Below are 144,179 nucleotides of genomic sequence, written 5' to 3'. Positions count from 1 at the left end.
TCCAGCATGTCCTATTTATTTCAGTCCTGAAGTTCAGGTCTCTTGAGCGCATAGCTTGATGGGATTCGGATTTTCCGAGGTGCAGCATGTCCATTGATTCCAGGTTGGACATGGCTTTATACATCAGGCACAGACTGCCTCTGGGCTGGTGGTATGCCACTGAGTGGAGCTGCAGTTTCTTTAACCGGGCAGCAAATGGCATCTGTTTGAGCCCTTTTATCCTCCTGGTGAGGTACTTTTGTGGTCTTTCCAGCTGCTGCAGGTGTCTGATAAGGTACATCCCACAAGGGGCATTGTGCTCAATTATGGGCCTGATGAGGGATGAGTAAAGAGGCACAATGACCTCCCATGATCTAGATGTGAATACCTTCATGATTAGGTGGGCTATATGAAATGTTTTTCTGAACACTTTGGCCACGTGATTGCTATCAACTTGGGTCCCCAGGTTCCTTATCACTTCTTCCATACTTAATAGGTTACCACCTATGTGGTAATTTGTGGGCACTTAGTTTTTGCCAAAGGGGATGACTATACACTTTTTTGCGTTTAGCTTGAGGGCATGTCTCTGGCACCAGTTGTCTGTTTCTATGAGGCCCTTTTGTAGGATGCTTGTGTCAGCTGGAGGGTCGATTATGGTGCCCAGTTTGCAGTCATCTGCAAACTTGTTCAGCCACAGTCCTTCTGTGTTGGCTTGTACCTCCGAGAAATATATATCAAACAAGGGAGGTCCCAGGACTGAGCCTTGTGGGATGCCACTTGTAGCTGGTTTGGGGTCTGACATGGCTCCAGCATTTCTGACCATGTGGGTTCTGTCCTTGAGCCAGTTTGCAACCCATCTAGTGACATAGGGGTTTATATTGAAGTTGGTGAGCTTATCTATAATGACCAAGTGGGGTATTGTATGGAAGGCTTTTGCGAGGTCCAGGTAGGCTGTGTGGACCACCTTCCCCTCATCAATGGCCTTGGTGACTGTTTCAAATGACTCAACCAGGTTTAAGAGGCAGGATCTGCCCTTAACAAAGCCAAACTGGGTAGGATCCAGTGTCTGTAGTTCCCCGATATCTTTGTTTCTGAGGTCCATGATGATCCTTTCCATAGCTTTGCAGACCAAGCTAGTCAGGCTTCTGGGGTGATGGTTTGCAGTATCCATTAAGGCACCACCTTTGTGGAGAGGGACCACTGTTGCTGTACACTGCTCTTTGGGTACACATCCTGTGGTAAGGCTGAGATTGAACAGTGGTTTTATGTTTGTGTTCAATTCTTCTTGGGGTTCATGTTGGACACAGCCCAGGACACTGTCTGGTCCCATTGATGCTGGGTGTTTTGCTTTGGAGAGGCTGGCTGTTATCTGAGTATCTGAGATGTCAGGGGGCCAGCACTCTGCTGGGATAGATATTTGCCCTTTTGGTGGGGAGGGGGGAGAAGTTTGCACTGAACCTGTCAGCTCAGATGTTGGCAATGTCTGTGGATTTGGTGTATTGTTTGTCATTTTGGACTAATTCTGAGCATATCTGGGAATTCCCACCCAGGTTCCTACCATAACTAAAGAAAGCCGTGTGATTATCCTTAGTGTCCTGTACAATTTTTATCTCAAAGATGGCCTTAGACAATTTTATGTGTGGCCGTAGTTTTTTAATAATACTGATCAGAGATGCCTTCCCTTTTTGGGATTTTGCTCTATCATATAGTAGCTTCCTCCTTGTATTGTATGGTTTGTTTATGGTTGGGGTCCACCAGACAGGATGCCTGCCTTTGGAGGATTGGGTCTTGGTTTTATTTGGGATTGTATGATCCATGCATTCCTGAAGGTGTTCATAGAATGCGTTTATAAAGGGTTCTGAGGTCTGGGACATATTTTCCACAGGCACAGGGGCTGTGAAGGATTCCAGCTCAGTTTGGAGGAGTGTGACATTTGCTTTAGTGAAAACTTTCACTGTGGTTTTCTGGCCATGGGCTGGGGTCAGGATGTGAATATCCAGTGAGATTACTCTATGGTCTGATCTTACCAGTGAGGGATACATTTCTGGTTTTGGGCATAGAGTCCCCATGTTGGTGAAGATCAGGTCCAGTATGTTTTCCCCTCTTGTGGGAGTGGTAGTAAGTTGTTCCATAGCATTTGAGTTAATAAATTCTAGGAAACTTTGGGCTAGGGTGTTGGAACTAGGGTAATGCTCCCAGTCTATGTTTGGGTAGTTGAAGTCACCCAATATAATGGTGTTTGTGGAGACCTTCATATTTTCATGTGTTCTTCAGTTGGTCAAGTGTGGTTCCTGGGTTTAGGAGGGTGGTCTGTAGCAGGCTATGAACTGGAAGGCAGTTTTACCCACTGTTAGTTGCACATGGATAGTCTCTGATGCTTCATGCTGTGCCACCAACCTGGGTGTGTGGGTGTCTTTGACAAATATTGATACTCACCCTCCTTTTGTAGTTTGTTCCATGCTTTGTGCCTGTAAAGCATGGTATGAGGTGTAACCTGTTAGTGCTAGGGTGCTCTTGGGAGCCTTGAACCAAGTTTCTGTTACTGCACAGATATCAACATTTTCCATGCTGAGGAGAGTTTGGAGTGTGTGCATCTTGCGGTTTAGACTTCTGGCATTGAGTAGCATTACTTCTAGTTTCTTATCCCTTGTGATACCTATGGAGGTGGGTTTGTCTTTTGAGCCTTACATGAAAAAAGGCACTATGGGGGTGACAAGAGCCTTTGGCAATATCCAAAAGGCCACAGGTGACAGGTGAAAGCCATCCCTAGCGAAGCATCATGTCTTGTCGAGCATGTCATCCCAGGCTGACAGGCATTGAATCCCCTTTCACTGACACCAATACTTAAGCCAATTGTTGTAATTGATCATCTTGTCTTCATATTGTGGCATCATGCTTGGTGAGGGTAGGATGATACTCAAGGTCATCAAGTTTGCATATACTACATGGTGGTAAATGCTGTTTAGCACTACCTTACATTGCTTAACACATGGCAATCATGCCTCAGGTGGTGCTGCTGGGCTGCCTATGTCGGATGCACATTTTACACTCCCTGCACATGTTTGAAAGCAGGTTGTGTCAACTTAGGCATCCCTTTCACTATATGTGGGAGTCAGAGAGAGGTATAATTTCCAGGGTTCCTACTGAGCCAGTGTATGTGCTATGCGTTGCCTCTTTGCCAAGGCCAAGGCATACTGGGCACACCTCCTTCTGCCTACTGGGGCAGGCTCAGGTTGTTCCTCCTCCAAGTCACGCTCTGCATGTGATTGCCTTGGCAATGGTGGGGGGCTGTTTGGCCCAGGCCTATGCTGGTCCTGCTGCAGCTGTTTTCGCAGAATCATATTATGTAGCATGGCACATACCATGACAATTTGGGTACATGTAGTTGGTGAGTACTGCAAGGCTCCACCAGATGTGTCCAGGCACCGGAACTGTGACTTGAGCAACCCAAACACACACTCGATTACATTTCGTGTTTGTGCATGTGCCTCATTATGGCGTTCCTGTTCAGGTGTGTGTGCGTTTCTGATGGGTGTCATCAGCCACAGCTCCAGTGCATAGCCAGCTTCCCCCACTAGGTGACCATGTGGGATGTCCCCATTGGCAAATGTCTGGTACAGCTGCGTCAGATGCCAGATATGGGAATCATGGTAGCTTCCAGGGCAGCCAGCACACACATTCATTATTATGCCCTGGGCATCACACATGACCTGGCAGTTGATGGAGGGGAAGCCCTTGCGGTTAATGTAGGCCCTACCCCGCTCACCAGCTGGTGCTTTGATGCGTATATGCGTGCAGTCTATTGCACCCACTACCTCAGGGTATTCTGCTATTTGCTGGAAGAGACGCATATTGCTGGCCAATACCTCACAGGAATTGGGGAAATATACATGATCACCGACATGTGCTGACATGGCATCCAGGAACTGGTGCAGTACCCTGGATGCTGATGTCTGTGATATCCCCATCATATCACCAGTTGGTCTCTGGAAGGTACCTGTTGCTAGTATTCTTAGGCCAACACATACCTTGGTTTCCACTGGGATGGGTTCCCCTCTGTTGGTTCTGTGTGTGAGGCATGGCCTGCACAGCTCAACACTTTGCTGCAGGAGGTCTCTGTCCACTCTATAGCGCTCCACTATCTCCAGCTCATGTAACCCCTGGTAGGTGACTCTGGGCCTGTACACTCTTCTCCGTCTCCTCACTGTGGGTTGTCCGGCAGCATTTGCATTGTCACCACCCTCAGCATGTTGCATATGTCGCCTTATAACAGCAATGGCAGCCCCTAGCATTTTTTGTCTGAGTGAAGCTTTTTCAGTTTTCACTTCTAGTAGCTTACTCCAGTGTTGCAGTGTCTCTTGAGAGAAACAAACTGCACTGTTGTTTGCAGAGTTTTAAGTGCTGGGCTGGGCTAGTGTTCTGCCTGTGTAATTGCCTGATTCTGATTGTTTGAACCTGCTAGCTCTACTAGTATTCCCTGGTAGCTTCTTACTATTTGTTGTGCTTCCTTTTTCCTTTCTGTTTCCTCAGGGGGGAGCGACGTGCATACAAGCGCAAACGCCCTCACAGCAGCTCACACGCACGCACACATGCTTAGACGGACTAATACTTGCTTATTTGGGTTAAAATGTGCGCACACCAGTGCAAACGCACTTACAGGTCTTTAAACAGCCTTATACATGCTTACTCCAGCTTAAACGCGTGCACTCACACTTCCATGCATGCACTCTGTCTTACTCGAGTTTACAGGCATGCACACATGTGCATACCCGCTCAGCAAGAAACTTTGGTGTTATCCACAGTATACACCTTCCATTTCTTGGCTTTCCCTGGCCTACCTGTTGACACACTTCTTTCCATGAAGTATAACTGATGGCTAACACATGCCACTCTGCTCCAATGAGCTTCACTACTTTCATACATACCCCCCTTGTGATGTCACCTATCTCCTACTCTGTTACTCCCCATATCCTACTCCTACACTCCACTGACTGTGCTCATTTGCTATGTAAAAGTGTGATTCACTATCCTAACACTCATTTACATAGAATTGCCTACTAATGCTTGGTTACATGTCTTAGACTGGGCTTCTCCCCTTAGCAACCCCTACTCGGTGGCCATGTTGTCTTCCGCCTGCTATTCCCTTACATTGTAATTTAACAATTTTCATAAGTTCCACGTTTGTGGCTTTTATTTTCTTATTTTATGATTTTTATAGCGCACCCCGTTTGTGCTGCGCTACGCTTAAACATCGGAAATCGCCCCCAAAAAAAAGTATTTTTATTTTAATTTTGCATCTGGGAACATTTCCAATGGCCGTATATTTGGCCATTGGCATGCTTCCTCAACCATATGCAACCTTTATTTGGAGCTGACAAGGCTCCATTGTGCTATTTGCAGAACGGTACTCAGTTGTCAAATGAGTACATTTCTGCAACTAACATGGCTCCTACTCAGACAGGTTTGTGCTTCCTGGATCACAAATTTACCTCATTTGCATGCCTTTCGGCTGCAAGTGAGGTAATTTGCATATCCCAGCCCTGTCCATGTAGGAGACGTTTTAGGAGATCTCTTACATGCCCCTACAGGCTGTTCCTGGATCGCTCGTCGGCCATGATGGCTGCATGGAGTCTTACTCTACTCGTACACTCCGTGCAAGCCATCGTGACTCTGGCCAATTGTTTTTATATCTGACAGTGTGATATACCATCAACATGCAGGACAAATAAGGGGTGCTCCTGTTGCAAATACTTATGTTAAAATAACATTCTCTGTTTGGAAGGCAAATAATATCCATAATCACCACATTCCATATTTCACTAATATTTTATTTTATTAACAATTAATTGATGACATCTTCTTATCTAGAAGGCTATTGTAGAAAACCTGAAAGCTTTTGTGAATGCTATCGGCAAAAGTGCCAACTATTTAATGTTTAAATTTGAGCAGCCCAAGTAAGGTTTTAATCTCTTAGACTTTACTATAAAACAGTCAAATAACAAGATATTAACTTTTTTTTTCTAAGAAAGATATTTGTAAGAACAGTGTCCTTCACACAACAAGTATGCATCCCACACATATATTTAATAACATAGTATAAAGGCAGTTATTGAATGAAAATATGCCTTAACTAATGACATTTTATGTCATTCTGCAAAAGTGTCTTTAGTGTGAATACTGACTAGATCTTTTGGAACCTATCAAGAAGTGATGGTATTGTCTAGGCCAAACAAAGGTGAAATGTAAAACTAACTATATCTAGCAACATATAATAGATGTTTAGAGCAAATTGCTAATATACTACACAGGAACTATCAACTTCTTACCAATAATAATGATACTGGTTGATCTTATCACTGAGAGACATGCTTTTGCATATTAAAGAGCAAAGAGTGAAAATGCAGCTCTTTTTTAAGGACAAAGCACAGGTGGTTAATGGTAATTCCTCACAAAAATCGGAACCCAAATATGTTATGAATGTTCCTTTTGTAAATCTGTAAGTGGTACTATTGAATAAAAACATTCACACACAAGTAAACTGTTTAATATTAATTGCTATGTACTTGTCATACTGGGACAACAGTTTATCTGGCAACATGCTTCATATGTACAGTATACTATTGTGAACAACTCGATTAAACATTTAAAGGATAGGATAGCATAATACTCATCAGATACAAGATGTACAGTCTTACAAAATGTCCTAGCTAATCAGATTTCATTAAATGTTGAATATCAATTTATGTTTAGAGTACTTGAAGTGGTTCAAGAAAATCCAGGTGGTGGTGACTTGAGTACCTTGTTGAAATGCATGGTATAGCTGGAACATATTACTTTGAGTTGATAAACATCCGGGTTTAAATACATGTGCTACCTTAAAACCTGTTTAAAATGTAAACATGCACATGTACATAAATACAGTTTTAAGTGACACGTTTATTACATTTTAACATAATTTGAAGTAATAAAATTACTACATTTAATTGATGTTTTTGTCTGGTACTTAAATGTATTTCTTCCTGTCTTTGTGTGATGTTTACTATACAATACAGTATGGTAGGCTGCTTTGTATTATGTGATTGCTTTTCCTGTTCTCATGAAAGTATGACCTCCAGATCAAATGCTGATTAGTTGCTAAGAGTCATGTGACTACAACTAACATTGTGGCTTTTCTGTGTACTAGTTTAAATATATAAATAAGTTCTGCAACTGGAAGCTTATGTGTTTTATTGTTAGATTGGAATAAATTGTTCCTTTTTATTCCTATGCCTGTGTTTTTTTTCTGCTGTTATTTTGCATAATTAACCATGCGAATAGTATTACCTTTCAAATTGTGCAATTTATATTTCATTTTTTAATAAGAGTTTTTCCCCAGTGCTGTCTGTGAATCAAGGTGATAGTAGCTAATGGTTGCCCACTTGGGTCTGGCAGTATTTACAAAAATGCTGAAATATATTTGCTCATAATGAGTAATAAACAGATATTAACATCTCCACTAGACTGTGTTCTACAAGGGCTTAACCAGGTAACTTGGTATCTCCCAACATTACTTTTCAGTGTCTTTCCCCTTTGGGATATGAAGCCCATGCAGTCATGACATATGAATAGGAATATGAAAATAGTCATAAGTGACAAATAATGGTTAATATCTCAACTGCAGTGCAACAAAGATGAATCATTACCATGTAGTTTTGCTTTACACGTCTAGTCCTTCATATATTAACTATTTCAGTAGCCAAGTCACTCACTTATGAACTCCACCTCCAAACAATGTAGTAATTATATAAAGATCTGTGGTTTGCAAATAAAAACACATTAAAAAGGTGTTATATGTAGGAATGAGTTAAACAAAACAATAAAGTAAAGTAAAATAAAGCAATGCACCAACACAATGTTTAGCTTATGTCTTAAATAGTGTATGCTCTCAGAAGAGATACTTCCTGTCTGAGACGCAATGTTGACCCTGAAGTCAAAGCAATCTTATTGCATCTTTTATTGTGACAACGCCATATATAACTGTATCTTGACTGCTGGAATCATCTTATTGTGTTATCTCACTCAAAACACAACCTTTCAGGATATTAAATTATTGCAAAAATTCTGAGCATGAAACCATTTTCTCAGAACAGGACTATGATCTGCAATGGAAGATGATCTATTGTTCATAACTTCCTTGAGCTGAGATGAGTTGCTTGAGTGATTCAGATTCAAGAAGTCACATCACTTAGGTGATTCTTTCTGAATGTACTACTGAGATCAAAATAATTATTCTGGCACTAAAACCGTTTAACTGGAATTAAGCATATATTTAAAAAAATGTATTATATGATTAAGTATAAAATAATATAGCCATAAATTTCATTTGCAAATTCAATTAAAAAATCCTACAAATTCATAATTACTTTCATACTCATTCATTATCTACCCAATATATCACTGAAAACACACTCTTAGAACAAATGAGGATCATTAAACTGAAAGCTATAAAAGCATCATTGTAGTATATAAATGCAACATTTATATCTTTGAACTACAAATATTTCAAAAACAAATTCCACTATACCTTCTGAGTGAAGAAACATATATTAATAGTTTTCTAATTTATTAATAAAATAATCAGTTGTCAAATGAGCTAATATAGTTATTTTTGTTAGTTTGTTTAGGTCACACTTCAACTCTAAATGAATTAATAAATTTGTGAGAGGCCATTTTACTAAACTTATTAATGCTACAATAACTTGTTTATTGAGATTTGCCACCAGCTGCTTGTTGGACATTGCTTTACTAGATGTGAACAACTCCTTTCATTAAAGATTGAAAACATTTGAAACATTAGGAAAGGCCATCAGTAACCTAAAGGCATTATAACATGTATTCAATAGTTTTTGAAAACCTTAAGACTGAGGCTCAAATCTTAACAGAATTAAGCATGTACAGATCATTTTCCCATTTAAGATGAATTTCACAAAAACTAACATCATTGCTTATTAGATTATGATATGTATGATAAAATGTTTTTGTAATGGATATTGTATCATGACTTAAGTTTCATAAGTCTGTTATAAAAGTAGGAGAAATCCTGAATTTTGTTATAGCATTTGAAAAGACTACTTGAAGTTTCACTAACAATATAAATGTGGTTGTTGTTTGCTTCCTGAACATTTCCTAAATTGATGAACAAAATTAGTTTAAAAATTAGTGGGAGATAATACATGTCTGATCCATCAGCTTTATTTAATTTCTTAAAGAACTGTACATGGAAAGTGGAAAAATGACACAGAATGGTTATAACATAGCCACTGATGCCTGTATTTTCAAATATTTATTAAGGGGCTGAATATTATTAACAAATGTTTCTAGTTTTCCTGCATTTGTTATTGGGAGGAGAGGATAGTGCAATAGTGATTATTCAAACATCTACTGCTATGATAAGTTTACTTACACAGCTGTACTATGTTCATCATATTGATCCCTACTACAGTAGCCTTTGCTATATGGGTAGATTACCCTGGCTTACTACATTTTGGATGTGGAAGGAGAAGAGTCCAGAAACTCCTGGAGAATGGTCCTTATAAGGCCTGATCTAGAACTAGCGCTGCCACCTATCTGTTTTTTTTTTCTGGATTAATCAGAAATCCAACTGATTGTCTGTTAGTCCAGAAAACAGTGTACAAACTCCAGTATTCTGATTCAAAAACAGAAACAGACTATTGGAGTTTGTTAAAATGGCGGATCTACTATGCTTTTTTTTTTTTTTTTTTTTTTTACTAAAAGCATTGTAAATCTATAGAAAAAAGGCATCACGATCTGAAAAAGAGGACATTCCTCTCATGTGATGTAATGATGATGTCATGGGATGGGTCAAAAGTGGGTGGAGAATGGGTGAGGTTATGGGAGGAGAGAGAGTGTGGCTTAAGTCTAGTTTTAGCCAGGTGGCAACCCTATCTACAACTAGAGAAGAAATCAAACTTATAGCGCTTTGTAAAAGTATGTGAAGAAGGCCAAGTTCCTTTGAGAACACTTCTAGAATCTAACCCTTTCCAAAAAGCCACAGATGAAGCTATGACCCTGACACAGTGGACCTTGACCCTTCCTGGAATAGTCTTGTTATAGTAAGTACTACAAAAGGTAATAGCCTTTGACAAGCATTATGAAATAGCCTGTCTTGACACAGGATGTCCCTTCTTCTTACCTTCACAAGAAATTAACAATGGATACAAAGATCTGAAAGATTTAGTTCTGTCAACATACCACCTGAGTTTTCTGTGGACATCCAACATATGGAGTATCCTTCCCCCCTCATTTCTGAGATCATGAAAAAAAATGGCAAAATGAATAGTTTGGCTTAAAGTAAAGCTGGGAACCACTTTAGGCATAGCAGAAGGACTTGTTCTCAAGAGAACTCTATCCTCGTAGAAAATAAGGAATGGTTGACTCTCCGTAAAAGCTTGCATCTCAGATACCTTTCTTGCAGATGTCAGAGTAATCAGGAAAACTATTTTCTATACTAAAAACCTCAAGTCACCCGGATTAGATGGTTCAAATGGAGCGTTAGCTTCTCTAACACAAAATGAAGATCCTAAAGAGGGACCACCTGTTTTCTAGTAGGCTTGTTATGCAAAACCCCTTTGAAAAACATTTTCAAATGAAATTGCATTGAAAGATAAGGATCAATGGGCTGACATGCTGAAATGGCCGATAAATGAACCTTGATAAGAAAGGCCATAGGATAGTAACTCACACAAATAATGTCAAATCAGAGCTTGACTAGCCCCAAATGTGTGCTTTTTATGTTTTGGGACCAACTAGAAAACCTTTTCCATTTCCTAATATATGATTTTTCTAGTAATAGGTTTTCTTGCCTCTATTCATACCTGATGCTTGTTCCCAGTAAAGAGGTATCTAAAAAGACTATATCATCCAGGCAGTCAAATGAAGTTGATCAGTGATGGGAGTGAGTCAAACACACCTGTTCTTGAGTGAGTAGATCCAGTCTGTGAAGAAGCTTGTGGTAACTACCCCTGGCCATTTCCAAAAGAAGAGAGAACCATGGTTGCCTCGGCCAGACTAGAACAACAGCAATGATCTTGGAGGATTCCTTCTAAATCTTCAGAAGTACCATGGATATTGCTGGAAAGGGAGGAAAACCATACATGAGCTTTGTTCAAGGAAAAGAAAATGCATCTGTCTTCCAGGCATTATTGCATGGAGTCCTGGAGCAAAATCTTGCCAGCTGAGTGTTCAGAGGGTAGGCAAAGAGGTCTACTTGAGAAACTCCTCACAGATGGATCAAATTATGGAAAACCACCTGATCTAGTTTTCATTCATGAGGGTCTACCCTTGTCCTGCCCAGATTATTTTGTCACACAGTTTTGCTCCGATGGTATGTAAGATGTCTGTAGAATGACATTGTGCTGTCTAGCTATATCCCAACATAAAATGGCTAATCTGCAAAGGGAGTATGTCCTGACTCTCCATTGCTTGTTGATGTACCACATGACTGTAGCACTGTCAACTACAACTTCAAGAGGTCTAGGAGACCAAAGAAGATTCAGAGACTTGAGTGCCTTGATCTGGGTAAGTATCTCTTTTATATTTATGTGCATGCACCTGTCCATGGTGTCCCACACCTTTCACTTTAATCACTTCTGAAACTTCTCTCTAAGCAAAGTCTGAGGTACCTGTGGTGACTGACTGCTTTGGAAGAGGGAGGGAGAAGGAAAGACCTGGATTTAGAGATATCTGTTATTTCTATCAAGTGATTTATTTTTTGACAAACCTCAGCACTGAGATTTGAAAAAGACAAAAGGTATTGGTGCTGGGAACAAACAAACTTCAGACACCACTGTATCTTTCCCTTGTGGAGTCTTGCCAGGGATATCATGAGAATCTTAGAAGTCTTGAGACCTAAAACCATACAAATAAACCTAGATATAGATCTATTTTGCCTGTGGAAGAAAAGTTCTTTGAACTGTGGTGTCTAGCTGACATCCCATAAACACAATCCTGTGAGAAGGAGTCAAGAAAGACTTTTGAATGTTCTCTTGTAATCCCAGCTTGTGTAGGAGATCTCTCACCCAAGAGAAGCAGCGATTCCCGACACTTTGAAAACGACTCTGCAAAGATAAGCAAGTTGTTTAAATATGGAAAGGTGGGTACTCTGTAGCCTGTAATGACCTATAACTGGAGCTCGACACTGTGAACACTCTTGGTGCAGTGTGTAGTCCAAATGGTAAGGCAGAGAACTGATAATGTGATTCAGGCTCACAAAACTTTAAGAAACTCCAAAAATCTTGATTTGTAGGGATGTGATTATAAGCATCTTTTAAATCTTATGTTAGTAGAAACTAGAATGATTATGAAGTGGTATAAGGCAGTGAAGAGACATCATTTTGAATCTGGGCATTTTCACAAACAGCATTAGAAAAGAAAGATCCGGAACTGGTCTCCAAGCATTTTCTTACTCTGGCACTAAAAATATCCTTGAATAAAATCACTTTCCCATTTGGGAACTGGGAACTGGTTCTATCACTCTTTGGGCCAGCATGTGATAAAGGACAGTTGGAAATAAAAAGCATGTCTGGAGGATGAGTAAAATTACCCCCTGGATAGGAAAAATGTTCTCCCATTACCATCTGTAACCTCAATGAATGATCATCGGAACCCAACTGTCTGAAACTATCTGTTGCCAAAGAGAAAAATGGAGATATGGACTTTCTGGAAAACAAAAGGGGATGCCAGGGTGGAAAAAGGGAACAAAGTCTCTTACATAGTCATTTCATTCTGATTTATTGGACTCTCCACAAATTTAGGAGTTTCCAGAATTCTTCTTGGAACTCCTTTGCCATTTCTTCTTAAACATCTGTTTACTTACATTTTGTTGAGACTGTTTATTTTGTTTCTTACCAAAATTGGATGAGAAGTTAGATAATACCTTGGAAAAGTTGGAAAAAGAGGGCTGAAAATCCTTAGAGATTCCCTATATCAGCTTACTCCTTCCATCACACTTTTTCATCACCTCTGCAGCAGAGGGCCCAAAACTAAATATTTAAGAAGAATTTAAAATCTCATTTTTAACATCATCTAGGAGGCTCTGAGAATGCAGCCACACAAACCTCCATGAAGAAGTGTTAACAAGTCATATACACCCACTGTATACGATGAGTACTGACTTGAATAATGAAAAAAATGAGCTATTTAAAGCAGATTTTTCACTCACAAGAAGAAATTGCAAACAAAATGTTATTCACACCTTCACTATTAGTCAGGACAAACCTTAACATGTAAGCTTGACAATTCAAAATCCTAAAAATCAAAGTTGTAGAAGCATAGACGTTTTACCCCATACTTATCAATAATCTTTCCATCATTATGAGAGATAGAAGGATTAGAATGAACTAATTGTTTAGAAGAAGAATTAACTCAAGCTCTAGCTGCTGGATTAGGTTTGGGAAGAGTATAAAAACATCAGTGTTCTCCTACTGAAAACACTGGCACTTTCTAGAAATAGTCTCAGAGAAAGAGAACACCCCACAGCAAGAATATGAAACTGAGCTGAGTCTGAATCAGAAATCTGAGAAGAAAACCCTATATCTGCCCATTCATTTTTCTGTCCAGTATCTGCCCATTCATTTTTCTGTCCAGATTCAGAATCTTGAATCTCTTCAGGAAAGGAAGTATCCCTCTTTCTTTTACCAGAAAGTACCTTACAGGAAGGACTAATAGCCTGAGTTAAATCCTGAGTCAGACCCAGAAAACTACTCCTGTATAAGGAAATTTGAGGAGAAGTAGAAACATGGTTAGTTCTTCTTTTTGACAGGAAAAATGGGACCAATAGTATTATTAGTGGCAGCAACAGCTTCCCCAGGGATGGGCACGACATTCTGACTAAACACAGAAGCCTTCCCTATTCACTCGCCCAGGACCAACAAGAGTGTTTCTCCCTTGCCCAGTGAGGGGACCATAAGAGCTGCAGACGATGTGATTAATCCCCCAGTTTATAGTAGCTGTAAGTGCTACACCAGATGGATTCAGGGTAAAAGATGAGTGGTCTGAGGTAAAACAAATGCAACAGCAAAGTCACCCACCTAATGCTGAGGCAAATTGCTAGCCTGCTGTGGTAGCAAAGGCTGTTTGCTTAACATTTTCTTTTTGTGACTGGAAGAAGGGCTGATGGCGGGGCCAAAAATAATGCTTTTTTCCCCAGGAAAACAAGGGCTTGGTGTTCACACTTGTCTTTTAGTTGGATCAGTTTGAGCTGCCTGACAGTTTGGACACATGAAGGTCCCCTGAAGCTTTGGAAGCTGGCCATCTGTTATATCCTTGGCAGGCTATAACCCATATAGCTAAGGTTACTGCATCAGTGATCAATATGATGAACATCCATGGTTCTTTAAATGTGCTTTGTAGTGTAATTGTAGTTCAGCACCAAAAGTGCTTCTTATATGTCTGTAAAACAAAAAAACAAACCAATTTAACAACTGCACTCTAAAACATGTATTAAAGACAGTTTGGGCAAATCTCACTAGTGGTAAAAAAAAAAACTATAGTAAACACAAACAACAGGGCTATGACTAACACATCATCTCACAGGTATAAATAACTGGTGGGTTTCTAGGCAATTTACCAGTTTTAGTGACAACAATAACAAAGCTTCACTTGTGTCTACGTTTTGCTAAAGTGTCATAGAACACACACTCTCCAGACCAAACCTGTCTCTTCTCCCTATCATCAGCTCTGACCCAGGTAACCACTGTGGAGCAGTAATCACTGATTAGTTACTATTGTTATGCAACAGAGGAAATGATACAGGTGTAAACAATTAAATGTTCTAGTTCATCAGAAAATCCACAATTAGAATTGTTAGTGTGTAGTGTACTTGAAACTAAATGGAGGGATAATACTTTTGGCATTCAACTCACCCTCTTTTTTCACACTATCCTGCTGTACTAAAGTATTACACAGTTAGTGATCAATCTAAGTTAAAGTTTTGTTTTGATAAATAATTATTTTAGACAAGAGTTCCTTAAGGTGGATTAACTGGGCAAAGTACACAGCTGTAAGCCTCCCATCAGTATTCACAAACAGTGGGTAAGGATACTAGCTCTGTTTTTAACAGACTTATTATGAGATAATGGAAGTATAAACTTAGTTCAACAATTCCTTTGCATTGATTAAATTTAACATATCCTCAGCCTAAGATAATGATGAATAGATATGAATGGGTAGTTTTCAGGCAGACAGCTGAGACCTGGTTTGCTAATTTTGAGTTGGCCAACTTTGGACTTTGTGGTAGCTTCAAATAATGTTATCACTGAAATGAAGGATTATATCACAAGTGGCCATTTAATTCCATCTTGTCTTCTCTTCTTGTTAATCCATATCTATTTGTGAATGGATTTTCTTCAGCTGCTCAGCCTTCACTGCTCAGGTTTCTGAGCCTTAGAGTAGCGCTGCATGTACCACTTTTTTTACACCTTAGTTTTCAGCTTTTTTAGCATTCTGCTGTAGCACACTACCCCTAACATTCTGTGTCACTTGGCTGCAATACCTCTGATTCTAGCTTTTACCTCCTCATTAAGACTTTCTTTCTTCTTAACAGCCCCTCACAAATACCTGAAACTGAGCTACACTATTTTCCCATCTATCTAAATTTTCATCTCCTTTTGATTTCCCCTATTTGCTGCCATGGCAAATGCATTGTCTCTATGCAGTTGCATCTCATGTGCCATCTGTTTTGCATTCAGGTCTGCTATCATTTGATGAAGTGCCTGCTTGTAAAGTTACTTTGTCTGCCTTCATCAACTTTGATGACAGTTCCCTCAGATCTCTTTACGAATGTAGTCTATCACCAGTGTAAACAGCAGTGGGCTCAGAGGTGAGCAGTTCTTCTACATTGCCTGCATTAATTCTGTGACTCTTCCCAGGACTTTAAACTCATTGCAGAACTGCCCAAATCAGCTTTCTTGGGACCTTGACATATACCTTCAAATCTAGGACTCTCCTCATTTCCAGCTTCCTCTCCACTGTCTGCCTCACTGCAAACATCAGGTCATCTGTGCTGCATCCTGATCTGAACCCAAACTGCTCCTCTTCCATCTTACTTTCTACTCTGCACATTCATTTGTCCATTACGCTCTCCAGCCCTTTCCTGCAGTATCACAGGATGTTGATAACTCTGTGCTATCCCCAGTGATGACTGTCCCATTTGTTCTTATTTACTGGTCCTAGAATGCTTATTCTTCAATCATTTCTCTCCATGCTGCTATTAGTACACCAACAACTTGCTCATATCTGTATGACTTCATCTGAATCTGACACTTTCCTTGACTTCATTGCGATTTTTACTTCCTCTAGGGCGAGTTCTCTCTCGGGTTTCACTGTAGGCTATACATGCAGCAGTATAGTTTCCGTAGGGTTTTCCTCATTCAAAACCTACTAGAAGTACTTTGTCCACCTGCTCTTGATGTCTTCTGAACAGGTGAGCAAATTGTTGTAGGCATCCCTTATGGACAACATCTGCTTGACCCTGCAACCTGATAAAGCTGCTCTGTGCCATCTTTTGAGTCACTTTACAGAAACTGATAGAGTTTCTCTGATGCCTTGTCATTGCCACCACAACTGCTCTCTTATCCTCTTTGTTAGCCAGATAGTATTGCTTCTTAGTCAAGTCTCTATTTTCTCTCTCTTTCACTTCTTCCTGCACTCTTTCTTTCTTTCTCTTAATAACTTCCTAGACTTCTATATTCTACCACCAGCTTTGCTTAGGTACCTTACTTCAACACCTGGCATAGTAGCAAATCTGTTCTAGTCCTCCCAGAGGCTGTTTTGATATGCTGTTATTTTTCTTTGACCCCACCCGTTTCATCTTCATCTTCCTGAGGTATTACATCCCTGAATATTTCTTTGATCTCGTTTACTTTCACTCCAGCTAACTTTGATATCTCCGGCCTAATCTCTGTAGACCTTAGAGTCTTCTCTAACCACAGGTTGCAACTGATTGTGGTCACTAGAGGGATATGTTTGGTGCCAGCAGTTCCGCTGGGGATGATTTTGCTATTTCCAATTTTACTCCAATGTGCTTTCTTTACTAGGAGGAAATCTGGCTGTGTTGCATGTTTACCACACTTTTATATGATCTTGTGACTGTCTCTTTTGGTTAAACATGTGCTGGCTACTCTCAAATCATTTGCCAGACAGAAGTCTAGCATGGTCTTCTCTTCTTTACTCCTGTTGCTCTACCTATGTGGGCCCAGGCAGTCTTCATATCCATTTCTGTCTGTCCTGACAGGAGCATTCAAGTCTCCCATTGTTGGCACCAGCTCATTTCATCCAACTGTATTCATCAAATTCCTTACCTGCTGCCTGAATGCAATCTTTACCTCACCATTACAACCCTGCTGTGGGGCATAGGCTGAGATTACCAATACTGCCCAATCTTTCCATTGGACTCTGATTGCCATGATTCTATCACTAATTGTGATGACATCCTGAACTGTCTTCAGAAGACACACTCACCAAAATTCACACATCATTTTGTCATCTGTCTTCCCCCTGCATAGTAGAGTCTGTATCCCCAGGGAAATGATTTTGTTGCACTGCCCTTCTACCTCATTTCCTGGATACGCAGGATGCCCAGCCTTCTCCATACCATTCACTTACAAGCTGTATCTTGTCAATCAACCTATATTCCATGTAACAATCTGTAGTTCACTTCTTCCAGGCTGTTTGTTATTTTACATCCAGCTTTTGCTCATCAGAGCTATCTCAGATAATCCATGCTGAGCAATTGGACACTAGCCAGCCAGTATCATACTGGTTCAGGGCTGATGGACTTTATGGTGGGCACATATTGACCAAAAGGGCCACATAGATCTCCTCACCATTAAGATGAGTTCCTAGTGTAGGTTGGTGTAAGACATGTCCTTGACCCACTTAGCACAGACAGATACCTATACCCATTTTTGGTGACTTTAATTCATCTGTCCATCCACAGTCTCTTTTTCCCATCTTTTGCACATGGGGTCAGGGTGTCACCTTAACCGTAGCAATCATCTAGACCCAAAGTTTACACTGCTGGGTGGCTAGCCCTGCTGCAGTAGTTCAATCACACCACACACTCACACCTAGGGCCAATTTAGAATGTCCAGTCTACCTACTGCATGCCCTTGGAATGTGGGAGGAAACTGGAGCACAAGGAGGAAACCCATGCAAACACTGGGAGGACATGCAGAGTCCACACAGAAGGCACCCCAGCAGAGAATCGAACTGATAAACTTCTTGCTGTGAGGTGACAATGCTATGCCCTGTACTACTGTGCTGCCCTTTTAGCAACATTAATGAATGTGACAAAATCATCTACAGCCACATTTTACACTGTGTAGTTAGCTCCTCACATGACACACAACATGCGGTCCATGTTCTCATACTGAGAGCATAGTGTGCTCCACAGGTGATGTTAAAAGTGGTTGGTTTTACACAACTCGTTCCCTGACAGACACCACCTAGGCCCTGTGCTGCTGTTCACAACGCTTTCCAATTTTTGTGTGTACTCTACTTTCACACCTCTGAGGTTCAACTGTGGAAGGTGGTCTTGAACCCAATATTTTCAGTCCTTGAGGTGGAAGCACCTAGCATGTTTTTGGTGGATGATAGGGACCCCACAGAAACACATAGGGAAGACATGCAAACACCATAAAGACACTCATGAAGGTAAGAACTGAACCCTGTATCTTCCGTCTGTAAGATGATGATCTTAGCAATTATGGTAACCATGTATGTGTATATATATATATATATATATATATATATATATATATATATATATATATATATATATATATTCACACACACACACACACACACACACACACACACACACACACACACACACACATACACACACATACCTGTCATCCATCCATCCATCCTCAACCCCTTTTTCCCATGTTGCACATGAGGTCAGGGTATACACACAACTGTCATGACAGAATCCAAATCAATTAATCAAATTAAAATACAATAGCATCCTCTTTATCTGAGTAAATTCATTTCTGGATGTTACTATAATACAGTCTTGATATCAATGTAAATCTCTGTACAGTGGTAGGATATACTTTTCTGTATCATCCTCTATCAGATTCATCTTACAAAAACATATTCTTTTATGTTTTTTATCATTGATTCTTATATGGGGAAACAATCATTATTTTACAAATATTACACCATATTCCCTTAACATTTAAAAACAAAAACAAAATGTTTCCCATATATGAGTATTGTAGCTGGCTACATCTTATTAACAGGTCACTGTTAAGCTATATAATGATCCCATTACTTTTACTTCAGATTCCAGTATTGGCCCTGCTATATAACATCATATCTTCTTCTTCCAGCTTTTCCTGATTAGGGGTCGCCACAGCGGATCACCTGTCTGCTCATGATTGGCAGTGGAGTTTTATGGTGTTGAGTTGCCAGCCCAGCGCCCAACTTTCCACAGAAGGCACACACATGCACACACTCACACCTACAGCCAATTTAGAGTGTCCAATCCACCTACAGCATGTCTTTGGGATGTGGGAGGAAACTGGAGCACCTGGAGGAAACCCACGTGACCACAGAGAGGACATGCAGACTCCACACAGAAGGCACCCCAGCCGAGGATCAAACTGGAGAACCTCTTGCTATGAGGTGGCAACGCTAACCACTGCACCACCGTGGCCGCCCTGCTATATAACATCATATATCTAGTCTAAATTCTTTTCACATAACTAGCTTCCATGCCAAATCTTATAAGTAACACCCAGTCCTGTATTAACCTATGAATATAATTTCAGTGCTTATTTCCATCCACCTTTTTAAAAAATCCGATATCTGTATAGAGGCTCTAAGATGACATAATGCTGAGAACCACAACTTTATCCTGCTAGGCACTGCTATCAATAAACCTCATCACTCCCTAAGACTCTTGCACAATCTAATCTTATCACTATACTTTGTTACTTCTAATGATCTATCTCTTTTACTTCTTTCTTTTAATGTACATCTTGTAATAGTAAAGATTGATATGAACCCAGCATTGTACCCTGCAGGTCCTCAATGTTCACAGATACACACCATCCAAGTCAACTCCACCATAAAGCAACATTCATGCTCCAACTGAAATACACTCACACACATGTAATGCCCTAAAATGTTATCATCTACTTGCAAGTCCATATCAAGAATCTACTTTCATCCACAGTTTCACCAACCCACACATTATTATAAAAAAGGGGGGAGGGTCAAGGCAAATTTATTATCTGTAATTCCATAAACAAAATGTTATCACTTCAGTATAAATACAGTCATTCTTGTTAACCTTGATATGTAAAGCAAAATTAGCACAACTGCTTAGGTAGCTAATACAATTAATCTTTCCCAGATCTAGAGCCTACATGTCCTTGAAACTCTGAAATATTCCCATGCAATTCTCCCTTTCCTTAAGGCAACCATATATTCTTAAACAACTTTTGAACTTACAGAAAAAGTCTCTTCTGGCTAGAATATGATGTTTACTTGTTTCACATAAGCACATTAAAAGCAAAATAGGTATCTTGTGATTTATTGTGCTTTTGAGAATTCCATAGTTTTCCCTACAGGTGTTTTTTTTTAATAATATATTAATGCAATTGCATTATTTTTTCTTTATTAAGGTGTTTTAACACAAAGCTCTACATTTCTAAAGACTAAAACCCATGGCAAGACCATCAAAAAGGATGTCTAAAGTATCAGTCAGCTTGGATTTCAAGTGTGCCAGAAACTCTTACTTTGTGTTACATCCACTATCTAAAAGAATCAAAGACTGAATACTTTATTCACAGGTAATCATTTCTTTATGCTACTTGTCAAATGGCTTCAAACTCACTTCTACTTAATTTCTGTCATCAGCGTTACTTCACTTATCCTCACTCATTTTGCCCAAAATGAATGCCTGAACTTTTCTGATGTCTACCACTGACTGATCACATTAGCAACTGAAGCCAATAACCAAAGTGATTCCTTGGCTTTGTTCCAAAGAATTACTACTCAACTCTAAAAAGAGCAAATCCATGTTCTTTTACTCTAATACGAAATTTGCTAATGCCCCTGGCTCACACCATACATACAACAATCCTTCATTTTCTACATTCAAAAAATCAGAATCAAAGTCAACAACCTACTCTTTTGGGCCCAAAAGACATCCAAGTTCCTTTCGCAGCCTACAAGAGTATACCACTCAACTGTACAGATTTTCGCAGAATGTGCAGATATTTGCCTCATATTTTTGGTTTGTTTTCATAAAATTGTGGTTTTCTGGCAAATTAGTGGCAAATCATTAAATATTAAAATTAGAAAATAGGGACAGACATTTCAGTTTCAGACTTCATATCCTTCAGAAAACTAATGCTAATGTAAAACCTGTTATTCTATCAACTTTCTGAGTTTGTAAGAGCAATATTTAAAAATGTCCCTATTTTGGGTCTTTGTCCCACTTTTATTTATGGCTATGTCCAGATTTCTTGCTCTAAGAGATTGAGAGATATGCCTGCCATTGGCAAAGGTGTATTACTTGGTCAACTTGATATGTTCTGTCTCTGTTTGCTAACTCTTCAAACAAAAACAGTGTCACTTTACAAACTCTTTCTGTCTAGATCTATTACTTCATATCTGACTCCCCAGGAACAAGCACCGCTGTCATACCATTGATGAAACAAATGGCTTTCTATTAAATGCAGTGCCACCCCCTTCTTGGCTCCCTTCTTTTTAACTCCTACTCAGACATACCTCTCCCCCACTCCCTGTGAGACTTATTACATCCAATGAAAGCTACAACCTTAGAATCCAAGCCTCCTATGGCTCTTGTTTTCTAACCCCCCGCCCAAGAGCCTCATTCCACTGACCACTGCATCTCTGTTCTTGCCCCCAAACCTCTGGAAATCCCTTCCACCTTACTGAGTCTACAGACTACACACACACTTCAAACTGCAGTTCAAATATTAACTCTTTCTAGATTCTAAATGCAAATGTCAAAACTGAGGCTGTATTATGTAGCTCTCTGTCCCTCCTTTTAACCTGCACTTCTCTGCCAGTAAAACTGTACTCATTGTTCCCCTTCAGTCCCTCTTCCTCTATCTGCTTTCTATAGTCCACTTCCCCTTCTTATATCTGCAACTTTTCATTCACACTGTAGTTAAACTCCTATCCTTTTCTCTCTGCCTCTAACTTGCCTGCTTTATTTTCCACCTCATTTTTTGCATAATCTGCTCATTCTGCATTTCCATGTTCTCTTAACTACTTAGAGAACTAGTGTTCTTCATCCTTATCTTAACTGTAAGTTAGTATTCCTAAACCTTTTTTCTAGTACAGTTCTGTTAACTCTCTACTGCTTGCTGCTGTTACAATTACTTGTAAATACGCACTTGTTTTTGTTGTAATTTCTGGTTTATTGCACATGTTACTACTATGTTTATAGCCCAGGTCGTTCCTGAAATTGATAAAATCTGATCAGTGCTCTACCCTGATACGCAAAATTAAAATAAGTAAGCAACTACATATATAAATTTCTACTTGCCTCTTAAGCTGGATAGGACTGTGAAACACTGTCATTAAAACACCTCTCAAAATAAGGCAAAGAAACCATTACACCCGATTTGTGCATTTCAGTTATATCCAGCACAGCTAATTTATACAATTCAGTCATCTTTATTAAAACTTCAGACTTGTGTAGCTGGACTAGTTTATCACCTGAGTGATAAAGCATCAACAAGACTTCATCATTCAGGTAATTGGCACTCATCTTCAGTGCAGCTCTGAGTATTCAGATGCTCACAAATCGATGTTGTCCTCTTCTTCTAGACAAGTACAGCAGAAAAAAATCTGAAATTAACTGTACATTTATTATTATATTTTCCTGTACATACATACCATTTCAGAATGTAAAGGTGAGTAATCTTTCCTTTCTAACTTTACAAATTCATGAAATGAGAATAACAGATGAAATAGTATTTATTTTTCAGCTACCTCAGACTTTAGGATAACTGTCCCATTAAATCTTTTCTGTTCTCATTTTCACCTTGACAAAGTCAGCAACAGTTCATTAGGATTATTTATCAGAGGTAACTGATTAAGACTATCACATAACATGATACATATCAGTCACACTCTTTTTATATTCATTCAGAGTTACAAGGAGAATCAGGCTTCTCACATTGCTAGATAAAGATACACATGGATAAAACATACTCCCCACAACTATTTATTTTCCTTTTCTGCACAACCTGATTGCTTTAAACTGTCACTACACATTCCACACCACCAGAACTTTTTGGTTTGTATTTCCTGTCTAGTCCTGTGGCTACTCTTTTGTCTTCTTCTGCTCCATACTTGGTACAGAACTCTATCTGTAACAAGGCTTCCTCCTTTATAGCTGCTGAAGTGTCATATCATCTTTGCCAAACATCTATATATTCTAGCTACTTCTTTTCTATTTTTATAATATATCTGATAATTTATATTCTGTTTGTTTCACCTTTTATTGTATGTGTTTAGTTTCTTCCTGGCAGTAGTCATTTTTGTGTTTTATTTTTACCTGCCAATCCCCACCCCAAATAGATTATTTAAGCCTTTTATGTGAAGGAGCAGACAGGTGACCCGCTGTGGCGACCCCTAACCGGGAAAAGCCGAAAGAAGAAGAAGAACAAGATGTGAAGGACAGTTCCTCCCTAACAAAATTCAAAACTAACTTAGACAACGCATATGGAATTGGAAATTCACCCCTAATTTGGCACCTATGTCTCAAATAGACACAGGCAGCCTGTGAATGGTCCATCTCCTAGGCCACTTCCTTTAATGTTTCAACTCCCAATCCTCTGCATACACCTCCCAGGGTACCACAACCTGTGAGAGATTTGTAAAGCCCATGATCATTAGCCTAGTACACACCTATGAACATATGAAGTTGGTTGCTTTCCACCATGTATAATTACACTTGGTCTTTATTTATATTTCTCCTGCTTCCTCATTTCATCTTTCAACTTCCCTGTATTTTTATGATTTATATTTTAATATCCTCATTATAAACAATCACTGCAATCTACAGAAATGAAGCTATTTCTAGATTCCCCTAAGTGTTTTCATGTAACTAGTTCCCTTGCTCCTGTCTAATACCAATGAGGCACACCCTTTGGTATAACATAAATGTATTAGTGCCAGAAAAATACCTCCTATTCCATTTTGTGATTTTAGGTTGTCTGAGCATGAGCTCACATTCAGTTACAGGCAAGCCAGCATCCAGTAGTCACGTCTCCCCTTAACCAATAAACATATCAGGAAAATAATTACAATTTAAGAAGGCTGATAATCTTACTATATTTATTAAATAGACCATCATTGATATATTAGTGTCACTGACTGTCACTGCTACACACGAAAAAAATGGTTCTAATTAATTCTACTATTCTTTCACACATTTAACATTAATGTAAGATTGCAGAACAAGTGGTTATACATGATAGTATGATCTCCATTACTGCATGGGAATTAAATAGCTAGTACTGTTGTTTATTTATTTTTTGTTGTCAGGGTTTACCCATGACTTCAGTGATGTAAACGCATAGAGTTGTTGAACCCCTGGCACTTTCACTGCTGTTTCTTTAGTGCAAGGGTTCACTGGCCCTCAGATCAATGAACATGCAGCCTTGGGAGCAAAGGGACATAATCAGTACAGGCAACAGCAACAGATGGACATTGGATTACATACTGTCCTATGACTCAGACACATAGAGCCTTTTCAATAGTATTCTTGGAGGAGCTCTAACAGTAGCTATACTATGGCTGTATTATCTCCAGCTAACTACTGATTTTAAGTTGATGTCTGTGTGATGTAGACTACTCAATCTCCAAAGCTGGGAACCCCAGGGGAACTTTAAAAGTTCTTCAAAAGATCACTGCTGCTGTATTCTTAACATTGGGAACTTTCCCTGCAAAGATCATATTTATCTGGCCAGCCTTTTAAAGATACAAGTTAATCCCCCACAAGCCTTACATCCACCCTAAGCATGTGCCAATGTGCTGGTACAAGGAGTACATGCATCCATGTCATTTTCAGAACTTTCTTTGCACTCTTTGCTTATGTAGATATCACTCAGTGTCACAAACTGTTTCTGTTATGTTGATTACAGTCTCTAAACTGCAGACAGATAATTTCCAGTATCATGCAATCTGTAATTTTTTTCTTATTTCTGTGACTGAAAAAAAACAAACAAACAAACAAAAAAAGAAGAACAATTATGATAAATACCTTTTTGTGACTACCACGTTAGCTGTTTATTGTACCTTGGGACAGAAAGCAATGTTAAGTCCTGTAAGGTTTGTCAAGGTTTTGCTATGAAAACTATTAGAGGTCACCCTGGGACACTTATCCAATATCTTGAAAATAAGAGATTATCATTGATGGAGTATGTGACTATGTTGTATGTTTTTTTGACTTCAGCATTTGTCACTAAAATGATAGAAAAAGATAAAATGCCAAAAGAAGCAAATGAGTTGGAATGACCCCCCCCCCCCGTTTACTATTTTCAGTCAGAGATGGGCAAACCCAGTGAGGCTGTATTCCAGTCCCATACTGCCTGCCAGCATTACCCAGGTCCTCTAGCATTAGCACCCAAGAATGCCATTATGGCCAGGGGCAGAAACATTCACATTCATTTTTACAAAACATCCTTCTAACTCTTCTTCCACACAAAGATGAGTTTCTTCAAACCTAAAGTTATAACAACAGAAGATGAAGGGTGTGTTCACCAAGTTCTCAAAAGACAAGAGAATGAAGGTTCCCTAGTAGAGGCCAGACTTCACATGGGTACTCAACATAAAACAGAGAGAAGACAAAAATTCCTGGGCAAATTTTTTCTGAAAAATTTGTTCCTCAAACCACTCAAGATGACTTAATGGGCAGGACAAGCAACTACTCCTCTTGAATCTACAAAAATAAAAAGGGAGTCTTCTTCAGATAAATAGGACAAATCTGATGAAGAGACTTTGGACTATACTTCTCATATTCCTTTTCCTACTGACTTTCAGTCAGTTGAAGAAAATCATCTTTGTTCAGACTCTAGCAATGAAGAAATTTCTCTTGGTGAGGCCATATCTAAGGTGAAATATTTTTTTAAATGGGAACAGAGAGAAATGTCTGAAATCTAAACAGATATTTAAAAAAAAACATCTTTATTAAATTATCATGTATAACATAAGCAATCTTACATTTATATAAATGAAAAACAAACAACATTGACACCACTTTAGTTGCAAACATTATACATCACAGACATCACTGAAACAACTGTAGTTGCAAATATTATACATCACTTATAATCTATCTTGTCATTGCCAGTTGAGCATCATATGGCCCATTCAAATCCTGCCTCTTAAGCCTTGTTCCTTCTCTGCATATATTGCTCCCGCAATTCCCATTTTTCCTATGTAGTTTGCTCCTTCCCTTTCCTAAAGATTCCCACCTCCAGTTGTTTTATCGATGATACTATATTCACTACTTCTAATAAGGTTGGTCTAGACTTTGATTTCCATTTTCTAGTAATTGCTTTGTTGGCAGCCACCATAATTAGACTCAGCAAGGCTTTGCTAAGTCTAAGTAATTCCGATTCTATATCATAGCTGAAAAAAATCATCCAGTCAATTCAATCTGCTCACCCAGCATCTCTGACAGAGCAGTCTGCAGGAAATTCCTAAAGTCTGCCAACTCACTACACTCCCAAAAATATGTTCTCAGCCACCTTTTTCCTGCCTGTCACACCTCCATTTGCTATCCACCTGAGGAAAAATTCTTTGGAGTTTACTTGCGGTATAAAAATACCTATGTAAACACTTCCAGGTAAAGATCCTAAATCTTCTAGACTTTTGTTGCATATTTGGGAGATGCACATATATCCCCCCATTGTCTCCTTGTGAATTGCCTATCTGATCTCTCTTCCTAATCCTTTCTTAGCTCCTCTGATTGATTTGTATAGTTATCATGCAATATTTTATATGCTCTACTAATTATTCCTTTTTAATGGTGGCTTCTGTTCTAGATTCTATTAAATCTAAACAGATATTTTGATCTTCTCCTTGTGGATATTTCTAAACTGTGGCTATCTCCCAGTGTTTGGACCCTAAGAATATGATGTTTTAGTTGCTTCCCTAATCCCAGATTTGATTCCCAACCTGCAGCTCCTACAATGCCTAACAGATTTTTCAGGGTACAAAATTGTCACAAATATCTTTATTAAACCTTATTGAAGACCCTGACATTATTTCTGTGAAATGAAGGGAGCTAAATTAGATCCTGTTCCTAGTTTTCTATGTAATGATAAGAAAAGCACAATCTTTTTGATGGATTCCATAAGAATTTAAATGTCTGCAATCCTATCATTTAGGGCTATTAATTGTCATGCACATATGACTAAATTCTTTAGCGAACAAACCAATGTAGACCACCACAATCCTTTGATAAAACACTAATTTAATATGACAAGGCAAAATTCAACAAGCAGTTTTTCTTTATTATTCTTTTTAGCTATATTAGGCAATATGAATTAAAACCTTTCTGTAAATGTGGCATCTAGAGTAGTGTCACTGGCTCTGACATCCATAGGCATACGTGTTTAAGGTTTCATCTCTCAGAAGATGGTGTCAAGATTCAGTTGCTAAATGGTCCTCTGGATAAAGATTTTCTGTCTGAGGATCACAGTGTTGAAGTATTCAAAATGATAGAATTGGTAGGTAAAGGGGCAAACAAGGTGCAATAACTTTTTGTTTCTCCAGCCCCCATTTGATCGAGAAATGATCCTGCAAAACTAGGTCTCTTCTTTAGAAAGCAATTAAAATCTAAACACTATAAATCAGGCAAAGTCTAATTAAAAGCAAAATGGCAAGAGAACACTGGGCAAGATTCCAAAGAATTGCTGTCAGTGCAAATCTATCCTGAGTATGACATAAGTGCTCTCAGTGTAAGTGACTTTGGTGTGAGGCTTGTCTATTAATAGGCTGACACTAGGGGACAGATTCCAAAATCATCTGTAGTGGTTACTTACATTGACAGCAAGTCTTTTAGAATCAGAACCACTAACAAGTGGAGTGGGTTCCATGACACCACCAGTAACAGAGAACAGCCTTGACTATAGCTCTTCAGCACTCCTTCCACTTCCTGGCCAAATATTTCCTTCCCCTCAGAGATGCTGTCAACTATTCTCTTTGCCTCCCATTAAAGGAGATAATCACCTCAGATTCTTAGGTTTTAAACATCAAAAGAGGAGGTTACAGACTTCAATATGATTCCAAACAAACCATCTCAGACACTGTTTGTGTTCCAAAAGATCAGGGACATCTTATTCCCTCTATTATTAAACTGTCTACTATGAAGAGAGGTAGGAAAAGAGCCTCCACACCACTGTACAATAAGATTTTATTTCAGACCATTTCTAGTCCTAAAAAAAAAACAGACTGTAGTTTGATTTTAGACCTATCAAGACCCAACACCTTTTTGAGGATTCCTCACTTCAAAATGCTCACCTTCTGAACTCTATTGCCTCTTCTACACCCAAATGCTCCTTTGGTTACTAAGGATTTAATAAATGCTTATTTACATGTTCTTATCCTCAAGAGACACAGATAATATTTAAAATTTTCTGCTTTGGGCTTACACTATCAGTTTACTTCTTTACCCTTTGGACCTTCTACAGCATCAAGGGTATTCACAAGTGGCTGCCTCTGGCCTTTTACAGGGTCCAAGGAAATTACCTTTATCTGTACCTGGATGACTGCCTAATTCAAGTGACTTTCAGTTCAGGAGTAATAAAAGCTTTGGAGTTCATCCTGAACCTTATTCAGAATCTAGAATTCACTTTCATTCTAAAGAAATCTTTAATAATCCCTTCCTCCAAAGTGGCCTTCCAAGGTTGCTTAACAGATATTACATTACAGACTTTCTCCATCCAGACAAAATGGTAGCATACAAAAGATACTTTCAAAGTCTGGCAAAACAAAAGTCTGCCTCAACCAGAGAATTTCTAAGTTTTCTTATGTTCATGGCTTCAACTATTCTCATGGTTCCTCATTCCAGGCTCCATAGCTCATTCAATATTAAACAACACTGACCCAAAAGCCACCGACTGTGGCAAAAAAACGACAAACAGCAAAGCAAGCACCAAACTTTTATTCTCTAGTGCTTCGGTGTTACCACCTTCAAGGAGTATGAAACAGTAACAAACATTTACACACATTTTTATATACCTTACATAATTAACATCAATTGTTCAATTGAATAATTAATAGTTTCCAAATTTTTAAAGTAAACATTTCCAATTCAGGTCATTATTTAGACCATTAGGCACAAGGGTTTTATACTTTAAAATATAAATAGTCTCTTTATACCATAATTTCACTGATAAGGATGTCAAGGACAAACTTTTTAATTGTAACAGTGAAATAGCTGTTTTTTTTCTGCCTACCAAAGATACACAAAAGCATGGTGGAGCCACCGGGTAGACCAATTATTTCCGCCTGCAAGTATTTTCTGCATAATTTGGGTTTAGTATTACATAAAATATTGTTACCTTATGTTAAAGCATCTCCAGTATATATTCAGGATAGTTTAGATTTATTAAATAAAATTTCTCCATTGAAATGGGATGAGAAAAAATTTTGGTTGGTACTTGATGTAAGGAGTTTGTATAGCTCCATCAGACATGAAGATGGCCTAAAGGCTATTAAATATTTTATGGGAGATAGTTCTTTTTCTAATTTTGTAGTGGAAATGGTTAGTTTTTGTTTGAAAAATAATTATTTTTATTTTAATAATGAGTTATATAGACAGAAGCAGGGTACGGCAATGGGGGCAGCATTTGCCCCCATGTATGCCAATCTTTTTATGTCCTTCTTTGAAACAGTTTTTATTTAAGCTGAATTTTATGAAAAAATATGTTGATTTTTATTTCCGATACATAGATGATCTGATATTTGTGTGTGATGGAGGTTTAAATGAAGTGGATGATTTTATACTGGAAATGCATAGGAACCCATTTGGGCTATCATTTGATGGACTACAGAAAGGGAATAAAGTGGTATATCTGGATCTAATTTTGGAAGGAAATATGGATGGAAGTATTTCTTCCAATATTCACAGGAAGTTTGTTGATGGGAATCAGTATCTCCATGTATCTAGTTGCCACCCCCCCCCATGTATTAAGGGTTTTACCCTATGGGGAATTAGTTCGCATTTCTAGACTATGCTGTAATGAAAATATGTTGGGGAAGGAAATGGATCAGGCTAAGGATATGTTTTTGAGAAGGGGTTATAACCCAGATATTCTGAAGGAGGCCAAAACCAGAGTTTGGGAAAGAGAATATAAAAATAGTAGTAGAAGGAGCAATAGATCCAGTTATAGGGTGTTAAATAGTTTATGGGTACCTGAATATGAAGAGGTGAACATAAATAAGGCAGATACAATTTATTATGTATCTGTGCATAACATCAAAAGTGAGGAAATAAGGACATTAATAGAATACTATTGGAAGTACTTGTTAGAAGATAGATTTTTGGCGGAGATTCTGCCGCAGAAGCCCATTTTTTCATATAAGAGGGGAAGGAATCTAAAAGATATGGTGGTACATGGCAGATTCAGTTTACCAGCTGTTAGTATACCTAACCTATTAGTGACAAAGGGAACATCATGCTGCAAGAGATGCAGTGTTTGTGTAAATATTGTGAATACTTTCAATAATATAAACGGGGTTAAATTTGAACCCAGAGATGCTTATTCATGTAGAAGCAAAGGGATGGTATATGTATTAAGATATCCTTGTGCTCTGTTTTACATAGGGGAAACAAAAAGGGAATTCTGTGTCAGATTCATGGAGCATATAAGAGATATTAGGAATATGAGAGAAGATAAGATAATCGCTTTACATTTTAAAATGTTTCATGATAGTGATATCATTATGTTACAAGCCACAGTTTTAGAAGCTGTGGAATGTTTTTGTGATGATGAAAATATATTAAAACAAAAAGTATGGTATAAAGAGAGTATTTATATTTTAAAGTATAAAACACTTGTGTCTAATGGTCTAAATAATGGCCTGAATTGGAAATGTTTACTTTAAAGATTTGGAAACTATTAATTATTTAATTGAACAATTGATGTTAATTATGTAAGGTATATAAAGATGTGTGTAAATGTTTGTTACTGTTTGATACTCCTTGAAGGTGGTAACACCGAAGCGCTAGAGAATAAAAGTTTGGTACTTGCCTTGCTGTTTGTCATTTTTTTGCCACAGTCGGTGGCTTTTGGGTCAGTGTTGTTTAATATCGGAGGAAGGAGGAGAGGAGGTTGTTTGATTCCATAGCTCATTCAAGCCTATAATGCCTTTCTTGTATACCTCCAGTTAACACCCGTACCATTCTATGGTATCTGGACCTTTTTTGGATCTGGCTTCTTTAACTAAGTAACTTACCAGCTAATAACAGGTATCATTGGCAAGGAGTAATTAGCAAAATGATACTAGGATTGTTAATTTAGGATGTCCTGCGACAGAGAAATTAATCACAGTTTTTCACTTATTATTCATATTTATTTTCATATTTTTTCAACCAAGATCTACATGATAGTGAGGGGTATGATATAAAATTCTATGATGTGAGATAGAAACATTTGTTGTCACTGAAAATTCATATCACACTAGATTGGAGATACTGCTACATATTTGTTAGTAATTATGAAAATAAGCAATATTTCCATATGTACTTAATACTTAAAAAAATAAGTGACATACAAACTACTGCAATGCAACAAATGAAAGCTTAGATGTTGTTGGGGAAAACTCACATTGATATTTGCAGTGTAAGATGAACATTTTGAAATATATTCAGTGTTATTTATATTGCTAATTATGCAAACAAATTGTTTTCATATTTCTGTAACTATCTCAATAAACATGCACTCAGAGGACAATTTTGTGCAGCCATGTAAAAGCTTATGCCTGATTAACAAAAGTGTTCTAACAACATGTGTCTAGGTTGTATAGTTTCCTAGATATGACAATTTGTAAACGTTTAGCAAAAAATGCAATTCTGGGTTTGAGGGTATTATGCAAGCAATAATGATCCATAGGGTGTGTGTTGTTGTGGAAATAACACCCACCCAGGGGTGTTCTGAGGCCCAATACCACAGGTGGAGAGCCTCTATCACTCTGGACTGGCATTATTTCCACAATAACACACACCCTAGAGGGCATCATTGTGCTTACAGAATGGGCTATCTAATAAATTGTTTTGAATTTGTTTTTGTTTTTTTAATTATTACATATATATGTTTCTAATATTTTTGATGTAAAACTAGTTCCTCTGCCTAAATGATTCACATTTGCCATAGTATATTAACTGTTGTTGGGGGAAGTACCTTACATCCAAAATATAAGTTTAGTTGGGTATTTATTATCTACATATTCTCTCTCTCTCTCTCTCTGATACCCCCACACACCCACACACACACAAGTACCTTTAAAAGCAGAAGATTGCACTAAGTTACAGATTTTTGCAGAATGTGCATATTTTTTTACTCTTATTTTTTTTTTGGGTTCTTCCTCATAACATTTGGGGTCTGCTCTCAAATTATTGGAGTTGAAGTCACTAAATAACAATTATATTAGAGTTTCAGAGTTTAATATCCTTCAGAAAATGCATTTAACACAAATCCTGTTATTGCACAATCTTTCTAAATGTATTCCAGCAATGTTTAAAATATGCCCCTTTGAACCTTTGCCCTACATTATTTTAGGCTTTATCTGCATTTTTTAAGCTAAACACATACACTTTTCTATTTTTTTAAATTATACGTTTGTTTTTATTTTACACTCACAACAGTAAAAGCACTGCTTAGCAAGTGCAAAATGTGATCGGTCTCACTCACACTTTCATGCACACAGACATCCACACACACATAAGCACACACATAAGCACACACATGCACACACTTCCTAATTTTTGTTTAGTTTCTTTTAATTTCACACTCGCTAAACAGCAGAAGCGCTGCTTTGAGCACATAAAATAATGGCACCAGTTAGCTTTCTTTCAGTCCATACTCCATGGCAGCCTAATATGCTGCCGTGAAGTGGCAGACTTGTTTTTCAGTCGCACCCTGCTGGAGAAAGTTTGTTCTTCAATCAGGCTGTCGATCTACACGTCACCACTTGGTACTCGGGCCACAACTTCAGTAAACATCACAGACTGGATTTTCAGTTTAGAGCAAGAACTGGATTTGTTAAGGCTATAATTCTAAGCATCCTAAATTCTGAGGGAGTACTTCCACTCTGATTTAGCCCTGGCAGTTTTTTCAGATAGTAAGAATACTGCAACACTGAGCTAATGAAGAACATAGTACAATTCTGCAGGAAAGTTACCATAATGGTAAATGTTTGAACAGATCATTGTTGCACTATGAATACCCTCCTTCCAACCACTGTAGGGGTACTCATTAGAAGTTTTATATTCTGTCTGGGGTGTGGTATTTGCCAGCTTTTTTTCCTTCCCTTACCCTTAACTTCCAGTGTTCTCAAAATTTACCCTGCCTTTAATAATTTTATCTCAATGTTGTAACATTTCCTTTGGAAGTTATTCTAGTGTTCTACTCAAATGCATTCTTTATCAGGGTAAGAAGGCTCTGAAAATGGCATAGATAGATAAATATCTTATACAAACTTGCTGGCACATGCCTAGGATGGATGTACTGCTCACAGAGGAAGGATCCTATACTTTAGAAGTCTGGCCAGATGGACAGGACCTTTGGAGGCAAAGTACCAGATGACAAGAATACTACAACAGTGAGCTATATAAACATCTACCTCTAGAATAAGTTACCTACAGAATTGTATTTTAACATATGGCAACCTTCCATTTGTCTCCTGAACCTATAAACCCCTGATGGCAGTGCATTTAGTGTGGCAATAATCAAGTGTAGAAGGACTCTGCCCCAGGAAGTATGTTCCATCTCAGTTGCACCCTAGAAGAAAGTGTACAACCCTGTCTGCGTGTCACATAAGCTCACATCTCACTCATACTTCAGACTGAGTTGCCCTATGATCTGTTAACCCCTTCTTAATGTAAGTTGCTTTGGGGATAAATTTTGTTGACGTTGAATAACTGCCTCTTGCCTGTTCCACTGTCTTTCTGCACTTCTAACACTGAATTTGTTCTAAGTCCTTAACTCATTAATTAATCACAAAATGTTTAATTATGCTGTAAAACAACTGAAGATTCTCATCCTATAAATATGCATATGTTCTCGGTAAGAGTTTGCCTACATAATATTTGCAAAGATTACTTCTAGTTACACTTCTCTCTACAGTGGTCCTGCATTCAGTTTTAGCCTTACTCAGTCATAAGTAATAATTTGCAAAATACATTTGTACTTAACAGATTATGTCACTCACTTCTCACTGCCTTACAAATGCCTTGACTGTACTAACACAGACATCTTGTTAGCGTGTTCTCTATTAGCTAAGTTAAAAGGCTAAGATGGCCTACTAAAGTATGGTACCATCTTACTGTATGATCTCAGTATATTTTACATTTTCTAGCTCGTGCTTTCATCCAAGGTCTGCTCTGTAGTGCTTTGCCTATGAGAACTGTCTATTCAATGGAATATATACAAAAGAAAAGCAAAACAAATGATGGCAAAATGTGTAAGGCCATCAACATGCCATTTCCATTGTGAGATTTCTAGTGAGGATGAATTTTATCACATAAATAAAAAACTGACTTGATATGTGTAATAAAGATAAAATAAGACAATGCGATATGTCTCATTAGTGTGGTCACTTTACTATATAATGATGCAAATTACTTTGTTCTTATGTTCATTAAGCTGGTCCATTACTTAAAGAGAGTCCATTTCACAACTACAGCAGGTCATGAGATATATTTTGATGCAAATGGGGACATTCCCACGTCATATGACATATTAAATTGGCAGATGTTTCACAATGGAACAGGCAGATACTATCATGTTGGCAGATTTGAAACCAGTGGCCATCCTGGAGGAGTCATTGACATTGATGATCATGCAATTAGGTGGAATGAGGTATGTCTAGGAAAGTATCACTGATGTACTGCACTGCTCTTTACTGATTCTTAGGATTAGTCAATGAATATCAGCCAGCCTTTGATAGCAGCCATTATATCATCTATGTTATTATCTAAACTCACTCTTTTTTAATTTCTCCAAATCTTTTGGGTTTCGAATACCATGACAGGAATGGACCCTATTCCTAAGTTAAGTACGATTAAAGTTCATGAAATTAGTATTATTTCAATCTTTGATGTCAGCCAAAAGTGCTCTTTGCAGCACCGACATTGTGCCCAGTAATGACTCCTCTTCTATGGCTGCTAGCATGTTGACATTTGCATTATTAAGATTTACAAAAGTACAGTTGTGTAAAATGGTACCATAACAGTAGATATCCTCCCTTCACTGCTGCAGTATTTCTTATGAAAAGGATCCCCTGCCAAGGGTAGCGCAATGTCCAGCCAATGTATCAAAGCCTTAGAATTTTTAAAAGGATGTCATATGTCAGACATATACTCCCTGCTCATGGCATTTGGCATAAAGATGGCATACAGATGTACCTACCTCAGAAATGAAATGCCCCAGGAGGAACAACAGTCCACGGAGAAAAGGATCCATAAAGCATCCATAAAGAAAAAAATCAAAAGGAGTAGAGATAAAAGGGGAAGAAGGGAAGGAGCTAATACTGCAACAATAAAGGGAAGGACATCTATCTTTATGGTAAGATTTTACACAACTGTACTACATCCTTCCACATCCTGCAATCTGAAATACTGAAATATTGTATTCTCTAAACTATCGGAATGCATCTTGAAACAATGTTAGGATCTTTTTGCTTGTATTTAATGTACTGTATCATTATACTGTATTATCTGTTAATGACTATACTGGAGTTTTTCTCCCTGGGCCTCCGCTGAAAATCAATCCCTGACTCAGTCGGACTTTCTCGGTTACCAAATGTCAATCAATCAATCACTCAGTAAATAAATATCCCTGTTGCAGTATTCCTTATGAAAGGGAGAATACAAAAGCTCAAGAGGAAACTTGAGAGGAGGAAGGTTCAGTAATGCACTCAAGAAAACCATGCACGATAGCTCTGGCAAATCCAGCTCTAGCCCTGGAAACCACATCCAGTTTGTAATGTTTAGTAAAGGTATTGACGGAAGACAAGTAGCAGCCTCAAGGATGAAACTGGTACCCAATCCCTTGAAAAAAGAACCAGAGTAAGCTATAGCCCTAGTAGAATGAGCCTTTACAGAAGCAGAAAGGCTTTTCCCATGAAAGGAATAACAAAAGGAAATGGCATTAGAAATCTGTGAAGAAATGACTTGCTTACAAACAGCCAAACCTAGAGATCTAGGATGAAAGTAAACAAAAAGCTGCTCAGACATGTGAATACCCTTAGTCTTATTCAAATAATCCCTGAGCTGTCTATGTAAATTGCAAGTGTGAAGAACCTTATCACTAGCAGGCTGTGGAGAAGAGAAAAAAGTGGGCATTTTAACAGACTGATTAAGAGATAATTCATCAACCAGCTTGAGTATAAACGAAGGACTAGTGCGAAGAGACACCCTGTCACTATGAAGAACTAAAAAAGGAGGGACAGCCGTAAGGGAATGAAGCTCAGATACCCTTCTAGCTGAAGTAAGGGCCTAAAGAAGAACGGTTTTCTATGTACAATGCTGCTCGGAAGCTGAAGCTGCAGGCTCAAATGGAACATGAGTCAATTTTTCAAGAATAAAATTAAGGTCCCAGGATGGAGCAATAGGCTTCCTGGGAGACCTAATATGAAGTACACTTTTAAGAAATCATTTGACCTCAAACCTAGAAGTGAAAGGAGGAGTCAAAGGCAGACAAATAGAAAGGTGAGCTTTAACTGAAGAATATGTGTTAGAAAAATATGCATTTAAATATATGTGAAATGCTAGTTTAAAAGCAAAGTAGTATGTAATGCATTTTATTCTATTAATGATATAACAAAAAGGTTGAATTAATGTGTAATTGTAAGTAGTTTTGAAACTGCAGTGTGGCTTGTAGCAAATTGACCTCTGGCCCTGGCAGTTGCCAGCTCAGCAAGTTTTAATGTTTATGCTTTTCACAAGTGATTATCTGCTGGGTTAGGAAATTAAATATGTGAAATAATGAAATCTTCTACTCTTTCCTGCTGGGATGATTTGGCCTTGTATATGTGTTACTAAGATAAAATGCAGCTGTTGGGAAAGTGTTACAGGGAACAAAGAAGTGTGTTAAAAGACTGAATCTGCTATTGTATTTGGACTAGTTTGAAGCCTTGAAGAAGTAACTTTACAGAAAGACATTATGTCTGACCAAGTGGACAGCAAGGCCGTATTGTTACCAGAGGAAAACTTTTTTAAAATATACAACATCAGCAGTTTTTATGAATAGAGGACTGTAAGCTAAAGTGATGTAGATGCCCTGTGACATACCACGTCAGTAAGGTGGGCACAACTTGAATGTAAAGACTATAAAATCTGTGTACTTCCTGTTTCATGTCAGACAAAATTCTGTACTTGTACGTTTTTTGCCTCCTGGTGTACACTAGTAAACTTTTGAACCTGAACCTCCTGTGTATTGAACTCTTGATTTTATTTAACAGTTTGGTCCTTCTTAGCCGGAAGTCCCTCAGACAGCTGCAGATCAGAGTCTACCGGTGGTCGAATACTGCGCAGGAGAAGTTACCGAAACGGTTCTTCTTGGGTGAAAAGTCCTCCGACTGAATTGTCGTTTAAAGAGGCTGTCCACTTTCTGATCTGTGGCCAAAGAGCGGATCCTGGACGGCTCAATACCGGAGGCTCAGGTAGGAAGATTTTGCCTTTTTTTCTGTTTAAGATCAGGGTCTAGGTTACAGTAAATATTGTTGTCAAGATTTGTTATGCAGATCAGGGACAAAAGGAATTACTGTATATTTGGTCATAGATCAGGGTAACAGAATAAGGTAGGCAGTTATTCTAGATAAACTGTGAAAAGGAACTGGGAACTTGATATCACATGATAAGAAGGGTTACGTAACATTTTCTTTTACCATGGGAAATCAGTGCACTAAAACATCGCGAGATCCGCCCCTAACCGAAGACATGCAATCACAACGTTCTGATAATGTTAGGTATTATACGAAATGGGTTAACAAATATGAATTTGATGGTAAATTAGATAAAACTTCGCTGGTTAAACTCCTTAAGCAACTTAAATCCGATGTGGGAGGTCAGGCAAAAAAGCAACGCCAATTAGGCATTCCTCAGGCACACAGGTGGATTGAGGAAGCAAATCGTAGAGAACAGAAGATTAAAAATTCAAAAACATTATTCTTAGACAAAGAAGATAATAATTTAGTAATAGCAACAGCTCCTCCTCCTCCCTTGCCCCCTCCTTTACCCTTTTCCGGATATGAAGCGAGTGGACAGGCTGGTCCGCCTCCGCATTATCCTGAAGTCTCAGCGAGACCGCAATCATTTGTTAGAGAGCCTATTGAAACTAGGTCCCGAACACGTAAAATACGTGGGGACGCAGAATCATATCAAATAGAAAGAAACCTACAGGATGAGAGTGAGGAAGAAATATGTCCCTTATAGAGGTCCCAAATCTTCAGGCAGGACAGGACCCAACACTCTTAGTATATAGACCATGGACACCGGAGGATATCCGGAAAGCTACTGAGGGAATCCCCCATCCGAAAGTTAATTTTATGAAAGTTTTAGAAGATTTACAAGGCATGAGGTTGAGTTACCACTTGAATGGGGAAGAAGTAGAAAAAGTAGTAAGACAAATTATAGGTCCAGATTGACACATGATTTGTGGCACCTGGAATCCTCATAATGCAGAGCTTAAACCACTCCCACATAGTGACGCAGAATTAGACAACAGAGTGATAGGTCTTACAGACTGAATCTCTGAGAAATGGAAACCTAGAGCAGACTGGACTTGCATTAATCAATGCATACAACAGGAAAATGAAACAATAGATGTATACTATGCTAGATTATTGGAGTGTTTTAATAATCATAGTGGTATGACGGTTCCTGAAAACCAAACAAATGATTCCCCGTATGAACAACAATTAAAAAATGCATTTTTGAAAGGTTGCATTGCACCTATCAGTAGCTTCATTACGAAGCATATGATAGACCATCGAACAGGTAGGCTACAGGCCTTACTTGAATATGCTAGACATGCTGAAAGACATTTTAATAGCAAGAAGAAAAAGAAGGCGCAAGTCTTCACTGCTGAAGACAGAGCTGAAGTGTTTGTGTTACAGTCAGGTAAAAAGGGCAAGAAGAATGCCCAGGAAAACAAACAGCCTGACAAACGATCAGAAGATTTTGAGGAAAGGAAAAAGAGAGGTGAGTGCTTTAAGTGCGGGGAAAAAGGGACATCTAGCAAGGGATTGTAAACAGAACAAAAAGGTAATTACAGAAGATAAGGGAGATGAGGACTGACTATATGATAGTGAAGATACATCATGCAGAAGTCAGAAATCATCAGGAGAAGTTAATAAACAGAAAACAAATATAAATGTAATAGAAGGAATAGAGGAAGTGCAAGTAGATATGGAAGATGAAGAAAGTGAAATTTTGGATTTAGCATTATTGAGCTTAGAGCTCTACTTAGCAGATACGAAACTGGAACTTAGCAGATACGAAACTGGAAGTTACACTTCTGGTGGAGGGAAGGGAAGTCAAATTCCTGTGTGACTCAGGAGCGTCATGGACCCTGATACAACCCTCCAAGTTACCAGAACATTCTGAATCACCTGATTATATACTAGTGAAAGCTGCAAATGGACGGCTATACAGGGAACCACTTTTCCACGATATAGCAATAACTGACCCTGTTTCAGGTATGACCCAAAGAAGTAAAATCATTGTTTCTGCAAAGTGTCCAGTGAACCTATTGGGCAGGGACCTTATGTAGATATTTGGCATAGCAGTAGTTCCGACTGTGCAGGGTATGGAAGCACAGAGGCAAATGGATACTTTTGTAGTGCAATCGGAAGGTGAAACTTTTTACTGGTACAGCCAGGACCTAGTTACGACTGGTCCAGGGGCAGTAACCGAGGAACTGATGAGCGTAGCCATCAGTAAAGCCCCCTCCCTCGACACTGATCAACAGCATTTGTTACACTGTACTCTATACTACTGTACTACGCCAGGACCTGATAGAGAGTATGAGCAAGAATTGTTCAGAAATCGGGCAACTAGATTGGTTTTACATACTTTGTATTGGGATACTGAGGGGAACAGTGTAGTAAGCTGTTCATTACCTCAAGAATTCCTTGCATTATATAGATCAAATCGATTACCACATGTCAGCTTGACAAAAAACAAAAATGTAAAATGGGCAGACTTAAGAGAAAAGGTGACAAGATGGGAGAAACAGACTGACTTAGAATTGTCAGAACAAGGAATACAAAAACAAAAGTTGAATTGGTTGACACAGACACATCCAGCTGTACACTTGCAATCTAGCGAGGACAGCTGATTAGCATTTTTATTAGAAGAAGAAGAGAAAGCTTTATGTGAAATTCCAACGACTCTTTGGTCAACAGGCAAGTCAGATGTAGGACTTATTCGAACAGCAGGACCAGTTACAATTACACCAAAATCAGCATTTAGGCCACAGAAAAGACAATGCCCCTTGAGGAAGGATGCAGAAATAGGAATCAAACCTATAATAGCAGCATTACTCAGGGAAGGAGTATTGGTAGAATCTCCTGATTCACCATGTAATACACCCCTATTTCCTGTTAAAAAAGCAAACGGGGAATGGCGGATGGTTCAGGATTTACAAGCTGTGAACAATGCAGTGATACCCAGAGCACCCACAGTGCCAGACCCACATACTTTGTTAAACGATTTAAAACCGCAACAAAAATATTTATCTGTGGTAGATATCAGTAATGCTTTCTTTTCGATACCTATACATCCTGATAGTCAATATTGGTTTGCATTTACATTTCAGGGTAAAAGGTATACTTATACTTGACTACCACAGGGATATTGTGAGAGCCCAACAATATTTGCACAAGAAATGGCTAGCAACCTGGCAGGGTTTACCCCACCAGGAGGTAGTCAAATTCTACTTTACGTAGATGACATCTTGCTAGCAGCCCCCACCCAGCAGCAATGCAGGGAGGATACTGTAGCGTTACTGAAATTTTTAGCAACACAAGGACACAAAGTAAATAAAAGTAAGTTACAACTCTGGAAAAAGCAAGTTAGATACCTAGGATATGTGATATCCAATGAAGGTAGGATATTAGACGAGGATAGAAAAACAGCAATTTTGCAAGCTCCCAAACCAGCAACCACGAAGGAAATGATGTCCTTCTTGGGGGCAACTAATTTCTGTTAGAGTTGGATACCAAATTATGCTTTGGAATCTGCTCCACTGACTGACTTGATATATAAGACACCAATGGCAGCACAAGATATTTTACAATGGACACCCGAAGCAGAAACGGCTTTCTGTAGGTTGAAGCAGTTGATAGCTTCTTCATTAGTTTTAGGGCTCCCAAATTATTACAAACGATTCTTTCAGACCGTAGATTGCAAGCAAGGATATATGACGTCAGTGCTGATGCAACAACATGGGGATAAGCAACGCCCCATAGCCTATTATTCATCACAGTTAGACCCAGTGGCACGATCTTTGCCTCACTGTGTACAAGCGGTAGTTGCAGCTGCAATGGCAGTACAAGCTTCGGCCTCAGTGGTGTTGTTCCACCCTCTCACATTGAGAGTGCCTCATGCAGTCGCAATAATTTTACTGCAAGAAAAAGTAGCATATCTTTCTCCTGCTAGACATCTTTCATGTATGACTATACTGCTGAGCCAACCTCATATGACAATTGAATGATGTACGAGATTAAATCCATCAACATTACTTCCAACTACTGTGGATGGCACACCGCACAGCTACCTGCAAGAGAATGAACAGTTAACCTTGCCTAGACAAGATCTCACAGATATGCCCTTGGATAATGCCAAGGTGACATATTACGTGGACGGCTCATGCAGAAGAGGCCCTACAGGAAAGAATCTAGTGGGGTATGCAGTAGTTACAGACACTGAAATTCTAGAAGCTCAGTCCTTACCACATAACTTATCTGCACAAGCAGCAGAATTGATAGCTTTGACACGGGCATGTACTTTAGCAAAAGACAAAAGTGTAAACATATATACTGACAGTCAGTATGCTTTCTCTACAGTACATGTATTTGCACAACAATGGAAAAATAGGGGAATGATAACATCTAGTGGGAAACCAATTAATCATGCGCAATTTATTTTGGAATTATTAGAATCTATTCAGTTACCTACCAAAGTAGCTATTTGCAAATGTATAGCTCATACAAAACAACAGGATAGAATTTCGAAAGGCAATGCAAGAGCTGATGCAGCTGCAAAGCAAGCAGCCTCAGACTCAGAAACTTTACTTTTGAATGAGGAATTACAACCCTCTGAGATTTTAGATTTAGACATGTTAAAAACAATGCAGACGCTTACTACAAAAGCGGAAAAACAAAAATGGGAAAAACAAGGCGCAATTCTTGAAAATGGACTACATTTCCAAAGAGAAAAAAAACGATATTGCCGTCTAATTTATTTAGATATGCAGCTTTGTTGAGCCATGGGCAGTGCCATGTCTCAACAGGGGGGATGGTACAGTTAGTAAACCGAATATTCCAAACATATGGATTCACAAACTATACAAAAAAATTTTGTGCAGCTTGTCATACTTGTAACAAGCCCCATGCACAAGGGGCATTTAAACCTAAGCAAGGAAGTTTTCCTATACCACTGTATCCATTCCATACTATTTGTATGGATTTCATAGAATTAAAGAAGTGTGAGGGGAAAAAGTATTGTTTAGACATTGTAGATATGTTTTTTAAATGGGTAGAAGCTTTTCCAACTAAAAAAACAGATGTAGCCACAGTGGCGAAAGCCCTGATAAAAGAAGTAATCCCTAGATTTGGCATTCCGGAAAGGATTTATAGTGACAATGGCACACATTTCGTCAATCAGACAATTCAACAACTTTGGAGATTTTTTGGAATCTCCTTGAAAAACCATTGTGCCTACCACCCACAGTCAGCAGGACTGGTGGAAAGGTACAATGGAACCCTTAAAAGTAAACTTAGGAAGTTAGTTGAAGAGACCCAAAAGAATTGGATACACTGTCTGCCTTTAGCACTGCTGAGTATGAGAATGGTTCCAAATGTGAAGGGTCTGACTCCCATTAAAATGGTTTTTGGGAGAGCATATTATGTGCCTCAGTGGAAAGCTCTCATGCCCACAGAACAAGAGGCTGACAGTTCATTAGCTAGTTATATGAGGAAACTGTTAACAAATAAATCTGTTTTTCAGTTTAACTCTTTTTCAGATAAGGAACAGACCAGACCGGTGGAAGCAGTTTTGGATCCTGGAACGTGGGTGTGGCTGAAAGTGACGAAGAGGAAGAATTGGGCGAGTCCAAAGTGGGAAGGACCATACCAGGTACTGTTGGCAACGCCTACTGCAGTCGGAGTGGCTGAGATGACGTCCTGGGTTCATTTGACACACTGCAAACTGGTAAAGAACTTTCAACTTGATAAAAACTTTGTGACTGATATACAACAAGGGAAAAATGGCCAGGAACAAAGCGAATAGAAATTTAGATCAACCCCAGAGATGTTGCATAATCATTTTGTTGAGTATACATTTATTGACTATAATTGTGACAATTTTCCTCTTGTTGTGGTTTTTCCTTCACTCAACCACACAAGTGAAAGTGGGAAGGTGTGACGAAACGTCTATAGACTGGCATCCAAATTTTAACACATACCTAGCTATGAAGCGTGTATATGCAGAAACTATGAACATTTCGAATTGCTGGGTTTGTACAGCTATACCAACAGCATATGGAGGACTGATAATGTCCGCTGTCCCTTTGGGGATAAATGAGACTTGGGAGAATTTGCTTTTTGATACAGGAACTGTGAGATCACAGGACAAAATAGCTTTGTTTTTACCTGTTACACAAAAGGGAATTGTATGTTTTTACAAAAATGACACTCTCCAGGTGGGCTGGAGCAATTGTAATATAACAATATCTTACCAGTGTTATATTAAGACTAGTAATGGCAATATTCTTTGCAATACTAATTATGACTCATATTTGAACTCACTGAAAACAACCATGAATGAAATTCGCAAGAATCCTGTTTTATTTAAACAATTGTCAGTTATAGACCAGAAAATGTTTCATGCAGGGTTAATGCGTATTAGTACAAAAGTAGAAAACTGTTATTTTATTTGTGGGAAAAAAGCATATAAATGGCTACCTGAGAATTGGTCCGGCAGTTGTTTTTTGGGTTATCTGGTTCCGGCAATAAGACATACTGCAGAATTACCTTTGGGAAAGATACGAAACGTGAGAGAAGTAGCTCAGAAACCTGGAGGTCCAGTCGAGAAACCTGTAAATCCAGTTGGACAGATCGAGGCTGGCTGGAAAGACCATAATAGCGTAACGGACAAAAGCAAATTGACTCACATGGACTTGAGTGACAGTGTTATACCTTGGGCAGGAATATTCCCAGCATATGGAGCAGTCAAATCGATCTGGGAGCCGAGGAAGCTGTCAAAACTTCTCGAAGTAATGAGTAATGCAACTTTCTCTGCCCTAGAACTGGTGACTGATGAACTAAACACAATGAGAACTGTTGTGCTACAAAAATTGAATGGCTCTTGACTTCACCCTAGCGGCGAGAGGTGGTACGTGTGCGCTTATCAAAGAAGAATGCTCTGCATACATACCAGACAATAGACATGAAATTAACAACCACCTAGAGGTAATTCTGCAAGTATCAGCCATGACTGAACCAGGCCCAAACCCACTGATGGACTTTTTCCAGAATCTATTCGGGGGGGTGGGGTTCTATCCTAATGAATATTCTAATTGCTATTTGTGTGGGTATACTCCTGATAGGAGCATGTGTTTGTTGTGGCATTCCCTGCATGAAAAGATTAATCAAAGATTTTATTGATGTATCTGTTACTGAAACCTTGTACCAAGATATTGAGATTGAAAAATTGATCTCAGATGAAACTTTTTCTGAAGTATAGATCAAATGACTCACCTAGCTGAAAATCCTCAGTGGAAGAGGTTAGGAGATGAAATGACATTATGCATACTTCAAAATAGAATAAAAAGAATTAATAGGAGGGAAAATGTTAGAAAAATATGCATTTAAATATATGTGAAATGCTAGTTTAAAAGCAAAGTAGTATGTAATGCATTTTATTCTATTAATGATATAACAAAAATGCTGAATTCATGTGTAATTGTAAGTAGTTTTGAAACTGCAGTGTGGCTTGTAGCAAATTGACCTCTGGCCCTGGCAGTTGCCAGCTCAGCAAGTTTTAATGTTTATGCTTTTCACAAGTGATTATCTGCTGGGTCAGGAAATTAAATATGTGAAATAATGAATTCTTCTGCTCTTTCCTGCTGGGATGATTTGGCCTTGTATATGTGTTACTAAGATAACATGCAGCTGTTTGGAAAGTGTTACAGGGAACAAAGAAGTGTGTTAAAAGACTGAATCTGCTGTTGTATTCAGACTAGTTAGAAGCCTTGAAGAAGTAACTTTACAGAAAGACATTATGTCTGATCAGGTGGACAGCAAGGCCGTATTATTACCAGAGGAAAACTTTTTTAAAATATACAACATCAGCAGTTTTTATGAATAGAGGACTGTAAGCTAAAGTGATTTAGATGCCCTGTGACATACCACATCAGTAAGGTGGGCACAACTTGAATGTAAAGACTATAAAATCTGTGTACTTCCTGTTTCATGTCAGACAAAATTCTGTACTTGTACATTTTTTGCCTCCTGGTGTACACTAATAAACTTTTGAACCTGAACCTCCTGTGTATTGAACTCTCGATTTTATTTAACAATATGCCAACACAGCATGGAGAAATTCACACAAATAAGAGAGAACCAAAGGAAGATCCATAGAAAGAGGATCCTGGTAACAAGAAAGACACCAGACAGAAAATCTCAAATTTAGACAAATACGATTTATTAGTAGAATGTTTTCTGGCCTCCTGCAGAGCCCACAGGACATACTCATAGAAAAGATGCTGAAAAGGGACCAAAACCCTATCACCTACAGTGCCATATGAAGAGTGGACAAGTGAGGATGGATGGGTCTTGTGTGAGTAGGTTCACACTGTGAGGCAACTTGTGGTAATTGCCCTTCGTTAGGTGCAGAAGAAAAGGGAGCCAATGCTGCCTTAAGGAAACTGCTTGACAAATTGGACACAATGTATTATCTTGAGAAGCACCCAAGTAAAACAAACGTAAATCATGACAGTCTTTATGGGAAATCTATCTCCGACCTTAACATTTTCTCTTTCTAGATGACATGTAACCTCACAACTAAAAGAAAAAGGCAAGATAAGAAGAAAACCCCAATGGGGCACTTATCTTAAAACAGCTAGGTAACCAGTAGAGATGAAGAAAATTTCAGATTGATGATTGAAATGGCATTCGGACTGGTGGGAAAGAAGTTCTGGTACAGGTACATCTGTACATCATCTTTATGCCCTATGCTGTGAGTGGAGAGCATACATGAGACATACGAAATCCTTTTAAAAATCCTAAGGCTTTGGTATAATGGCAGGACATTGGCCTACCCTTGGCAGGGGATCCCTTTTGTAAGGAATACTGCAACACTGATATAGAAGGACACATACAATGTAAAAGTGAATGTTTCTGACATGCAAACTGTATAATATAAAGAAACATGTCAAATTAAGTGGCTACTAATGATAAAAACAAACAATAAATATATCTTGCAGCAATCACTTAGTGTGTCATGTATAACTGGTCAAAGTTGATTTATGGAAGATATCATCCTTATCTAAAAGTTCAACAACCTCTGTTCTGTATATTTACAATAATGGGTACTGGCTGAGAGGGAGTTTCCTTCCATTAAACACTCAGTTTTAAATTATTCTGCAAATGTTATTTAGATTTTTTTCTATGAAATTGCATTCAGAGAGTTATTTGAATTGTAGTCATAGAACTGATACATACACACACACATACATAGACACACGCACACACACACACACACACACACACACACACACACACACACATATATATCTATCTATATATATATATATATATATATATATATATATATATATATATATATATATATTACACTATTAAACTTGTAAAAATAATAAAAAGTAGTTGGTTCCAAAACAGCACACCACCAGCTGCGAATTAAATATTTAATAATTACACACAGTATTTAGCGCTTTCATCTCATATCAAGTGAGACTTCATCAGAATACATTTATACAAAAGCCAAAAACATTTAAATAACCTTGTCAGTTAAAAATGTAGGTGCCATGACGACAGCAATCAATATTTAAAGACACCATTACAAAAATCACATTTCTTCCTAAAAGTATTACCTTTCTTTTACTAAAAAATAACATTATCATAAAATATGTATACATCACAATATTACCAGCATAAATGTATATCCCACTAAATATACTCTGACATAAAATGCATTATGTTTGACTAGCCCTTTCATGTAGTAAGGGTGCAATGGATATAAAATCATTGGTGGAAACATAGCAGACCACTTATACTGCCATTCAGGTTCCTTCTTTTTCAGCCTATTTTTCAAGTCACCCCCTCTTGGTTGTATTTTAACTATTTCTAGAATACCAAACATGAATTTATCAAAGTTAGTTTCCTAACCCCACTGTATCAAGCCCTTGCAGAAACATAGTAAACAGTGTGTTTGGTAGTTTGATGTAATTATATGTCGTTATATGTGGAGGGGATATTATTTTAATTTAATTTGTATTGTTACATGTTATGAAATTAGATGTTATAGGTTTTAGATGTTTTGGGTTTTAGATGTTCTGGTCTCATTGTTATGAAATTGGATGTTATGAGTTTTAGATGTTTTGAAGGGGACCTATATATATATATATATATATATATATATATATATATATATATATATATATATATATATATATATATATATATATATATATATATATAATTATATGGGTCTACTTCATAACACTGAAATTTCATAATGTTGAATTCCATAACAATGAGACCAAAAAATCTAAATCGCAAAATACTGAAAACCCAAAACATTGAAAACTCAGAACACTGAAAGTGTGTTTCATAACACTGAAAACTACAATGCATATGTAAATAACATCATCTCCACCTATAACAGCACCTAACTAACAAACACACTTACTGCTACATTTCACTGTACTGAGGCTAGGAAATTAACATTTTCCACTGTAGTGTGATCTTGGAGTTGATATATTTAATTTACAGGGGGTGTGGGAAAAAGAGCCCCCCACATGGGGGGTGCAGGGGAGGCTTGCCCACCTGCAGAAACATAATAGAAAGTGTGTTTGTTAGCTAGCTGTTGTTGTAGGTGGATGGGATCTTATTTGCTTATGCAATGTAGTTTTCAATGTTATGAAGCACTCTTTCAATGTTTTGAGTTTTCAATGTTTTGTGTTTTCAGTGTTTTGAATTTTTGAAGTTATGGTCTCAATTTTATGAAATTCAACATTATGAAACTTCATTGTTATGAAGTAGACCCATATATATATATATATATATATATATATATATATATATATATATATATATAAATATATATATATATATATATATATATATATATATATGCATATATATATATATATATATATATATGTATATATATACATATATATTTATATATCTTTATGGGTCTACTTCAAAAGGTCGAAGACCCATATACTTGAATCACAAAACATGAAGATGATAGCGAAACTCTGCTTTATTGAAACCTGAAAATACAACCTGGAATATCGAACTATACAAGTAACAACATATCTGGTCTGCACTTAAAGAAACACTTCTCTGGTTAAACACACACTGCACTAAATCAGTATCAGCAGTTTTGAAGGGGGGCAAGCCCCCCTGCACCCTCCACATCCCCTCTAAATGATATACACCAGCTCCGCGATTGCATTACAGTGAGAAAAGGAAAATTTCCCAATCATCACTGTACCACCTTCTCCATTTCAAACCGCTGATACTGATTTAGTGTAGGCTGTCTTTAAATGGAGATGTGTTCCTTTAAGTGGAAACCAAACTTCTGGTAAGCTGTAAAATTCGATCTTCCGGGTTTTTTTTTACAGTTTTGATGAAGAGGATTTTCGCTTTTGTAATTCGAGTATGTGGGTCTTCAACCTTTTGAAGTATATATATATATATATATATATATATATATATATATATATATATATATACTAAAAACACATGTAAACGGTATTATGTTATCAGCTTTTGAGGTCTTGAGCATGGTGACTGGACGATGGCTACAATGGTTTCTATATAAAAGACTGAAAATATGAAAGATTATAGGCCTCTGAGTTGAAAACAATATTATGAAATATACAAAATTTTAAGGCAAAATTGATTAAATACATTTATTCATTTTATTCATATATTTAGTTTTGTTAACTGGGTTAATCTGAGCACATTATTCTGGTAAACTGTGCCGGTCTAATTGTGGAAATCTCAGCATAGTTTTGTCGGTACTGCTTCAATATTAAACCACTACTTGCAAGGACTTCAGACTTATTTAAATCTACTTCTGGGCTTTTTCTACCATGTTTTCTAGTATTACAGTTATATATTTATATAACAGAAAAATGTTTATCTGGCCTGCATGGTAACCAAAAGCATAATACAGAGGAGTATGACCAGGTCTCTGATCATAACCAAACCGACTTATTATGTGTTCAAGACACGGATGCCAAGAAATTTGCTCGAGAGGTGAATTTTGGCATCCATGTCAAGAACACTTAATACGGGCTATGATCAAGTAAGACCTGATCGTAATTCTTTGGAGTGCATGAAGCTTTATCTTCTCTGTGTACTAGTAACCACAGAACAGAGGGAAGCAGTGTGATAAATTTTACCAGCTCACTGGTGCCCCGATTGTAATCCATTCCCCCTCTACAGACAATGAGTAAATCTGTATCCATCAATTGTTGTCTGAAATACAGCTAACACCCAACTCTCATTGAATTTATGAAATTTGAACTCCATTATTACACCTGCTCTGTTAATGACTGATACATAAGTATGTCAGCCAGTCAGACTGGGATTAGATAACCATGAAATGTTGGAACCCACTAAAGTCAGTCTTGAAACGCCAATGCCCCCCCCCCTTCAAAAAAGAATTTTAAAGGAAAAGAACAACTTTCAAGATTTGCCCTTCTCTGGGTCTTCTCCCTTTTTTTTGGCTTGTTGGTACTCATCATTTCAAGTCAAACAATACTACTGTTCTTCTAAGATCAGCTACCACCTTATCCTGCACTATATATATTGCATATTAATGAAGGTGCACTACTGAGGGAAGGCTGTGTACACAGTTATTGAATCAGTGTGGTGGGTGTGTTACAGTTCTTGGAGATGTGTACCATATCTCCTGCACTGTCAAAGTGCCATACAGCAATAAAATATTAAATTGAAGTTTTCCCAGCCAGTTGTAAAAGTTATATGTAGGGGGTGTGTTACAGTGTCCATAAAACACCCCCTGCACTATCAATGTGCTGTACAGCACTAAAATATTAAATTGAAAAGTGTTTCCTGGCCAGTTGTAAACATTATGTAGGGGGTGTGTTACATTGTCCATAACACACCCCCTGCACTGTCAAAGTGCCGTACGGCACTAGAATATTAAAATAAATGTGTCCTTGGCCAGTTGTAAAAAAATATATTTTTAGGGGGTGTGTTACAGTGTTCGTAACACACACCCTGTACTGTCAGAGTGCCATATGGCAGTGAAATTAAATGTTAAAAAGTAGTGTCCCTATTATTTATGTATTTATTTATTTTTGTTTATTTATTTATTTGTGTTTGCATGGCATGATGTGGTGCTTAGCAAGAAACACATACCAGACAATTAAAAATAGAAACCAGATGCTTTTAATTGTAATAGAAAAGGTCAAGTTTAAGCATAGCTGAGCAGGTTTGCACAGCAAGGCATGGCTCTCAGAAGTGCTTAAATGTAACTGAGAACTATATAGAACAGTATAGCTCTGATCACCATATAACTGGTAGCTGAATGGTTAGAGTGATAGTCTCGTGTGCAGTAGGTGCACGGTTTGAATATGGTCCTTTCGACTTTTTATATGCAATAGGGAAATGTAAATTTATTTTTATGTATATATTGAAGTTTGTTAACTGGGTTAGTCCAGCTTGACCAAAAGGCCTTTTTCAGTGGAGACCCGAGTATAAAATCCCCAGTTACACATAAGTGTTCAATACATTAAAGTTACACTACCAGATAACATAGTGAAATGCATATGTTTAGGGGATATAAAGTAAAATAGATACACATAATAAATTATCATTAATGAACAAATACTTTAAATAATTTATTTTTTTATTTTTAAAAAACTCTGGTTTGCCCATAGTTAAGCACTGCTAAGCAAAGCCAAGCAATGCTTAAACAGGACATGTTTTAGCAGTACTTACCAATGCGCAGTGCCACTTAGCTGCTTTGGCCACTACTTAGCACTCCCAGTTTAAGCACTCCTCAGCTCAACTAAGTGGGTTTGCACACCACTAAATATTGCCAGTTTAAGCACTGCTTAACTAAGCTTAGCAGGTTTGCATGTGCTAAGCAGAGCTTAGCATTTTCAAAAATGGCCCAATGGCAGCAAAGGGTGGGAAAATAGCATTATTTAAGCTGCACAGGTGGGAATACAGCCAGAAACTGTTGGAGTTTAATCACTCCAGGAGCTATGGCTGGACTCAGAGAGGGATCACACTTTCGGGAGCAGCATTGAGGCATGTTGGAGTCCAGGGTCATGGTTAGGCTCCTTGTCAAAGACCATGGTGACAGACTGCTGCAGGGCCAGTACTAGGGCTCTGAATACAAATCCGATGCCTGGGACCATCTGGCACATGACCTCAAAAATGCTATTGAAATCTCTCACACTGGTGAGCTGCTGCATCATTATTATGATGACCTGAAGTGGAGGAAGGGGGAGCTCTTGGCTCATTGGATCCAAGATACTCAGAACCACAATGGCCCAGAAGTTTGTAAGTATAACAACCATTGCTTTACCAAATTCTAGTATGAATACCTGAAAGACAAGTACTCATAATGGTGTGTTTCCTTCTCACTGCTTAAGAGGAGAGGGCTCACAACTTTGAGGCCCACACAGGGCGCCTAGCGAGGATGCACCAAAAGTGTGGTGAGTACAGATATATCTTGCAATATATATATATATATATATATATATATATATATATATATATTCATATAAATAAGAAAGAGTACAGTAGTAACTGCCAGTAGGTATATTTATTCTGAGTGTACTGCAATAACATTATTAATGTGTAGGAATGACGTGTATACAGTATTAATAGTAATGATCTGGTAATAAAGTACACTGGCATTCTAAATCTGAAGGTAATAAATGACATTTATTCATGATCTACAAGAAATACAGTACAAATGCAGTTAGAATTGTGAAAGAAATAAAGTTAGTATTGCATAGGTTGTGTAATAACAGCACACCTTTAATGCATGCATTATTTAAACTGGAGAACAATAAAGATTGTCAAATGTATACCAATGACTGTGTCATGTCACTCTCAATACAGCTTTGCTCTGCCAATTGTTGTGTGTATTCTGGTCTGTAGTTGAAGAAATCCAATTTTACAGGTGCTACAAAGCAAATATGGGTATAACACCATGAAGTTACAGATGTTTGGCTGATAAAGCCTTAACCCCTGCCGGGAAGGTTGAACCAGGTCTCTCCCAGAGGACACAGAAGAAGTATGTGTATCTGCTGCTACTAAGCTTCTGTAATTATACTCCTTGTTGTATCTGTGTAAGCTATCTCCCTGCCAGGACAGCCAGCGGCCTACATCCCCTTCATCCTTGCCTCTCTACTCCCACCCCTATCTAATTTCTCTAATCCATACATGATCCTTACCATTCAGTCCTCTTTAGCCCATACACTGCCTTAGTGGACCCAGTGTACTTCTACATTTAACCACTAGAGGGCACCCCCCCACTGATATTCCTTACTTTACTCACTCCTTGCATTTTCCTTTACTAGCTTTACTTTACTTTCACTTCTCTCTAAACTCTCAGCCCACTCTACCTATTATATCCAGAACCTTACTTACTCTGTTACAGCTTACTTTCCTGCAATCCATGTTCCACTGATTGGCTCTCGTCCTTCTCCTGTGTTTCCCACTCCGTTCGCCCTCCGGGCTCACTCCGCTCCCCTACCCTGCCCCCAATTCTCACCCGCCCCTGGTACTCCTAGCTATATTCCTCTTGTTACCACACCCACTTCCTCCCTACTCCAATCAATCTCCAACACCCTGAACACACCCATCTTCTAATCACCTCATTGTTACCACACCCTTTACTTAGCTACACTATCAGACTCCAAGTCCACACTTTAATTCTAACAATCAGTCCTATCTTTATCTTTCCACTAACCTCTACCTCTTCTGCCACCTCCTTCTTAACTCCATACTCCCCACTACAATCTAGGCCACTACATCACATCCTCCTATAATTATCTTTAAAAACATACTTAATTCTAATTAGATTCTATTCACAAGTAACCATAATTAACATGCTTTTAAAACCTTCATCCATCTCTATTTTACTACTACTACTTCTAAAACTTACCTTTCTTCACTACCTCACCCAACCCAGTACCTGCCACCATCCACAACTCTATCATACAACCAGCCATCTAAACTCCCCCCACTCACATTCACTCTCGCCTATCTCTCCCCATCTATATCCTATAAAACACCTCCTATCTTTCTCTTACAAAGTACTCACTTCTCACAAACTCTCCATCCCCATAGCTACCAGAAACCCCTTCTCCAACACAACAGTACCCAACCAATTTACTAAACTGCTTAATTACCTCTCTAACCATATCCTTCACCTAGTTACCAGTCTCTTATCAGGTGATATCCATCCTAACCCAGGCCCCTCAACCTCCTCTACCATACGTAAGCCTCTATTACTTACTTCACTAAACTCCCAAAGCATAGTCAACAAAATAGAAACCCTCCATGCCTGGATCACATATAATAAACCTGACATCCTATCTATTTCAGAAACATGGCTAAAACCCTATATAAAAGACTCTGAAATAATTCCACCTAACTACTCTATCATTAGAAAAGACAGGTCCCACAAAAAAGGCGGTGGTGTAGCTCTTTTATTTTCTACTTCCTTGTTAATTACTCCCTATGACAAACCTATTCCACACTTCAACAATGCTGAATTACTCCTCACTCTCCTACAAGTCAACAAGCATAAACACATATGTCTTGCATCACTCTATATTCCTCCAGGTGACAATATCTCTACATTAGAAGATATCCTCTCTTGGCTCTCCAGCAATATTAGTAATGAAACCATAATCTTAGGTGATGTAAATATCAACTGGACCTCCATTCAATCTCCAACCAACCCCCTTAACATCAACCTATATAATTTTTCCCAACTAATCAACAAAGTAACACATCCTTCTAAAAACCTATCCTGTGGCAGTATACTAGACTGGATCCTAGTCTCACACCCCCACTATCACTCTGACAGTGGTACTCTTCCCGATGCTCTAAGTGATCATATGCCCATCTTCACTTACCGACTCCCCTGTATCTCTCACCACCCCCACAATTATATTACTACCCGCAACCACAAAAATTTCAACCCAACAACCTTTTCAGATTCTCTAAAAGCAATCAACTGGAACACTCTAAGGACATTAGCCTTAGAAGACGCAGTTTCCCACTTTAACTCTACATTCTTAAAAATACTAGATTCCCAAGCCCCTAAGGACAAAACGAATAAAAATAATTCTGCCCCATGGCTTACCAAAAATACATTAGCAACCATGCGCCTTAGAGATAAAGCCTGGGTACTTTATCAGAAAAGAAAGTCCCCTGATTCCCACATTGAATACAGAACCCTCCGAAATAAAGTAAAAAAGCTTACTATCTCTGACAGACAAAATTACTTCTTTACCCTCCAAAACAATAATAAAACAAATCCACAGAAATTCTGGAAAGGAATCTCTACCCTCCTTAACCCCAGCAGACCACACACCCCTACCCCTGACCCAAATGCCCCAGATTTAGACCTGGCTACTCAATTCAACTCCTTCTTCATTGATTCTATTAGCAAACTAACTTCCTCTTTTCCTACTTCTACCCTACCATCCAATACCCCCTCACCCTCTCCAGCCAAATGTTCACCAAGCACTTCTCTTCCTTCCTCATTCCCATCTACTCTAACTATATCCCATAACTCTTCTCCCACTCTAACTTCCTCATCATCCTCACCAGCATCAAATACTTTCTCTCTCCACTCTGCTCCATTCTCATTAAAACCTATACCCATTTCTACAATAAAGAAACTCCTTCAAAAACTGAAGCCCGGCACTAATGCACCGGATAATATCCCCTCATACTTCCTAAGCATTGCTGCTGATGCAATTGCCTATCCCATAAGCATTCTCATCAACCACTCGATCCTGGAATGTACAGTGCCCCAACTCTGGAAACAAGCCTTTATCATCCCCCTTCATAAAGGCGGTAATAACTGCAGTGTTAACAACTTCCGCCCCATTGCTATCTTGTCCCCCATTTCTAAACTACTTGAAAAATGTGTTCAACTTCAACTACTACCACATCTTTTAGACAATAACCTTCTTACACCTACACAACATGGCTTTAGGCCAAATCATAGCACCATGACAGCCCTCCTCTCCTATCTTGAAACCGTAAATAAAGGACGTGATTCCGGCCATATTGCCTCTACCCTACTACTTGACCTCTCTAAGGCTTTTGATACCATTTCACACAGTCTGCTATTAACTAAACTTTCCAAACTTAACCTTTCTTCCTCCCGTGTGAACTGGTTCTCCAGCTACCTATCTAACAGACACCAAGCTGTAAAATGGAAAAAGGCCACTTCCTCTTTTCTTAGTACCCCCACCGGAGTTCCCCAAGGCTCCATACTTGGTCCTCTTCTCTTTAACATTTTTATAAACGATTTTCATAAATCTATCCCATTCTCTAACATCATCCAATATGCTGACGATTCTACCATTATCTGCTCTGCCACATCTACCCCTGAGCTTCTAAAGCTCACACAAGAAGCTTTCTCAATTACTGAGCATTGGATGAAAATAAACCACCTTGCTCTCAACGCCTCCAAAACTAAACTCATGGTATTTACTCCCTCTAAAACTACTCCCTTTGATACAAACAAATTCCTGATCACTAGTCAAAACAAATCAAGCTTAGAACTGGTATCTGAAACTAAGTTACTTGGTGTTCAAATTGATAACCAGCTTAATTTCAACTCCCACCTACAGCTAAATATTAAAAAAAAAACACCAAAAGCTGGGTATGCTCTACCGTCAAAATCAATACCTCACAAAGACCTCTAAAATCACTCTCTCTTCTTCCTTTCTTATTCTCTCCCTTCTCTACGGATCACCTCTCCTAACTAATATTCAGTCCTCTCTAAAGAAACAACTTTCCTCTTGCTACAACAAAATCGCCAAGTTCGCCAATGGCCACAGGTCATCCACCCACCACTGTTCCTCTCTCCAAAAACTACACTGGCTTGAACTTCCACATCAGCTCAATTACATTCAGCTTACCCTAGCCCATAAGCTCATTAACAACCCCTCTCTTTGTCCCTCCCTGTCTTCTGCTTTTAAGTTTCACTTACCTGACAGAGTCTTACGGTCAAACAATCAAAACCTATTAGAAATACTTAAACCAAAACGCCCCCCAGGCAAAAACCTACTATCCTTTAACCTAGCTCGTCTTTGGAACTCACTCCCACCATCCATTCGTACCATCTCTAATCTTTATATGTTCAAGAAATCTCTTCATACTCATCTTACGTTCCAATGGGAATGCTCTTGTTCCCATCCATCATAAAGATATGGAACCCTTCATCCTCCATTCATTCACTTCCTACTCAACAAAGCCTACATACTTATTACTTCCTTCAAATCTAACCACACTATACAACAATATAATCCTACCTCTCTAAAGCCCTAACACACCTCCCATTTATTGTACTTCATTTAATATGATCGCATTTTGAATGTACCCCAAATGCATAAGCAATGACTGTATTCTCTTTTACATTGTATAAGTATCTTAGCTCTATTGTTCTCATCCTTGTCTGTTAGTTTGCTTTAAGAGCTTTTTCAAGTGTATGTACATATTCTGTATGTCTGTTTTTTGGAGCTTTTCTCCCCAGGACTCCATTGAAAACGGGTTCTTTTAGGCCCAATGGACTATCCTGGTAAACCAACTGCAAATAAATAAATAAATAAATAAAGAACTGTTATGCTAAAGTGTAGCTGTGGAGCTCAACTAAAAGATAGAATGCAATTTGATATCTGTTCTGCACTAACATGTAAACCTTGAATAGTAATGTGTAAGGTATTATACTGTGTTTCCCTCAGGATTGTCTCATGTTAAACTTTGCATTTCACCTATACACATTCTTGAATGTAGGTATGCTGATGCAGGCACATATGAGACAGTAGTAGCTGTAGACTGCAAATATACCATCTGCAAATGTATATGAGTCAGTTAGGCATCCCAGCACCCTGATATGGTCTGAACATATCACACATATTCCCATCCACTAGGGGTTAATTGTGTACACCTGCATTCCAAGTGTTAATACACACTTCACCTACTATCTCTGTCATGCCTGAATCTCATGCATGTATTTTCAACTGTCACTGCAGTCCTCTGTGACACTCTGCCTATATTACCTGGTCAGACTTTGTCACCAGGTGAGCTGTAGGCACATATCAGTCGACCAACACACAGAAGTGGCCCAGTAGCTCAGTGTGATAAGCAATACATATGTTGTTATTTTGTCCACACACAGACCAGGGCTTGAATCCAGGGACCAGTAATAAGATTTATTTATAGTAACAAACAAGTAGTACTGACTATTTATAGAAACAGTCACATATTGTTAACACATTCTCCACACAGGACTTACAGGTAAAGAAATGTCTGTAGTAGCTGTATGAAAGGTATACTAATGTCTGTGTCCAGATGTACTAGTGTGTAAACAGCATTGCTCATCCAGGTGATAAAGCTCCATTAAATAAAATGTTGTGAAGTACACTACTATTTCAACTGAATAAAACAACTGAAATGTTCTACTGTTTGTATGGCTGTATGCATGGTGCATCTGTGAATGTGTGCTGATAGACTAACCCCATGTCTATGAATGACAGCAGGACAGGTATAAACTCCCTGCACTGTGCATGATGCATCTCTCAAGTGTCATGCTGTCACTGCTAGTGATCACTGTTGCCAACAATCTTGGACACAGATATAAATCCAGTTGAAGTATGCCAGTAGTGCACTCACAACATCAGTGCAGGGCACACTTTGTTAGTCATATATGTTCCCATGACATGTTATAGTCCCCTGTAGTTATGTACCTATAGTTCTTACAGTTTTGTCCATACCACCCCATGTGGACAGCTTGAGAAATATGTACATGCTACAGAAGCTATAGGGCACATTTAGATGTAAAGTAAGGGCAGACATGCAGAGTATTGAGCAGTACCATTGTGAAAAATATAGCCTACACAGTTGGTAATGGGATGTCTTTCTCTCCACCCACCCCTTATCTGCATCATGAATATTTATTGTTATACTACAGGTACGGTTTCATTTCCACATATGTTGTTCACAAAAACTAATGCTGGGCCTTGTGTTGTATTATTAGTTATATATTACAATGGTTGCATGCTAACATACCTTGTTGAAATTCCACTGTTGTTGGCCTTTTGGCCATAACTGTTACTGGCATACTGCTACAATACTGACTGTTATTACAATTATGCCTGGGTTCTGTATGCTATGCAATTTTATTGTTCTGGGTTAATTGGAATACTCATGCATGCTGTTACAACTAATGTTTAAATGTTCTGTTCATGACTAACCTATATGCCTTGACAAACCTCAACACCATAGCGCAATTGGGTAGGCTGGTTCCAGCGTATCCACCTATCCCACCTCATCTGGTCATGGCACAAGGTCACAGCACATCTGGGACCCAACCTGGAGGTGCTCCTTTTGCTGGTCCTGCACCACCCATGGGTGAAACCGCCTCAGGGGATGGGGCCCATCCCTGGCAAGGGCTCGGAGAGGAGGCTGTCACCCAGATTCAGGTTTCAGGTATGGTGTGCAGGGTCATCCAGTGTGACTTGGATGATAGACTGCACCAGATCGAGGGAAGGCAGGTGCACCTTGAGGGGCAGGCTGGTCCCGGCACCCCCAGTACAGACACCTTCAGGACCATGAAGGGGAAGTAGTGACTGCCTATGGGTGGGGATCTCAGTCTCACTGTTGCCATCTGGGGGGTATTTGGTCCTCCGATTCTCAATCACCCTCCCCGTCCAAGGTGTTTACTCCCCTCATGTGTCATATACTGCTCCTGTCCACTGTCTTTTCTGTCTTGTCTGTCTGAAAAAGCAACCTCTCCTTCCCAACTTACCTCCCCAAATGTACCTACAACTCTTCTCCAACATCCCACTCTCACCTTAAAAAAAAATGGGCATCTGTCCTAAAGAAAATTTCGTCTCATACATAGCTCTCCATTTCACTCCCGTGTACACTGCCATGAATTAATCATCCCATCAATTAATCAACAAAGTTATGTCACCTATACCCCTCCCTTTGGGGTGTGAGGCTCCAAATTCTAAATTGTCCACATCATGCATGGCTGTTGCTGCCCAAGAAATGGAGAGCTATGGTCCTTTCCTACTCCTGTCCTGCCTATCCCTAGCTGCCTTTCATATTGTTTTTCCCACTGCTCACCCCTATTTTACCACTTTCCTATCACCCTTTTTTCTTCTTTTATTTTTTTTTTGGAAATAGCACAGGTTTAAGCAGGGCTAAGAGCTGCTTGGCATCATGGAGTGTTGCTCAAACCCATGCAAAACCAACTTAAAACTGCTTTAATCACCTTATCTGCTTTTGACACTGTTCTGTGCATCAATAAAATAACCAGCCCTGCCAAGTCTCAAACCCAGGACCCTCTGAACTACAGTTCAGTGAAATACACCAATAGGCCAACTTGGCTGTGTCTGTAGTGACATAAATCACAAATCTGGTCCCTGAGACCCCCCCCCCCCCAAGCAACAGTCAGCCTACTTAAAAATGCTACTGGATTGTCTGTTGTACAATAGTGACAGTAACTACTGGTGGATACAGCTGGCATATAACATCATGTAGTGCCATGAGCCCCTGTCAATCTGTGAATGTCATACAGGGTTAGTTCAAAGATTGTCCAGGTGTCCCTGGCTGTTCCTGACATACTTTGGCTAGCTCACTGTGTACTCTGCAGCTGCATCTCATTGCCTGACAACTATGGCTAGCATACCTGGTGACCCCCTGCAGCAGGACAGCAGGTTATAGGCAGTAGTAGTGGGGGGACACAGGCTCCGCCTCAACAACATTGTGTACATATTGACCATACAATGTCAGGGAATGAATACAGTACCAGATATTAATGTACCATTACTGTGTTGCAAGGGGTATGGCATGTCACACACATATTCCCCACACTCTGGGGACACCCATTACATGTAGTCCAACTGGTTTCCAGACATCCACATTTGTCTGGCATGGGGTCCACATATATCAGGCACATGTACACGTTCTGCAAACATCTGGGTACTGCAGATACCAGACACCTACAAGGAGGAAACCCTACAACACATATGCACTGCTCCCAGTTATTGTGTAGCACAGATGTTGCTGGAATGTCCACACGCACTTGTAGTACCATTCATGTATTTTTCGGATGTTGGCTGTATGACATGGTACTGTAACATTGCTCACAGCAGACACACCACTGTCGATGGCAGTGATGGGTGTTGACACATAACAGTCTGTCACAGCACACAGGTCATAACTGATATACCTACGACCATACAATGTTACTAGGCTATGATACCTGAGCCACAATAAGCCTAGTCCAGATGTTAGCCCATGTGTATGCAAGGCAGCACCTGATGCCTCAGTCTAACAGGGACATAGGTGGTATCCCAAGGGTGGATGTGAAGTTAACCATCCAGTTATCCAGGTTCTGCCTGCAAAGGTGTAAATAGCTACCATGTCTGATGTGGACAGGGTGACCATTCCACAGCAGGGTGAGTGTGTGGGACACACATCTGTGCCACCAAGAAGACCAGTTGATGTCACACACCACCAGGTTGAGGGTGTGTGTGTGTGTGTGTGTGTGTGTGTGTGTGTGTGTGTGTGTGTGTGTGTGTGTGTGTGTGTGTGTGTTAATAGAGTGGAGTTTGAGTTGCACTTGTGCAGCAGTCCCAACTTAGGGGAGTCCATGATTGCTTTACATGCCAGACAGAGGTCACTTCTGAGGATTATGTATGAAACCAGGTAGAGGGTTGGGCTTATAGCCTATCTGTGTATGGTAGATGTTTGAGGCCCTGGTACTCCCTGGTGGAGAACCTCTGTGATGTCCCCAGCTGCTGTATATGCTGTGTGAGATGAATGACAAATGGGGCATTTTACACAATAATGGGCCATATTGTGGGGAATACATTGATGTTAGGACCTCATGTCCCTGGATGACATACCCATAGGTATGAGGTGGGCCATGTAGAAGGGTTACCATAAAACAGAAGCAACATACTGGTGAAATGTCATGTTGCCATCAACATGTGTACACAGATCACACATTATGATGGTGTGCCTAGGATGTTGTTAGTACTGTGATAATATGTAGAGATGTCACTCTCCCCAAAGGGGTTACACTGCATGTCCTGCTATGTGGCCTGAGGCCATGTTTCTGACACCAGTCATGTATCTGCATGAGACCATCCTAGGCAGATGTCCACATCACTTGGGAATACAGTGACTGCACACAGCATGCAGTCATCTGCAGATATAGTCGGCCATAGGCCAATGGCTGTGCCCTATACCACAGACGTGTACATCAACATAACAGAGGTCCAAACATAGCACAACAGGTTATGCCACTAGTTATGGGTCAACCACTTGGTGTGGATGGATTCCCCTATGTGTTTTACTTGGGTCATGTCAGCCACCACTGTGCCGACCCCTATGGTAACATATAGTGTGATGCATACTTGGGAGCATATATCTAATATGCCTAGGTGGGTTATACTGTCAATAACCTTTCTCTAAATCAAGGTAGGCAGTGTGACTGTCATCCCCTTGTCCATGACTTTGGTGACTGTGTCAAAGAGGTCAACCGAGTGTAACAGACACAATCCCTTCCTTGACAAAACCCAACTGTGCATTATGGAGTGTGTGGAGGTTGCCAATGTCCTTGTTAATGAGCTGCAATATAATGTGTGCTATGGCCTTGCAGAACAGCTGAGTTAGGCTGATGGGTGTATAATGTGACAGATTGGTAGACGCACCACCTTAGTGTAAAGGGGTGACGGTCGTTGTCCTTCACACATCTGGGATAAAGGTGGTAGTCATGCCTCCTTTGAATACAGTGGCTTATGTTGTTGCAAGGTTATGCTTGGGGTCATGTACGATGCATCCTGTCATGTGATTTGCTCCCATAGTGAATGTATGCTATGACTTTCACATAGCAGTGGTGGTCTGTTCCCTACATATAGGAGAAGGGGGCAGGTACTGTGGACATCCTGATGTACTGATGGGTGGAACAGGGGTGAAGCCTACACTGACTCTGTCAGGCATCAAGTATGCTATACCTACAGCACTGGTATAGCAGGTGTCCCCGACCACCATAAGTGAGCAGATGGCAGGTACTTCCTGTGATATTGCAGATATATGTACAGAATGGTAGATGATTGTCTGTAGTGGATGTTGACAATGTGGGCTCTGGATTTGCTGTGCAGGTTCCCAGGAGTGGTCTCATTCGCTTGTTGACACTAATGAGACATTGCTTGTAAATGGGCACCTGCCACTAGTTTGTCTCAGACAGCGGTATGTCAGCATTTATGTATTGCAGATGTCCACCAGACAGGTGTAAGTATCCCTGCACAGGATAATGTAGTCCTGTCTGGTATGTCTAACTGCATGCATCTATACAAATGCATAGCTAGCCCATGTGTGTATGTGTGGATATTGGTGGCAGTCCCTACAGAGGGGTTTTAGGGATGTGAAGCTTTGTATACCACCCCCCAGAAAGCTGTATTCCACATTGGAGGTGTATGTATGTGTAACCCTAGCTAGATGGGTATTGTGGGAGATGGTGACTGCAAACATGACCACATGATGGTTGTTTTGACACAGAGGATGACACTGTATGGATGTGGCAGTGGTAACCTTTATTGCGTAATATCATCTGCAACACACCTTCACCTCATGTGGGGGTAGCCTCTAGCTGCACCGATGTGTTTGCAATTCCACAGTTGATGGCTCTCTGGCCACCAGGCCAGGAGCTATGAACAGGTCTGACACCGTGCTACAGATATAATACATCATGCATGGCAAAAGGCCACAGCTGTGGCCAGGGAGCATTCTGGCACCGGGGGAGGGCCTACTACACAACCTCCACTTTCAGCCTCAGAGGAGTTCCTGGCAAACCTGGGTTCAGCCACCAGCTCACAAGAAACTATCACAAGATATGTTGCGAAGGTGAGTGGCACAGATTCTACAGCCAAGGAGTATCCAGGTAAGCCTCCAGTGGTCATCAGGTTAATACTGTCACATTCATAGTGGCAGCCTCTGCATACCTGTACACATATGTCAGGTCAATCTGCATTTGTGGGTGGGGTGTTGTAATGCACATGTGTGCACACATATTGTGAATGTCAGCAATTTGGGTAGTACTGTACATGTGGATAAATGTACATATTATCCTGTACCAATGCCACATGTGTCTGCTGACAAGACCTCTCCCCATAAATCCATAGGTACCTCTGGTGTGGCTGCAGACCATCATCGTATAGCCACAAACGTGGAGCTGTCTTGTTATGGCTCATCTATATTCTAGGCATGTTAAGGGCTGCCAGTTTGCCATGGGCACTACTGTTACGCTTAGCCATATTGCAATAAGTGTATGCTCAGTTGTGGTGGGTTTCACTGCAGTGCATCACATCAGTAAGCACAATAGCATATTTGCAGTAGCTGTAACATATTAGCATGTATTTTTGTAAAGGTGTAGCCAGTCTGCTATACAGGGATGCATCACTATTTTGTAAATGGGTGCACTGTGTTTTAGGTGAGGGTCCATCACATAGTCTGACTTGTCACATATCTCACAGGTGTATAGTACTAGCAGCATTCACTGGATGTAACTGCAATGCATGTTGTTGAAGGCCTGTACAGAGTGTGTTTGTTGTGGTCTGATGGTGTGTTGCGCATGGCATCAGTAAGAAGGTGTGACTTTGTGGCACCTCACCTGGGTGTGTGTGTGTGTGTGTGTGTGTGTGTGTGTGTGTGTGTGTACATGTTTTTTTGTGCGCTCATGTGGACATGTGTGTGTGGGGGGGATCACCAGACATTATAGTGTAGGAATTAATGTAGTCATGTTGTCTACTCCTCACAGGTGACCAAGGGGTTGGAGTGTGTCCCCCTCAAAATCTGATGTCAGTATGTCATCAGAATCTGATGATGATGATGATGCCCATTCTGAGGCACAGGTGGGGTTTTTGTGGGCTGAATGTGACCCATTGGTTGACATCCCACTTTCACCCCCAATGTCCCCATACACAGTCAGTATGCCCACACATACCCAGACCCCAGCAGCCACAGATATTGGGCATTCAGAGGGTGGTGGCATTGAACAGAAGAGTGTGGCAACTATGGCATCTGTGGCTGTAGACACTAGCCATAGCCAGACAGACTGTGAAGGTCCCTCACAGGTAGATTTACAGGGGTGATCAAAGGTCTGTTGACCATCCAACACCTGTCAGAGGTGTCACAGCATGTGTCACCCAATGCATGTGTCAGTCCATCATGCAGGCACAGGCACATTGTGAATGGTACACTAGATGGATGCTCAGGGTCATCAATACCACACTGCCTGTCATGCATGACTCCCTCCACGGCATTGGTGATGCCTTACATCTGATGTAGAGGATAGATGGTGGGGTGAGACATTGTCAGTCCTTAACCTTGCAATGTCTGTGCTGGAATATGTGGTGGGAGTAGGGCATGAGACACATAGATGTAGGTCAGCAACAACATCAGCTGAGAGTCCACATGGCTGCGCACAGTCACACTCCCATAGTGACAGTACCACTTGCATTACCAAAGAGAGGCTGCTGTCCTCATCACAATGTGGCAGGTCATGGCACATGGTCCTGGGCAGTCCCATGAGGGACACAGATGCAGCAGACACTGGTCACCGTCAGCAAGTACTACCGCATCTGGCCTTGGGCATGGTCATGCCAGTGCCACTCCTGGCAGAACCAGTTCCCGTGTGCATGGCTGGAGATGGTGAACTGTACATTCTGCCATGCATGAGCCAAGGCTGTCCAACATACCCTCATGTATGGGTAGCACATGGCTTGACTGTGTGCATGCACACACTCACACAGCACTGCCACATGCAGATCAACAACAGAGACATGCACAGCTCCTCTCTATGGCCCAGCTGACCAGCACCCCTCCAGACACACACATATGATGTCAACTGTATGGCACAGCCTAGGCCTTTGGCAACCCCACACCACACCCTGTTCATGTGATGATACCTGTGCCACATCCCTGTTATCCATACCATACCATTGATGTGGGGACATGCTAATACGTGTGTGATGCACAGGGTGAATATAATACAATTAATGGCAGTTTCTACTGCAGTAGTGTTATGACCTATAACATGCTGTCTGCTGGCAATCGTCATGCGTACACATCAAAGTGTATATACCTTTGTGCCATGGTGCTTTATTGCTGTTAGTACTGCTGACTGACTGTTGTCTGACAGACCTAATTCTGTTTCTGTTCCAGGTGTCTCTGTGTGTATGTCATGGTGACCTGCTGCCATTACAGAAGCTCATGATGGCATAGTGGCAGTGCAGAGACTTTTTCCTCACTAAGGTATGGCTGTATATGTGCATGTTTAACAAGGTGCATATGTGTGGAACAGTGTGTGAGGGTTAATGTGGGCAAACAGCGTACTCTTGCATGCATACCCCATGACACAGCATGCTACTCTTGATACATGTCACCTGTGAGTTCCGTAGGATCGCAGGTTCATAGGTCCATACAAGGTTACTAAAGTATTGGCCCTGCATCCCTTACAAGCCTATCCATTACTTTATCCCCAGCAGAGTCATCGATCAGCACCTGTTGCTCCTGGCATTGATGGACACAGGTTAGACCCCTGGGACAAATTTTTGGCTTTCCATCCACTCATCACGGATTCACTTGATAAGATTCTGCATGGTACTCTGTTTGACATGTATGGGAAGTGCATTCCTGAAACAGGGCAGCCTCTGGAGACAAACCTGTCTCTCCAGCAGGTATTTTTGCTGTTGCATATATGATTCAGGCCTGCCATGCTGGTAATAAGCCAGAGTTAGACTCAAAAATATGAGGCAGCTGTTGAACAACATTGCCATTTATGCATGCCACAGTCCACCTGTGGACAACCTGTCCAATTCCAAGTGGGGCACTACTGATTTGAGGCTGTCTGCATGGAACAGGTACTGAAGGCCTTCTATAACCTTTGCGGGTGCTAACATAGCCTTTCCAGTTGCTGCAGATGTCTGCATAGGTCTATAACAGACTAGCCATGATGATAATGTATTGTTGTAGGGACTGAGGACTATACAGAGGTAATGTCCACCATTTTCTGGATGCAGTCCTTTATCTATGTGATGAACCACATTCAAGGCTTTTCTGACCACTGCCTCTACTTGATGGCTGAATGAAACAGTGTTATCAACCTGAGTACCCAAGTCTGTCAATGCAGTTTATGTGTTTATGAGGTTGCCATTGATGTGGGAAATATTGGGGCCATGTCCTCACCATGTGTTATGATGGTACTGTTTTCTGAATTCATCTTGAGGCCAGGACCATGGCAACATTCCATACCCACTGTATGACCCCATTGCAGTATGTTAATATCAGTTTGTGGGTGAATGACAGACAGCACGCTACTTATAGTTGCCACAGCCTTAGGCGGTACCTACATATGTGGGTGATGGCAGTTAGCATTCATGCCTAGATACATGTGGGTCATTCAGGGAGATAGCAACTCACAGGGCATACACATGTCTACATATTGCACAAACATAGGCAAAGCAGAGTAGGGTTGCCACCACATCAAATGTGGAATGAGGGACACTTCTTGTAGTATTGTGATAGTTGGCAGGACATGCGATACCCATGTCAAGTGCAACAGACAGGACTTCCCTTGGTTTGCTAGTATGACAGCTTCTTTGTGCCACATTACCATAGGTTATGCTATTTCTCATAACATTAAGGTGCTTCTGATGTGAAATAACTGTTTTATGCAAGTAGTAGATGACTTTAGGAAATGTTTGTTGCCCTACACTCTGGGGACTTCTGTATTGTCTGAGTCATTGTTACAGGTCATATCTGGCTAAACATGGACTGCAACCTGCAGGGTAGGACAGGTGGTAGCCATACCTCTCACCTCTACAGATTTCTGCAGAATGTTCTAATGTTTGCCTCATATTTTTGTTCTGTTTGTGATAACATTGTGGTTTTTAGGCAAAGTAGTGTGAAATCATTAAAGACTGACATTGCACAATAATGACAGATATTTTCCTGTCAGACTTCATACCCTTCAGAAAATGCATGTGAATGCACAACCTGTTATGCTATCTACTTTCTATGTTTGTTAGAGAAATATTTAAAGACTGACCCTTATATTTGGGCTTTGTCCCAATTTCTGTATGGCTTTATCCATATGTCTTTCTGTAAGTGGTCGAGAGCTATGTTAGTGGTCCTAACACAGTCACACTATTGCAAGAGGATATACATACGTACACACACACACATTTATGTTTGGGCTTTGTCCCAATTTTCTGTATGGCTTTATCCATATGTCTTTCTGTAAGTGGTCGAGAGGTATGTTAGTGGTCCTAACACAGTCACACTATTGCAAGAGGATATACATACGTACACACACACACACACACACACACACACACACACACACACACACACACACACACACACACACACACACCAACCACTCATGAACTGCCCTTGTTGATAGTAGAACCTCTACCTGCCTAGTTTTACATACAATAGCACTATATACAGCACATAGTGCATGAACCACAGAGCTTATACAGTTTTGCAGTGTCTGCCACTATTATTCAGGTGGATGACATCTGCAGGTGCTGTAAGGATTGACACTTGGGGGTTAACAGGCTCTTAAAATGGTATAACTGTGTCACACAGACACTGCTGCAGGGGGACATGCATTCCAATGCACATGCACAGAGATTTGCCAGTTTTGGAATTAGAACACCTGTCTATCTAGTTATGTACACTATAGCCTGTCATACGTATTGCATGTGCCACAGTACTATTGTGTTTGAAAATGTCTAACTCTGCATCTAAGGTGGATGGCATCTGTAGGCCATGAATAGGTTGGGGATGGTGGAGTTAACAGGGTGACACAGGCACACAAAAGGGTATAACTATTTCACACACATAGGCAATGTAGCCATCCTTCTACAGGGGACATGCATACATAGACACATACATAGTCACCAGTATTGAGATTAGAACCCCTACCTATCTAGTTGTATGTACTATAGTTCTACATCCATATTGCATGTGCTACAGAGTTTATATGCCTGGGGCATACCTCTCAACCTCTTAGAGCAATAAATGTGGACAAAGCCTTCAATAATGGGGGGGATACAGGCCTACAAAATAGGGACACGTTTTACATATTGCTCTTACAAAATTAGATAACTGATAGAGTGACAGGTTTTGCATTAGCATTACTTTTGTGAAGGGTATGAAGTCTGAACCCCAAATGTCTGTCATAATTTTCCTGACTTCAACTCTCAATGATTTGCCAGGAAACCACAATTTTATGAGAGATAGACCAAATATATGAGGTAAACATTTGGACTTTCTGCAAAACTCTATGCAGTTGAGAGGTATGATCTGCAGAGTGTCAAACAGTGCATCTGAGGTGGATGATATCAACAGGCCCTGTAAAGTAATTCAATGGAGGGAGTCAGCAGGGTGGAGCAGGCTTCAAAGTGGTATAACACACACAGTTTGCAGTAGTGAGATTAGAACCCCTACCTATCCACACACACACAGTTTGCAGTATTGAGACAAGAACTCCTAGCTATCGATTTGTTTGTACTATGGTGTTACACATTTATCACGTATGCCACAGAGCTTATATGTTCAAAGAGAAGAAGAACACACATGCTGTACCACGGCTGTAGACTTTATTGAGTAAGCACGTTCAGGGATACAACCTCTTCATCAGACTACAAAAACAAACTCACTCACTAAATTTATACTACTCCAATTAAGATCACCATTAGTAGAAAATAATTCATTAAAGAGGCAGTGACATATAAAAACATCATGAAAATATCATAAAAACACATTCTTTAAAAGCTTCATAGAACACATATGGCTGCAATACATGTCTCAAGTATAAAAAAAGTAATAATAGGAATAAATAGTAAATAAATAAATTAATGTTTCAGTGGTCGAGATTTTAAAAAAAGATTTTAGGGACACCTTACTATTGAGGCCTGATGGTTTATCTGCAGCATAAAGCATAATCCACTTCTGTTCCGATGCCTCAGTCTGGTTCACTAGGTCACTTCCTCTCCTATTCTCACACAATACCTCTAATACAAAAAATTAAAAAATATGATTAGGGCCTTCATTTTTGCTATGTACAGTAAGGGCACTGCTCTCTTTGCAATTCCTAATATCTCTGTAATGCTCAAGTATCCTATCCTTGAAACGCCTATTTGTCTTACCAATATAGTATGAGAAACACATAGTACAATATGCAAAATAGACAACATTGGGTATCTTACAATCAACATAAAAATTACTAATAAACCTAAAACCCAAATGGGGTTTTGTAAAACTAACACCTGGGTGAATATGTGTACATGCTGTATAGTTCCTGCATGGATACGTTCCCACTCTATCAGATTTACACCTGAAAAGAGAGCCATCAAACCTGTAGCATAGCTGACTCTTTAATGTTATTATTATAGTCTGGTTTGCTATTTATAACATCCTTTAGACCATCAACAGTAGATAAAATACCCCATGTTCTGGCAATAACATCACATACTGAGCTAATGTTACTAGAGAATGTTAGAGGCATCCTTAATTTATAATCATCTCCCCTAGCATTGAAACCTGTATCTATATTACTATTCAGGTCTCCAGTCAATCTTTCATTATAGTAGGGCTTGCAGCGGTCACCCGTGGTTTTCCATGCCTCATTTATATAACGATCAATAATATGGCCTTTATATCATCTTTCTCAGAAATCTGACTTCAAACTTAAAAGTGCATTATGGAGTTCTTTATCATCATTACATAGTCTCATCACTCTAAATATTTGCCCTTTCACTACATTACGCTTAGTATAGTTGGGATGCATACTTGCATTGTGAAGAAAGTTATATTTCTTGACCTGCTTCCTATAGATGTTTGTCTTAATTTCATTCAAAGAATCCTTACTTATAGTCACATCTAAGAAATCAATAACATCCATAGAATATTTACACGTGAAATTAAGGAAACTAGTAGCTCCATTTAAAAAGCAGATAAATTCCTTCAACTCACATTCAGTACCTTTCCACAACAGAAAGATATCATCCACAAATCTAGTGAACCAGGCAATATTTCTAGCATACACTTCATTAGACAAGACAAATGAACGTTCCTATTGCACTAGAGATAGGTTGGCGTAGCTATTGGCACAAGCTGTGCCCATAGCCACGCCAACCTTCTGCATATAATAATCATTACCAAAAACAAAAATATTGTTATTCAAAACAATATCTGGAAGGGTACAAATCAATGCACATTTAGTGGGGGTGAACCTCGCATCATTCATCATTATTTCCACATTACCTATCCCCCATTTGTTTGGGATAACAGTAAATAAATACTGTATATCTAATGTAACAAAATAACATTCCGTATACATAGGGTCCCATTTCAATTTAAGCATCTGTAAGAATGTTTTAGAGTCTTTCAAAACACTATCACAGCTGTCTAAAAAAGGATGCAAACTCTTCTCAATGTAAATAGACAAGGGCTCAGTAACCCATCCTCTGCTGGATACTATCGGATGCATAGGTGGAGCTAGAAGACATTTATGTACTTACGGCAGCCCATATATAATAGGAATAACAGGATGGCTGACATTAAAGTAGTCAAACAATGGTTCATTAATCATACCTGTAATCAATAAGTCGAACACAAGGAATGATATTCTATCAATAATGGCCTTCTTTACTGTTGGTGTTATAAGCTGATATATCTCAGCATCACTTAATAACAGGTGTATCTGCTTATATGCCTGGACAGTGTCCAACAGTGTATCTAAGGTGGAAGACATCAACAGGCACTGTAAACTAATGCAATGGGAGGACTCAACAGGGTGGAACAGGTCTCAAAATTGTATAACCAATGCACACACAGGACACATGCTTCACACACACACACACACACACACACACACACACACACACACACACACACACACACACACACACACACACACACTTGGCAGTATTAAGATTAGAACTCCTACCTATGTAGCTTTATGTACTATAGTGCTACGTAGTTATTGTGTGCACCACAGAGCATATATGCCTGGACAGTGTCCAAAGATGTCTTTAAGGTGGATGACATCAACAGGCCCTGTAAAGTAATGCAATGGGGGGAGTCAACATGGGTGGAACAGGCAACAAAATGGTATCACACACATGTGCGCCACTGACCTTATATGCCTGTTGAGTGTCCAATGGTGCAGCTAAGGTGGATGACATCAAAAGACCCTGTACAGTAGGGTAATGGGGGGTTAACAGGGTGGAACAGGCCTCAAAATGCATTGGTATTGCACACACATAGGCAGGAAAGACACAAAGCCACAAGGGAATATATTTATACACACACAGTCAGTTGCCGTTGTTGAGAATTGAACCACTACCTATCTAACTGTCTAAACTATAGCTCTATGTACTTATTGCATACACCAATGGACTTATACATGCAGAGAGTGTCTGCGAGTGCTGTTAGGGTGGATGACATCAGTAGCTGCCAACAGGGAGACCATTGTTGAGAAGGACAGTAGTCCCAGGGACAAAATATGGGTGACCATTACACAGACATAGGCCTGTTGGGTGTGTGTATTCTGCTTTATGTGCAGTACATAGAGAAACACACACACACACACACACACACACACACACACACACACACACACACACACACACACACACACACACACTCACACACACACGGTGACTTATGTGAGATTAAAACCCCTCCCTACCTACTATTACACAATGGGCCTCACCATAGTATTTTGCACATGCCACAGGTTAAAATTGGTGTACGTGTGGCTGCTGCAGTACATCACTCTATGGCTTTCAGGGTCTCTCTCTGTCTCGCTCTCTCTCTCTCCCCCTGCCTCTGCTGCTCTATAAATGATAATATTTGTATATGTTACCTATATATTTGTATGTATATTAAACTCAACAGATCCAGACAAATCTTATATGCACCACATATGGATAGATGGAGGTAAACATGTATGATGGGGGTGGGGATAGACAGTTAAGGTGTACATAGCTGTCTGTATGCAGAAAGGATATATGTACATCCCAGTTGTTTATTCAGATGTGGGTTCAGACATGGGCTGAAACTAGCTAAATATAGGAGCATGCCCAGTATGACCATCAATGGTAACAGTGGGACACCAGGCCAGACCTACCTGTCCTCCAGTCTGGGATTTTGTGTGCGACAGCCAATTGGCTGATGAACCTCTGTAAACAGTCCAGCACCTCACTTATATACTGGCTTATGGATCTCCTGGCTGTGTGCTATCCCTATTAATTGAGTCATATCTAGGGTAGGTACAGACTGTATTGGACTGAGCAGCTTTGCTTAATATGTGAGGTACATTTTGCACAGCACTATGATGTCCTGGTATGTCAGTGGCAGCACTGGGAGATCAGTATAGCTTAATGTGAGTAAATAATGACAGACATTTGTCTACTGACTCCATACACTGCATGGAACCCATGCTACTGCACGAAGTGTTCTAGTCTGCACATTCTACGTTTGTCTTGCAAGTGGTTCCTCTTTCCCCTTATATGTGGCTCTTTGCCTTACTCTGCTCCAGTTGCAGGATTTGTCCACAGTAGCTGCTGTTATGTAGTTGTACTTATGGTGTGACTGGGGTAGAAGTCATAACATCACACACAGGGTTATGGACTGCACACCTCTGACTGTACCTATTTAGCAGGTTGGCCAGCATTGTGCCCCATTCATCTGCTCTGGTCCTCAGACAGTTTGTGTTGCACTGTTCTTCTAAGGCTAGATGTTGGCCATACCTCTCAAACTCTTACAGCCAGACATCTTGACAGGGCCAAATATCACAGTTGGACACAGGTCAAGATATGGGGGCATTATCTTAATATTGCTCCTCCAAATGTAGACAGTTGGTAGACTGGTTTTGTATTAGCTTGCATTTTCTTATGGGTATGAAGTTGCATCTCAACCATCTGTCATTGCTGTTTTCACATCATCCTGTATTGGTTTATCAATAGTTTGCTAGACAAATGCAATGTTATGACAAACAGAACAGCTATATTAGACATACGTGTGGACATTCTGAGAAACCCTAACAATCTTGAGGTATGGATGGTGCCCACTGACTTGTTGTCAGTATTGATGCAGTTACGTAGTGGTCTTTGTATCCTGGTGCTAGACTGACTTGTCACAACCTGCTGTTCTACTAGGCACCGTCTAGGTTACTCAGAAGTATGTACTGTCCATATCTGCGGCCCCTATTCCTACATTGTCCAGCTTTCCTGCAGTAACAAATATTGACTTCTGGACAGCCTGTATAACTCCTACAGTAGGTGTAGCTGACATGCAAAAGAGTAGGTACAGCAAGTCTCGAACCATGGACCCTGTCACCCACAACCCACAGTAATGTACTTAGCCCAGTGAGCCACAACAGCCACCAGTCAGTTCTGTCTACTTCCTGACACTATTAACCACACATATACATAGCACATTGACTCCTGCATATTGTGCAAATGGAACATGTTAGCAAGTTGATTGGGACAGCCCTGGGAATGTGTCGTCTGCTGCTATTACCTTACAAACATAACTGTTACTGCAGTTCTATGGGGACACAAGTGATTTGGGGGTAGGGGCCATACCTCTCAACTGTCCAGATTTTTGCTGAATGTTCAGATGCTTGCCTTACATTTTGGGTCCATTTTTCAAAAAAATGTGGTTGTCTGGAAAATTACTGGCAAATGATTAAAGACTGAATTTAGTGATCCACGAAATTCCGACAAATAACTGTGAGCCGATGAACTTGTAAAAATGCACTGTTTTATTCTAGTCGAATGAAGCCCTTTTCGTTGGCACAAATGTGTCAACTTCTTCAGATACAAACAATTTTTTAAAAACGTTGTTTAAAACACACACCGCTTAAATCAACTTGTTCATGTCATATGATCAGCATCAGCTGATACTAGAATTGAAATACCTGCGCGTATTTAAAGTGGTATTACATATAAAGAACAAGTTTACATATATCCAATATTTTGCAACGTTCAACGAACCATAAAAACTGATTAAACTAATGAACCAAGTTGAGTTCGCTATCTTTAACAGGTAATATTAGCTGCTTATAAATAACAATCAACAGTCCAATACAACAGATGTCTCGTGGTAGTCCTAGTAAAGTAACTATCCTAAAAAGTCAGAGGTTTTTCATCCACACAAACCCAACCTAATCCTGCAATGTCACTTAATACTATATGGTAATACAAGTAAAACTATTACATATTGAAAGTGGAAGAAATATTAAACTGTTTGGTCAATATTGGTAACCAATACTTTTGTCCACTTTGTACCAGAATGTCGGTTTAAGCAACAATTACAGGAAGTCAGAAATTGCCGTTAACCTGTACCATTCTTTCAAGAAAGTCTAAATAAAGAAAACCATTAAAAGTTTAAAGTTTGTAAATAACTGTTAGAGGCAAAATCGCCCAATAGAAGTTAATAATAACTTCTAGTTGTAAAGGCTAGACTACTAGTAACCAAAATAAAGACACATTGTTTTGAAGTATATTATTGTAACCAAACCAGTACCAACTTCATCTGTTTAAACTTTTTAACTTTAAGACACAAGCAATATTGCAAGCTTCGTTCAAGCCAGGGCTTAAAAATGCGTTTAATCTCACTTGCCATAACAGCTCGTGCTCTTCGAGCATCAAATTAAATGGTCCACCCCTCATATCAAAGCTCACATGATCTATAATTTTAAAGAGGAATTTATGATTACTGTGTCCAATAAGGTGTCTTGCTAATGGATTTACATAATATTTCTTTTCTATGGCATATGTATGTTCATACACTCTATCTTTTAATTTACATTCGGTTTTACCGATATAAAAAGCTGGGCATACTTGGCACCTAGCTATGTAAACCACAGGTTTAGAGTTACAATTATAGTTAGACCTCAGTTTACAGGTCCTACCATTAATAATACAACTTTCCCCTATCTCTATATGTTTACACATTCTACAGTTATTTCATGTGCTCATTCCTACTCGCTTTGACAGGGGTCCCATGCTTTTCCTCTCAAGCAAAGTTTTCAGATTAGCTCCTTTCCTAAAGACCAGGCTTGGCATTTGTCCAAGTTTAGCAGTCAAAGATCTATCAAGCAAAATTAGTTCTCAGTTTTTATTCAAGATAGTTCTAATCATTAGGCTATCATTACTAAAAGTAGTTATGAAGCTAGTTTGAAATTCTTTAGTTGTCTCTCCAATTGTTGACTTTACTGATGGTGGGGAATTATCAATCGTACTACATTCTATTAAATTCATTATCTCAGTACTTATTATATTTACAGGGTTACTGTTGAGTAAAGGTTTTACTACACCTAACTGTCTCTTAAGGCTCACTTCTATTACCAATGATTGTATCAACTGTACAGGGTAGCCACATTGTATAAACATTTTGCTTAACTGTAAACACTCGTCATTAAAATCTAGGTCTAAGGTAGTCATCCTAGCTGCTCTAATAAGTTGTCCTTTCACTATTGAGCGCTTCTGATGAAAAGGGTGATTACTAGTAAAATGCAAAAATGAGTTAGAATATGTTTCTTTCCTATGTATTCTAGAAACATATCTCTCATTGATGGTATCTTTGACGAGTTTACAGTCTAAATAATCAATGGTGTTTGTACTAAAACTAAATGTGAACCTCAAGAATTCAGTGGTTGAATTTAAATACCCAATAAATTCTTGTGCTTGTTGTTCATCACCCTTAAAGAGGACGAAAATATTGTCCAAAAATCTGGTATAAAATGATATGTTCGCCCTGTGTGATGGGTGTCCAAAAATGAAGTTGTTTTCCCAATAAGCTATCTCTAAATTGGCGAAACTACCCCCACAGGGTGAGCCCATAGCCACTCCACAATTTTGCAAGTAGAACTCACCGTTGACTACAAAAAAAATGTTAGTTAAACTTATATCCAATAAGAGTTCTACTAGTTTGATTTCTTGCGGGGGTGCGTTCCTGGACTGCATTATGAGGCTTACCCATTCAATTCCATCCAAATGTGGAAGTGATGTATATAAATCTTTGACATCTGTAATTAAAAAATTATTGTTTTTGTCAAACCTCAAATTGTTAATGTTGTCCAAGAATGCCCAAGAATCTTTACAAACCTGTGGTTCAAATTATATATATTTCTTTAAGATAGAGTCAACCACTTTGGAACAAGGGTACGTAATGGACCCTCTCCCATCAATGAGTGGTCTCACTGGTGGATCAGTTAGGCTTTTGTGTACTTTGGAGATACCAAAGAGAACTGGGATCTTAGGCCAGGGTAATGTAATCTAATTATAAGTATCAATGTCTATCAGTGACTCAATAAATAAGTCACTAAAGTAACTCTTAATGCGACTATACGCAATGTTGACTTCGTTTAATGATACCTTCGAATATGCTTCACTATTTAATAGTGTCAGCATCTTGTTGTTATAGTCAACAAAATCCAGAATAACAATCCCACCCCCTTTATCTGGTTTGACTACCCTCACGGGTGAACATTTTAACAAATGCAATAGGTCATTCTCCTCTAGTGTGATATTTTGACACTTATTTTTGTTCTCAAATTTATATATATCCACTTTGTGACGGAAGTCCATTTCACAAATTTGTTCAAATATTTTTAAAGTCTGGTGGAGAGGAGGGTTAAAAGTACTTGATACCCTTAAAGCATTGTTTGAAATAGTAGAATTCCCAAATAGTACTGTTAAGTTCAATTTTCTGATGAACAGTTTCAAGTCAAGCACCAAATGTTCCAAACTGGAAGGTTTACTGGGAACAAACGTATTACCGTTTGCTAGAAAGTCAACAAGTGTGGGGTTGATGTGCAGGGAAGAATAATTAAAGATCTTAAAGTCCCCTGTTGAATTCAAGAGAATGTCTACCTCCATGGGGTATGTTGCCCCTATCTCTTGAATCTGTTGTTTCTTTTGTTTCTCTGATTCTTCTGGCTGTAATTGAATTTCCTCTTCGGTATTGCTCCTAGATCTCTGGGCCCATGAAAATTTTGATTAGAATCATTGCTATTATTCATGTTGATATTATGCGTAGTTGGCCCATTACTATTATTATAGTTCTGATTACGGATTCTTTCACTACGCCTCACAATATTGTCATTGTTGTCCACCACAATAGGGTTGGGACTGCCTGTATTATTTGAGGTGGCATCCGCATTAGAATTAAGCACAGTATGTGTGTTCCCACTTAATGCTACTACATACTGTACACTAGATGGTTTTGGATAGGCGGTACCCATATCGTAGGCTTGTTGATCTTTATTAATCTTCTTAAGTTTGTTTGTTTTAAGTCTCTCCAATAACTGGTCTATACTGAAAAAACTTCTTTCATAATCAAACTTGTATCTCAGGAATTCCAAGTCTGTAGTGATCTCCGTGTTCAAAACAGACACTTCCTTAATCAAGGTTTCAATGTAGAGGTTATAATGTTTAACCATTAGGCTCATTTAATCAAAGCCTTGTTTGTCAAACAGAGAAACCAGCTCAAGGTGAAAAGGTGAATCAGCAATTAAACCAGTGGGGTATTGGTGATAGCGCAACCCCTTAGGCACAATGTGTTGATCTAAGCAAGTGTTAAAGTACATAGGTTGGTACTGGTTTGGTTACAATAAAGTACAATAATGTACTTCAAAACAATGTGTCTTTATTTTGGTTACTAGTAGTCTAGCCTTTACAACTAGAAGTTATTATTAACTTCTATTGGGCGATTTTGCCTCTAACAGTTATTTACAAACTTTAAACTTTTAATGATTTTCTTTATTTAGACTTTCTTGAAAGAATGGAGCAGGTTAACTTCAATTTCTGACTTCCTGTAATTGTTGCTTAAACCGACATTCTGGTACAAAGTGGACAAAAGTATTGGTTACCAATATGGACCAAACAGTTTAATATTTCTTCCACTTTCAATATGTAATAGTTTTACTTGTATTACTATATAGTATTAATTGACATTGCAGGATTAGGTTGGGTTTGTGTGGATGAAAAACCTCTGATGTTTTAGGATAGTTACTTTAATAGGACTACCACGAGACATCTGTTGTATTGGACTGTTGATTGTTATTTATAAGCAGCTAATATTACCTGTTAAAGATAGCAAACTCAACTTGGTTTGTTAGTTTAATCAGTTTTTATGGTTCGTTGAATGTTGCAAAATATTGGATATATGTAAACTTGTTCTTTATATGTAATACCACTTTAAATATGTGCAGTTATTAGAATTCTAGTATCAGCTGATGCTGATCATATGACATGAACAAGTTGATTTAAGCGTTGTGTGTTTTAAACGTTTTTAAAAAAAATGTTTGTATCTGAAGAAGTTGACACATTTGTGCCACGAAAAGCGCTTCATTCGACTAGAATAAAACAGTACATTTTTACAAGTTCATCGGCTCACAGATATTTGTCGGAATTTCGTGGATCACTAGTTTGTTTTTTTGTCTTTGGTTTGTACTATAAAGACTGAAATTAGAAACTAATGATAGGCATTTGAGTTTCAGACTTCTTACCCTTCAGAGAATTCATGCTACTGCAAAACATGTTAATCTATCAACTTTCTATGTTTGTAAGAGCAATATTTAACAATTGTCCCTTTTTTGGGGCCTTTGCCCCACATTTCTTTATGGCTTTGTACAGATTTCTTGCTCTAAGAGGTTGAGAGGTATGTATGGGACTCCAGCACTGACATCCATGCATCTGTCTTATGACCTTGCTGTTTGTAAGTCCCTCACATAGTGCAGTGGGTTTTGCTGGCTTGAGGCCTATTGCATATTCTGGAGCAGCCAGTATTTGGCAGAGAGTTAATGTTGTCCCAAATAGCTGTCCCTTGTCTGCTACTATCCCAGTAGACCACTCTATTCCCTTGCATACATGCAGCAATACCATATATATGCTACCACAGTCTACTACCCCATTCATTTGTTGTTAAGAAGAGTGACTGACTTTGTGCCTGCAGCAGTTGAGAGGACAGTGTTTCAGGGCTGACTCTGTCGGATGCATGCAGAACACAACCTATACATGGTAAGGTACAGTATAGGTTGTGTGGTGTGGCTGGCATCCTTTTTACTCTGTGTATGCGAGTCAGAGTGAGGTGTCAGTCCCTGGGTCCCTAGGTTGTCAGTGTATGTGCTATGCACTGCCTCTTTGCCAAGGCCAGGGCATACTGGACACACCTACATCTGCCTACAGGGACAGGCTCAGGGGGTTCCACCGCTGAGTCCTCCTGTGCCTGTGGAGACCTTGGCAATGATGGGGGGCTGTGTCTCCCGTCCCTGTGATGTTACTGCCACAGCTGTTTCTGCAGGATCATATTGTGTAGCATGGCAGATACTATGAACATGTGTGATATGTGGCAGGAGAGTACTGCAGGGCTCCACCAGATATGTCAAGACAGCAGAACCGTGACTTGAGCAGCCCAAACACATGCTCTATGATGTTCCTATTTTGTGCGTATGCCTCATTATGGCATTCTTCACTTGGTATATGTGCATTTCTGATGGGTGTCATCATTCACGGTTCCAATGCATAGCCAGCATCCCCCACTAGATGGCCATATGGGATGTCTCCCCTGGCAAATGCCTGGTACAGCTGTGATGCATGCCAGATGTAGGAGTCATGCTAACTGCTAGGGCTGCCAGCACATACATTGATGTTAATGCCATGGGCATTGCACATGAGCTGGCAGTTCATGGAGTGATACTCCTTGCAGTTGATTTAGACTATACCCTCCTCAGCAGGTGTTGATTTGATGTGCACATGAGAGCAGTCTATGGCACCCAGTACCTCAGGTTAATGTGCTACATGGTGGAAGAGACACATTGCTGGTTCTCTCCTCAGGGGTGCTGGGGAAATAAATGTGCTCACTGGTATGTGTTAGCATGACATCCAGGAACTGGTGGAGTACCCTGGATGCAGACGCCTGTGAGACCCGCATGATGTTCCCAGTAGGTCTTTGGAAAGTACCTATAGCTAGTATTCTTAAGGCTACACATACCTTTGTTTCCAGTGGGATGGGTTCCCCTCTGTTGGCTCTGGGGTTGAGGTGAGGGCGGCAGAGCTCGGTGAGTTCATGTAGTATGTCCCTGTCCACCTACTATCTCCAGCTCATGTAGCCCCTCAAAGGTTACTCTGGGCCTGAACACTCTTCTCCTCCTCAGTCTGGGCCTATTGTCAGCATCATCATCATCACTGACCACAGCCTGTAGTGTATACAGATGTAGCAGAGCAGCAGCAGCCCTATCATTTTGTCAGTTAAAATTCCCAAGTGTGTACTCCAATGGTGCAGAGTATGTGAGAAAATCAGATTGAAGGGTGTATGCATACTTTATACTGGTCTGCTGCAGATGCAGCCTGTGCAACTGGCTGACTATGATACATTCCACCTGCCAGCTATGTTATTCAGTGGTTTGAATGGGCCAGTGTCAGTGGAACAGGGCTTATCAGTCTGTTATACTTGACTGGCTTTCCCAGGCTATTTCCTATTATTTTTTTTTTCTTCAATTTCTTCCACTGCTAAACTCCATGGCACTCCATGCAAACCCTCACCACTAGTGTAAACATTGCCCAGCAGTTTAGACCCTCCCCTGCACACAGGCATACTTAGCTTTTCTTTAACCAGCTGCAACACGTGCTGCGGGGTTAAGTATAACTTAGCAGCCTCAGACATACTCCCTGCTTAGCTCTGCTTAGCTGAGTGCAAAGAGGTGCTGCTAAACTCTAATCCACTTAAACATGCCATGACTCACCCCCTTTTAATGTTAACTATCTGTTCTGCCTACACCGACACAGTTCTAGCCCTACCACAGTTAGTACCTACGGACACGGTGGCACTTTTTTGTGATTCAGTAACCCTGGCTCATTTACATACACCTAATTGCATATACCCTGGATACAGCACTACACCAGAGCCTATCTCCTTAGCTATCTCTATAACCTGTCACTGTATAACTCTAAATGCTGGCCACTATAATGCAATAACTTTGCATACCTTTATTTTTCATATTTTACCTACACCATCCAGATTACTTTTTTTCTTTCTTTTTCTCACAGTTTGTCTTACTTTTCAGTTTTTCCTGTATTTATTCAACATATTTTAAATAAACCATTTCTTTTCTACAAAATAAACAAATAAATACTGGAAAAACCTTCTGCTAGATTGGTGTCCTAGGTTGCCACCTAGTTGGCCTATGCCTAAGGCCAGCTATGTCTAACCTAATGGTAGTTTCACCTCCAATCCAACAATCAAAGTATTTCTGACTTGAAAGTGTTACCATTTAGTAGTACTAGAACTGATCTAATACAAAATATAAAACTACTGGGAATAATAACTGATTATAGATAAAGATTTGATCAACATATTCAACAAGCAGTTCAAAAAACTGACCATAAAATAGGATTTTTTTATAAAGTTAAAGCTTTTCTTGCAAAATATGCTTGTAAAACTATAGCACTTCCATGTAGTGGACTTTGCCTCTTACTTGCATATAGTATCTCCATGATCGCACAGTATCAGAGAATAGAGAAAGCGTGTTAAGTGTGAAATGAGTCACACAACTAAAATCTCAAAGTACAGCCCAAACCGTGTTAAAACATTCTAAGAATTTGGTTATATACACGCTGATTCCCCCCCAAAAATGTTATAAAAATAAATAACTTCTGTAACTGCCATAATACAAGAAAAAGACAACCAGTAATCTACAAAGAAAATGTTAACAACCAAAGTAACACTATGAACTACAGACAAATATACAGGAAATAAATAGCACTATTGGTAAGACTTGCGAACATCAGCAACATTGAAAATAGCTGATGCAACATAAAAAGAGCAGTAAAAAGAAAATATCAAAATCATAATGACAACAGTCAAGTTATGTAAAGGTAGCTAGGTTACTACACTACAAAAAAGTCACTGCGGCTAAAGAAAACACAGAAAATCATGAAAAGTCCAATAACTGTATAAAAAATTACACTGACTCAGCAGAAATACAAAATGCATACAGAAAGAAAAAAGTAATGGCAAAAGGAAAACCAAATGGTAAAGGTTCTGAAAACTGAGAAAGAAAGCTATCCAGCAGCAATAAACACATGCGCGCGCGCACACACACACACACACACACACACACACATACACACACACACACACGCATATATATCTATGGCATATATACGTATATGTATGTGTGTGTGTGTGTAGACATAAAACAAATGAAATTAATAAAAACAAATACACATAACAATGCCAAGCCAATGAAACAGGAAAATAACAGGCATCACAGTGTTGCTTACATATTTTAAGGAATCACATAAGTTGCCACTTCTGAAGAAAGTTAAAGACAGTTAATCTAATAGTGCAATACAGTTAACAGATGCCATAGAAGACTTAAGCCAATTACAACTCTGGCTATTCATACCTAAAAGACTATAGTATAGCATATGCTTTAAAGCAGTATTTAAAGTTCAGCTTGGTAGATATCACATTTAGTAAAGGGATAGGACCAAACTATTACATGCAACTAACTTAAAACATAAAACAAAAGGAAAACATAGACAAAAAGTAACAACGATATTATAAAATATGAGTACAGAGTTATGCATGGGGAAAAAACAGAAAAATGTCCCATATAGTTATAGAAACCTGTAAAGAAAAACAATCCATGTTTCATCACATAGAACAAAACATGCTGGATGGATAGGTTCCTGACCCAGAGACTCCCCAGACTCTGGAATAGACTGCCCTTTGGCCCTCTTCAAAAGGAACCCTGATGATTGGATGGGAGATAGGAAATTCACCCCAAGGATCATGTCAGTCACCCTGCTAGACAGGGGTCCAGGGAAGTAAATATTGTGGGAAGAAATAGCCAGGGAATTGTTATGGCTAGGCTTGCATAGGCCCTAGGGCCGATAGCCTAGTACCAACCTATGAACCTGTGAACCTATGTATGCAAACTATTTAGCATCATTATTTATAAATCATTCCCATGAACATCAGTACAGTGTAGAAAAATAATTAAAAGACATCAGCCGTTAGGAAAATATACTGTAGGGAGTGTAATGAACAGCACGACTCAAAAAGACAGCGCACAAACGCGCACCTACATTATTCTTGTATTACAAGTGATATGCATCAACAATCAGAGAAAAGAAGACAAGAACAACATAAAAAAGGGACGAAATGGTGCCATATGTCAAGTAGAACGTATAACCATACAATAAAGAAGCAAAGCCATCAGTATAGAAAGCAAATAGGCATGAAAAAATTAAATACATTTATACAGGAAGATTCATGGTGACATGCATTCATGTAAACACAGACATACCTACAGACATATAAATGGATACTAAATGGGCACATATAAATTTACATGCAAATGTATATACACACACATGCATGCAATGGGTAAAATTAAACTAATGACATAATAGAAAATAGATATCACAACTAATATGCAACAGATTGTCTATAAAGAAAAATAGAACATTAAGTTCAAGAAAGAAATGACAGCCATTAAGTGCATCCACAGAACTATAATTGTAGCAAAGTAGCACTCTGTCCCTGCCTATAATTAGCCCCCCCCCCAAAAAAAAAAGATGGAGACTAGGACGGTGGCATGAATAAAGGCAAACCATGAGACACCTAATCCAGAAAAACAAAAAAAGTATATATAGTTAGGGGGCTGTAGGGGTGAAGCCCCCCACGTTGGGGAGTGTGGGTGTCAAAGCCCCTCACCTGGGTAGGTTTGAAATGCTGCATTTTTTGGGATGGGAATGTGCTGGCTAACTATTTACTTTCCTTAGTAAAAAGTGACTGTTCGCTGAATGAATGTTCAATGGTTAGGGTTCGATGTTTAGCCGTTCATTGTAAATGTTATTTGACGGTTAAATATAGACCCATTTCACACAAGTGTTAAAATCACTTTATGTAACAGATTATAAACAGTTACTATGTGCATTTTGCATTTACCTTTATTAAGAATAACAGCATTTAGAAATCTTTTTTTTTTAAATTACAGAGCAAACAGATCAAATACTACAAAGCTTTTGATCCCTAGATACTGGAGCACCAAAAGACGTAGAAAAACAATCAAATGTATCTGCTCAGATTTTATGTTGAATGTATATAGCAACTCACTGTAAATTAATTAATAAAATAAATTGAAGTGTGTTCCAGTGTCCTTACCTTTGGCAGTATATAGGCTGAGGTGTTACACGAAAGTCAATGTTAGGGTTCACAGTTTCCAAATGAACTGCAAATATCCCACCAAAGAAGATGTCTCCAGCCTTGGAATATGCTAGACGTTTCAGGTCCTGTAAGTTACATCCTCTGTGAATGAGCATATCTGTCACACCATCACTTATAGGAAAGGTAATCAATCCAAACACTGTCAGGTAAAGAAATGGATGCATTGATGGTGTTTGTAGCATCATAATATTCTGCAAAATATATACATATATATATTTTATCAGAGAGATGGAGAACTTCCTACATACCTGATATCACAGACAAAAAAGAATGAAGAAGTGAAATTCAAAATCTGAGTTGTGTAATTAAGTAGTTACCTCAAAATGGCTCTGGCATTCTTATAACCCCAAAACAGCTCTGACTCTTCCATGAAGTCTACGACATGTTTCAGAAGTTAATAAACATGTAAGACTGCTTTTAGAATCACTGGCAAAATGTAAGCTGCAATCACTCAATATCAGAAATGTGTCTTTCTGCTATCATTGTAACTTTTCTTTGTTTGCTATAGTGGTTTTATATTTCTTGGTTTGGTATTAAATTTTCCTGCTCATTCATACAAAGTACTGTCTTGCTGAATGTATCTTTGCTTCCATTCTCTTTGTGCTGACTAGCAGAAAAGATTGGGGCACCTTGATCATATTCTTGAAACCAGATGGTAACATGTTGCCATGACCTGATTTAGTAAACAATTATGCAGTTCAACTTATAAAGCATTACTTGTAGGTGAATGTAGTAAACAGCATAATTGTTTACTAAATTAGGTTATTGAAATATGTTACTATCTGGGTTCAAGAATATGATATGAAAGAGTTGGATTACTAATGGTAATCAACTGCAGCCATAAAACTAAAATAACAAGAAAGGCTATATATGTTTATATATGGGTCTACTTCAGTAGATAAAAGTTCCATTTAATCGAATCTTACTTAACATGACGACAAACCGGAATTTTAATCTGGGAAGTAGATATATATATATATATATATATATATATATATATATATATATATATATATATGTGTGTATACACATATAGATATACTGTATATGTATGTAGTTATCCATAGAACACACATGCTTAAATGTAAAACGACAATAACAATTAAACAAGATTTATATAGCGTAATAAATTAATGTTATTTAACACTAAAAAAATTGGCATTTCATCAATCATCAGGCTAAAGATACACCCTTTGTATATACACTTAAAAACTCTCCTGGGTTTTGGTCCGTTTTGGATTATGTCAGTCAAGTACTAGGAACAGTTATCAATATTTTCTATGGCTGTAGCTGTGATAAAGTTAAAGCAAAATTTGAACTGTATTGTAGTTGCTAAACATCTTTTTAATTAATCTAGCAGATCAGTGCTGTTACATTCAGAGTTTATTTTAGATGCTCGTGCATTTAGGCATAGTGGCTTAAACAGCAGCTGACCTCTTCTGGATAGTTTTATTCCCACATAATATCTGAACAAAGTTCTGCAGATATTTCATGTTAAGATCTATGTTTCCCTTCCTTGTTAATAATGCACTATTTAGTCAAAAAGTGAATCTTCTCTTATTCTCTTTTGCCATCTCCGTTGTATAATATAATCATACCTTGTAGGTACAGCAACACTTGCAGCATCACATACTTAGTCTTAGAAAAGAACTTGTGTCACAATAAAAGCATCACTTACAATCATGCGCAAGGTAAAATATAATGCAAAATATCAGTTTAAGTAACACGCATTAATGGAGAAAGTAACATCACATTTCTGTAGACTATAGGACAAACTCCGGCTTTTCTTATTCTCTTTGAAATTTGCTCTAAGGAGGTCCAGGTAGCATTCTAAGAGTAAAATGTGATATATATATATATATATATATATATATATATATATATTTTTTTTTTATATAATATATATATATATATATATATATATATATATATATATATATATATATATATATATATATATATATATATATATATATATATATACACACACACACACACACACACACACACACACACACACACACACACACACACACACACACACACACACATACATTTTTGTATAATGTTATTCAAATTATTCAACACTGTGATACTATTTAATGGACCTTTTGTAGTTTATTCAGCCAGTAACAGGCAAGCATGATCAACTCTGACAGTAGTGCCTCAGAGGACAACACTGTCCTTTGATCACAACCTCATTTAAAACACTCATGAAATCCAGAAACAAAGCAAGAAAAAAGTGGAAAGATCTGGCTGACTATTAGTTCTTTCTAAACCTCAAAAGAAAATGGAGAACAAATACTAGTGAAGCTAAGCTGGCATTCCTTAAATCTAAACAAAGCATTGCTGCTGGAGTATAAAAGACACAGCCTATTTGAATGGAAATACACTGAGCAGAACCTCTGCAGGAATGGAGCCAGAGTACCTTCAGGCCATCCAAACCCTAATCTCATCTCATCATAAACTCCCCAAACTCCAGTTGCATTGCCTTAAACATGCATAGTTATGATGTCAATGCAGCTCATTCTAACTCCCAACCGCTAAGAGAATCCATAATGCCCTTCTATTTGTGAACTGCTTACAGCAAGACTGGCAGACAGCTGGTAGACAAGGATAGGAAATCATATCCAAACCACACAGTATTCAGCCCATCTTTCTAAGAATGGCAACCCTAATACAAAACCTCTTGCTTACATTTTTAGTCTTTTAACAAATTAATTTATTCCCTCTATGATGAATTATAACCATCTGTAAAAATTCCTTACAAAGCATTCCAGAAAACATTACAGTTATACATCTATACTTTGCCCATTTACTGAGTTTTTTTTTTGAAAATTATTTACCAATGGGTGTATAACCACATCAGCTAGGACAGAATTTTAATATATACTCAACATGGTTTGAGAACAGGACATTTTATTCCATGGACCACTTACACAGTAATAGACATGAGACATTAAACTGAAGTCCCAACTGCTGAGTTGGTGGTAGCTCAGGTGGATGAAAAAGATCCCATGGCACCTATTGAAAAGTGTAGGGGAAGTTCCCCAATGCCCTGGTCAAATTTCCCCAGAACAGCAGATTTTGCATTAACTCGTATTTAATGAATAATAGGAAAAATACATTTCTTATGTGTGGCATTTTGACTTACTGTTAACCCTGCTTATTTTCAGAAAATCATTTTTTTAAAGGGACGGGGCAGAAATATATGGCAAAATCAGGAACAGTTGAGAGCTATTCTCCCAACAATCCCTCTTTATTCTGCCCATAACATTCTCCTCCTTGACAAAACAATTAATAGTATCTGCAAATGTATCCACTCTCTCTCACATGACTATCACTACAAGTTCCTTCAAAACCACACTGGTTCCCTTTTACTGGTAGAGCCTCTCATCTTTTCTCCACAGTCACATTTAAACTTGTATTGGAAAGATACTGCCCTGCCGCTATAAATAAACTAAAATCCAAAACAATCTCCTTCTGAGTAAATTAAGTTATGTTATTCGAAGTCACATACCTCCCAGTGTCATTTTGTGTTCTGTGGATGCTCATTTCTGTTCACTCTCATGTCCAACATAGTCCAAGACGGATGTTCTGTTCTGATCATTAATGTAGGTCAGATATTTTAAATTCTATTCACTGATATAACACATAAATTTTATGTATCCAATTAACAATGTTATTTAGCAGCAGAAAACGTTGTCACTGCTTTTGGATTTGAATTGCTATAGATGAGATTTCTTCCCAATAATTATTTTTGTATATGCTTCTCAGCTAATGGGCTAGTATAGCTAGATGCATTGCTATAGGTTTGTTTAAATGTAGAAGCCTTATGTATTGCTATGCAATAGAATCATTAATTCTTAATAATCAAGTTGTATTTGTCTCCTTCATATAATCTTGGGTTAGTGCTTCTGTGGTTGGATTGCGGCTGGAAATGTTCTTGAAAAGTTATCAAACACTGGTTATTAACATTAAACAAATAACTAAATAACTAAGTAAATAAAAATAACTAGATAAATGACAGCGTTATATCTAAAAGTGTTTAGTAGTTTTCTGATTCTATCTGGTTTCATGTTTTTATATCATTGTGACATGCATTTGAGGATCAAATATACAGGAAAACTCTCTTGTCTGCAGCTTCAAAATAACAGTATAAAGACTTACCCAGTCATTCCTCCACCTCTATGTATATCGGTTCAAAACTATGTTCCGGCAAACTGCTTAGGTTTTTATAATTTGTTGTCTTCTCTTACACCTAATCTTTATTGCCAGTTAAATGAAAACAGCATGAATGTCTGCTGCTTAGAAAGCAGGCAGAATTATTGTTATTTAGTAAATAACAGACCATGATAATAACAGAACGGTTCATTTTCTCCTTTTGGGCATCCAGTGATCTGCCAATATACACTATTGTTATGAAAACTTCTGATCTAGAAGAAAACAAGAATTGTGTAATTTATAAATTCACTTATTATATTCATTTGAACTAATCATGGTGGATGACATATAAATTACTAACAAGATAATCTAAGTATGTTCTGCTTCTGTCTCTTTCTGTGTCATTATTCTACAAGGTTATGATGCTCTGAAACAAATTTCCCAAAGGTGTCTGTAGTGTTTTAAATTCAGTGCGATCACAGGGAAACAGTTGCTGGGCATTAACCAAAAGTACCTGAATACTGCTAATAAAGTTAACATGATTTTCATTTCAGTTTGTTTTCTAGATCTTGTTATATAGATCAGTTAATGTTATTATATTGAGTTAAGCTGCATTTGCTCCACAATCTAGTTAATAGCTTATGATATTTACTGTCAGCTTTATCTTTGAATAGACCAGTTCTTAAAGTTTATGCCACTTTAACTGATTGTTTTTGTTCCAGTAATGTTTATATCGCATTACAAATATGTTAATGTTATTTAGAAGTGTCTTATGAGTGACATGGTTACATGAGTGGACGGATTTGTCTGTTGCTCAATAATCACCTTAATTTTGTCCCCCAGTAGTTTGGCATTATTTTTTTATTTAGACAGATAGCTAGATATACAGGCAGATATACAGGACTGATAGACAGATACATTTTTAATTATATTAGTAGCAAGGGTCATTTCCCTTAACTCTCCCTTCAGCTATTATTATTTTACATTTGTTTGCCGTTATTATTATTTTACATTTGTTTACCGAGAAAGTCCGACATAACACAGGTCCTTTTTCAGCAGAGGCCTGGGAAGAAAAGCTCCACATCAAACAATATAAACAATAGTAAAACACCTAGTATGTTTTAAAGATGGAGAGATGGACAGTAAGGGGTTGAGGGCAGCCCCTTTGTAAATAGAAATGACAAAAAAAGTGATAGAGTCATTTTAAAATGCTTCAGTTATGTTCTCGTTAATATTTTCTCCCCTTGGATAATATTATTTAGACAGCTTTTAAGATTTTATATTATAAATAGTGTTTAATTTAATATATTTTTGCACATTTGTTGGATAGAGTTATGAACTAGACTGACAGTAATTATGATTATCATTCCATGTTTTGCTTATACTCTGGGCATCAAATTATGTTATTTTGAGTTTCACGTCAAATAATTATTCATTATTTAATATCTGGAGTTATGCTCACTTACACTTAACTATTTAACAAGTCACTATTAAAAGATTTTGGTTGGGTTACATATCTGATATATCTGTACATATTTATATGTCTCATTCTTGTAATGCCAGCTGTGTATATACTGTTATCCTCCGCTCTTTGAGTTTCCTGAAATGTCAGAATGTTGGGGCAGCTGTCAAATTATTCTGCTGGCATAGCATGCTGACAAATACTCACATAAATTACTGGGGTCCAGTGTTCTCCATTATCTCGTTGTTTACTAAATCACTTTAATAAATCTCTTGAATGGCTTATTGATTGCTTGATTTACTGATAATCATTTGCAGGTTGCTAGCTATTATATACAGCAGTCTGGAACTTGTTTCACTGGAGTTTTATCATAAATGTGGTCTGTTTGGTTTGTCTCATTTACCAGAAAAACATAAAGCTGGGAACTTGGGATTTAAATTTATACTGCAGACAGCACTGCATTTTAATAACAATGGAGACCAAGGAACCTAAGCTTCTGAGCCTCCCAAGCCTTTCTTTGTTGGAGGGAAGCCTTCTAGCTTATCATTTGGAGTGGTAAGCACTAGGTAGCCTATCTATCACAAGAGTGGTTTCTGGACCAGAAATTGTAGTTTATTGGCCGTTTGGGCAGTTTTTCCATCTCTTTCAACCTTCTGGTTTAAAAGCCCACGTTTGTGCTCATTTCCCACCTTTCCAGTAACTAGTCTAGTCCAGATACAGATTTTCTGTATCCAGGAATGCTTGTAAGCTTCTGAGTCCCCCAAGCCTTTCTGTGTTAGAGGGAAGCCTTCTAGCTTATCAGTGGGAGTGGTAAGCACTAGGTAGCCTGTCTACCACAAGATCCAGGTACAGATTCTTAGTTTTAGCACTTGAATTTGCTTATTTGCGCTCAGCACTTGTTCAGAACTTGTTGTTAGCACTAAATAAGCTACAAATTGCTACAGCACTCAGCCTTCCTCTTTACCTAGAGGAAAACAGTTTATGTACTTACTTTCCTCACTTGCTTAGAGAAAACAGCTTTTATACTCACTTTCCTCACTTGTCTAGAGGAAAGTAATTTTTTATTCAGGCATGTCCAAGGGTCAGTTCCCAGTGTTCTCTCCTGTCTATCTGATGAATCTGGGCATCTTGAGGCAATGTAGCAATTGCCTCTACACAGACAACCCTCTCCTCCTACCACCCAACACCACAACCTGTGAGAGATGCACTTATCTAGCCAAACTGGAGGTAAAGCTCTCTCCAACCAAGACTGAACTTGACAGTCAAGAGGAGAAGGTAAACACTTGCACCACACCACACTCATCACATAGTCCCACTAAACCTACATCACCAGAATCCACACATAGAAAACAAAAACATTTGCAGAGGCTCTCAATAATAATCTGCTCAAGCAACAGAGACCTCCAAAGCAGAAACGCAAGCAACCTCCACCCCCCAACACAACTCAAATGACACATAGCTCACAGACTCAGTGTGCCAATAAACCACAGCCCATAATGCAAACCAACGTAACCAACACACTAGTCATTGGTGACTCTATAGTCAGGCACACTGATGTCCCACTCACCAGGCTAAACAAGGAGAAGGTTACTGTCAGCTGCCTGTCGGGTGCCAGGATCTGCCACATAACCCATGCACTCAGATCACTCCACAACATGTACAAATATGACTCTGTCATTGTCCATGTTGGTGTGAACGACCTGAGATGTACCTCCCTGGACTACATGAAAAGAGACATGGAAGAGCTCTCCGATCTTGTAGCCCAGGCAGGTATGACCTAGTCCTGAGTATCATCTTGCCATCGCCTGGAATGATGCCGCAGTACAAGGACAAAATGACTGACTTTAAAAATTGGCTAAGCATCTGGTGTCATTCTAAGGGGATCCAGTATCTGACTGCCTGGGACAGACCACGATGCTTTGCCAGAGATGGCACTGAACCTATCTGCCAGGATGTTGGCAATATCAGTTGGTTCTGTAATTTTCTTGCCTTTGTGCTGTAACTCAGGGCAGATCTTGGTGTTGCCATTGAGATTCTTGACACAGCTATAGAATGCTTTGTGGATGTCCTTGGAATTAGTGGCAATTTTGTTTTCGTAGCTAGCTTTGGAGGATCTTATAAGGGATCTCAGCTTCTTACTGAGGCTGACAAGGGAGCTCCTCCACTCATGGGATTTTACTCTCTTTTGCAACAGTTTCTTCCTTCTGTTGTACAGTTTTTTTGTGGCAGGGGACCATCAGATTGGCTTCCTTTTTTTGGAGGATAGCGTCTTGGTTCTGTTTGGGATAGCACGATCCACGCACTCGTGTAAGTGCTTATAGAGTGTATTTGTGTAGGATACAGCAGTTGTAACTGTATTGTCCATTTGCATGGGTGTCATGAAGTTCACCACTTCTGTCTTAAGAAGCATGAAATTGGCTTTGGAGAAATTTTTTACTGTGGTTTCCTTAATGGAGGGTGGGGGCGGGATGTGGATATCAAGGGTGATTAGGTTATGGTCGGATTGGACCAACGAGGAGTTGACTTCAGGTGTGGAACACCGGTCACTCATGTTGGTAATGACTAGGTCTAGGATATTGTTGCTCCTGGTGGGGGTGTGGATAAGGTGATCCAGGGCATTGGAGTTTATGAATTCCAGAAAGCGTTGAGCTAAGGAGTTGGCACATGAGTAGTTTCCCAGTTAATGGTGGGGTAGTTTAAGTCGTCCATTATTAGGGAGTTTGGTTGAACCCTAATATTTTCCAGTACATCAAGAAAAGAGGAGTGGGAATCCTGGGGCATGATGGGGGATCTGTAGCAAGCTACAATTTGGATTGCAGTTTTGCCCAGAGTTAGTTGCACTTGGATAACCTCGGATGCATTATGCTGAGTAACTAGCCTGGAGGTGTGGGTATCCTTAATGAATATGGACAAACCTCTGCCTTTGGTGTTTCGGTCCAGGTTACATGGCCGAAAAGTGTGGTATGAGTTATAGCCTGGTAGTGCAGCGGTGCTCTCTGGAGCTTTGAACCATGTCTCAGTCACTGCACAGATATCAATGTTCTCCATTTTAAGGAGTGCCTTGAGTGAGTGCATTTTGAGATTTAGACTTCTAGCATTGAGTAGCATTACCCTCAGTTTTTGCTTGCCTGTTCCTGTTATGATGGTGAATTTGTTATTTGAACCTTGCCTAAAAAAGGCACTATAGGGGCAGCAAGAGCCTTAGCCATTATCTGGAATCCCAGGGGTGACAGGTGCAGGCCATCTGTGGCAAAGCATCGTGGTCTGTTGACCATGTCATCCCAAGCAGACAGATACTGGATCCCCTTAGAATGACACCAGAAGCTTAGCCAATTGTCAAAGTCAATCATTTTGTCCTTGTACTGCAGTATCATTCTGGCGATGGCAGAATGCTACTCAGGGCTAGGGTCATACCTGCCTGGGCTACAAGATCGGAGAGCTCTTCCATGTCTCTTTTCATGTAGTCCAGGGAGATACGTCTCAGGTCATTCACACCAACATGGACAATGATAGAGTCATATTTGTACTTGTTGTGGAGTGACTTGAGTGAGTGTGCCTGACTATAGAGTTACCTGTGAATAGTGTGTTGGGTACGTTGTTTTGCCTTATTGGCTGTGGTTGAGTGGCACACTGAGTCTGTGGGCTATGTGTCGTTTGGGTTGTGTTGGGGGATGGAGGTTGCTTGAGTTTCTGGTTTGCAGGTCTATGTTGCTTAGACAGATTATTATTGAGAGCCACCGTGAATGTTTTTGTGTTACTATGTGTGCATTTTGGTGGTGTAGATTTAGTGAGACTATGTGATGAGTGTGGTGTGGTACAAATGTTTACTTTCTCCTCATGACTGTCAAGTTCAGTCTTGGTTGGAGAGAGCTTTACCTCCAGTTTGGCTAGATAAGTGTATCTCTCACAGGTTGTAGTGTTGGGTGGTAGGAGGAGAGGGTTGTCCGTGCACATGAAGTAATTTCTACATTGCCTCAAGATGCCCAGATTCATCAGATTGACTGGAGAGAACACTGGGAGCTGACCCTTGGACATGCCTGAATAAGAAACTATTTTCCTGTAGCTAAGCGAGGAAAGTGAGTACAAGAGCTGTTTTTCTCTAAGCAAGTGAGAAAAGTAAGTACAAAAACTGTTTTCCTCTAGGTAATGAGGAAGATTGAGTGCTATAGTAATTAGTAACTTATTTAGTGCTTATAAGTTCTGAACAAGTGCTGAGCATGAATAAGCAAATTTAAGTGCTAAAACTAAGAATCTGTATCTGCACTAGATGAGTTACAGGACAGAAACAAGTGCAAATGCAGGCTTTCAAATCAGAAAGTTGAGAGAGATGGAAGAGATTGCCCAAACGGCCATTAACTACAATTTCTGGGCCAGAACCACTCCTTATGTGGTAGACAGGTTACCTAGTGCTTACCACTCCCACTGACAAACTAGAAGGCATCCCTCCAACACAGTAAGGCTTGGAGGGCTCAGAAGCTTACATACAGTCCTGGATTTACGTGATGACAGAGTCCCTTTCTTAACCCCTCATTTAGACCATGAAAATAAATTTTAATCCTGTTTGTGGACAGTTGTTCTGCCTAATGGTCTCAAATATAAGGGTGCTGACATGATAATTTTTGTGTAATCAAATGAATACCGCATAATCATGCTTAAGGTATGACAGCAGAGGAATCAGATTTTAGTTTTATAGTAGTCTGTCTCTGTATCAGAGAGATGGAATGCTCATGACACTGGGCATATTACACCCAGGACCCCATCCCCCTTAGCATATATATATATATATATATATATATATATATATATATATATATATATATATATATAAGCTAAGGGGAGTGGGTTGTGGGGTTCTATCCCCTCACACATGAGAGTACAGCGGAGCTTGCCACCCCTGCAGAAAAAGCTTAAATTCCTATTTGCTGAAAGTGGCATTTTTTTGTGTGTTTTACCCATTGGACAAAAAACATTTGGGGAATAATCACGAATCCATATAACAATACAAGTACAAAATATCTGGAAATATTACTGACTGTAGAATTATGAATGTTTGAGGTCAGACACAGAAAGATTGTAATAAGAGCAGTATGCATTTTGTTGTTTCACTTTTAGTGATAGTTTTCTCTGCATAGTTACTTGTTATGCAGTTATGTGTAGAGATGCTCAGAGTAAGTTTTAATTGTATCATCACTCTTTGCAGACACTCCAGGAGATCATTCTTTATACTAAGAGATATGTGCACTAACAAAGCCACATCACAAAAAATATCAGTGAGAAAAAAAATAATTTTTACAATATACTGAAGGTACTTACAGATCACTGTATTTCAGATGCAGTTGTTACCTACTTAATTTTAACATGAATGAATCAGTAAAATAATGCATTACAGATTCAGTGGAAGCACTATATAGCTTATTTTATAATTAATTGTATTTTTATTTTTTTAACCAGATAAGTGCACTAGTCCAAAGATTCTTTTCAGGCAAGATAGAGGTCAATAAGGCAGCTCAGAGAGAAAATACAAAGTAGCAGCATAATGAAGCTAATAGCTGAATTAACAACGTACATATCTAGTTGTTAACTGAGACTTAAGAACAGTTAGAGTATCTATAATGTAGGGCGTACCTCAGTGTCATGCCATAACAGCACTTGTATCTGTGAAAAGTAGTACTGTGCAAACTTATGGTGAAATGCTGAGTTTGAACACAAAGTTAATCCAGTAGTGGAAATAATATGAGTAGCACAGCTATCTCCGAATAGGAGCACTGATCCATTTGACAGAAATCAATAACAAAACAATCAGCCACTTTATCATTTTAGGCATTATGTTTCTACAGGAAGGAATAATGTTCAAGTCCTACACAATTAATACCTTTACAGTTTCTGATGGAGCATTTTTCAAATAATGACTTCACTCTTTCTTATAAATTTAACTACCCTGATGATCTTCAGGCTTAATTATGCTTACCACAAAAGGAGTTTAACAAAGCAGAAATGTCCAGATATGTCTTGAAATATAAGAACTATGTCTTATTTAATAAACCTGAAGAACAGAACATAAAATATTAAGGAATATCTCCAGAAAACATAAAGCCAATACTACGCAGAACTGATGCAATATCTTTTCACTTGACCACCATAATGTTTACAATTGCTCAATCTTTCTGACTAACAGAAGCCCTTCATTGAGAGTTGTTAAGTTACTGATGTTAGCTATAGTACTTTAATACCCACTTGTGCCTATAAAGAAAATCAGATTATTTATTTCTGATTAGCTCAAGAAGATACTTGCAAATGCTGATGTGTGAACAAATATGTTTAACTTGAATGGATGCTTAGTATGATGACTATCTCAGAGACTGAAAAAAAAATATTAAAAGTCAATTTTAGGGGAAATCTGCATCTTGCCATTATAGTCAATGGCATGCAGAATCAAAACATTACCAGGGAACACTGGTTGTCAAGGGGAAAGGTTCTGTGTCAGAGCAGTAACTATGGACTAAGGCAGTGGGGTATGCAAATGAGGGGAAATTTCCAGGGGAGGACCATTTCTGCTAAAATGTGTTTATCTTAGCTAAACGGGTGTGCACAGTGCACACTGGGACTTAAAAAAAAAATAAAAACGGAAATAGCAGCACTGTTTACATTTAGGCAGTGGGTTTGCACACCGTGCCTCAGGGCTTAAAAGGGGTGGAAATGGAAGGGGTTAAAGAAAAAAAGGGAAATAGCAAAATACAGGCACTCAAATACAAGTAAAATAGCTGGCAGGTGGAATGTCTCAAAGTCAGCCAATCACACAGGCAACATCTGCAGCACACCACTATAAACTATGCAAACACCTTCCAGTCTGTTTTTTCCCACAAACTCTGCACCATAGGTGTACACATATGGGGGAATTTTAACTGACAAAACTAGAAAAAAAGTTAGAGGCTGCTGTCACTTTGATCTACCAGTATGTGCAAGAGGCCAAGGGTGCTGAGGAGGATAATGCTGACAACCAACTCAGACCGAAGAGGAGGACAAGAGTGTTCAGACCCAGGGTAATCTACCAGAGGCTACATTATCTGGAGATAGTAGAGTGCTACAGGGCAGACAGGGACATACTTCAGCAACTCATTGAGGTGTGCCAGCCTTGCCTCAGACCCAGAACCAACAGAGGGGAACCCATCCCAGTGGATACCAAGGTAATATTAAGTACAGGTACTTTCCAAAGACCAACTGGAGATATCATGGGGGTCTCACAGGCATCTGCGTCCTGGATAAACCAACAGTTCCTGGATGCCATGCAACCACATGCCGCTGAGCATATTTACTTCCCTAGCACCCATGAGGAGAGACCAGCAATATGCGTCTCTTCCACCATGTAGCAGAATACCCAGAGGTACTGGATGCCATAGACTGCATGCACATCCACATCAAAGCTCCAACCGGTGACCAGGGTAGGGTTTACCTAAACCGCAAGGGGTTCCACTCCATCAACTCCTAGGTCATGTGTGATGCCCAGGGCATTATCATGAATGTGTGCGGTGGCAGCCCTGGAAGCTATCATGACTCCCACATTTGGCATTCATCACAGCTGTACCACGCATTTGCCAGTGGGGACATCCCATATGGCCATCTGGTGGTGGATGCTGACTACGCACTGGGGCCGTGGGTGAAGATACCCATCAGAAATGCACAAACATCCACACAAGAATACCATAATGAGGCACATACACAAACCAGGATCATTATAGAGCATGTGTTTGGGATGCTCAAGTCATGGTTCCACTGCCTTGACATATCCGGTGGAGCCTTGCAGTACTTTCCAGCCATATGTTCATAGTATGTGCCATGCTACACAACATGATCCTGTGGAAAAAGCTGCAGCAGGAACAAAATGGGGAAGGGCCACACAGCCCCCCCCCCACCATTTCCAAGGTCTCCACAGGCACAGAGGGACTCAGAGGAGGAACATCCTGAGACTGCCCCTGTAGGTAGACAGAGGTGCACCCAGTATGCCCTGGCTTGGCAAAGAGGCAATGCATAGCACATACACTGACACTGTAGGGCCCGAGGGACAGATAGCTCTCTCTGACCCACACACACAGTAAAATAGATGGCAAACATCACACCACCTATACCTTACCATGTATAGGCAGTGTACTGTGTGCATCTGACATAGTCAGCTCAAGCACCGTCTTCACAACTGCCTCAGGCACAAGGTAAATCAGTCTTCTTAACAATAAATGAATGGAGTAGAATGTTCGGATAGCATATCTATGGTATTGATGCAAGCATGCACGGGAATGGGGTGGCTTACTGGGATAGCAGCAGACAACTGACAGCTATGTGGGACAGCAGGAAGTGTATGCCCAGTACTGGCTTACCCACAGTATGTGGTACCACCCTAGTTTACAAATACCACTGCGGTATATGTGGTGAGCCAAATAACTGGGGGGGGGGTCATAGGTCACATGCACTGATGTCAAAGTGGGGGTCCCATACTCACCCCCAGCCTCACCCAGCAGATCAGCTGTAGAAAACCATACAGAAATGTCTAGCAAAGGCCCCCACATGACAACCTCCATGAAATTCCTACCTACAGACTTTCACAGTGATATCACAGCAGGTCTGGCAGTGGCAGTATGGCTCTGAAAGGTAAGAAGTCTGAAACTAAAAATGTTTATGCCAGAACAATCTGACCTGTGGTTGATACTGTTATGCCTGTAGTCTCAAAGATAGGGCTCACCACTATGCTAAATAGGATCAAAATGTTAAGCAAATATCAGCGCAGTCTGTGCAAATGTGTATTGTATGCAGATGTGTCACCCCCCCACCCATAGTCCCAAAGAAATGCAGTAGCATGTCCCTAGCCTTAAGCAGCATCCAGTTGTCAACTAGAGTGATGGCTCAACACAAACAGAAAGCAATTATCAATAACACCCAGTCAACTTACTGGTGCCATCCCAGAGGTGCCCACTGGCTGTCAACCTTGGAACATATGATCATCAGTATGCACTGCCTTGCTACAGATGGCCTGCATTTGTCACACCTGGCCTACAGGCCTCTAGCAAATGCCCATGCCTCACCCACAGTGCCCTGGTAAGGAGTTTCATGGGGTCCATAATATCAACATAACACAGTCTACAAAATGCAAAGAAAGGCCATGCTGCTAACTGCTAGGAGCAAACCTCCCAGCCCCAGAGAGCCAGAAATCTGGACAAAGCTATGAATAATGGGGTGATACAGGTCAAAAGAGAAGAACACCTTTGAAATACTGCTCTAATAATGTTAGAAAATTGATGGAATGATTGTATTAGCATGGAATGTCTGAAGGATATGAAGTCTGAAACTGCAATGTCAACTGTCGGTAATACCTGACTTCAACCCTGAGTGACTTGCAAAACATTTTTCTTGAAAACCACACTCGTTTGGGTAACCAAACATATATATGAGTCATGAACCTGGACATTCTGTGAAAGTCTGTACAGTTGACAGGCAGGGCTAGGAGTCTAAACATGAGAATGCACTCATTGCAGGCAGTCCTAACCCTGGAAGATGGTGACATGTCTGCACCCACAGAACCCTGGCCCACAGCCATGGAGAGTAACACACCTTTCCCTTATCACTCATCCTGTGCAACATCCTGACCCCAAAATGTTTCCAGCTAAGCCAAATGAGGTGGCCATAGATATATATATGTAAGACATACACACCTCCAGGCTGGTCAAACAGTCTGACACACCCGAGACCTTCCAAGTACAGTCAACCTTTGAGAAGACCCCTATGCAAAGTGCTGGTGGCTATAGGCAAACATATCTGATCTAGGACACCCCCCACATATCTTATCCCCTACAAATCTGTCTGGAGTCTGCCTGTTACCCTGATCCTGCCTGACTTATATTACCCAACTCTGGACTGGAAATCAAACCATGCCAGAACAGAAATGCACAGAGATTCCACCACTGTAATATATCACCAAGGTGCTGGACCATTTCCACAGCTCCACCAGTCAATTGGTTGTAGGCACACTACTCATCAGGCTGGATTGTGCAAGAATGCCTAGCTTTTGACCCATAATCCTGGTGTGTGCATCATCCATCCTATATTCCTCTGGTAAATCACTGTTATGATCTGTGGAGGTATGTCATGAGGTACTGAAACAATACATGACAGTGCCAAACATCATATATGTCAGATGTCTACTAAAACAAACCCTGTAACCATAGCAACTCACACATTACTAAGAGAAATAGTCACAATCACCATATGGCCCATTGTCTCCCCATTTTGATAGGCTATCTCCAGATATCTGCACCAACAGGTTGACAGGTATGGCTGTATCACAAAACAAACCGGACTGGATTACAAGAATCCCTGGAATGGAGTCCCACATTTACTATAGAAGGTCAAACTGGGCATGCTCATAGACTTAGAGAATTGTAAATATTGGAAGAGCGTTGCACCACAAGTATTAGTATTTCATCTGAGTATTCAAAACTTGCTAAACATACAAAATGGCGAAAAGACAGCTTCAAAACAACAGCTTCAATAACAGACTTTTACCATGTTCTATCCACAATATATGAAATATAGAGCTTTGCTGTTGTAAAAGTCAAGTGGCGTTGGAATTCCACAGCTTTAAAACATATGGATGTCATAAAAACAGAAAAAACAAACATACAAGCGAAGAACCCAATGGACAAGCGCTTTCAGTTTTTTCAAGCTTTCTTGATCCACTAAGAGAATTGTCAGTAGGATCTAGGAATTACCAGGCCTTTCCCACCCAGTGCACTTCCCATTGCCCTACTTTAGTAGTCCTAAAGATGTCTGTCACCATAGAAGTACCTTTCATCAGGTCTCAGTCCTATAAACTCTGTGGTGCAAGCAATAACTGTGTAACACTATAGTACAAATAACTAGTTAGGTAGAAGTTCTAATCTCAGTCATTGCAAATGTAAAAGTGTGTGCTTATAAGTTAAAGATTTTGGGACCATTCAAACCCAGTACACTCCCCATTGCCCTATTTTAGCAGTCCTGAAGATATCAGTCACTTTAGAAGCCCCTTTTGTCAAACCTCAGCCCTATAAGCTTGGTGGTGTGTCTGATAACTGTGTAACACTATACTACAAATAACTAGTTAGGTAGGCATTCTAATCTCAGTCCTGGCAAAAGTAAAAGTGTGTGTGTGTTTATAAGTTAAAGATTTTGGGTCCATTCAAACCCAGTACTCTTCCCATTGCCCTACTTTAGCAGTCCTGCAGATACCAGTCACCTTAAAAGTCTCTTTCATCAGGCTTCAGCCCTATAAACTCTGTAGCACATGTGATAACTGCATAACACTATAGTTGTAAGTAACTAGTTAGGTAGGAGTTCTAATTTCAGTTCTGCAAATGTGTTAGTGTGTTTTTGTGTGTGTGTGTGTGTGTGTGTGTGTGTGTGTGTGTGTGTGTGTGTGTGTGTGTGTGTGTGTGTGTGTGTATATGTGTAGTGTAAAGTATTTTGTGGCCTCTCTCACCCAGTACATCACCCATTGCCATACTTTACAAGGACTAGTGATGTTCCTCACCTTAGAAGTACCTTTGGACAGCCTTCCCCATGTAAGCTCTGTGGCACATGCAATAAATGCGTAACACTGTAGTAGCAGTAAACAGGTAGGTAGGCATTCTAACCTCAGTCCTGACAAGTGGAGAGGCTGCAAAAGTACTCCACAAAGAGGATCTTAGGTCTTACACACTTGCCCTATATGGACAGACTCCAATAACTCAAACAAATCTCTGTCCAATATTGGCTACTTAGGTGCGATCTCTGCCTGACTTACACAACCATGTCTGACCCAACTCTGTCAGGAATGCTACATCTGAAGAAACCAATCTGTCCACACCACATACCCCAGGGACCTCAACCCCATCCTCACAATCAACAGGACATGCTGGTGGGCAGGTTAGCAACACAGAGACTGGCCACGCTACAGAATAGATGTTACATACATATCAAGCAGAGCACATCACTGGCCCTCTGCAAGGTAAATCTGAAAGAGTGCATGGGGAATGGAACACCCATCATGGGGATCACTCCAGTGAATATACTCAATAGACACACTGGGGAGTATCATCAGGTGGCATGATACCAGGGTATTCCCATAGGCTAACCTTGTAAAGCCTCCACAGCCATTTGCCTTGTACACCCCTATGAAGCTATGAACCTATGGATCTCATTCCTGGCAAATGTGTGTGTGTGTGTGGACTAGTGTGTATGAAAGCATTTATGATTATGTAAACATGTGGGTGAAATTAGTTTGAGTCCCGTCTCACCCAGCCCTACTACCATTGCCATACCTTACAAGTGCTGTTGATGTTATTCACTATATAGGTACTTTGGGACACTTTTCTTTCTATAAGCTCTGTGGTGTGTATGATAACTGCATAACACAATAATACCAATGACTACACAGGTAGGGGTTCTAATCTGAGTCCTGGCAATTGTGTTTGTGTGTGTGTATTTTTGTGTGTAAGGATGTATATATGTAGGTTCCAGTAGTTTGTGGCCTCTCTCACCCAGTACATCACCCATTGCCATACTTTGCAAGGCCTGATGAGGTCTCTCACCTTAGAAGTACCTTTGGACAAGTGTCAATCCATAAGCTCCGGGCTGTGTGCAATAAATGCGTAACAATGTAGTACCAATAGGGGTTCTAATCTGAGTCTTGGCAAGTGTATGTGTGTGTGTGTGTGTGTGTGTGTGTGTGTGTGTGTGTGTGTGTGTGTGTGTGTGTGAACTGTTTCCTCTGTTTGAGTGAGAACTATATCCATTGGGTGAGTGGGTTTTACAATTTTAGCCATAGTACTCCAAGTACACGTCCCAAGGTCCACTTTACAATATCCTCTGTCTTCATCCATCATACAGGTATCTGTTGACACTCTTCTGCCCAATAAGGCCCCTGCCGCATGCAGGAACTATGTGACAATATGGACTAAATAACAAGATAGTCAGGCCTGCTAATCTGCCAAATGTGTTTATGACTGTAATTCTGTGTGTAAGTGTGTATAACTGTAGGGTAAGGTATATTGAGTATATTCCCTCCCAGTACATCTCCCATTACCATATTTTGCAAGGCCTGGTGATGTTGCTCACCTTACATGTATCTTGGGACACTTTTCACTTTGTAAGCTTTGTGGCATGTGTGATAAATACATACCACTGTAGTAGCAATACATAGGTAGGTAGGGGTTCTAATCTCAATCCTGGCAAATGTGTGCATGTGTGAAAAAAGACTATCCTGTGTTTATGTGAGAACTAAATCCATTGGATGGCCATGGTTTAATATTTTATGCCATGGTACTCCCAGTATACATTCCTAGGTCCACTGTATGAGGTCCACTGTTCACATCAACCTTAGTGGTATCTGTAGACATTCTTCAGCCCTATAAGCCCCATGCAACAGTTTTGAACAGTATGTTACAAATAACAAGATAGGTAGGGCTGCTAATGTCAGTACTGGTATGTGTGTGTGTGTGTGTGTGTGTGTGTGTGTGTGTGTGTGTGTGTGTGTGTGTGTGTGTGTGTGTGTGTGTGTGTGTGTGTGTGTGTGTGTGTGTGTGTGTGTGTGTGTGTGTGTGTGTGTGTGTGTGTGTGTGTGTGTGTGTGTGTGTGTGTGTGTGTGTGTGTGTGTGTGTGTGTGTGTGTGTGTGTGTGCATGCATTGGTGTGTATAGCAGTGGTTGTGAGTGTGTAGACTTGATTGTGACACTATATGAGTACCCTCACACCCAGTACACCCAGCATTGCCATAGATCACAATGCCAAGTGATGTTATTCACCTTACAGGTACCTTGTAACATGCATCACACTAGTAGTCCTGTGCCACCTGCAATAACCACATAACAGTGTGGTACCACAACTTGATGGGTAGGGGTTCCAAACACAACACTGGCAACTGTGATCCTGTGTGTGCATGTGTGTGTGTGTGTGTGTGTGTGTGTGTGTGTGTGTGTGTGTGTGTGTGTGTGTGGTCGACACAATATCCTCTGTGGTTGTGGGTTTTAGCATACCATTGTCCACTCTACAAGAGCTGTTGTCAACCACCATAGACCAGCCCTACAAGCTGTGAGGCACATGCAATAACTGTTACAGAGTTACAGAGACCTGGGAAATGTGTGCAGATACAGATGTACCTCGACTATGACATGGTCGATGTGTTACCACATTGACAAAACCCTCGTTGGTGATGTCTGCAGGACCACATTCTGCTGACACAATGGTACCTGGAACACAAACAGAATACAGCATGTGAGAACACATTAACTTAGCTTTGCTAACACCAATAATGCATCATGGCTGAAAAGGTACACACACACACACACACACACACACACACACACACACACACTCTGATGTGTACCATTACAAATGCCAGATGGCAGCACCTTACACAGCATTAAATAGCAACACTGTATTAAAGTCACCCTGTGCATCAGACCCATATTAGCATGTCCCTGCATCAATGGCATGGATGGCAGGGATGTGGCACAGATATCACCATATGCATAGGGTGTTGTTTAGGTTTTGGGTCATACAGTTGACATCATGTGTGTGTGTGTGTGTGTGTGTGTGTGTGTGTGTGTGTGTGTGTGTGTTTGTGGGGTGTTCATTAAATGGGCTGTGCAGGGGTGGTGTGTGTATGTGTGTGGAGGTGACTTGTCTGATGGTGATGTGTGTGTGTTTGTATGCACACAGTCATGCCATGTGGCTGCCCTACACAGGGGTAGTTTGGACAGCTGTGGGTCGTACATGGCAGGGTGCACAGTTCACCATCTCCAGCCATAGACATGGGAATTGGTCCTACCAGGGGTATCATCAGTACCACCAGAGCCAAGTCTGGATGCAGTACCACTCCCTGATGGTGACTGCTGTCTGCCAGATCCATGTCACTATTGGGACTGGCCATGACCACATGCTCATGGCATGCTGTGTCGTGACGTGGACAGTGCACCCCCTTCAGTAGTGCTGGTGGTAGTGCCAGTACAGGAACATGATGGTGGTAGCCCTCAGCTGATTGTGGTGCTGTCCTACATCCATGTGGCTGCTGGCCATCCCCTGCCAAACACTCAAGCACAGATATTCCATGGTTGAGGAGTGCAAAGGTCTCCCCCCACCATTTATCCATGACCTCAGTACACTCATGTGTGGCCACAGTGAGTTCACGAATATCACCACAGACACCAGGGATGTGCTCATCCACGACCCTGTGTATAAGTCTGGTGTTACATTCATTACGTGCCTGTGCCTCAATGACAGCCCGAAACATGCGTCAGGTGACTGCTGCTGTGACACTTCCAACAGGGGCATGATGGGCTGCAATCCTCCACTGAGCACCCATGCCCATCTGCCTGTGTGGGACCTCAGCAGCATTCTGGCTATGGCTAGTGCATGCACCCTCACTTGCCATAGTTACCACACTAGCCTGTTCTATGCTACCACCTGCCACCTGTCCCTTATCTGTGGCCACTGTTGGTAGGTTATGTGTGGGCATTGTGACTGTGTGTGGGGATGGGGCTGACAACAGTGGGATGCCAACTGATGGCACAGATTCAGCCTCTGACAACCCACCTGGGAGTACAGTTTGCAAAGGTGGATAGGCGTACATACTTGGGAACAACAGTTCAGAGTAATGGCAAGTGTGGGGGATAGGTGAAGAAGAGAGTGCAGGCAGGATGTGGGTGGTGGAGAAGAGTGTCAGGAGTGATTTTTGACAGGTGAGTACCATTAAGAGTGATAGGGAAGGTCTACAAGAGGGTAGTGAGACCACCTATGTTATATGGGTTGAAGATGTTGGCATTAAAAAGAAACACATGAGTCAGAGCTGGACATGGCACAGTTAATAATGTTAAGATTTGCACTGGGTGTGAAGAGGGTGGACAGGATTAGGAATATGTATGTTAGGGGGTCAGCTCATGTTGGACAGTTTGGTGAAAAAGCCAGAGAGTGGCAAGATTATGTTGGTTTGGACATGTGATGAGGCGGTATGCTGAGTATATTTGGGAAAGGATGAGGCTGCCAGATAAGTGGAAGAGAGGAAGGCCTGAGATATGGTGTATGTATGTATGTGGTGATAGTGGATATGCAAGTGGTTGGTGTGACAGAGCAAGATGCAGAGGACTGGAAGACATGGAGACAGATGATCTGATGTGGTGACCCCTAATGGTTACAGCCAAAATAAAGGGAATGTGATGTTATAATGTCAGTGTTCACAGGTTTACAATTATTTGCCAGACATAACACAACTCTTGATGACATAACTACAAATATGAGGCACACATATGGTCAGTGTGCATAACACTGGACAGTTGAATGGTATGAGCTCAGTATATCACATGCAGTTCAACACACACAGTTGCGACAGTATTTCAGTATGCAAATACCCTGTATAGGTCCATCACATGTCTGAGACAAACATGTATATCATATTTGTATTCACAATTAACATATGGATATCTGTGACATCCCAGTAGCTGGCCTAGCAGTGCCATAGTCAGTATTGTGCAACACACACTCCAGTAGTGGCCATATGTGAGCCATCCTTTCCTGGGATGACTCAGGGAGTTGAGCTGTGTTCTATGTCACTGCAGACAGACACAGATGCTATGGCAATAGGTTCGGCAGTATATCAGTACAGCATGTGTTGTTGAGATGTAATATTTTTGAACTTCCTATTTTCCACGTTTACATACCCCCTACTAGATTCCATTACATGCTTAATTATTTGACATACCTGTGTGTTTTTTCAGTTCAGTTGGTATAATCCATCAGTTTCAGTGTGTGTGTTTGTCTTTCTGTCTGTTTGTTTCTCTCTCTTTCTCTCTCTCTCTCTGAGACAGATGTAGGATATGCATTTGTTTTGTATAGGCAGCAGCTTGCCTTTTGTAGGTAATGCTCATAAGCAGCTGATGGCCTGTGCACCAGTTGGAGTCCCCCACTTGCTAATTTTATGTAGAACAGCTGTGGTATCATTCCCATACCCAATAGCATAGAAACACACTCCTATAACTGAGTACTTCATGTGGGCATTGCCCCTTTTCTTGCCTGTGAGAGGGACTTCATGGAGGTGTGTGACAAACAGCAACACAGAGGGTAGTTGGAAATACCTCTTACAACCAACACTGTGGAGACAGCCCAACAAACTTGGGTAGAATGTTCCAGACATAGGGACAGAATGTAAGTATTGCTGTTATACAGTTGAAGTAATGCTAGTTTGACAGGGTTTGTGTAGATATGGCTGCTCTGTGTGACTTTAAGACTGATAGTGTTACGTGGTTGACATAACTCTCAACTGTAGGGCTAGCCACAGATTGGCCAGTGTTTGAAATCTTATATTTGGTGTATTATTCACACATTTGTTGCCCTTGGTAAGGAGGATTGCAGTCAGTAAATGGTAACATCCATGTGTGTTTCTGACTTAATAGCCATCAGAACAGATATGTTACAACAACCCTATTACACAATCAACTTTCTCAGTTTATAACAGCAATATGTCAATAATGCCCCTGTGTTTGGGCCTCTGCCCCCCAAGTATGTCAGGCTTTGTCCAGATGTCATGCAGTAAGAGGTGGATAAGTATAGTATATCATTATATAGTGACTTCATTCCTTATATATCCCAGTGATGTATCAGAATGACAAACATGTTATGTGTTGGAGGCCTTATATAGGAGGACAAAGTCTGGACATTCTATAGGACTCTATACAGTTATGAGGACTGTGTATTTCTGGTGATTGTTGTCAAACTGTCAGGATTGTGTAGCAGTGTTTTGTGAATGTGTTATTTGGCCTGTGTAGGGAGGGGGTAGATGTAAGTGCTATGGGTCCTTTTATATCTGACGTTGCATGCTGCTCCAGTTTCTGCTGCTCTGTCAGCTGTATATGTTTGTAGGGGAAGACTGACACATGTCCTATACCACATTCAGGCATCAGACTACACTATGAGTTGGGCCAGTAAATGTAGGGATAGTCTGTGAGTGGCAAACATGATGATAATTTTGTTCACACAGTCCATATACTCCACTGTTCATGTGGCTTACCAGTATGTCACTTTGAATGCGGTAAGATTGGTTATGGGTATGCACTTTCACACTGGTGTCTGTCTGTCAGTCCTGTTAGATCCCTGTAGTGCCTGATACATTTGTAATTACATATCTATTTCCCTATAGCAAAATTGGGTTAGTGTTGTGTCACACTGCCTGTAGTTTAAACAGTGCTTGGCGACATGTCTAGCAGCTCAGTGTAGTTTCGCTACTGTGATGTTATGTCCAGATATATATATATATATATATATATATATATATATATATACATATATATATATATATATATATATATATATACATATATATATATATATATATATATATATATATATATACAAACACACACACACACACACATATATATATATATATATATATATATATATATATATATATATATATATCACACACACACACACACACACACACACACACACACACACACACACACACACACACACACACACACACACACACACATATTCCTTTTTTGATATCTATACATTATAACAATATACAGTATATGTATATATTCTATATGTATTTGTTTTATATGTATAGCTCCATATATCTGATGTATATACTTTTTCATATTTATCTACCACCATACACATCTATATGTGTATATTTATATATACTAAACATGACTGATTTCACATTTATATATACTAAACATGACTGATTCCACAGTGTTCGTTCTCTATTATTCTATACCTGTACTGAATGATATATTTGAAAAAGTAGCATTCATTATTACAGCTCAGATGGTGTAGTGGTACATTGCTCTGACTATGGTGTACATGGTACTGGGTTTGGCAGGGCTGATTATTTTGTTGCTGGCAGAACAGTGACTGATGGATGCAGAATGATTAAGGCACTTTTAAGCAGTTGTAAGCAGGTTTGCGTGGGTTTGTGCAAAGGTAAGCAATGATTACATATGGTTAAACGTACAGGCGCATACTCTGTTTTGGCTTCATTTAGCATTGCACAAACACGCTTACTCCCACTTAATCCCACTTACCCTTGCACTAATTTCTTTAAAAGAAAAGAAAAAAAAGGGGAATAGGAAAGTGGTAAAAAAGAGGGCATGCAAATGGAATAACAATATGAAAGATAGCTAGGGATATGCAGGATGGGTGTAGGGAAGGTCCATAACTGTCCATTTCTGATACAGCAACGGCTGTGCATTTGTACAGAATTTGGAGGTGAATTTGGACACTCAAACCCCTGAGAGAGGGATGAGGACAACAGTAATGTGTTGTTAAGCCAGTTAGGCCAGATTACATATGTCCAGTGCACACATTTGTGAAATGGACAGCTATGTATGGGGAATCATTTTGTTTTGGGAACAGACTGCCCTATTTTTTTTTTTTTTTGTATAATGTGAGAGTGGGATGTTGGAGAAGGATAGTAGATACATTTAGGGAGGGAAGTTGGCTAGGAAGACAGACAAGACAGACAATACAGCTGACAGGGGTGGTATATGACACATGTGGGGGTAAACACCTTGGATGAGGAGGGTGGTTGGGAATCAGATGCACATGAGTCCCCATATGGTTGCAGTGGGACTGAGGTCCCCACCCATGGGCAGTCACCACTGCACCTTAACAGCCCTTAAGGTGGCTGTGCTGGGGGCTGCACAGGAGGGACAGGCTGACTCTCAAGATGCACCAGGTGGCCCTCAAACTGGTACAGCTGATCACCGTAATCTGAATGGAGGACGGTATGCACCAATTCCCAGTCCTGACTGTGAGTGACGGTCTCTTCTCTGTGCCTGTTCCAAGCGGGGCCAAGCCCCATCCCCTGAGGTGGTTGTGCTTGACCAACAGAAGAGGAAGGCTTGGGTTGAGTCCCAGATGTGCTGGGGCCTGGTGCCATGGCCAGATGAGGTGGGACAGGTGGATCCACCGGGATCTGCCTTCCCAGACATGCTATGGTGTTTCAGTTTAAAAAATATGTTGGTTAGTCATGAACAACATATTTCAGGATTAGTTATAACAGCATGCATGGGTGTTCCAATTGACCCCATAAAACAGAATTGAAATAGATGCATTGCAAACAGAAGACATGCATCTATAGAACCACAGTAGGCATTATAACAGCATGCAAGTTACATTGATAGCAACAGGCCACCAATGATAGTATTTGAACAGGGAACATTAATATTCAAACAGTTCAATATTTGTATAACAAAAGGACACATGTCCCAACAGTAGGTTTGGAGATGAACATACCCATTTAATGTGTATGAAGTATTGGTGCAGATAGGGTGGGGAGAGAGAGAGGTCAATTAACAACTGTCTAGGCTTTAATTTTCAACAACTGTACAGATCATTACTCTACTCATTACTCTCTAGGGTTGACCTCACTATATATCTACCTATGGCATGGGGATGGACAGTGGGATTGTTGTACACAGTGTATTGGTTAAGCCTTCTTACAGCTAATAGACACATTTCCTTACCTGGCAGACCTGTTGAAGAAATAGATTTTAACACTACCTGACTGTTTCTACACATATTCACATCTTCACAGTTACATATGTGACACTGACAGGGGTGCGCGACACTCATGCTTGGGGGGGTGGTACTGACATACTCAAATGGAGTTTCTATATGTCTCCCTGGTTATTAGCAGCAGTAATTATTAGCCGTGACAGTGTGACACTTGAGGGACATGTATTGGAGCAAAGTGCTTGGTGTAGGTACTCATGTTGCTGTCATTTGCAGCCTTGGGGTTGGACAGTGGATATGTTGAACACAGAGTATGTTGGTAAAGCCTTCTTACAGCTACTGCAAATATTTCCTTACCTCACAAACCTGTGGAGGTAATTTATGTTAATACTACCTGCATGTTTATATACAAATATTCACATATTCTTGTGTGACAGTGTGCATTCAGCGTACTACCACTGCCAGGATTCGAACTGTGCCTGTTTGTGCAAAAAGGTACACCACAGCTGTGTTTTATCACAATGAGCTACTGAGAAACTGCTGACACATACTTGACTTTTTTCTCCCTAGTAATCTCTGGTTTGCACAATCTGACCTTGTAGTTAGACAAATACCCTAAGTAATGACAACTGTACTCAATTTTCAGACAACAGATATGTGCTAGGTTTTCAGTAATAGTTGCATAAAAAGTTATTTTCTACTAGAAACAGATAACTATGCAGAAATTGTACACATTTATATTCCCACCACAACATGACAAAGTAGACACAACAGTCAGGGGATTTTAATTTTATTCAATGTTACAGAGTCCTTTATTCACCTGATAACAGTCCTTTATTCATTGTACACAGTAGACAGTTTACCTACTAGCTGTTGACAATCTACTACTTTCTATTTATTTACCCTGAATACTGCAAGCTAGATTTTTACTCACCAGCCTCCTGGTGCAGCCTTAGCAGCCTGCTTGCAAGTGCATTAATATTCATAGCCCTCTCATCTGCAGCTGTACAACAGATAAATAAACATTTATGCATAGCTATTGATTACATACTCAGGCTGGACTTTGCAGAACACTAACTAACACTGATACTTACACACTTCTGGGACATTCCATGCCCATGCATCTTGGATCCACTGGTCCAAGAGATACCTCTTCCTACGCTTCAGGTCAGAATAATGGTGCTGGACCTGCTCACCAGTCCGAGGGATACCAGTAGCACTGGTGAGGTCATGTGCGAGAAAGTCTCAGGCCTCTGCTGTATATTGGGAGCCCTGGTATTGGTCCTGCAGCAGTCTCCCTTCATGGTCTTTTATGAGGAGTCCAATCATGATTCTGGACTCCTGAATGCCCCATCACTGCACCTGAAAGCACACACCCTCACCAATGCCAGCCATAGTGCCTGCAGTGATCAGCTACAACTGGTTATTGTTAATATTCCCACCTGCGGGGTTTAAATAGGGATGGATTCCTGCCCTTTGCTGTGATTGGCCGATCTTGAATATGCTGAGCTAAGCTAAGCAACGTGGAAACCTGCTTAGCTAAGATAAGCATTGCTTAAAGGGGTAGATACTAAGCACTGCTTACCAGTGTGCAAATCCACTTAGCTATGCTAATTATTGCTAAGCATTTAGATTTAAGCAATGGGTGGCCACGGTGGTGCAGTGGTTAGCATTGCCACCTCACAGCCAGAGGTTCTCCGGTTCAATCCTCGGCTGGGGTGCCTTCTGTGTGGAGTCTGCATGTCCTCCCTGAGGTCATGTGGGTTTCCTCTGGGTGCTCCAGTTTCCTCCTACATCCCAAAGACATGCTGTAGGTGGATTGAACACACTAAATTGGCCCTAGGCATGAGTGCGTGCATGTGTGTGCCTTCTGTGGAAGGTTGGGTGCCGGGCTGGCAATTCGACACCGTAAAACTCCGCTGCCAATCATGTGTGGGCGGTGATCCGCTGTGGTGACCCCTAACTGGGAAAAGCCAAAAGAAGTAAATTTAGATTTAAGAAATGCTTACACCATTTAAGCATAGCCGAACAAAAATTAGCGTTGTTCAGCTTTCATTTTATGGACTATCAGGATTGTGGGGTTGATTCCTTATTAATGACATCTTATGATATGTATGTTTACCTTCCATAACATCCCCCTATGTGCTTTCATTACATTAAATTCTTGTGCGGCTATACTGTATGGCACACTTGTCTTTATATGGAGGTTTCACATCTATACTACACTGACACCTCACATTTGGACCTGCTGCACTACCCTGGTTAACAAATATATATTATTTACTACCTATTTATAAAAAAATATATTTTAGTGCTGCTTTAACATATAAAAATGAATGGATTGCATTGGGGCTCAAACCATGAATTACTACATGCTAAGTGAAACCTGTAACCACTACACTATCTCACTTTGGGTATTTTGGCTGCATATTTCTATTTAGCTCCTTTGGATGTTTAAGCTATGCTGAACACAACTGTACGACATGCACATCCACACAGCTATGCTTAAACTTTGTTTTAGTTGTCTTAGTTTAGGGATATGCACATATTTAACAGTCATACCTGTCAACCTCTTAGAGCATAAAATCTGGACAAAGCCTAACATGATGGGGGGGGGGGGGCAAAAAGGGACAGATTTTAAATATTGCTCTTACAGACTTAGAAAGTTGATAGAATAATAGGTTTTGCATTAGCCATGACGTCTTGAAGGCTGTGGAGTCTTAGAGTCAAATGTTTGTCATTATTTTATGACTTCCATCCTCAGCTTTTTGCCAGACAAGTACAGATTTTAGGAAGAACACACCTAACATATGCGGCAAAAATCTGCATTCTGTGAAAATCTGTACAGTTGAGAGGTATACAACAGTGTCCGTGGACACTCTTAGAGCATAAAATCTGGACAATGCCTAACATGATGGGGGGACAAAGAGGAACAGATTTTAAATATTGCTCTTACAAACGTAGAGAATAAGTTGATAAAATAATAGGTTTTGCATTAGCATGACATTTTTGAAGGATGTGGATTCTTACACTCAAATGTTTGTTATTATTTAATGACTTACATCCTCAGCTCTTTGCCAGACAAGTATAGATTTTAGGAAGAATACACCTAACATATGAGGCAAACATCGGCATTCTGAGAAAATCTGTAAAGTTGAGAGGTATGCAACAGTGTCTGTGAGCAGTGTTTTGTTTTCAAAGTGCTGTTAGGCACTTCCTGAGTGCATGGGGCATGTTTACTATAGGAGCACTGCTCAGACATGCCCCCTGCACTTGTTCATGGGTCATGTCTGTGCAGGTTATACAGCAGTGTGCCTTCATGAATATGCAAGGTGCGCTGCTTTGCTGCATGGGCATGATCCACTCCATGCAAGATTAGACTTATTCCTGCATGGAGGTTTATTGAATCTCAGGGATGGGCTTTTTTTCTTTTTTTTTTCTGGCAATATATCTATGGAATTCTGAGACAGAGACATTTTAGCAACTATCCCAGAAATGTCTAATATAACACATACAAATATCTAAAATAACACAAAAAGATGATATCCAGTTTTACTTCCACCTCAAGAATTTAACAAGTCAATAATACTGGAAATGTCCCTTCTAAGACAAATGATAGGCCTGCCTTATTTCAAGTGTGTGAGAAACCGAAATCCCATACGAATACAGTCGTGACAAGAGACAATTCCTGCAGTTCATCCCAAAGGGCGGATGCAAAATACTGACAACTCTTTTTCTTTTGGAAACTGATGAAATATTGCAACCTGTAGCTCACAGCAGAAACTATATTGTCCAGCAAGATATGATGATCTTACAAAAATTGTTTAGAACAACATATAACTTAAAAAAATAAACAGCTTTCCTGAAAGCCAGGACGTACATGCACTTTTTGGAAAAAAAAAAGTACAGGGGCAAAGTGTAAGGGTCCAACTGATATCCATCCAAGGAAATTAGAATGGGAGGAGGAAGTTCTCCCAACCTCTATTCTGTTGGAATGGTAGATTTCTAAATGCTTAATAAGCAGGAGCAGGGTGTGTCCAGGGAGTGTGACAATTTAATTTTTGGTGGGATGGGTGGCAGAATGTGATTGGAAAGAGACTTATAGCTTAGCCCAATCAGTAAATCTGCATTTGCAGTTCTATGATTGGGTAAAAGTGGACAGTAAGAACCAATTATTTTTTTTGCTTTCTATCTGAAAACGTCTTATTTCTTTGTGGCACTGTTTGAGTTTGCACTCACCAATTGTTTGTTTGTCACATTTTTTTAAACTAAGATAATCAGTGGATTCCTGCAATTTAATTGTCAACCAAAGCAAATGACTCTTATGTTCAACAGCTTTCTTGACTGATACATCTGTATTTCATTTTGAATTTACAAATTGAAACTTCTGTGCTGTGGAACACTGTATCAAGTTGAAAAGGTCTTAGCATTGAAGACAGAAGTGTTTATCCTTTATTTTTACTTTTTATTTTTTGTGCACAGATCCTGAAAATAAAATATATTTTCCCTTTGTGTGTATGATTTTTAGCTGCTTTAGAGTGTCCTGTTGAAACTTAGGGTGCGCACATACTAGTGACATGTTTTGGACTGAGTTTGTTACTTCTTTTCCATGGTTTTGTACATGGCAACCTACTGTAACTAGCCTGGTGGTCATTTATGGGTACTTTTGTAGTTGGCATTTACTGTGACTTATCCATAACCTTTGATTATAATCCATACAGAGATAATTGCCAATTTGGCATCTCTTTATGTGAAGGTTTACTTAGTTAGATGGGTAACTAACTTGCTGAAGTAAATGCAGCAAGAGATATTAGGTATTAGTAATCATTTCAGCTGGAGAAACCTACACAGAGGAGTTTGTCAAGTATCCATTTTGGACCTGGTCTTATTTAACTATTTATTTTCAGCATTCTCTGTAAGTATTTTATGCTAGACCTTGAAGTAGGCAGACAACTTAATTTGCATATACATTAATTCTAAATATGTAAAATAGTCTGCAACACTATGACACAGAGGGATAGAGCCCTAGCACTGGCACAGATGACCTGATTTCAACAAGCTGTTTAAGCAGTGGAGGTGTCAGGTATGGGGGGGCAGCTGTGCATCTTTTTGTATGATTGACTATCTTAGGAGAAGGGAACTAGGGTTCTATCTAAAGTTGGATCATGCCCTACTGCAGGCTGCAGTGTGATTCCTTGGCTGCAAGCAACTGCACAGTAGTAAGTGAGGCATGTATAGGCCAGCATCACAGGCAGTGATGCCTGAGATACTGTTCTAACTTCAGTCAATTAAGATTCTCTTACCTTGCATAACAAATAAATATCCTTCCCCTCACTATGTATATGATGCCACCCCCCTGGCTGTCACTTCTCTTAATGAAGGAGTTGTGGTATTAGGGGATTACTTACCATACTGTCACACTCTCTCTCTCTCTCTCTGGAGATGAAGGGTCCACATGCAAGGTTACAGCAGGAATTGGCCAGATCCTTATCCAAATAAAGTAAGATGGCAGAGGGGAGGAATACTGTAAGGACATTTTGTACCAGGAGAGGAAGGGCCCACCTGCAGAATCACAGCAGGATTCAGCAGACCCATTTCCTAATAATAAGTGTGAGAAAGCTATGGAGGTAGGGAGCAACTAACTAAATAAATCCTTTCTTAAAGCAAATTAGCAGAAGGCTGGGTTCACTTGCTATGTTGTGTTGTTTGACAGTACCCATTCCACACATCCAGTACCTTTTAACAGCACATGAAAGTAAAGCATTAAACCTAACACTTCAGAATACATTGGCTTTTTAACTAATTGTTTCATTTTTTTTCTAAATATTTTATTAAAATTTATGAATGAAAAACAAAAAATAACATTACAATATGCATAGAAATTGCATAGACATATAAGAAAAACAAATAATGCAAGAATAAAAACAAAAACAATTATTTACAAGGTGTCTACTGAAGTAAAAAATGGTTGAGAAATTCAAATAATTTATAAAATTGTCTATCATTTCTAATAATTTAATGTCTGCTTGTTTAAAAGTTGCTTGAGTTTTGTCCACAAATTTTAAGAAGTGGTGGTTCTAGATGACAAACTTTGGTTGTGATACTGAGAAATTATTTTATTGATGGAGTCGATTCACTTTTCCAATTTTTTGGTGATCACTTTCCTTGTGATTGACAAGAGACTCCAAAGAAGATAGTGATTTATTTTTTTAGCACATGAATGAATTGGGGTATTAAATAAAATGAATATCTTTCATGTAAAATTATCTATTGATAGAGCCTGTAAAAAATAATTAACATCATTCCAAAATGGTTTCATTGCAACACATTCATAAATCATATGTTGCCAATCTGCTTTAATGTTCAATTTACATCTCCAATATCCAGCTTTCTTTTTGGACATTAATTCTATTTTATATGGTGTAATGAATGCTTTGTGCATAAATTTCCAAGAAAATATTTTCCATTTTTAGGATGAAGTGGTTTGTTTAGAGGGTGATAATATCATTTTTTTTCATTCTCACTTGTGTAATAGTTATTAATTGATTTAAAATAGTCCCAATATTTTTTTGTAATATTCTGTTTTAATTTTAGTCATCTTATAATTTTTGGATAGAAGCCCTTTTTCTGTAATATTTTGATGCATCAATATAGTTAAAAGTTCTATAACTTTTGAAACAGTTTTTTGTTGATAGTTGCATTAAATTTACTCTTTTCTCTATTGAGAATCTACAGTTTTGAAAATTTCCACACTTCATTATTTATATTATTTTTTAAGATAAAATCTAAAGATGCAGCTTTTCTCTATCCATTAACTGATACCAATATATTATTTTTTTCTTTAAGTGTAGTTATTGTGGTTGTAGTAAATGTGCTTATAGTGTTTTGTGTATATGTTATAGGAAATGTTAAGAATAGCAAAGCTTTATATTCTAGATTTTTATGTAAAACATTTCAAAAGTTGATCAATATCATGGCTATATAAGATTAATTTATTAACTGATTTTGATTTTCCAAAATATAATCTTTTAATAACCAAAGAAAGTTATTATTACTTATCTTATTATGGTATGTGTATATTAATTGATTAGATTTTAAACAAATACTTTCTTGTATGTCTTTCCATTTAGCTGTACAGTTATTTGTCCAAAAAATAATTGTCTTTATAATAGTGGATAGGAAATATAATTTTAAATCAGGTAATCCTATTCCCCAAAAAGACCAATTTCTTAAATGATGATTAAGGGCCAATCTAGGTTTGTTGGGATGCCAAATATCTAAGCATTAAGGAATTAAATTATCTTATATATTGTTTAGGGATGAGAAGAGCTAATGATTGTATTATAAATACTATTTTTGGTAATATTATCATTTTTATTATTAAAAGTTTCTCTTCTAGTATAAATATTCATAAAGGATACCCACACCTCCAGGTTAGAGGCAACGCACGAAGCATCGGAGACCATCCAGGTGCAATTAACCATAGGTAAAACTGCCCTACAGTTTGTAACATGCTACAGACCACCTTCTCAAACTCAGGAAACCCACACAGCCTTCCTGAAGACACTGGAGAGTATAAATGTCTCTCCAAACACCATCATATTGGGTGACTTCAACTACCCAAACATAGACTGGGAACATTACTCAAGCCCCAACACCCTAGCCCAAAGGTTCCTTGAGTTCATAAACTCAAATGCTATGGAACAACTAGTCACCATTCCCACAAGAGGAGAAAATATACTAGACCTGATCATCACAAACATGGGGACAAAATGCTCCACACCGAAGTATATCCCTCATTGGTGAGATCAGACCATAAATTAATCTCACTGGAAATCCACATCCCGCCCCACCCCCAGCAAAAGACCACAGTGAAGAACTTCTCAACAGCAAACTTCACACTTCTTAAGACTGGAGTGGTATCCTTCAAGGCCCGAGCCAGTGGAAACCACAACCCACGCTGCTGAAACCCTTACAAATGCCTTCTACGAGCACCTCCAGGAATGTATGGATCAAGCAATCCCTAATAAAATCAAGACCTTTCCACCAAAGGCAGGGGCCCGGTCTGGTGGACTCCAGCCATAAACAAACTCTACAACAAGAGGAGAAAGCTACTACATGACAGAGCAAAATCCCTAAATGGGAAGGCATCTCTGATCAATACTAGCAAAAACTACGATCACTCATAAAATCATCCAAGGCCAACTTTGAGAGAAAAATCGCTAATGACACAAAAGACAATCATAAAGCCTTCTTTAGCTATGTTAGAAACCTGGGTGGAAACTCCCAGATATGCTCAGAATTAGTCCAAAATGATAAAAAATCACTGAACCCACAGACATTGCCAACATACTGGCAGACAGGTTCAGTGCAAATTTCTCCCTCCCCCCCAAAGGAGAAATATCTATCCCAACAGAGTCTAGCCTCCCAAACATCTCAGATGCCCAGGTGAGAGCTGCTCTCTCTAAAAAAAAAACACAGCATCAATGGGACGGACGGTGTCCCCGGCTGTGTGCTACCGAACTCAATGAGGAACTAAACCCACATAAGGCTGCTGTTTAATCTTAGCCTTACTACAGGATACGTACCCAAAGAATGGCGACGGCAACTGTGGTCCCACTCCACAAAGGCGGTGCTTCTACGGACCCTGAAATTACCGCCCCATAAGCGCCTTGTCTGCAAAGCTATGGAGAGGTTCATAATGGAACTCATAAATAAAGACATTGGGGACCTACAGACACTGGATCCTACCCAATTTGGCTTTGTCAAGGGCAGATCCTGCCTCTTGAACTTGGTCGACTTTTTGAAACAGTCACTAAGGCCATTGATGAGGGTAAGGCAGTTCACACAGCCTACCTTGACCTAGCAAAGCGTTCGACACAATACCCCACTCGGGCATCATAGAAAAGCTCACCAGCTTAGATGTAAACCCATATGTCACAAGATGGGTTGCAAACTGGCTCAAGGACAGAACATACAGGGTTAGAGTTGCTGGTGCCATGTCAGACTCTAAGCCGGTCACGAGCGGTGTCCCACAGGGCTCAGTCCTGGGCCCCTCTTGTTCGGCATTTATTTTTCTGAAGTGCAGGCAAACATAGGGGGTTGTGGCTGACAAAATTTGCAGATGACTGCAAACTGGGCACCATAATTGACACTCCATCAGACACAGACATCCTCCAGAAAGGTCTCATAGAAATGGATAACTGGTGCCAGAGCCATGGCCTTAAGCTAAATGCCAAAAAATGTATAGTCATACCCTTTGGGAAAAACAAAGTAACCCCTAATTACCACATAGGTGGTAATCCATTAAACACGGAAGAAGTTATCAGGGACCTGGGGACCCAAGTTGACAGTAACCTCTCTTTTGACACTCACATTGCCAAAGTGGTTTGGAAGACCTTCTACATTGCCCACCTGATCATGAAGGGATTCACATCCAGATCAGGAGAGGTCATTGTACCCCTGTACTCTTCACTTATCAGACCAATGATTGAGTACAACGCCCCATTCGGAATGTACCTTACCCGACACCTGCAGCAGTTGGAAAGACCCCAAAAGTTCCTCACCAAAAGGATAAAGGGGCTCAAACATATATCATACGATGCCCAACTGAAGAAACTCCAGTTCTATTCAGTCGCATACCGTCTGCTCAGAGGTGATCTGTGCCTGACATACAAGGCCATGTCCAACCCGGAATTAATGGACATGCTCCACCTCAAAAATCCAAATCCACCAGAGCCACGAGCAAGAGACTTAAACCTCAACACGGATATAAATAGGACGTGCTGGAGGGACAGATTCATCACCCAGAGACTCCCTACACTATGGAATAGAATCCCAGTCCATGTGAGGCAGAGCCCCTCACTGACTCTGTTCAAGAGAAATCTTGACAAGTGGATGGGAGATCGTAGGTTTAGAATCATCTCTGTATCACTGCTGGACAGAGGCACAGCAAACTAATGGGTATAGTATTCTCATCCTAAGGGGTGGTGAAAGCCACACACACTCTGGCTAGGCTTATAAATGCCCTAGGGCAGATAGCCTAGTATGAACCTATGAACCTATGAACCTATGAAATAGGAATTTGTTCATTTTATTAATAAGATTTTTAATATTATCTAGATGGCTACTATAATTTATATTTATTATATCTTTAATGTTTTTAGTTAAAATTATTCCTAAATATTTTATGTTATTATCTTTAACTATATATTTAGAAAATCTTTTCTCCATGTCAGATGTATTGGAATTTATGCATAACATTTTTGTTTTTGTCTTCATTGAATGTAAGACTAGATTTAGACTGAAAATTTTCAATAACCTCAAAAAGAGAATTAATAGAATGTTTAATATAATTCAATGACAACAGAAGATCATCTGCAAACAAAAGTATTTTAAAGTTTAGATTGCAATCTATTTGTACTTCTTTAATTTTTGGTTTTGATCTTATGTAATTCACAAATGGTTCCAAAATCAAAGTAAATAGCAAAGAATTTTTATGAGTTGCAGAAAACCCTGAGAAATTACATTCTTCTAAAACCAATAAAAGATATTTCCAATTATCTGTGTCAAAAGCACTGTTGATGTCTAGGCTTACTAAATTTAAATTAATCTTTATGTTATTAGCATAATCAATTATAGTTAGTATTCTTTTGATATTATCGTAAGTATTTCTGTTTTAATAAGTCCAGTTTGACCATTATTGATTAAATATGGAAGAAATTGTTGAATTCTTTTAGCAAATATAGACACGAATATTTTGTAATCAGGATTTAATAGTGAAATTGGTCTATAAGAAGAACAGTTGCCTGGGTCCTTTTTTGTTTTCAAAACTGGAGATATAAACATATATTTCCATGAAGTTGGGACTATTCTTAAATCTTTAACTGAAAAACATGAAGAAAGATGTTTAAAGCATTCTTAGGCATGAGCTTATAGAATGCATAAGCTTATAAAGTTCTGGTATTATGTTGTCTTTGCCTGGACTTTGTTAGGTTTTTAGCTTATTTATTTGATTTTTAAGTTCAGATATCAATATAGGTCTGTCTATTGTTTTCAATTGTTCATGTGTCAATTTATTTTTAGTATGCTTCCTAATAAACATTTTAATTGCATCTTGTGGATTCATTGTTGGATTCAATTGATTAATTTTACTAAAATGAGTTCTAAATTCCCTCAATATATCTTCTATCACAGTGACTTTTTATTAACTGTGCGCAACTTTTGATGTGGTTTGATTTAATTATCATTTTGTTCTCAAAGCTATTTTACCCATAGGTTTTGGATTTATAGCATAATTTGTTAGTTTAATCTTTTCTAAATGTATCTTAATTTTATGATTTAGAATTTCTATGTACTTGTTTTGTATTTTTTTAATTTCTTTCATAGAGATATTATTGCCATTTTGGCCTTCTAATTTTAGTTTATCAATTTTCACCTGTATTTCAAGTAAGTCCTTATCCCATTGCTTTTTCTTTAATGACTACCAATTTATAATTTTTCCTTTTAAATAACATTTAAGAGCATCCCATATATAAACTTCTGATATGTCTTTAGTATTATTAAATTCAATGTAAGTCTGTATCTCTTTGTTGAAGAATTCTTTGAAATCTTTTAAGTTGGTTATATATGTCGATGTTCTTTTAATGTGACTATTGTTATGTTTCAAAAAGAATTCAAATGTTATGGCATTATGATCAGAAAGTGGGCATGAGACTACTTTAACTTTACCCAGGTTTAGTTAGGTCATTTGAAACAATGACTCTATCAATTCTTGATTGTGTTCCATGCCTATTTGAGAAATGGGTAAAAACAAGTGAATCAGTGACTGTAAATTCATTAATATCTTTGATATTAAATAAATTAATGAAATTTATTAATGCTTTGACTGTAGCTGATATTCTACACTTTCCCTTAGTGTTAGTATCTTTCTGATTTAATATACAGTTAAAATCTCCTGCCAAAATTAGGCTACCCTTTGAATGTTGGATGATCTGATCAAGCTGAAGATTGACTGTTTTAACACCTATACCTGGTATCCAATAGATGTTAACAAAAGTGTATATCTGCTCATTAATTTGTAAGGTTACTAAGCAAAACATACATTTAACATCGCTATATGTGTTCAGTATATTTGGTATAGATATAGAATTTTTCCACAAAATAGCTACTCCTCTTCTTTTTGATTATATTGAGAACTAGCTATTACAGTATAATGTTTATTATTGAGTCTGTCTATAGCATTTGTTAATAGATGAGTTGCTTCAATTAAAATTACCTGGGAATAAAATAGTTTTAAATAATATTTGAACTACTCCTTTTGCAACCATTATTCAATCCACTAATATTAATAGAATACACTTGTCATCATTGTAACCCAAAATATTTTAATTAAGAACTTCACAGCTTTAAGATGTGATAACATGAGTAGACCACTTGCATGGTGCATGTAAATAACAATAAACACAGTTGACTTCATGCTAATACAAATGGATAAAATGCAGGAAATTGTAGACACCAAAAAAAAAAAAAAAAAGAAAAATATTACATAAAATATTAAACATGAAGTTATTTTAGCTTTCATTCATCACATGGCTATAATACTCCAGACTTAGATAATGATTCTAAGTCATCGTATGCAAGAGTAGAAGCAGGATTAATTCCCCTCCACCATTCTATAACACTATCATATTAATGAAAATAAAGGAAGTGAAAAAGCATATTATATTTTGTAATAACTCTCAACATAAATGAGGTCTCTATAATTTAAGTAAGTTAACAGGTGAAGTTTTATTTTTCAGTATGATATTATTTTAACATATTGTGAACTATTTTAACAAGAACTTCAATGATCTAATGTAGAAAAAAATATTATAAATAGTTTAATTTTGTATGTTATATTACAATGAATAATGTTAATCAAGTTCAATACTACTGCAAGTATTTAAATATCTTATATGTGTTTTTTACAATGTATGCCTTATTAGGACTAGAAAACCATAGTCAGTGTAATAGAAATTACAAGTACTGACAGCAAAATCATACTGAAAAAGAACATGTTTTCTGTGTGACTGCAGCTATGTCACAAGGTTGAAATTACAGTGATATTTAGTATGATATTCAGCACAATAAATAAAGACAAAACAAAATGCATTAAAATATAACTCAGCAATATAAACCAAAAAATAAGCACCCTGGTAGTCAGTCTCCAGTCTCCAGTCCATTTTATTGTATAAAAAATCATTTAAGCGCTTTCATCAAACACAGTTGACTTCATCAGAACAAAGGCATTTTCTTAAAAAGCAGTTTAAATAGGTTTAAAACAACCATAATTGGTTAAAAACAGCCAATAAAAAACATTACATTAGCATAAATCATGAATATTAATATTTAAAATAATCAGAGTAGGAAAAACCATTAGGTCAATATTATTCACTGTCATATTAGTAAAACAATAAAACAAATGAAGGTACTTAGACTTGTCCTACTTTTTCTTTTAATACTGGCAGGATAGTCAAGTAATCATTTAACCCTGGATGTACATTTGCAGCCAACCTTAACTGCCACAACAGCTCTTTTTTACACAATACATTTTGCCAATCCCCCCTCTTGAATCTACTTGCACAGTATCCAGAATGGCAAACTTAAACCCAGAAAAACCGTCACACTGTAAACTATGTCTAAACAGGGCATTCGTTTCTCTTTTATGTTTTGTATCATATAGATGCTCATATATTCTGGATTTAAGAAGCCTCTCAGTCTTTCCAACATAAAATGAAATGCAGGTATTACATTTCGCAAGATATACTAGTTTGCTGGAAAAACAGTTTCCTTTCCTGAAAAACAAAGTATTACCATTTTCATTAGCCAAAGTAATAGAGGTACCCTGTAGAATGTAATGGCAATAAGAACATCTACCACAGGGTTGGGTACCATTTAGGTTGTTGTTAGCTCTGCCATTACTAATTTTCCTTTCTAAAACCAACTTTAAATTAAGTCCTATTTTGGTAGAAAAAGTGTTTTATTCCCCCAAAACTTGATACACCTCATTGTTGGTTTTGAAAATACTCCAGTTTCTATTAAGAATATTCTTAACCCCATTGTATAGGGGACCATATTGAATCACACAGGCTTGTTGGAAATCAATATTTGTCCCACCATCTACATCTACACCTGCCTGGGTTTTTTTTTGTTAAACCCTACCTAAAAGCGGTATATATTTTTTACCCCATTCATCCAAAACTTCTCTCAGAATGGCATCAATAAATTCACCAGGATAACCCCTATCTAAAAACATTTCCTTCAGATGTACAAATTCCTTTATTACATTCTCTTTTTGGGAAGTCATCCTGGCTGTCCTAATAGCCTGACCTTTAATGATGCCTTTCTTCTGAAACAGTGGGTGATAGCTGTTATAATGTAAATAGCTATTGCAGAAGGTTTTCATGCGATATACTTGAGAAATAAAACCTTCTTTTCCTTTTACTATCTTTGTATCCAGATAATTTATTTCCTCATCATGACACGCAAAGGTAAATTTTAAAAAAGTGGTGGTATAGTTCAAATACTCAATGAAAGCAGGTCTTTTTTACCTCTCCATAAAATAAAAATATCATCAAAAAACCTGTTATAAGAGAGAATCTCTGAGAAATATTCACTTTTGAAAACATATTTCCTTTTCCAACCCAATAAAACAAGGTTAGCATAAATGGGGTCACAGGCGGCCCCCATAGCTACACCTTTTACCTGCTGAAAATATTGCCCCTCAAAAAATATATAATTTTCAAGAATGAGGGCCATGATTTCACATAGCATGGTAACCTGATCATGTTGTAGGTGGGAATGGGTAAAAAGTACATCCTCAAATATCGCTAAACCTTCTTGTTTGTGAATACAGGAAAAAAGATCCCGGACATCAATAGTCAAAAAAGTAACTCCTGGGGACCATAATTTTAATTGCTCCTGGAAGTCCCATGAATCTTTAACTAAATGTGCTACCCCCTCCCCAATATGCTTTATCATTCTGTCTATCTTCTTCTTCTTCTTTCGGCTGCTCCCGTCAGGGGTCGCCACAGCAGATCAACTGTTTCCATTTCTTCATGTCCTCTGCATTCTTGCTCTGTCACACCAATCACCTGCATGTCCTCTGTCACCACATCCATAAACCTTATGTTAGGCCTCCCTCTTTTCCTGTTACCTGGCACCTTCATCCTTAGCATCTTTTTCCCAATATATTCTGCATCCCTCCTCAGCACATGTCCAAACCAATGTAATCTTGCCTCTCTGGCTTTGTCTCCAAACCTTCCAACCTGGGCTGACCCTCTAATATACTTATTCCTAATCCTGTCCATATTTGTCACACCCAGTGCAAATCTAAACATCTTCAACTCTGCCACGTCAAGCTCTGACTCCTGCCTTTTTGTCAGTGCCACTGTCTCCAACCCATATAACATAGCTGGTCTCACTACCTTCTTGTAGACCTTCCCTTTCACTCTTACTGGTAGTCGTCTGTCGCAAATCACTCGGGACACTCTTCTCTACCCACTCCATCCTGCCTGTACTCTCTTCTTCATCTCTCTTCCACACTCACCATTACTCTGAACTGTTGATTCCAAGTACTTAAACTCATCCACCTTCACCACCTCTATGCTCTGCATCCTCACCATTCCTCTATCCTCCCTCTCATTCACACACATATATTCTGTCTTAATCCTGCTGACCTTCATTCCTCTTCTCTCTAGAGCATATCTCCACCTCTCCAGGGTCTCCTCCACCTTTTCCCTCCTCTCACTACAGATCACAATGTCATCTGCAAACATGATAGTCCATGGGGACTCCTGTCTGATCTTGTCTGTCAACCTGTCCATCACCATTGCAAATAAGAAAGGGCTCAGAGCTGATCCTTGATGTAATCCCACCTCCACCTTAAATGCATCCGTCACTCCCACCGCAGACCTCACCGCTGTCACACTACCCTCGTACATATCCTGTACCACTCTTACATACTTCTCTGACACTCCCGACTTCCTCATACAATACCACAACTCCTCTCTAGGCACCCTGTCATATGCTTTCTCTAAATCCACAAAGACAAAATGCAACTCCTTCTGACCTTCTCTGTACTTTTCCAGCAACACTTTCAGAGCAAACATCACATCTGTAGTGCTCTTTCCTGACATGAAACCATACTGCTGATCACTAATCATCACCTCCTTTCTTAACCTAGCTTCCACTACTCTTTCCCACAACTTCATGCTGTGACTGATCAGTTTAATCCCTCTGTAGTTACTACAGCTCTGCACATCACCCTTATTCTTAAAAATCGGTACCAAAACACTTTTTCTCCATTCCTCAGGCATCCTCACTTTCCAAGATTTCATTAAACAATCTAGTTAAAAACTCCACTGCCATTTCACATAAACACCTCCATACTTCCACAGGTATGTCATCTGATCCAACAGCCTTTCCATTCTTCATCCTCTTCATAGCTATCCTTACTTCCTCCTTGCTAATCCACTGCACTTCATGATTCACTATATGCACATCATCCAACTTTCTCTCCCTCTCATTCTCTTCATTCACCAGCCCCTCCATCTGTTCAACACACTCTCCTCACTTGTGAGTAAGTTTCCCTCATTATCCTTTATCACCTTTACCTGCTGCACATCTTTACTAGCTCGGTCCCTCTGTCTAGCCAATTGGTACAGGTCCTTTTCTCTCTCCTTAGTGTCCAACCTTTTATACAACTCTTCATACGCCTTATCCTTCACCACCTCTCTCTTTGCCATGCACCTCATCTCCTTATACTCTTCTCTACTTTCTTCATCTCTTTGACAATCCCACTTCTTCTTCGCCAACCTTTTTCTCTGTATACTCTCCTGTACTTCTTCATTCCACCACCAGGTCTCCTGGTCCTCCTTCCTCTTTCCAGATGTCACACCAAGCACCTTTCTAGCCATCTCTCTTACTAGCTCTGCTGTAGTTACTCAGCTGTTCGGTAACTCTTCACCGCCACCCAGTGCTTGTCTTAACTCTTCCCTGAACATCACCTCACAATTACCCTTTTTCAGTTTCCACCATTTGATCCTTGGTGCTGCCTTCACACACTCATCCTCCTCTTCTTTATCACCAATGTCATCCTACAAATCACCATCCTATGCTGCCTAACTACACTTTTCCCTGCCATCACTTTACAGTCTCCAAACTCCTTCAGACTGGCCCTTTTACACAAGATATAATCCACCTGCGTGCATCTTCCTCCACTCTTGTATGTCACCCTATGCTCCTCCCTCTTGTTAAAATATGTATTCATCACAGCCATGTCCATCCTTTTCACAAAATCCACTACCATCTGACCTTCTGCATTCCTTTGCTTAACATCATACCTACCCATCACTTCCTCATCCCCTCTGTTCCCTTCACCAACATGCCCATTGAAATCTGCTCCAGTCACCAGTCTCTCACCCTTGGGTACAGTCATCATCACTTCATCCAACTCACTCCAAAGTTTTTCTTTCTCATCCATCATACACCCAATTTGTGGAGCATATGCGCTAACAACATTCATCATTACACCATCAATTTCCAGCTTCATAAACATCACTCTATCTGACACTCTTTTCACCTCCAAAACACTCTTAGCATACTGTTCCTTCAGGATAATGCCTACACCATTTCTCCTCCCATCCACACCATGATAAAACAATTTGAAACCGCCTTCGATACACCTAGCCTTGCTCCCCTTCCATCTGGTCTCTTGCACACACAATATACCAACCTTCCTTTGGTCCATCATATCAGCTAGCTCTCTCCCTATACCAGTCATACTGCCAACATTCAAAGTTCCGACCCTCACTATCACAGTCCTAGCCTTTACCTGCCTTTGGGCATGCCTTCCCCCTCTTCTCCTCCTTCGGCCAACAGTAGCCCAATTTCCGCCAGCACCCTGTTGGCCAACAGTACTGGTGGTGGTCATTGTTAACCCAGGCCTCGATCGATCCAGTATGTATTTCTGTACTGTTCTCTGCATGTATGATTTGGCAAAATTTTATGCCGGATGCCCTTCCTGATGCAACCCTCCCCATTTATCCAGACTTGGGACCGGCACAAAGAAATGCACTGGCTTGTGCATCCCCAGTGACTGGGTTCATCATTCTGTCTTTATAGACAGCTAAATTGTGTATTTTAGAATCTCCAGCTGCCACTATTGGCCTAAATGGAGGGGCCACGAAACTCTTGTGTACTTTTGGTATCCCAAACATAACTGGTACTTTGGGATGTGAATTAGACAGAAAATCATAAACCTCTTTGGAAATTCTTTGATCTAATACATATTCATATAAAAAGCTATCAATACGTTGATAAGAAATGTGTATTTGGTTTTTGGAAACTTGAGAGTAATTTTCAACATTAAACAAAATTTCCTGCGTGACATTGGTATAGTCCTCAGAATTGAAAACTATAATACCTCCACCTTTGTCTGGGGTCATAAATTGAATGCTTTTGTCTTCTCTTAGTTCCTGAAAAGCCTCCTTGGAGCTAAGGTTGGCTGTTCTTTAACCAATTATGGTTGTTTTAAACCTATTTAAACTGCTTTTTAAGAAAAGGTCTTTGTTCTGATGAAGTCAACTGTGTTTGATAAAAACGCTTAACTGATTTTATTTTACAATAAAGCAGACTGGAGACTGACTACCAGGGTGCTTATTTTTTGGTTTATTTGTTTTTTTGGTAAGTACTTTTACACCACTTTACTAGTTTTATAGTTTCATTTGTGGTGTTTTGGGCGTCATGGTTTCTCCTGAACCTTTGGATTTTTCACCAGTCATTGATTCTGGGCATCACCTGGAACTTTTGGAGCTCAAAAGAGATATGGCCGAGTTAAAGGGTGAGTTAACTTGGCTTATTGAGCTGTTTTCACAACAGCACAGTCACCAGAGTGGTTCGCTTGGTTCTGGCAGTTGTGTGGAGGATGTACAAGCGAATGGAGGAGGCTCCTGCTCCCAAGGTAAAGAAAACTTTTGAAATGGTTTGGGCAGCTGTTTGTGCACCTCGAGGAGGCATGGTGATGTCACCGTGACAGCCGAGGTCCATCATGGTGACAGAAAACAGCATTTTCCCTGTAATGGGGATGATTTTTCGAATTTTAACCAACAAAGTCATTCGAGGAAGGATTTAGGCACTAATTGTGCTGTTTACTTTGGCAAAGACCTTGATGTTATTTCCAACGGCATTATTGAGCAGCCGCGACAGGCAGAGCACAAAGAAACAGGTACTGGTAACCTTATTCAAGATTCTATTCCCCCTAAATTGACTAATTGTAATCTTGAAGGGAGATGTAATCACAGCAGTGTGCTCCCTGAGCAGGGAGTTACTTTTAATGGGCATTCTTGTCCTAGGAATGATGTTAACAACTGTAAGCAGAATATAAGGGGGACTAGTTGTAAATATGGTTCCCTGCTTAAAAAGAACTTTGTTTTCAATGAATAACTCAAGGCACCAGGGACAATGTCTGGCAAGGACAATTGCGATAATAACAGTTTCAAATCTTTGAAAGACATGATTTATGTGTTTGAGAAAAAACTGTTTAAATTTAGAATGTCTCAAATGGAAATTGTTTATTTTAAGGAATGCCTGCATTTACAAGTTGTAGCGCAGGGGTTACGGGTGTATAAATTCCCATTTGGACTACATTATGATGCTGATGTTATTGGGGATTTTGTTAAACTTTTTGATAAATGGGGGTTTGAACTTCTTAACAAAGTTGTGCATTTTCATGAACAGATGGAAAATAGTCTTCAAAAAGAAGTAGAAGAGTTAAATGGTATGATTCTAGGTGATTTGTTGTTTTCCCAATATGAAGGGCTTTATAATAAAATCATTGGCAGGGTAGAGCAAAAATGCAACAGTATTTTTTATAAAAAATCAAGGAAGTTAGATAGGGACCTTAAACAATACAAAAATCATAAAGTGTACCCTACTAATAACCTTGTTTTTAGACATGCAGTTTCTGATCAAAGTGGGTTTCATTCCCAATTTGATGGCAATAACAGGACCATGTCTGGTATTGAAGGGGACAATGAGAACAGATATTTTGGAGAAGAAGAGATGGTGGAATGTCCTGATCAATAGGATTTTCCAGTTTTAAGGCGCTCAAAAAGAATAGCAAACAAGAAGCAAGGGAGACAAACTGCATACAGCAAAGTGGCACAATACCAGAACGGTTTCCCCAAGTGGCAGACAGGGAGGTATCAATATTAGGGAACGAAGGGCAGGACATTCTCCATACCTCCTATGGTTTCAATATTTACAACTACACTGATAGGATTATTATAGGATTATTTCAGATGCATTTATTACATTATTTTCTAAAGGGTTTAAGTTTGTCCCTACCAAAATTCCTGATATCGCAGAGGTATTAATAGATGTACAGCTGTATTTAAGGAAATTAAACTTGAAAGTTTTATTTTGGAAAAAGGATGGGGGCAATAAATCCATAGAAAAGAAAAATCTTTTTAAGAAAAATAGTGTATTTAATCCACCCCTACATCCCCTGGTAGCCATTTTTGAGAAGGCTGTTCGAGATGATCTTTATAAGATGTGGGGGGGGGGAGTCTTTTTCAACCTTAACTCCAAGGAAAGGAGGCTTATTCAGGAACTTTGAGAAGACAAACACATTTGAATTATGACCCCAGACAAAGGTGGAGGTTTTATAGTTTTCAATTCTGAGGACTATACCAATGTCATGCAGGAAAGTTTGTTTAATGTCGGAAATTACTCTCAAGTTTCCAAAAACCAAATACACATTTCTTATCAACGTATTGATAGCTTTTTATATGAATATGTATTAGATCAAAGAATTTCCAAAGAGGTTTATGATTTTCTTTCTAATTCACATCCCAAAGTACTGGTTATGTTTTGGGATACCAAAAGTAGACAAGAGTATCGTGGCCCCTCCATTTAGGCCAATAGTGGCAGCTGGAGGTTCTAAAACACACAATTTAGCTGTCTATATAGACAGAATGATAAAGCATATTGTGGAGGGGGTACCACATTTGGTTAAAGATTCATGGGACTTCCTGGGGCAATGAAAATCAGAATTATAGTCCCCAGGAGTTAGTTTTTTGACTATTGATGTCCAGGATCTTTTTTCCTGTATTCCCAAACAAGAAGGTTTAGCAATATTTGAGGATGTACTTTTTACCTGTTCCCACCTACAACATGATCAGGTTACCATGCTATGTGAAATCATGGCACTTATTCTTGAAAATAATTATATTTTTTTTGAGGGGCAATATTTTCAGTAGGTAAAAGGTGTAGCTATGGGGGCCACTTGTGCCCCCGTTTATGCTAACCTTGTTTTATTGGGTTGAGAAAGGGAATGGCCTAATGGTTAAGGTGTTTGCTTTACAAACACAAGGTGCAGAGTTTGAGTCTCACAAGGGATAATTGGCTAGGCTTACAATGGCTTGCAAGGGCAGTTAGCTTAGTATGAACCTATGTTTTCAAAAGTGAATATTTCTCAGAGATTCTCTCCTATAACAGGTTTTTGGATGATATTTTTATTTTATGGAGAGGTAAAAAAGACTCTATACCTGCTTTCACTGAGTATTTGAACAGTACCACCACTTTTTTAAAATTTACCTTTGAGTGTCATGATTAGGAAATAAATTATCTGGATACAAAGATAGTAAAAGGAAAAAAAGGTTTTATTTCTTGAGTATATCGTAGGAAAACCTTCTGCAATAGCTATTTACATTATAACAGCCATCACCCACTGTTTCAGGAGAAAGGCATCATTAAAGGTCAGGCTATTAGGATAGCCAGGATGACTTCCCAAAAAGAGAATGTAATAAAGGAATTTGTACATCTGAAGGAAATGTTTTTAGATAGGGGTTATCCTGGTGAATTTAATGATGCCATTCTAAGAGAAGTTTTGGATGAATGGGGTAAAAAATATATGCTGCTTTTAGGTAGGGAGTTAACAACCCCCCCCCAGACAGGTGCAGATATAGATGATGGGACAAATATTGATTTCCAACAAGCCTGTGTGATTCAATATAGTCCCCAATACAATGAGGTTAAGAATATTCTTAATAAAAACTGGAGTATTTTCAAAACCAACAATGAGGTGTACCAAGTTTTGGGTGGAACCCACTTTTTCTACCAAAATAGGACCTAATTTAAAGTTGGTTTTAGAAAGGAAAATTAGTAATGGTGGAGCTAACAACAACCTAAATGGCACCAGACCCTGTGGTAGATTTTCTTACTGCCATTACATTCTACAGGGTACCTATATTACTTTGGCTAATGAAAATGGTAATACTTTGCTTTTCAGGAAAGGAAACTCTTTTTCCAGCAAACTAGTATATCTTGCGAAATGTAATACCTGCATTTCATTTTATGCTGGAAAGACTGAGAGGCTTACATACTGCTTTATGCTTTACTTCTACAATGATTATTTGGATTTCATTTAAAACTTTTATTTTAAAATTTATAGCACAAAGACTGATAGACATCTGCTAAACAAAGCAATACAGTCTCACACTGAAAACAGACTTACTATTAAAACTTTGCTGCCCTTGAAACTCACATTCATTGAAACAGCATTGAAACCCACATTCAAATAAAATGCTGCTGGCCAGTGGTGGATAAACTTTACCTTTGGGCTGTTTTCAAATTATAGGCCCATTGCACACATATTTAGGACCATGCAAGCATACATGTGTTCTTTGATTCACCTTCCTCATTGTGCTAAATTAGATTCCTTGTATAATACAGCTCACTTGTTAGAGCGTGTTTTAAATTTTTTGTTTTGAACATTTTCCCAGTAAGCAATCAAAGTGTATGAACCAATAATCCCCAATTCAAAACATTTCCATAATGAAAGTCTACTCAAACGTCTGTCATTACAATCCACCAATATTAGTAAATACTGTATGTACACTCTCTGCAGAAGTAAAAGTAATCTAAATAATTCCACATTAAAGAGATCTGTAAACAGACTTAGCATAAGCAGCACTAAACTTTTCATCCCTGAAGTTCTGAGCTCCTTGTAAAATCCACTGACACTCAACTAACTATATCTCTCAGCTTTGCAGCACAAGAAATCTGGAAAAAGCCAAAACTTATTGGTGGGGGTGGGGGCAAAGGCCCCAAAACAGGGACACATTTTAAACATTGCTAGTATAATCTTGGAAACTTGCTAGAATAAAATGTTTTCTGTTACCATGTGTTTCCTGAAAGATAGGAAGACTGAAACTTTAATGTCTATCACTATTTAGTAAATTCAGTTCTCACTGATTTGCCAGAAAGCCACAAATTATAAGAGGAACAGACCAAAATTATGAGCCAAACATTCCAGACATTCTGTGAAAATTTGGACAGTTGAGCGCTATGGACTCAACTTCTTGAATCACACGTGTTGGCACAGGTATAGAATTCAGACTCTTGTTTTTTGTACCTAAGGTACAGGGTTTGAGCCTGAGTAACACTAACCACTAGGTATACCTAACTGGGGAATTTTACATACAGATAAGGCAGCAAAATAAAATTCCCCTTACTTGGTGAAGAAGCACAATTCTATACATTGAACACTCGTTAGCAGCAAAACACTGTACTGTATTTAAAATTTGGTGACCTTTCTTAAAGAAGAACACCTTTAAAAAAACATTTTTTAAATTAAACTAGTAAGGAAACAAAAAGTGCCACCCAGGGTGGACCACCCCTCTCATCCCCCCCCACCACACACACACAGCTATGCCACTGGTGGAACATGACTTTCAGCTTATTCTGGAAGGTTACATGTGATCGTTTTCTGAACAAAGTTCTTCATCTGTATAGCATGAAATTTCACCAGGTTATATTTTTCAGTTACAACTCTCACAGTAGCAGTCAAAAATACTTGTTAATTTTAAAATCATAAATTAACTTTTGTGCACATGCTGAGAAATACTTAATATTAATCAGCAAACAACTGGGCTGCACTCTAAAATTCCACCCACTCTCCACCTTTTCATAAGCATTTCAGCAAATACAAACTAAAAGTTTATACATTTCTACTTAAAAGAAGTACTGTATATTAGATGCAGATGTATTTATTTATTTATTTTACATTTGTTAACCGGGAAAGTCCTACTGGATACAAGTCCGTTTTCAGCGGAGGCCCGGGGAGAAAAGCTCCAAGTAATCAAAAACATTTCATAGCCCATAATATAGATAGTGATATACAGTAGGAACTATTTAGGTAGTTAACATATCAATAGCAGCAATTTTACAAAAGCATTTAGTAGCAAACATATATGAACATGTTGAAATTATTAAAGAAATGATTAGGCAAGTTACAGACAAGAGTAGTAGGTCTATATACAAGATTGTTGTTGCGGAGATATAGAGGTCAAAATAGATAGAAAGATAGCAATGGATAGCAATGTGTTGTAGCATGATGTTAGTTGTAAATCTGTGGTTAATAAAGAGCAGTCTTATTGTAGTGGGGGTTTAAAGGGTTATATATGAAAGATATACCTCTACAGATGGGATGAAATAGGTGGGGGGGGGGGGTTATGTGATTATTATTAATTAGTCGGGTTTAGACATGGACATAGCCAGTGTCTGTTCATGTATGTTTTTAGAGCTTTTTTGAATTGAGGTGCTGAGCTTATGGTTGTTATTTCATGGGGAAGGGAGTTCCATTTTTTCCAGTATAGTTGGAGAACAATGAATCTCCAGCGGTGTTATTTGCTCTTATGGTTTGGACTAGCATTCTGCTGGATGAGCGGAGGGAAGTAAGGTTGTTATAAGGGGTGATTATGTTAGTTAGACCTGGAGTACTGCCTGGTTGGTATAGGATTTTTTGAGTAAGTATGAGTTGGGTGTAATTTATTTGATTGGGGAGTTCTAGCCAACCTAGTTTTTGAAGATTGTTACAGTGGTGGGTTCTATATGTGGAGCCTGTGGCAAATATAGCTATATTATTGTAGCAGCTGGTTATCTTGTTGAGGTTTGATATAGATAGATTTGTGAGGATGGGTGAGGTGTATAGAAGTGTGGATAGAAGATGGGTGCAAGCTATGGTGGATCTGGTGCATGTGGTTAGATATTTCTTTATCCTGTACATGGATCCAATTTTATTATTTACTGTTTTGATGGTTTGGTCTATGTGGGCTTTAAAACTAAGGTGGTTGTCAATGATTACACCTAGTAGTTTGGTGTTTGTTTCTGGAGATATTGTAGTTCCATTGTTTGAAGAGATGGTAAATATTGGTGGTGTGTGTTTATGGGTGGGGGTAAACAGTAGTAATTTGGTTTTATTTGGATTCAGTAAGAGTAAACGAGTGTTAAGCCAGTTTTCTACTTTGTTAAAGGTAGACTGGGTTAGAGATTATAATTCCGCTGGAGTAGAGGCAGTGCAAATTAGTGTGGAATCATCTGCGTACTGTATGGAAGTAGCCTGTGGTATGGCATTAGGGAGTTCACTGATGAAAATAGAAAAGAGAAGTGGGCCGAGAATGGAACCTTGTGGAACACCAAGGGTGGCAGGTAGAAGGGGGGATAGATTATCTTTCCACATGACTGCTTGTTGTCGATTGTTTAGATATGAGTGGAACCAATTAGATACTGATTTGTCTATATAGAGTGAGTTGAGGGAATCTAAGAGTAATTTGTGGTTGACCATATCGAATGCTTTAGACAGATCGAGGAAGAGGGCAGGGGAGAGGAGATTTAGATTACGATTTAGGTTGATTGTGTGAGAGAAGGAGAGAAGGGCAGTGGTAGTACTATGGGCTGGTCTAAAACCATGTTGGGATGGTGCTAATAGTGAATTATGGGTGAGGTGTGCTAGAAGTTGTTTCTGAATGCATTTTTCCATTATTTTGGCTAGGGGTGATAGAATAGCAATTGGTCTGTAGTTAGAAAGTTTTGTGGAGTTACCTCCTTTATGAAGTGGAATAATGTGTGAAATTTTCCAGATAGAGGGGATGTAGGATTCTTGGATTGTACGGTTGATTAGGATGGAGATAGGATAGGCTATAATTGTAGCGGCTTTTTGTAGGAATTCAGTGGGAAGTAGATCTGCTGCGAGGGTAGTTGGTTTTAGTTTTTTAAGTAAAGATTTGATATAGTCTGTGGGGATATGCTCGAATTTTAATGATATAGGGTTCACTTGAGTAGATGAGGTTGTGGAATAAGAGGAGGGTGTTAGATTTTTGGCTAAAGATTTGACGGTTTCGGTGAAAAAAGTGTTAAAGGTACTTGCTACTGTTTCAGGGGGAAGTTGTGAGGTTGATGAGGGGGTGGGGGTAGTGAATTTACCCGGGTGGAGTAGCTTATTAAGACATGACCAAAATTTCTGAGGTTGAGTTTGGTGTTTTTGTTGTAGATTAAGACAGTAGTTTTGTTTATCTAGCATAATAGATTTTTTTAGTTTCGTTTCTAATTTGTTTGTATTTTATGTGGTCAAGTGGTGATTTGGTGGCTCTCCATGAATTCCATGCTCTATTTCTAGATGCAAGTTTTTGTCTGGTAGTATTGGTTAGCCAAGGTGCTATTCTGTTTTTTGTTCTTGCTCTTCATGTTGAGGCGTGGCTGTCTAAGATGGCAAGGAAGGTTGTGTTGAATTCGGAGACTGCTTGGTCTAGGGGTAGTGTTTTAAATTTGGCACATCTACATAGGCTAAGATCATTTAGGAATTTATTTAGGTTGAAGTTTTTTAAATTTCTGCGGTTGATAAAGGTGGTTTGGTGGGTTATATCTTCACTTTTGTGAATTATAAAAGTTAATAGGTGGTCACTCATGTCTTCAGGTTGGGTTCCTGTTTTGTATAACTGAGGATTGTTGTTTGTTAAGATCCAATCAATTATGCTTTCTTTGTTGTTGGATTTACTGAGTCTGGTAGGGGTAGTTATGGTTTAGGAGAAACCATGTAAGTTAATATGTGTGGATGGGAATTGTGTTGAACAGGTTGTCCAGTCAATATTGAAGTCACCTAGTATAATGTCTCCAATCTGAAAAGGAACTAATCCAAAATACATTTTAAAAACAGATAATCTTCTGTTACTATAATTTTAATCCTTTACCTACATGTAAGAGATAAAGCAAGCTGTTATGCCAGTTCTTTCACAACCACAGTGAGAGTTTTTACATATTTTGAACATGAGACTATGAAAGAGCTTGTTCTCTGAAGTCCAGGCCAACACAAATGGTCTCTGGCTGACAAAGTTCACAGACGATTGCAAGTTGGGAGCTATTATTAACTCCCCAAGTGATGTTGACATCCTACAGAAAGGCCTCACTGAGACCAATGACTAGTGTCAGAACCATGGCCTTAAGCTCAATGCCAAAATATGTGTCATCATCCCCTTAGGGAAAAACCTGGTTCCCATGAATTACCACATCAAGGTAGTCTACTGAACACAGAAGGTGTTATAAGAGATCTGGGAACACAGGTTGACAGCAGCCTCTCTTTTGACTACCACATTGCCACTGTGGTCAAAAAGTCCTTCTATGTGACACATCTCATTACTAAGGGTTTTGCATCTAGGAAGAAAGAGGTCATTATCTCCCTCTGCTCTTTCCTCATTAGGCCAATCATCGAGTACAATGCCCTGTTTGGCATGTACCTCACTAGACACCTGCAACAACTGGAGAGGCTGCAAAGGTACCTCCCAAAGAGGATCCTAGACCTTAAACACTTGTCCTATATGGACAGACTCAAAAAACTCCAACTATTCTCCGTCTCATATTGCCTGCTTAGAGGCGATCTACGCTTGACATACAAAGGCATGTCTGAACCAGCTCTGTTAGAAATGCTATATCTAAAGAAATCCCATTCCCTCTGCACCACACGCTCCAATGACCTCAACCTCATTACCACAATCAACAGAACATGATGGAGGAACAGGTTCATAACCCAGAGACGGCCCTTGCTATGGAATACACTTTCCATACATGTCAAACAGAGCACCTCACTGGCCCTCTTCAAGAGAAACCTTAATGAGTGGATGGGGAATAGAAAATCCAACCTGGGGATCACTCCAGTGGCTCTACTCGACAGAGGCACTGGGAAGTAATCCTATGGGCTAGGTATGTAAAGGCTCCAAGGCCATTAGCCTAGTACACACCTATGAACCTATGAACTGATAGCCTTTGCTTGCACTTAATTCAGCCAAACTTATGAAAAGTATCAACTGTCCATTCGACAGTCAACGTGCTCAACTCCTGAGACAAAAAAGAAAAAAAAACAAAACCAGTGTCCATCAACAACAATCCCAACCACAACTCCATCAGAAATCCCACTTCTCAACCAGCATCATTCAAAAACAAATCTTCTTAATCTCTACCAGTTGGAACACAGCCAACAAAAAGTACAGAGCCCATCGCACTGTAAACATCACAAACCTCCCAGTCAGCAAACATCACATCCATCTTTCAATTCAAACAACATGCCAAATAAGAGCTCATCCCCAACAAACCCAGTCACCACAACATCATTGGCAATGCAGTTCACCACACAATACATCAAAAGAGACTTCTATGACCAACAGAAGGCAAAATTCATACAACGAAAGCAACAGAGCTTCACACATTACAAATATCAATGACACAGAAACACACAGCACCATTAAAACTGCAATGTCCTCAAGCATCAGGAAACACAGAGTATAATGTGAATGAAACATAACAGGACAAAATTAAACACACACAACTCACCATCAAGTCTCATCCACTCTAGATACATATAGCTAGCAACAAACCATCGAATAAATCTAAGTTAGTCAGAGAGTTTCTATTCCATCTTTAAGAAGAAATAAATGATTTTTACAGAAGCACCTTTGTCTGTAAATGATCTCTTGCAGTTGAACCATTCCAATTAATATTTAAATCCTACTGATAAGCTTTAGTATGTTTTGACTAAAATTGCACATATCAGTAATGCCCTTTCAAATCTAAATCTTAAATTGCAGAACTCGTACCAAATATTAACTTGTATATATATTAAATAAGAAATAAAATATTTATTGGTTCTAATTATAATAATCTATAAAAATATATAGTCTAGTTATTGATATATTAAAACTTAAAATAATATCTAATATTGAAACAAGAAAGAGTATATGCAAGCAAATAATTGTAATAAAAACACATTTACCTTAATGCCATGTACATCCAGGTTTCCTTTTTTTGAAGGTAAAAGGGTTTGAGCAAACTGTAAAGAATACTTTTTTATGTAAAATAGATATTAAACAGCTTGACATACATGGTAATGCTATGATTGGTTAAATAGTCACTTTTCTTTCATTTTCTTGTTCTTCTCATTAGGTTTCCAACCGCTTCTTTCAGACATTTGTTTCAGGGAACTGTTATTCCAGTCTATGGGTTCCGTTTGTTCAATTATATTTCTTGTTTTCAGAAAAGACAATGCAGTATGCAGGTCCTCAAAATTTTTTGTCTCATCTGGAAGAAATAGTTTAAGTCTAGCATGGAAAAGCAAATGAACCATTATCTGTTTTTTCTTGAGCTCTATAATTAACGGCAGAAAACATTTCCTTTTAGAAATCACTGTAGAGGAATAGACATTGTCAAACCTTATTATTTTCCCTTCTAGTTTGATGGGAGATTTTGACCAGGCTGTCGTGAGTATCAGTTCTTTGTTCTGTGATGAAAAAAGCTTGACAATAGTAGACCTCGGTGTTGAGTTATTTTCAGAGGGAGCATCTGCTAAAGATCTGTGTGCTCACTCAATGCCATAGGACATTGCGTCAGGCAGTTCAAGAATGTTAGGGAGCCAGGATGTTAAAAAGTTGTCATGTTACTCCCTTCTATTTTCTCTGGCAAACCAAAAATGCAAATATTATTTCTTCAATGTATATTCTCTAAATTATCTATTTTGCTCAGTAGTAAAGTATTCTGTTTTAGTAGGAACTCAATGTTGTTTTTTCCTTCTGATAATTATTGTACATCATTTATTGCTTCGTCTATTCCTGAAATCTGCACTTTCTGTTGGTTAAGAGACTCTTGGATTAGTTCCATTTACTTTGTCCTTCTTTCCTTGAAATTATTTAATTTATTGTCCATTTTTTCCATTTTCAGAGACAGTTTCTGCATCTTAGTCAAAACCATTTGGAACTCCTTCTTCAGAGAAGTGTCTTGGCAGTTTCTTTTTGTATGACTCATCTTTTAGGTGTGAACATTTTCCAGATAATAGTTTGACAGGAAAATATAGGAATGATTAAATAATTTTTTGATGTTATCAAACAGAAAAGTTTAAATTATTAGCTTTTTCACAAAACAATCAAGTATGGTAACTTAAAAATAAACAAATATGAAAAGAATGGCAGAGCTGGTAAATTCTGCTCCTATCTCCTCAGTATCCTGGCCACACTCTTTGACATAATTTTGTAAACTACCTATTAGATCTATGAAACCAGACAAGGGAGGGGGTTTAGTGGTCATGTACAGGGACCACTAAATTAAGAAAATGTCTTTACTTTTAGAGAAAGACACCTATGAAGTCGTAAGTACTAATGAAATGAAAGGGGCATACAATAGGATTAGGATGTTTTTAAATGATCTTTTTATAGATGGGCTGATTGATAGCCAAATGGCCCACTATTTGACTTTACTAGCACCCAAAACACCTCAACTATTTGGTATACCCAAGACTCACAAAAGTATACTGGACCCCCCATTTAGAGCACTGGCTGACGGTAGACAATCCATCACCTACCCTTGTGCGAAATTAGCTGACTCGATTTTGAAAAAAATACATCAAGGGTGAGAGTCAAATTTGCAAGGACTCGTGGTCCTTTTTAGAGGAAATCAACACAGTACAGTTTCAGGAGGAGAACACCTTCCTTACAGTTGACGTTTGTGACCTGTACTCCAGTATACCCCACAACATTGGAGTAGAATGGGTGGTAGAACACATGAGATCTAAAGGGGCCTTGGATAGTGAGACCTTACTAGTTGAACAATTACTAGATATTATTTTACAGAATAATTACCTTCGATTTAACAACAAACTTTATTTACAAAAGATTCGGGTAGCCATGGGGACACCAGTGGGAGCAAGCTTTGCTAACCTTGTCATGGCATATTGGGAGACCAGGTTTATTTTTAACAACCCTTATTTTAAAGTAGTGAAGGTTTACAAGAGATTCTTGGATGATATCTTTATGATATTAGAAGGTGACCAACAAGTGGCTGAAGAACTAGTAGATTTTTTCAATCAAACAACCTCTTTTTTAAAATTCACCTCAAATTACCAAGAGAACAGGATAAACATTTTAGATATTGACCTAGGGAAAGACAAGACTAACAAGGTTTACACTGCTAGGATCTATAGAAAAAGCACTTTCTCAAACTCCTTCTTACATTTTACTAGTGAACACCCAATACACCAGAAAAATCGGTAGTTAAAGGCCAACTGGTGAGAGCTGCCAGGATGGTGACAACTGAGGAGGAGTTTGAGAAAGAAACCAAACTTTTGTTTGATATGTTTTCACATAGAGGTTATCCTGATAGATTCTTGGATAGTATTTTTGAAGAGGTTATTAGGAAAAGGGCAAAAGGTATATATAAACTGATTTTGGCCTTCCGTTTCTTAAACATTGAGATGGGTAAACATACTAGACCAGGCTCTAGGGATGACACAATGAGGAAACTGGAGGGTGACGACACTACAAGGGGAGAACTAACCCTACAAGAAAGTAATACTAAGAACAAGTACCAACTGGCTTTTACTTTAACATACACTCCGGTGGCTATGGATATACAGAAAGTGGTTAGAAAATGTTGGTTTTACTTATCCTTAAATAAGGACATTTTTGACCAAATAGGAGAGTACCCTTGTATTAGTTTTAGAAGAGGATTAAACCTAAAACAACTTCTTGAAAGGAGTCAGAACAGAACAAGGAAGGAGGGAAAAGGGGGTACTCGCAAGTGTGGCCACTGTAACCAATGTGCGCACATTATGTGTAGTAACAAATTTAAGATCTGAGACGAGACTTTTTTTATTAAGCGCACTTACAACTGTAACACAAGAAGTGTAGTTTACCTCACTGAATGCCAGGTTTGTCAGGCTTTCTACGTGGGTAAGACCGACCGTAGACTAAAGGATCGGATTTATGAACACATATATGCCATCAGTAAGAAGAATCCTAACAATGCATTGGCCCGCCACTGTGAATTAAAAGAAGGTCACTTTTTTAAATTTAGAGTTATATCTCAGACCATGCAGAACACAGAAAACAGGTGTGGGGCCAATGACAGTTTAGTGAAACTCCTATTGGAAAGGAATGAATTAAATTGGCAACTAAGGTTAAATGCACACGTAGAACCCGGGTTAAACGAATCTTGCAGTATTGCATGTGTTTTAAAACTAAAAAGTTTATACAGGTAGTATAGTAATATTTTAAATGAGAATTTAGAGTAATATTAGGTCCTATGTTAATATTTACAAATACAACACACTTTTACATATGTATATTTTTTACATATTTTTTTCACACTTTTTATACATTGGGGTATTTAAGAGGAGTGTTTTTTTAGTGGTCGTTAGGTTAAAAAATTTTTACGTTAAATACCAGATCAAAACACTAGGGGGAACTACTGTTTACTTTAGGGAGAAGAATATATTGTTAATATTTTAACTGACTTCAATATTTTTATTTCCTTTTTCACCCTCCACAGGTACTTTCTTTTGTATTTTAGGATAG

The sequence above is a fragment of the Protopterus annectens genome, chromosome 7.part0, assembly GCF_019279795.1.
Source record: "Protopterus annectens isolate FY-2018-M chromosome 7.part0, PAN1.0, whole genome shotgun sequence".
Classification (NCBI taxonomy): domain Eukaryota; kingdom Metazoa; phylum Chordata; order Ceratodontiformes; family Protopteridae; genus Protopterus; species Protopterus annectens.
This window is presented reverse-complemented; position numbering follows the sequence as displayed.